General features: G+C 43.8%; 3 protein-coding genes and 2 long non-coding RNA genes across 56 annotated transcripts; 4 read left to right on the forward strand and 1 right to left on the reverse strand.

Annotated features, from left to right (window-relative positions):
• The first annotated feature begins 65,290 nt into the window (after positions 1 to 65,290).
• LOC127925222 (uncharacterized) lies at positions 65,291 to 67,478 on the forward strand. Of its 50 annotated transcripts, none has more exons than XR_008120144.1 (6): positions 65,479 to 65,597; positions 66,061 to 66,506; positions 66,614 to 66,676; positions 66,811 to 66,969; positions 67,055 to 67,212; positions 67,341 to 67,433. It is a non-coding gene; the product is annotated as an uncharacterized LOC127925222 (long non-coding RNA). The 50 variants fall into 50 exon arrangements; XR_008120125.1 differs by lacking the exon at positions 66,614 to 66,676 and having other exon boundaries at positions 66,747 to 66,841; positions 66,875 to 66,969; XR_008120122.1 differs by lacking the exon at positions 66,614 to 66,676 and having other exon boundaries at positions 66,061 to 66,538; positions 66,875 to 66,969.
• On the reverse strand, positions 67,036 to 110,677 carry ascc1 (activating signal cointegrator 1 complex subunit 1). Of its 2 annotated transcripts, none has more exons than XM_052510101.1 (10): positions 110,427 to 110,677; positions 110,013 to 110,118; positions 107,771 to 107,868; positions 106,039 to 106,217; positions 105,424 to 105,557; positions 104,034 to 104,153; positions 102,632 to 102,756; positions 98,132 to 98,196; positions 89,030 to 89,173; positions 67,036 to 67,487 (listed from the first exon to the last, which is right to left on the reverse strand). In XM_052510101.1, exons 1-9 carry the CDS (start codon positions 110,542 to 110,544, stop codon positions 89,057 to 89,059), a joined length of 1,062 nt encoding a protein of 353 aa, XP_052366061.1. In that variant the 5' UTR covers positions 110,545 to 110,677; the 3' UTR covers positions 67,036 to 67,487; positions 89,030 to 89,056. The 2 variants fall into 2 exon arrangements, with proteins under 2 accessions (XP_052366061.1, XP_052366060.1); XM_052510100.1 differs by having other exon boundaries at positions 98,132 to 98,202.
• On the forward strand, positions 71,586 to 73,536 carry LOC127925221 (uncharacterized). Its single transcript, XM_052510099.1, has 4 exons — positions 71,586 to 72,043; positions 72,113 to 72,703; positions 73,227 to 73,364; positions 73,434 to 73,536. Exons 1-4 carry the CDS (start codon positions 71,949 to 71,951, stop codon positions 73,534 to 73,536), a joined length of 927 nt encoding a protein of 308 aa, XP_052366059.1. The 5' UTR covers positions 71,586 to 71,948.
• A 16-nt stretch (positions 110,678 to 110,693) lies between the features above and the next one.
• LOC118381555 (anaphase-promoting complex subunit 16) lies at positions 110,694 to 116,981 on the forward strand. Its single transcript, XM_035768484.2, is given in 5 exon segments — positions 110,694 to 110,857; positions 111,204 to 111,347; positions 116,075 to 116,127; positions 116,130 to 116,151; positions 116,440 to 116,981. Coding segments are annotated over 4 exon segments (324 nt in total). The 5' UTR covers positions 110,694 to 110,857; positions 111,204 to 111,208; the 3' UTR covers positions 116,550 to 116,981.
• A 2,408-nt stretch (positions 116,982 to 119,389) lies between these two features.
• LOC127925220 (uncharacterized) lies at positions 119,390 to 121,505 on the forward strand. Of its 2 annotated transcripts, none has more exons than XR_008120110.1 (3): positions 119,390 to 120,071; positions 120,228 to 120,509; positions 120,566 to 121,505. It is a non-coding gene; the product is annotated as an uncharacterized LOC127925220 (long non-coding RNA). The 2 variants fall into 2 exon arrangements; XR_008120109.1 differs by having other exon boundaries at positions 120,228 to 120,452; positions 120,510 to 121,505.
• The last annotated feature ends 2,956 nt before the right edge of the window (positions 121,506 to 124,461 follow it).

Consider the following 124,461-nt stretch of genomic DNA (forward strand, 5'->3'; position numbering starts at 1 on the left):
ATAACATGTTTTGTGTTGTCAGGAAATTGACCAAGTCCCATATCTATTATAGTCTATATCATCTGGTCCCATATCTGTTAAAGTCTATATCACCTGGTATTATAGTCTATATCATCTGGTTCTAAATCTATTCTAGTCTATATCACCTGGTTCTATATCTATTAAAGTCTATATCATCTGGTTATATATCTATTAAAGTCTATATCACCTGGTTCAATATCTATTAAAGTCTATGTAACCTGGTTCTATATCTATTATAGTCTATATCACCTGGTTATATATCTATTAAAGTCTATGTCACCTGGTTCTATATCTATTAAAGTCTATATCACCTGGTTCAAAATATATTAAAGTCTATATCACCTGGTTCTATATCTATTAAAGTCTATATCACCTGGTTCTATATCTATTAAAGTCTATGTCACCTGGTTCTATATCTATTAAAGTCTATATCACCTGGTTCTATATCTATTAAAGTCTATATCACCTGGTTCTATATCTATTAAAGTCTATATCACCTGGTTATATATCTATTAAAGTCTATATCACCTGGTTATATATCTATTAAAGTCTATATCACCTGGTTCTATATCTATTAAAGTCTATGTCACCTGGTTCTATATCTATTATAGTCTATATCACCTGGTTCTATATCTATTAAAGTCTATGTCACCTGGTTCTATATCTATTAAAGTCTATATCACCTGGTTCTAAATCTATTAAAGTCTATATCACCTGGTCCCATATCTATTAAAGTCTATATCACCTGGTATTAAAGTCTATATCACCTGGTTCTATATCTATTAAAGAGATATATGACCAGGTGATACAGACTAATAATTAGTATTTTTCACCTGGTCCTACACTGAGTGTACAGAACATTAGGAACAACTGTTCTTTCCATGACACAGACTGACCAGGTGAATCCAGGTGAATCTATGATCCCTTATTGATGTCACCTGTTTAATCCACTTCAATCAGTGTAGATGAAGGAGGAGGAGACAGGTTAAATAATGATCTTTAAGCCTTGAGACATGTATTGTGTATGTGTGCCATTCAGAGGGGGACTGGGCAAGGCAAAACATATTTAATTGTCTTTGAACAGGAAATGGTCGTAAACGCCAGGCGCAACGGTTCGTGTCAAGAACTGCAACGCTGCTGGGTTTTTCATGCTCAGCAGTTTCCTGTGTGCATTAAGAATGGTCCACCACCCAAAGGACATCCAGCCAACTTGACACAACTGTGGGAAGCATTGGAGTCAACATGGGCCAGCATCCCTCATGTTATCCTGTTCCTTATCCTGTCTGTTATCATGTTAGCTTGTCTGTGATCCTGGTAGCCTGTCTGTGGTCATGTTATCATGTCTGTTATCCTGTTCGTTATCATGTCTGTTATCCTGTTATCCTGTTCGTTATCATGTCTGTTATCCTGTTATCCTGTTCGTTATCATGTCTGTTATCCTATTATCCTGTTCGTTATCATGTCTGTTATCCTATTATCCTGTTCGTTATCATGTCTGTTATCCTATTATCCTGTTCGTTATCATGTCTGTTATCCTGTTCGTTATCATGTCTGTTATCCTATTATCCTGTTCGTTATCATGTCTGTTATCCTGTTCGTTATCATGTCTGTTATCCTGTTCGTTATCATGTCTGTTATCCTGTTCGTTATCATGTCTGTTATCCTATTATCCTGTTCGTTATCATGTCTGTTATCATGTCTGTTATCCTGTCTGTGATCCTGTCTGTTATCCTGTCTGTTATCCTGTCTGTCATCGTGTCTTAAAATGGCCTCTTTATTCTCCTGGTTTTCAGTGTAGAGGGAGAAGTGAACCAACTGCCAACCTTTATTAATAAGAATATAATAATATATGCCATTTAGCTGACGCTTTTATCCAAAGAGACTTACAGTCATGTGTGCATACATTCTACGTATGGGTGGTCCCGGGAATCGAACCCACTACCCTGGCGTTACAAGCGCCATGCTCTACCAACTGAGCCACAGAAGGACCATCAGCACAGCACAGCAACACAGCAACACAGCAGCACAGCAACACAGCAGCACAGCAACACAGCAACACAGCAACACAGCAGCACAGCAACACAGCAACACAGCAACACAGCAACACAGCAACACAGCAACACAGCAACACAGCAGCACAGCAACACAGCAACACAGCAACACAGCAACACAGCAACACAGCAACACAGCAACACAGCAGCACAGCAACACAGCAACACAGCAACACAGCAACACAGCAACACATCAGCACAGCAACACAGCAACACAGCAGCACAGCAGCACAGCAGCACAGCAACACAGCAACACAGCAGAACAGCAGCACAGCAACACAGCAACACAGCAACACAACAGAACAGCAGCACAACAGAACAGCAACACAGCAGCACAGCAACACAGCAGCACAGAAGCACAGCAACACAGCAACACAGCAGCACAGCAGCACAGCAGCACAGCAACACAGCAACACAGCAGCACAGCAGCACAGCAGCACAGCAACACAGCAACACAGCAACACAGCAGCACAGCAGAACAGCAGCACAGCAGCACAGCAACACAGCAGCACAGCAGCACAGCAGCACAGCAGCACAGCAACACAGCAACACAGCAGCACAGCAACACAGCAACACAGCAACACAGCAACACAACAGAACAGCAGCACAACAGAACAGCAACACAGCAGCACAGCAACACAGCAACACAGCAACACAGCAACACAGCAGAACAGCAGCACAGCAGCACAGCAGCACAGCAACACAACAGAACAGCAACACAGCAGCACAGCAACACAGCAGCACAGAAGCACAGCAACACAGCAACACAGCAACACAGCAACACAGCAGAACAGCAGCACAGCAGCACAGCAGCACAGCAACACAGCAACACAGCAGCACAGCAGCACAGCAACACAGCAACACAGCAACACAGCAGCACAGCAGAACAGCAACACAGCAGCACAGCAACACAGCAGCACAGCAACACAGCAGCACAGCAGCACAGCAACACAGCAGCACAGCAACACAGAAGCACAGCAACACAGCAACACAGCAGAACAGCAACACAGCAACACAGCAGAACAGCAACACAGCAACACAGCAGCACAGCAGAACAGCAGCACAGCAGCACAGCAACACAGCAACACAGCAACACAGCAGCACAGCAGAACAGCAACACAGCAACACAGCAGAACAGCAACACAGCAACACAGCAGCACAGCAGAACAGCAGCACAGCAGCACAGCAACACAGCAACACAGCAACACAGCAGCACAGCAGAACAGCAGCACAGCAACACAGCAGCACAGCAGAACAGCAACACAGCAACACAGCAGAACAGCAACACAGCAACACAGCAGCACAGCAGAACAGCAACACAGCAGCACAGCAACACAGCAACACAGCAGCACAGCAACACAGCAGCACAGCAACACAGCAACACAGCAGAACAGCAGCACAGCAACACAGCAACACAGCAGCACAGCAGCACAGCAACACAGCAGCACAGCAACACAGCAGAACAGCAACACAGCAGAACAGCAACACAGCAACACAGCAACACAGCAACACAGCAGCACAGCAGCACAGCAGCACAGCAGCACAGCAGCACAGCAACACAGCAACACAGCAGAACAGCAGCACAGCAGCACAGCAACACAGCAGCACAGCAACACAGCAGCACAGCAGCACAGCAGCACAGCAACACAGCAGCACAGCAACACAGCAACACAGCAGCACAGCAACACAGCAGCACAGCAACACAGCAGCACAGCAGCACAGCAGAACAGCACAGCAGCACAGCAACACAGCAACACAGCAGCACAGCTTAATAATGGAACTGCATTATATGGACATTTCAGTGAGGCTTCAGCTAAAATATTAAACATCTCATTTAAGATGACGCGTTGGAACATAGCTACTGCATCAAGTCAAAAACAGCTGTGATATTTAAGTAGCAAACTATTTCAGAGAGGAATGTTCATAGAATCCTAGTCGTGGGAAGTAGAGGTGCTGAGGATGCTGCTGCACCCCCCTGAAAAATCAGATTTATTTTCTTCACTACAGTAGTGGGCCTTTTACGAGTCTTGTATTAACGGACCAATATAGCTGTCTGTAGAGTGGAGGGGAGGGATGATGTGTATCTCTTCACTTCGGCAACACTGACGTTGTCCTTCGTGCCACTAAAGCAGATTGAATTATGAATTGAGAGAGAGAGGCTGAGAAAGAAAGAGAGGCTTGGGCAAGGAGAGAGAGAGAGAGAGAGAGAGAGAGAGAGAGGCTGAGAAAGAGAGAGAGGCTTGGGCAAGGGGGAGAGAGAGAGAGAGAGAGAGAGAGAGAGAGAGAGAGAGAGAGAGAGAGAGAGATTGTGGGGAGCAGTGACCAGTGGTATGATATTCACGCTACGGAGCAGAGGTCCCTTGAGTTATGTGATTCATATCATGGATAGCACCTCTCCTGCCGTTGGTCCACAGCCCTGTAATATAGCTGGTGTAAAACAGCAGTAATGGATCCTGCCTGACTGCCCAGATGCTGTGTTCCGCTCCTTCAGGAACACTCAGCTTGCTGGTATTAGCCTGGAAATGTCTGGCCACAAGCCTGCCTGACTGAGCTGCTCTGAATTCACGTCTATCTCACCTCACAGCCCAGGCCTGGTGAGGGGGTCCATTTAGGATTTAAATACCCACTGCCACCCCTCTGTCTGAAATGGGTATTCTGTCTGAAATGGGTATTCTGTCTGAAATGGGTATGCTGTCTGAAATGGGTATGCTGTCTGAAATGGGTGTTCTGTTTGAAATGGGTGTTCTGTCTGAAATGGGTGTTCTGTCTGAAATGGGTGTTCTGTTTGAAATGGGTGTTCTGTCTGAAATGGGTATGCTGTCTGAAATGGGTGTTCTGTTTGAAATGGGTGTTCTGTTTGAAATGGGTGTTCTGTCTGAAATGGGTATGCTGTCTGAAATGGGTGTTCTGTTTGAAATGGGTGTTCTGTTTGAAATGGGTGTTCTGTCTGAAATGGGTATTCTGTCTGAAATGGGTATGCTGTCTGAAATGGGTATGCTGTCTGAAATGGGTGTTCTGTTTGAAATGGGTGTTCTGTCTGAAATGGGTATGCTGTCTGAAATGGGTGTTCTGTTTGAAATGGGTGTTCTGTCTGAAATGGGTATTCTGTCTGAAATGGGTGTTCTGTCTGAAATGGGTATGCTGTCTGAAATGGGTGTTCTGTTTGAAATGGGTGTTCTGTCTGAAATGGGTGTTCTGTCTGAAATGGGTGTTCTGTCTGAAATGGGTGTTCTGTTTGAAATGGGTATTCTGTCTGAAATGGGTGTTCTGTCTGAAATGGGTGTTCTGTTTGAAATGGGTGTTCTGTTTGAAATGGGTGTTCTGTCTGAAATGGGTGTTCTGTCTGAAATGGGTGTTCTGTCTGAAATGGGTGTTCTGTCTGAAATGGGTGTTCTGTTTGAAATGGGTGTTCTGTTTGAAATGGGTGTTCTGTCTGAAATGGGTGTTCTGTCTGAAATGGGTGTTCTGTCTGAAATGGGTGTTCTGTCTGAAATTGGTGTTCTGTCTGAAATGGGTATGTTCCAGCAACACTTAGCACAAACACCCCACCATAACTCCTCTAGACGGGGTGCCTCCAGACAGCCCTGTCACTGAGACTTATTAGCCTGGTCACTGAGACTTATTAGCCTGGTCACTGAGACTTATTAGCCTGGTTACAGTGCCCTGTCACTGAGACTTATTAGCCTGGTCACTAAGACTTATTAGCCTGGTCACAGTGCCCTGTCACTGAGATTTATTATCCTGGTCACAGTGCCCTGTCACTGAGACGTATTAGCCTGGTCACAGTGCCCTGTCACTGAGACTTATTAGCCTGGTCACAGTGCCCTGTCACTGAGACTTATTAGCCTGGTCACAGTGCCCTGTCACTCAGACTTATTAGCCTGGTCACAGTGCCCTGTCACTGAGACGTATTAGCCTGGTCACAGTGCCCTGTTACTGAGACTTATTAGCCTGGTCATGCACCACTCTGTGAAATGCACCCCTTGCCAAAATGCTTGGCACTGGGAAATTCATGTTACTTTGTCAGGGAGGGTAACAGTGATGTCTCTCCTCTCTGTCAGGGAGGGAAACAGTGATGTCTCTCCTCTCTGTCAGGGAGGGTAACAGTGATGTCTCTCCTCTCTGTCAGGGAGGGTAACAGTGATGTCTCTCCTCTCTGACAGGGAGGGTAACAGTGATGTCTCTCCTCTCTGTCAGGGAGGGTAACAGTGATGTCTCTCCTCTCTGTCAGGGAGGGTAACAGTGATGTCTCTCCTCTCTGTCAGGGAGGGAAACAGTGATGTCTCTCCTCTCTGTCAGGGAGGGAAACAGTGATGTCTCTCCTCTCTGTCAGGGAGGGAAACAGTGATGTCTCTCCTCTCTGTCAGGGAGGGAAACAGTGATGTCTCTCCTCTCTGTCAGGGAGGGTAACAGTGATGTCTCTCCTCTCTGTCAGGGAGGGAAACAGTGATGTCTCTCCTCTCTGACAGGGAGGGTAACAGTGATGTCTCTCCTCTCTGTCAGGGAGGGAAACAGTGATGTCTCTCCTCTCTGTCAGGGAGGGTAACAGTGATGTCTCTCCTCTCTGACAGGGAGGGTAACAGTGATGTCTCTCCTCTCTGTCAGGGAGGGAAACAGTGATGTCTCTCCTCTCTGTCAGGGAGGGTAACAGTGATGTCTCTCCTCTCTGTCAGGGAGGGTAACAGTGATGTCTCTCCTCTCTGTCAGGGAGGGTAACAGTGATGTCTCTCCTCTCTGTCAGGGAGGGAAACAGTGATGTCTCTCCTCTCTGTCAGGGAGGGTAACAGTGATGTCTCTCCTCTCTGTCAGGGAGGGAAACAGTGATGTCTCTCCTCTCTGTCAGGGAGGGTAACAGTGATGTCTCTCCTCTCTGTCAGGGAGGGTAACAGTGATGTCTCTCCTCTCTGTCAGGGAGGGTAACAGTGATGTCTCTCCTCTCTGTCAGGGAGGGTAACAGTGATGTCTCTCCTCTCTGTCAGGGAGGGTAACAGTGATGTCTCTCCTCTCTGTCAGGGAGGGAAACAGTAACTCTCTCTCTCTCTCTCTCTCTCTCTCTCTCTCTCGCTCTCTCTCTCTCTCTCTCTCTCTCTCTCTCTCTCTCTCTCTCTCTCTCTCTCTCTCTCTCTCTCTCTCTCTCTCTCTCTCTCTCTCTCAAGGAATCAGTGGGTTTTGAAATGAGAGAGAAGGTGAGTTGTAGCCCCACAGCCGTTATTCACATAGAAATGCATTAAGAGCGTTTCAAAAGGGAACTATATGGATCAGTCCAGGCCTGTAGAATGCACAATAGTGAAGTATAGCGGTTTCTCACCTGGACATGAAGAAGGGAACTAAAAGTGTATCATTCTGTCCAGGTCTGGACATGAAACAGATTTTCACAGCTGAAATATTTAGCCTTTTTTTCTTTTTCTCTCTCAAAGCAATTCCTGGGACGGCTCTCTGAGATGTGGCAGACGAGACGTTCCCTGTTTCTTTCATTCAGCCATGACCATGAGGACAGACACACACACACACACACACACACACACACACACACACACACACACACACACACACACACACACACACACACACACACACACACACACACACACACACACACACACACACACACACACACACACACACACACAAACCCTCAAGAAGACATCCTGCCAAACAACATTTGGTTTTCTGCCATTGGTTGAACATGACCTCATTTCAGGAAGTTGCATCACAAAGACGTGTTGTGTTTCCTCCCACATGCTCTAATGCTCTGAGTCTTCCAACTAGGGACCTCTAATCATGGAGCAGCATTGGCACATCAAAAGACCACACACACACACACACACACACACACACACACACACACACACACACACACACACACACACACACACACACACACATTAAGTACAGTACTGTAGGTGCAGCAGGATGGAGAGAGGCTCTGCATGCTCTGAGACATTCTGTAATTGGAGATGAATTCTGAGGAAAGGATTCTGAGGAAAGGATTCTGAGGAAAGGATTCTGAGGAAAAGATTCTGAGGAAAAGATTCTGAGGAAAAGATTCTGAGGAAAGGATTCTGAGGAAAGGATTCTGAGGAAAGGATTCTGAGGAAAGATTCTGAGGAAAAGATTCTGAGGAAAGAATTCTGAAGAAAGTATTCTGAGGAAAGGATTCTGAGGAAAAGATTCTGAGGAAAGGATTCTGAGGAAAGAATTCTGAGGAAAGTATTCTGAGGAAAGGATTCTGAGGAAAAGATTCTGAGGAAAAGATTCTGAGGAAAGGATTCTGAGGAAAGGATTCTGAGGAAAGGATTCTGAGGAAAGGATTCTGAGGAAAGGATTCCATTAGAAAACTAGCCTCCTCTCTTCGTCTCCACTCTTCTTCACTCCATTCAACGGCATTTTTAGCTAATGGAGGTGAGAATGACACACACACACACCTTTGGGATCGCAGGCAGCTTATGCACGAGGAGTCTATCTACAGTGCCTTCGGAAAGTATTCAGACCCCTTGACTTTTTCCACATTTTGTTACGTTACAGCCTTATTCTAAAATTTAGGGAGTTTTTTTCCCATTCTTCTCTGCAGATCCTGTCAAGCTCTGTCAGGTTGGATGGGGAGCGTCGGTGCACAGCTATTTTCAGGTCTCTCCAGAGATGTCCGAACGGGTCCAAGTCCGGGCTCTGGCTGGGTTACTCAAGGACATTCAGACACCTGTCCCGAAGCCACTCCTGCGTTGTCTTGGCTGTGTGCTTAGGGTCGTTGTCCTGTTGGAAGATGAACCTTCGCCCCAGTCTGAGGTCCTGAGCGCTCTTGAGCAGGTTTTCATCGAGTATCTCTCTGTACTTTGCTCCGTTCATCTTTGTCTCGATCCTGACTAGTCTCTCAGTCCCTGCCGCTGAAAAACACCCCCACAGCATGATGCTTCCACCAGCACGATTCACTGTAGGGATGGTGACAGGTTTATTACCAGTGAAAGAAATGGCTCTGAGGTGCTTACTCTGTGTTTTTCTTCAGTTCTAAGTCATGATGCAACATGGGTGGGTGATGCTACAGTGTTCTTCTGTGTGACATTTCAAATGAATGACCACAACATGGTCTGCATCCCAACAACACCATATTCCCTATAAAGTGCACTACTTTAGAACCAGAGCCCTACTGACCTGTTGAAAGCATTACAGATATAGTCATGGTCTCTTCATCTGATTTATAATGTCATCTAAATCCCCAAATGAATTCAGCTGGGATCGAAACAAATCTACTGATTTGTAGAAGGTTTGGCTCATTCTTTTAAATTACCCTTTTCGTGGTTTCCAATTGGTAATTACAGTCTTGTCCCATCGCTGCAACTCCCCTACGGACTCGGGAGAGGCGAAGGTCGAGAGCCGTGCGTCTTCCGATACACAACCCAGCCAAGCCGCACTGCTTCTAAACACAATGCCCACGTAACCCGGGAAGCCAGCCGCACCAATGTGTTGAAGGAAACACTTGTAAACCTGGCGACCGTGTCAGCGTGCATAGCATCATGCCCGCCACAGGAGTCGCTAGAGCGCGATGGGACAAGAACCTCCCTGCCGGTCAAACCCTCCCTAACCTGGATGACACTGGCTGTGACAGAGCCTGGACTCAAACTAGGATCTCTAGTGGCACAGCTGGCAATGCGATGCAGTGCCTTAGACCACTGCACCACCCGGGAGTCTGTTTTCTCATTCTGATCACATTCGAGGGTGTTTTCTCATTTTTATGAACATTTAGGGTCAATATTAATTAGGCTTACTGGCTAGGTCATATGGAGACAGATTCATCTCCATTTATAAACTGTTATTAATTATCATGGAATGGCTGAGAGCAAACGATGATGATAACCATCACAGAGTGTGTGTGTGTGTGTGTGTGTGTGTGTGTGTGTGTGTGTGTGTGTGTGTGTGTGTGTGTGTGTGTGTGTGTGTGTGTGTGTGTGTGTGTGTGTGTGTGTGTGTGTGTGTGTGTGTGTGTGTGTGTGTGTGTTTAGGACACTAAATCACAGGGATGCCAAGGTAAATACACTCCCTGGCTAATTATCTGTCTGTCTGTCTGTCTGTGTGGGGAATGAGAACAAATGACATTGTGCTGGCCCCTGATAAGTGGAAAAAGTACCCAATTGTCCTACTTGAGTAAAAGTAAAGATACCTTTTTTTTTTTTTTCTCCCCAATTTCGTAGTGTCCAATTGTTGTAGTAGCTACTATCTTGTCTCATCGCTACAACTCCCGTACGGGCTCGGGAGAGACGAAGGTTGAAAGTCATGCGTCCTCCGATACACAACCCAACCAGCCGCACTGCTTCTTAACACAGCGCGCATCCAACCCGGAAGCCAGCGGCACCAATGTGTCGGAGGAAACACCGTACACCTGGCGACCTTGGTTAGCGCGCACTGCGCCCGGCCCGCCACAGGAGTCTGCTGCTGTACGATCTGCTTGATTAAGGTCAGTTCAATATGACTGCAGATACATTACACTGCCCAATCTGCAAATGAACGAGTTTGTCCTAGTTTGTCCTACGAACACACACGCACACACAAAACACACACACACACACACTATAAACACAGCTGTTGGACACGCAGGGTCAACACATCATGTCCTTGTCATCTCGTTAAGCATCTCAAATGGCACTGTATTCCCTATATAGTGCACTACTGTTGACCAACAGTAAATACTGAGGCCAGGCAGAGCCTGAACACACACACACACACACACGTATACCCACAAGCACACACACACCTCCATAACTCACAGTAGGGATCCAGATGCCAGGGTATTGAGAGGGTACTAAGAGTAGTCTGGATACTAGTACATGATAAGAATGATTGTCAAACCTTGTAGTGACATTAGAACAGGGTCAAAACAAGGAGAGGGGGGGGGGGGTACCATTTCACATTTCTCTGGGCAGGAGAGTTACTTCTGCAAGTTCCCATCTGTCCCTGTACTGCTGCTGTTTCCACATAGAATACATGTCTGTCCTAAAGGCCAGCAGAACCCCCCAGTGTCCTAAAGGCCAGCAGAACCCCTCAGTGTCCTAAAGGCCAGCAGAACCCCTCAGTGTCCTAAAGGCCAGCAGAACCCCTCAGTGTCCTAAAGGCCAGCAGAACCCCCCAGTGTCCTGAAGGCCAGCAGAACCCCCAGTGTCCTGAAGGCCAGCAGAACCCCCCAGTGTCCTGAAGGCCAGCAGAACCCCTCAGTGTCCTGAAGGCCAGTAGAACCCCTCAGTGTCCTGAAGGCCAGCAGAACCCCTCAGTGTCCTAAAGGCCAGCAGAACCCCCCAGTGTCCTGAAGGCCAGCAGAACCCCCCAGTGTCCTAAAGGCCAGCAGAACCCCCCAGTGTCCTAAAGGCCAGCAGAACCCCTCAGTGTCCTAAAGGCCAGAAGAACCCCTCAGTGTCCTAAAGGCCAGAAGAACCCCTCAGTGTCCTAAAGGCCAGCAGAACCCCTCAGTGTCCTAAAGGCCAGCAGAACCCCTCAGTGTCCTAAAGGCCAGCAGAACCCCTCAGTGTCCTAAAGGCCAGCAGAACCCCCCAGTGTCCTGAAGGCCAGCAGAACCCCCCAGTGTCCTAAAGGCCAGCAGAACCCCCCAGTGTCCTAAAGGCCAGCAGAACCCCTCAGTGTCCTAAAGGCCAGCAGAACCCCTCAGTGTCCTAAAGGCCAGCAGAACCCCTCAGTGTCCTAAAGGCCAGCAGAACCCCCCAGTGTCCTGAAGGCCAGCAGAACCCCTCAGTGTCCTAAAGGCCAGCAGAACCCTCAGTGTCCTAAAGGCCAGCAGAACCCCTCAGTGTCCTAAAGGCCAGCAGAACCCCTCAGTGTCCTAAAGGCCAGCAGAACCCCTCAGTGTCCTAAAGGCCAGCAGAACCCCCCAGTGTCCTAAAGGCCAGCAGAACCCCTCAGTGTCCTAAAGGCCAGCAGAACCCCTCAGTGTCCTAAAGGCCAGCAGAACTCCTCAGTTTCCTAAAGGCCAGCAGAACCCCTCAGTGTCCTGAAGGCCAGCAGAACCCCCCAGTGTCCTAAAGGCCAGCAGAACCCCTCAGTGTCCTAAAGGCCAGCAGAACCCCTCAGTGTCCTAAAGGCCAGCAGAACCCTCAGTGTCCTAAAGGCCAGCAGAACCCTCAGTGTCCTAAAGGCCAGCAGAACCCCTCAGTGTCCTGAAGGCCAGCAGAACCCTCAGTGTCCTAAAGGCCAGCAGAACCCCCAGTGTCCTAAAGGCCAGCAGAACCCCTCAGTGTCCTAAAAGCCAGCAGAACCCCTCAGTGTCCTGAAGGCCAGCAGAACCCCTCAGTGTCCTGAAGGCCAGCAGAACCCCTCAGTGTCCTGAAGGCCAGCAGAACCCCTCAGTGTCCTGAAGGCCAGCAGAACCCCTCAGTGTCCTGAAGGCCAGCAGAACCCCTCAGTGTCATAAAGGCCAGCAGAACCCCTCAGTTTCCTAAAGGCCAGCAGAACCCCCAGTGTCCTAAAGGCCAGCAGAACCCCCAGTGTCCTAAAGGCCAGCAGAACCCCTCAGTGTCCTGAAGGCCAGCAGAACCCTCAGTGTCCTAAAGGCCAGCAGAACCCCCAGTGTCCTAAAGGCCAGCAGAACCCCTCAGTGTCCTAAAGGCCAGCAGAACCCCTCAGTGTCCTGAAGGCCAGCAGAACCCCCAGTGTCCTAAAGGCCAGCAGAACCCCCAGTGTCCTAAAGGCCAGCAGAACCCCCAGTGTCCTGAAGGCCAGCAGAACCCCCAGTGTCCTAAAGACCAGCAGAACCCCCAGTGTCCTAAAGACCAGCAGAACCCCTCAGTGTCCTAAAGGCCAGCAGAACCCCTCAGTGTCCTAAAGGCCAGCAGAACCCCTCAGTGTCCTAAAGGCCAGCAGAACCCTCAGTGTCCTAAAGGCCAGCAGAACCCCTCAGTGTCCTGAAGGCCAGCAGAACCCTCAGTGTCCTAAAGGCCAGCAGAACCCCCAGTGTCCTAAAGGCCAGCAGAACCCCTCAGTGTCCTAAAAGCCAGCAGAACCCCTCAGTGTCCTGAAGGCCAGCAGAACCCCTCAGTGTCCTGAAGGCCAGCAGAACCCCTCAGTGTCCTGAAGGCCAGCAGAACCCCTCAGTGTCCTGAAGGCCAGCAGAACCCCTCAGTGTCCTGAAGGCCAGCAGAACCCCTCAGTGTCATAAAGGCCAGCAGAACCCCTCAGTTTCCTAAAGGCCAGCAGAACCCCCAGTGTCCTAAAGGCCAGCAGAACCCCCAGTGTCCTAAAGGCCAGCAGAACCCCTCAGTGTCCTGAAGGCCAGCAGAACCCTCAGTGTCCTAAAGGCCAGCAGAACCCCAGTGTCCTAAAGGCCAGCAGAACCCCTCAGTGTCCTAAAGGCCAGCAGAACCCCTCAGTGTCCTGAAGGCCAGCAGAACCCCCAGTGTCCTAAAGGCCAGCAGAACCCCCAGTGTCCTAAAGGCCAGCAGAACCCCCAGTGTCCTGAAGGCCAGCAGAACCCCCAGTGTCCTAAAGACCAGCAGAACCCCTCAGTGTCCTGAAGGCCAGCAGAACCCCTCAGTGTCCTAAAGGCCAGCAGAAACTCTTTCAGATTCTTCAAGTAGCCACACACATGTTATTTAATAGTTTTGATGTAAAGAATAAACCCTTGAATGAGTAGGTGTGTCCAAACGTTTGACTGGTACCGTCTACCCCGTGTCCCAAATAACACCCTATTCCCTATGTCAGTGTTTCCCAAATCCGGTTCCCAGTACTCCCCCCCACAATACACCCCCTCCGGGCCTGGACAAGCAAACCTGATTGAACTTTTCAACTATTCATTGACAAGTTGAATTAGGTGGTCTTTTATCCGGAGCTACAACAAAAACATATGCTGTTGGGAGTACTGCCCTATGTAGTGCAGAAAGCCGTATGGGTCCTGGTCAAAAGTAGGACACTACATAGTGAATAGGGAGTCATTTGGGATGCAGACACAGAGTCTATAAGGGAAGGGTGCGACCTCCATTAACCATGGCCAGGTGTTCAGAGCAGCTGAGACATAAATAATTCACTACGATGATACAATGGAGTCCTGAGGACACACACTGTCATATGGCATTTAAGTATTTTAGCTGTTTCAGTTGTTTCAGCTAAACACCCACACACCCACACACCCACACACACACACACACACACACACATACACACACATACACACACATACACACACAGACACACACACACACACACACACACACACAGACACAGATACACACATACACACACATACACACACACACACACACAGACACAGATACACACATACACACAGACACAGATACACACACACACACACACACACACACACACACACACACACACACACACATACACACACATACACACACACATACACACACACACACGCACGCACACACACACAGACACAGATACACACATACACACACATACACACAGACACCCACACACACACACACACACACACAGACACAGATACACACAGACACACACATACACGCACGCACGCACGCACGCACGCACGCACGCACGCACGCACGCACACACACACACACACACACACACACACACACACACACACACACACACACACAGGAACACTAACACACACGCAGACACACACACACAGGAATACTAACACACACACAGGAACACTAACACACACACACACACACACACACACACACACACACACACACACACAGGAACACTAACACACACGCACACACACACACAGACACACACACACGCAGACACACACACACAGAAACACACACACACACAGACACAGGTACACAAACATACAGGCAGACACACCCAACCATGTAAACCCTCCTGAGTCTGTGGCTGGATATAAAGGCTGTTACAACAGGATAGAATCATCACTTTGACTAACTCAGTTATCCTCCAACGGTACTGTGTGTGTGTGGGGGGGCGTTTCTGTACCTGTGTCTGTATGTGTGTGTGTGTGTGTGTGTGGGGGGTGTTTCTGTACCTGTGTCTGTATGTGTGTGTGTGTGTGTGTGGGGGTGTTTCTGTACCTGTGTCTGTGTGTGTGTGTGTGTGTGTGTGTGTGTGTGTGTGTGTGTGTGTGTGGGGGGTGTGTGTGTGTGCGTGTGTGTGTGTGTGTGTGTGTGCGTGCGTGCGTGCGTGCGTGCGTGCGTGCGTGCGTGTGAACAACAGAGTGTCCCTTAGCTTGTCGATGTTAAGATGTCACTGTACCAGGTGTACAGCAGCTGTTTACACATGCACCTCTGGTCTCGTGACATTGTGTGATTTTAGCCCTGTGTCTGTATCGGGTAGCAACAGAGGTCATTACAGATAGACAGGTAAGGCACGGTCTCCGGTAGCAACAGAGGTCATTACAGATAGACAGGTAAGGCACGGTCTCCGGTAGCAACAGAGGTCATTACAGATAGACAGGTAAGGCACGGTCTCCGGTAGCAACAGAGGTCATTACAGATAGACAGGTAAGGCACGGACACGCCCTAGTGTTTGACGGCTGATGGTACTTAGCATCTCTGAACAGAGTGCCGGACGTCATTTGTGAACCGAGTTAAAAAACGATTCTACATGATGAAACGTGTGACAACGTCAGCAGCCAATGACATCACCTGTGGGAGGTCCTAAAACACACCGCGCCAATGACATCACCTGTGGGAGGTCCTAAACACACCGCGCCAATGACATCACCTGTGGGAGGTCCTAAAACACACCGCGCCAATGACATCACCTGTGGGAGGTCCTAAAACAACACCGCGCCAATGACATCACCTGTGGGAGGTCCTAAAACACACCGCGCCAATGACATCACCTGTGAGAGGTCCTAAAACACACCGCGCCGAACGAACGGAGAATGAACGGCAGGCCAACAATAGACTGTCACTCAGTGTGATGCGTTTTCTCCTGTACATAGACAGATAATTACATAGACAGATAATTACATAGACAGATAATTACATAGACATATAATTACATAGACAGATAATTACATAGACATATAATTACATAGACAGATAATTACATAGACAGATAATTACATAGACATATAATTACATAGACAGATAATTACAAAGACAGGAGATAATTACATAGACAGATAATTACATAGACAGATAATTACATAGACAGATAATTACATAGACAGATAATTACATAGACTGAAGATAATTACATAGACTGAAGATAATTACATAGACTGAAGATAATTAGATAGACTGAAGACAATTAGATAGACAGAGATAATTAGATAGACAGAGATAATTAGATAGATAGAGATAATTAGATAGACTGAAGATAATTACATAGACTGAAGATAATTAGATAGACTGAAGATAATTAGATAGATAGAGATAATTAGATAGACTGAAGATAATTACATAGACTGAAGATAATTAGATAGACTGAAGATAATTAGATAGACAGAGATAATTAGATAGACTGAAGATAATTACATAGATTGAAGATAATTAGATAGACTGAAGATAATTAGATAGACAGATATAAGGTTCAATCCATATGATGTAGCCTGATAATCACCTGACTCAAAGTCAACGTTTCTTAGTTTAATAAAATAAGAGTCAAATGGATCTTCTAACTGTGTAGTAACACTGTACATTCCACTAGTAACAACATATTGTTCTATTTTCCAGAGAAGAACAGTCCAGTCTAATTTCCCCTTGTCCTGCTAGTGTAATGCTCTTTGTCTCTGAGAGAGGAAGATCTTCAGTGAATCTATATCCTGTACTAAGTCCATCAATTCCCATTAAAAAGTCCTAATCAGTGCATTTCCAGGTCACTTTGTTCATTAGAGAAGAGCCGTATTGATTCAGTCCTGTCCTGGGCGTACCACCACTCAACACATAGTCTATGTCCCAAATAGTATATTCACTAGATGGTGCACTACTTTTGACCAGGGCCCATAGGGAATAGGGTGCTATATATAAGGAATAGGGTGCTATATAGGGAATAGGGTACTATATATAGGGAATAGGGTACTATATAGGGAATAGGGTGCTATATATAAGGAATAGGGTGCTATATAGGGAATAGGGTACTATATATAGGGAATAGGGTACTATATAGGGAATAGGGTGCTATATAGGGAATAGGGTACTATATAAGGAATAGGGTAATATATAGGGCATCATGGTCTATTATCATGTCTCCTGAAAGACAGGAGAGATGCATCATGGTCTATTATCATGTCTCCTGAAAGACAGGAGAGATGCATCATGGTCTATTATCATGTCTCCTGAAAGACAGGAGAGATGCATCATGGTCTATTATCATGTCTCCTGAAAGACAGGAGAGATGCATCATGGTCTATTATCATGTCTCCTGAAAGACAGAAGAGCTTCGACGGGGCAGCAGAGAAGAGCCAACTTCCAGGCAGATGTCAGGATAAATAATGCATTAGAGATGGGACTGAATGAAGACTTTGGAAAGACTCATTATTCAGCTGGACATTTAAGACTCCACTCGCAAGAAAATAGCCCAGTCTCCAAAAATATATTCTGAAAGCTGAATTCATCCAGGCAGACAGGCAGGCAGGCAGGCAAGCAGGCAGGCAGTCAGTCAGTCAGTCAGTCAGTCAGTCAGTCAGTCAGTCAGTCAGTCAGTCAGCCAGTCAGTCAGTCAGTCAGTTAGTCAGTCAGTCAGTCAGTCAGTCAGTCAGTCAGTCAGTTAGTCAGGCAGTCAATCAGTCAGTCAGTCAGTCAGTCAGTTAGTCAGGCAGTCAGTCAATCAGTCAGTCAGTCAGTCAATTAATCAGTGAGGCAGTCAGGCAGTAAGTTAGTCAGGCAGTCAGTCAGTCAGTCAGTCAGTCAGTCAGTCAGTCAGTAAGTTAGTCAGGCAGTCAGTCAGTAAGTCAGTCAGTCAGTCAGTCAGTCAGTCAGTCAGGCAGTCAGTCATTCAGTCAGTCCACATTATCCCCATACAGGAGACTCTCACACAGCCTCCTCTACTAAACATATTGGGGTACAGTATATCACATATATTAACCATTCACACAGCCTCCTCTACTAAACATATAAATAGTTGGAACATTTGTAAAATAATAAACATATGGGCTGAGGAGCATGTCTCCAGTTATAATAAGGTGGGCTGAGGAGCATGTCTCCAGTTATAATAAGGTGGGCTGAGGAGCATGTCTCCAGTTATAATAAGGTGGGCTGAGGAGCATGTCTATAGTTATAATAAAGTGGGCTGAGGAGCATGTCTACAGTTATAATAAGGTGGGCTGAGGAGCATGTCTATAGTTATAATAAAGTGGGCTGAGGAGCATGTCTACAGTTATAATAAGGTGGGCTGAGGAGCATGTCTACAGTTATAATAAGGTGTCCTTCCAGTGGGCTGAGGAGCATGTCTACAGTTATAATAAGGTGTCCTTCCAGTGGGCTGAGGAGCATGTCTACAGTTATAATAAGGTGGGCTGAGGAGCATGTCTACAGTTATAATAAGGTGTCCTTCCAGTTTTGAGAGTTAAAGGGTTAAATCTCAGTCCCCCCTCTAGCTCTCTACTCTCTCAGCAGGCATAAATACCAATCTAGCAGGATAGCTTTGCTTTCCACAGTAGCAGCAGAACAGCACCATAAAACTGCCTCTCTCCCTCCCTCTCTCTCTCTCTCTCTCTCTCTCTCTCTCTCTCTCTCTCTCTCTCTCTCTCTCTCTCTCTCTCTCTCTCTCTCTCTCTCTCTCTCTCTCTCTCTCTCTCTCTCTCTCTCTCTTTCTCCTCTCTCTCTCTCTCTCTCTTTCTACCCTCCCTCTCTCTCTTTCTACCCTCTCTCTCTCTCGCTCTCTCTCTCTCTCTACCCTCTCTCTCTCTCTCTCTCTCTCTCTCTCTCTCTTTCTACCCTCTCTCTCTCTCTCATTTTCACTCTCACTCTCACTTTCACTCTCTCTCTCTTATGTAAAGTATACTCAGTATACTCATCACCATCACCACTACCTTTACTAAGGGTTTCTACTGGTTTATAACAAAACCCATGAATGCATAGTTCTCCCTATCTGGTGTCTGTACTCTGAAGCAGCAAGAACAACACCACGAGGCACAACAGAACAGACAGCAGCAAGAACAACACCACGAGGCACAACAGAACAGACAGCAGCCAGAACAACACCACGAGGCACAACAGAACAGACAGCAGCCAGAACAACACCATGAGGCACAACAGAACAGACAGCAGCAAGAACAACACCACGAGGCACAACAGAACAGACAGATAAGAACAACACCACGAGGCACAACAGAACAGACAGCAGCCAGAACAACACCATGAGGCACAACAGAACAGACAGCAGCAAGAACAACACCACGAGGCACAACAGAACAGACAGCAGCCAGAACAACACCACGAGGCACAACAGAACAGACAGCAGCCAGAACAACACCATGAGGCACAACAGAACAGACAGCAGCAAGAACAACACCACGAGGCACAACAGAACAGACAGATAAGAACAACACCACGAGGCACAACAGAACAGACAGCAGCAAGAACAACACCATGAGGCACAACAGAACAGACAGCAGCCAGAACAACACCACGAGGCACAACAGAACAGACAGCAGCCAGAACAACACCATGAGGCACAACAGAACAGACAGCAGCAAGAACAACACCATGAGGCACAACAGAACAGACAGCAGCCAGAACAACACCACGAGGCACAACAGAACAGACAGCAGCAAGAACAACACCACGAGGCACAACAGAACAGACAGCAGCCAGAACAACACCACGAGGCACAACAGAACAGACAGCAGCAAGAACAACACCACGCGGCACAACAGAACAGACAGCAGCCAGAACAACACCATGAGGCACAACAGAACAGACAGCAGCCAGAACAACACCACGAGGCACAACAGAACAGACAGATAAGAACAACACCATGAGGCACAACAGAACAGACAGCAGCAAGAACAACACCATGAGGCACAACAGAACAGACAGCAGCCAGAACAACACCACGAGGCACAACAGAACAGACAGCAGCAAGAACAACACCACGAGGCACAACAGAACAGACAGATAAGAACAACACCATGAGGCACAACAGAACAGACAGCAGCCAGAACAACACCACGAGGCACAACAGAACAGACAGCAGCAAGAACAACACCACGAGGCACAACAGAACAGACAGATAAGAACAACACCACGAGGCACAACAGAACAGACAGATAAGAACAACACCATGAGGCACAACAGAACAGACAGCAGCCAGAACAACACCACGAGGCACAACAGAACAGACAGCAGCAAGAACAACACCACGCGGCACAACAGAACAGACAGCAGCAAGAACAACACCATGAGGCACAACAGAACAGACAGCAGCCAGAACAACACCATGAGGCACAACAGAACAGACAGCAGCCAGAACAACACCATGAGGCACAACAGAACAGACAGCAGCAAGAACAACACCACAAGGCACAACAGAACAGACAGCAGCAAGAACAACACCACGCAACAGAACAGACAGCAGCCAGAACAACACCACGCAACAGAACAGACAGCAGCAAGAACAACACCATGAGGCACAACAGAACAGACAGCAGCTTTGCCAGTTAGATCTAATTAGTGTAGACTTGTCTGAACGCTACAGATGGTTGTTTTGATAACCGCAACCTGGGACTTAGCTAGTGAATCATAACCAGACCCTGGGACTTAGCTAGTGAATCATAACCAGACCCTGGGACTTAGATAGTGAATCATAACCAGACCCTGGGACTTAGCTAGTGAATCATAACCAGACCCTGGGACTAAGCTAGTGAACCATAACTAGACCTTGGGACTTAGATAGTGAATCATAACCAGACCCTGGGACTTAGATAGTGAATCATAACCAGACCCTGGGACTTAGATAGTGAATCATAACTAGACCCTGGGACTTAGATAGTGAATCATAACTAGACCCTGGGACTTAGCTAGTGAATCATAACCAGACCCTGGGACTTAGATAGTGAATCATAACTAGACCCTGGGACTTAGATAGTGAAACATAATCTCAGATCATTTATTTGTTGTGGTCTCTCTCTCCTCTCTACCCCCCTCTCTCCAGCTCTCTCACCAATCTCCCCCCTCTCTCTCCCTTTCTCCCCCTCTCTTCCCCCTCTCTCTCCCTCTCTTTTCCAGCTATCTTTCCCCTCTCTCTCCCATTACTCTCCCCTCTCATTACTCTCCCTCGCTCTCTCCTCTCTTTACTCTCCCTCTCTCTCACCTCTCTCTACCCCCTCTCTTCTCTAAGTCTACCAGTTACGTAACTAAATGATGCCACTGCAGGTGCCAAGTAACCCATATCCCATTCTATCCATAACCCATTCTATCCATAACCCATTCTATCCATTACCCATAACCCATTCTACCCATAACCCTTTCTACCCATAACCCATAACCCATTCTATCCATAACCCATTCTATCCATAACCCATAACCCATTCTATCCATAACACATAACCCATTCTATCCATAACCCATTCTACCCATAACCCATTCTATCCATAACCCATTCTACCCATAACACATTCTATCCATAACCCATTCTACCCATAACCCATTCTATCCATAACCCATTCTACCCATAACCCATTCTATCCATAACCCATAACCCATTCTATCCATAACCCATTCTATCCACCCATTCTATCCATAACCCATTCTACCCATAACCCATTCTATCCATAACCCATTATATCCATAACCCATAACCCATTCTACCCATAACCCATTCTACCCATAACCCATTCTACCCATAACCCATAACCCATTCTATCCATAACCCATAACCCATTCTATCCATAACCCATTCTACCCATAACCCATTCTACCCATAACCCATAACCCATTCTACCCATAACCCATAACCCATTCTACCCATAACCCATTCTACCCATAACCCATTCTATCCATAACCCATTCTATCCATAACCCATTCTATCCATAACCCATAACCCATTCTACCCATAACCCATTCTATCCATAACCCATAACCCATTCTATCCATAACCCATTCTATCCATAACCCATTCTATCCATAACCCATAACCCATTCTATCCAAAACCCATTATATCCATAACCCATAACCCATTGTATCCATAACCCATTGTATCCATAACCCATAACCCATTCCACCCATAAGCAATTCTATCCATAACCCATAACCCATTGTATCCATAACCCATTGTATCCATAACCCATAACCCATTCTATCCATAACCCATGACCCATTCTATCCATAACCCATAACCCATTCTATCCACAACCCATAACCCATTCTATCAATAACCCATTCTATCCATAACCCATAACCCATTCTATCCATAACCCATTCTATCCATAACCCATAACCCATTCTATCCATAACCCATTATATCCATAACCCATTCTACCCATAACCCATAACCCATTCTACCCATAACCCATAACCCATTCTACCCATAACCCATTCTATCCATAACCCATTCTATCCATAACCCATTCTACCCATAACCCATTATATCCATAACCCATAACCCATTCCACCCATAACCCATTCTATCCACCCATTCTATCCATAACCCATTCTACCCATAACCCATTCTATCCATAACCCATAACCCATTCTACCCATAACCCATAACCCATTCTACCCATAACCCATAACCCATTCTACCCATAACCCATTCTATCCATGACCCATTCTACCCATAACCCATTCTATCTATGGTCCTTCTGTGGCTCAGTTGGTAGAGCATGGCGCTTGTAACGCCAGGGCAGTGGGTTCGATTCCCGGGACCACCCATACGTAGAATGTATGCACACATGACTGTAAGTCGCTTTGGATAAAGCGTCAGCTAAATGGCATATATTATTATTATTATTATTATTATTATTACTATCCATAACCCATTCTACCCATAACCCATTCTACCCATAACCCATTCTACCCATAACCCATTCTACCATAACCCATTCTACCATAACCCATTCTACCCATAACCCATTCTATCCATAACCCATTCTACCCATAACCCATTCTACCCATAACCCATTCTACCCATAACCCATTCTACCCATAACCCATTCTACCCATAACCCATTCTACCCATAACCCATAACCCATTCTACCCATAACCCATTCTACCCATAACCCATTCTACCCATAACCCATTCTATCCATAACCCATTCTACCCATAACCCATTCTATCCATAACCCATTCTACCCATAACCCATTCTATCCATAACCCATTCTACCCATAACCCATTCTATCCATAACCCATTCTACCCATAACCCATTCTACCCATAACCCATTCTACCCATAACCCATTCTACCCATAACCCATTCTACCCATAACCCATTCTATTCATAACCCATTCTACCCATAACCCATTCTACCCGTAACACATTCTATCCATAACCCATTCTACTCATAACCCATTCTATCCATAACCCATTCTACCCATAACCCATTCTACCCATAACCCATAACCCATTCTACCATAACCCATCCTTTCCTTGCACACCATTTGGTTCTGCACTAGTTATACAAACCAAAGAGAACTGTCAGACAGAGGAGCCATTTAAAGTGAAAGGATGTAGTCATTTCCCCTCATTAAAATGTATCTGTCTCTGTATAACAGGTGCTATCTTCAGCAGCTCTCTCTGTGTGTGTGTGGCTGTGCAGCTCGCTCTGGGGAGAACTGCTTGGCTCTTTAATGAGCCCCTTCTATGCCAATGCTGAGAGGAAGAGAGGGGGGGAGTGGGGAGGGAGGGAAGGAAGAAAGGAGGGGTGAGAGGGTCTATTGGTCGTGAACAGCAGAGCATTGTCCCTCCATCCGCCGGGTCCTGTCCTCAGTGACCAGTTCTGGACCCCATATTCATTAAGCGTCTTAGAGTAGGAGTGCTGATCTAGGATCAGTTTGGCCTTTTAGATCATACTGAATATGATTAAATGGAGAGGGCGGACCTGGTCCTAGATCAGTACTAAGATCACTTTATGAATAAGGGCCCTGGTTGGCTTCTAACTGAGCACAAGATGGGATCTAGTCTAAAGATCACTTAATGAATACAGGCCCTGGTTGGCTTCTAACTGAGCACAAGATGGGATCTAGTGTAAAGATCACTTAATGAATACAGGCCCTGGTTGGCTTCTAACTGAGCACAAGATGGGATCTAGTGTAAAGATCACTTAATGAATACAGGCCCTGGTTGGCTTCTAACTGAGCACAAGATGGGATCTAGTCTAAAGATCACTTTATGAATAAGGGCCCTGGTTGGCTTCTAACTGAGCACAAGATGGGATCTAAGCTAAAGATCACTTTATGACTAAGGGCCCTGGTTGGCTTCTAACTGAGCACAAGATGGGATCTAGTCTAAAGATCACTTTATGACTAAGGGCCCTGGTTGGCTTCTAACTGAGCACAAGATGGGATCTAAGCTAAAGCCCGAGAAAGCGATGCACCTCATACCTCCAACTAAAGTGGGTCTGGGAAGCAGGAAGAATGTAGGAAGCAGAAAGACACAATAACCTTTATTGAACTAGGCAAGTCAGTTAAGAACAAATTCTTATTCATAATGACAGCCTAGGAACAGTGGAATAACTGCCTTGTTCAGGGGCAGAACGACCGATTTTAACCTTGTCAGCTCGGGGATTCGATCTAGGTAACTGGTAACTGCCCCAACACTCTAACCACTAGGCTACCTGCCGCCCCAAAAGGTTACAATTAACGGCCTACACCAGGCAAACCCGGACGTCGCTGGGCCAATTGTGCGCCGCCCTATGCGACTCCCAATCACATCCGGTTGTGATACAGCCTTTTAGATCGTAACTAAATGTATTACATTCTTCCTGCTTCCCAGACCCACTTTACAGAATAAAAACCTGCATCCTGTTTGCAACAAGACACTAAAGTAATACTGCAACATATGTGGCAAAGCAATTCACTTTTTGTCCTGAATACAAAGTGTTGTTTTTGGTGGAAAAACCCAATACGACACATAACTTAGTACCACTCTCCATATTTGCATTTTTGTGCCTGCATCATGTTATGGGTATGCTTGTAATCGTTAAGGACTGGGGTGTTTTTCAGGGTAAAAGAATACACTGAATGGAGCTAAGCACTGGCAAAATCCTAGAGGAAAACCTGGTTTAATCTGCTTTCCACCAGACCCTGGGAGACAAATTCACCTTTCATCAGGACAACAAATTAAACACAATGTCAAATCTACACTGGAGTTGCTTACCAAGAAGACAATGAATGTTCCTCAGTGTCCGAGTTACAGTGTTTACTTAAATATACTTGGAAATATATGACAAACCCGGACGACGCTGGGCCAATTGTGCGCCGCCCTATGGGACTCCCAATCACAGCCGGATGTGATACAGCCTGGATCCTAAAAGAGGATGTTGACTAGCTTCCAGACTGTCTAGGATATAAATTAATGATGTGCTATAGGAAAAGGAAGCTCAACTCTCTATCCAGTTGCCATCCATCCTCACACACTGCATTCGGTCTCTTGCCGCAGCACTTGAGGAGATGATGGTGTCTGTGTGCACATTCTGACTACAGAGAATGACTTTAGTATTTTTCAATATGAGAGCTGCTGTGGTAGAGACTGAAAAGGTTGACATTCCAAATCTCCACAGAGTCACAGTGTGATGACAAGTTGACGTGTAATGTCATCAGCACTCATAATGAGTCCTTAGTAGACCCTGCTGTGTAGTAGACAGACAGACAGACAGACAGACAGACAGACAGACAGACAGAGAGACTGACAGACAGACAGACAGACAGACACAGACAGACAGACAGAGAGATTGACAGACAGACACAGAAATACAGATACACAGACTGACCGACAGAAAGACACACACCGAACGACCGTCCGACAGACACACACCGACCGACTGGCCGACAGACACACACCGACCGACAGACACACACCGACCGACAGACACACACCGACCGACCGGCCGACAGACACACACCGACCGACCGGCCGACAGACACACACCGACCGACAGACACACCGACCGACCGGCCGACAGACACACACCGACCGACAGACACACACCGACCGACCGGCCGACAGACACACACCGACCGACAGACACACCGACCGACCGGCCGACAGACACACACCGGCCGACAGACACACACCGACCGACCGGCCGACAGACACACACCGGCCGACCGACAGACACACACCGACCGACAGACACACCGACCGACCGACCGGCCGACAGACACACACCGACCGACAGACACACCCGACCGACCGGCCGACAGACACACACCGGCCGACCGGCCGACAGACAGATTCTGTATCTTCCATGCAAGCATCTGTTGGCGTCAATGTTTTCACTTCGGTTCAGAGATAATCTGCTCATTATCTCTTAGTGAGATGATGCATCTCAGTGCAGTCCTCTGTGGCTCAGTTGGTAGAGCACGGTGGCGTTGGTGCTTGCAACGCCAGGAGAGTGAGTTCAATTCATGCAGGCACCACTCATTAGAAAATGGATGAAAGCTTTGGAAACTCGGCTTTGGATAAAATTGGCCTCGCCCTGCCATCACAATGCTGCTATGCTGTAGATCAGGGGTTCACAAACTTGGTCCTGGGGCCCCTTCTAGGTGTGTTTTTGTTCAAAGATTGTTGACGAGTTGGTTATTTGAAACAGCTGTGTTTAAAGACCCTGCTGTAGAACCACAGATTCTAAGTATCCTTCCACTGAGACCAAGGCTGCATCCCAAAAGGAACCCTATTCCAATGGCACCCTATTCCATATGGCACCCTATTCCAATGGCACCCTATTCCAATGGCACCCTATTCCAAATGGCACCCTATTCCAATGGCACCCTATTCCAATGGCACCCTATTCCAAATGACACCCTATTCCAATGGCACCCTATTCCAAATGGCACCCTATTCCAATGGCACCCAATTCCAATGGCACCCTATTCCAAATGGCACCCTATTCCAATGGTACCCTATTCCAAATGGCACCCTATTCCAATGGCACCCTATTCCAATGGCACCCTATTCCAAATGACACCCTATTCCAATGGCACCCTATTCCAATGGCACCCTATTCCAAATGGCACCCTATTCCAATGGCACCCTATCCCAAATGGCACCCTATTCCAATGGCACCCTATTCCAATGGCACCCTATTCCAAATGGCACCCTATTCCAATGGCACCCTATTCCAAATGGCACCCTATTCCAATGGCACCCTATTCCAAATGGCACCCTATTCCAATAGCACCCTATTCCAATGGCACCCTATTCCAAATGGATGGCACCCTATTCCAATGGCACCCTATTCCAAATGGATGGCACCCTATTCCAATGGCACCCTATTCCAAATGGATGGCACCCTATTCCAATGGCACCCTATTCCAAATGGCACCCTATTCCAATGGCACCCTATTCCAATGGCACCCTATTCCAATGGCACCCTATTCCAAATGACACCCTATTCCAATGGCACCCTATTCCAAATGGCACCCTATTCCAATGGCACCCTATTCCAATGGCACCCTATTCCAAATGGCACCCTATTCCAATGGTACCCTATTCCAAATGGCACCCTATTCCAATGGTACCCTATTCCAAATGGCACCCTATTCCAATGGCACCCTATTCCAATGGCACCCTATTCCAAATGGCACCCTATTCCAATGGCACCCTATCCCAAATGGCACCCTATTCCAATGGCACCCTATTCCAATGGCACCCTATTCCAAATGGCACCCTATTCCAATGGCACCCTATTCCAATGGCACCCTATTCCAAATGGCACCCTATTCCAATGGCACCCTATTCCAAATGGCACCCTATTCCAATGGCACCCTATTCCAATGGCACCCTATTCCAATAGCACCCTATTCCAATGGCACCCTATTCCAAATGGATGGCACCCTATTCCAATGGCACCCTATTCCAAATGGATGGCACCCTATTCCAATGGCACCCTATTCCAAATGGCACCCTATTCCAATAGCACCCTATTCCAATGGCACCCTATTCCAAATGGCACCCTATTCCAATGGCACCCTATTCCAATGGCACCCTATTCCAAATGGCACCCTATTCCAATGGCACCCTATTCCAATGGCACCCTATTCCAAATGGCACCCTATTCCAATGGCACCCTATTCCAATGGTACCCTATTCCAAATGGCACCCTATTCCAATGGTACCCTATTCCAAATGGCACCCTATTCCAATGGTACCCTATTCCAATGGCACCCTATTCCAATGGCACCCTATTCCAAATGGCACCCTATTCCAATGGCACCCTATCCCAAATGGCACCCTATTCCAATGGCACCCTATTCCAATGGCACCCTATTCCAAATGGCACCCTATTCCAATGGCACCCTATTCCAATGGCACCCTATTCCAAATGGCACCCTATTCCAATGGCACCCTATTCCAAATGGCACCCTATTCCAATGGCACCCTATTCCAAATGGCACCCTATTCCAATGGCACCCTATTCCAATGGCACCCTATTCCAATAGCACCCTATTCCAATGGCACCCTATTCCAAATGGATGGCACCCTATTCCAATGGCACCCTATTCCAAATGGATGGCACCCTATTCCAATGGCACCCTATTCCAAATGGCACCCTATTCCAATAGCACCCTATTCCAATGGCACCCTATTCCAAATGGCACCCTATTCCAATGGCACCCTATTCCAATGGCACCCTATTCCAAATGGCACCCTATTCCAATGGCATCCTATTCCAATGGCACCCTATTCCAAATGGCACCCTATTCCAATGGCACCCTATTCCAATGGCACCCTATTCCAAATGGCACCCTATTCCAATGGCACCCTATTCCAATGGCACCCTATTCCAATGTAACCCTATTCCAATGGCACCCTATTCCAATGTAACCCTATTCCAATGGCACCCTATTCCAAATGGCACCCTATTCCAATGGCACCCTATTCCAATGGCACCCTATTCCAATGGCACCCTATTCCAAATGGCACCCTATTCCAAATGGCACCCTATTCCAAATGGCACCCTATTCCAAATGGATGGCACCCTATTCCAAATGGCACCCTATTCCAAATGGCACCCTATTCCAAATGGCACCCTATTCCCTTTTTACCAGAGCCGTCAGAAAGGATTCACACCCCTTTGACTTTTCCCACATCTTGTTGTGTCACAGCCTGAATTTAAAATGGATTCAATTGAGATTTTTCCATCACTGACCTACACACAAGGCAAAGAAGGCCACCTATTGGTAGATGGGTAAACATTTTTAAAGAAGCAGACATTTAATATCCCTTTGAGCATGATGGTTATTATTTACACTTTGGATGGTGTATCAATACACCCAGTCACTACAAGGATACTGGCGTCCTTCCTAACTCAGTTGCCGGAGAGGAAGGAAACCGCTCAGGGATTTCACCATGAGGTAAATGGTGTCTTTAAAACTGTTACAGAGTTTAATGGTTGTGATAAGAGAAAACTGAGGATGGATAAACAACATTGTAGTTAATCCACAATGCTAACCTAACTGACAGAATAAAACGAAGGATGCCTGTACAGAATAAAAATATTCCAAAACATGCATCCTGTTTGCAACAAGGCACTAAAGTAATACTGCAAAAAATGTGGCAAAGCAATATTTTTTTGTTGTCCTGAATACAAAGTGTTGTTTTTGGGGGAAAAACCCAATAAAACACATTACTTAGTACCACTCTCCTTTTTAGAGAGTTCTTCCAAGCCACCGTGCTTCTACACCTGCATTGCTTGCTGTTTGGGGTTTTAGTCTGGGTTTCTGTACAGTACTTTGTGACATCGGTTGATGTAAAAAGGGCTTTATAAATACATTTGATTGATTGATGAGATATTTCTGTACTTAATTTTTATTTATTTATCGAAAAACGTGTTTTCAGTTTGTCATTACGGGGTATTGTGGGTACATACAGTAGGTGGGTGAGGGAGAAAAAAATAACAATTTAATTAATTTTGAATTCAGGCTGTAAATAAGTCAAGGGGTATGAATAATTTCTGAAGGCCTGGTATACAGTGCCTTGCGAAAGTATTCGGCCCCCTTGAACTTTACGACCTTTTGCCACATTTCAGGCTTCAGACATAAAGATATAAAACTGTATATTTTTGTGAAGAATCAACAACAAGTGGGACACAATCATGAAGTGGAACGACATTTATTGGATATTTCAAACTTTTTAACAAATCAAAAACTGAAAAATTGGGCGTGCAAAATTATTCAGCCCCTTTACTTTCAGTGCAGCAAACTCTCTCCAGAAGTTCAGTGAGGATCTCTGAATGATCCAATGTTGACCTAAATGACTAATGATGATAAATACAATCCACCTGTGTGTAATCAAGTCTCCGTATAAATGCACCTGCACTGTGATAGTCTCAGAGGTCCGTTAAAAGCGCAGAGAGCATCATGAAGAACAAGGAACACACCAGGCAGGTCCGAGATACTGTTGTGAAGAAGTTTAAAGCCGGATTTGGAATTCAAAGATATTTCCCAAGCTTTAAACATCCCAAGGAGCACTGTGCAAGCGATAATATTGAAATGGAAGGACTATCAGACCACTGCAAATCTACCAAGACCTGGCCGTCCCTCTAAACTTTCAGCTCATACAAGGAGAAGACTGATCAGAGATGCAGCCAAGAGGATGAACTGCAGAGATCTACAGCTGAGGTGGGACACTCTGTCCATAGGACAACAATCAGTCGTATATTGCACAAATCTGGCCTTTATGGAAGAGTGGCAAGAAGAAAGCCATTTCTTAAAGATATCCATAACAAGTGTTGTTTAAAGTTTGCCACAAGCCACCTGGGAGACACACCAAACATGTGGAAGAAGGTGCTCTGGTCAGATGAAACCAAAATGTAACTTTTTGGCAACAATGCAAAACGTTATGTTTGGCGTAAAAGCAACCCAGCTCATCACCCTGAACACACCATCCCCACTGTCAAACATGGTGGTGGCAGCATCATGGTTTGGGCCTGCTTTTCTTCAGCAGGGACAGGGAAGATGGTTAAAATTGATGGGAAGATGGATGGAGCCAAATACAGGACCATTCTGGAAGAAAACCTGATGGAGTCTGCAAAAGACCTGAGACTGGGACGGAGATTTGTCTTCCAACAAGACAATGATCCAAAACATTAAGCAAAATCTACAATGGAATGGTTCAAAATAAACATATCCAGGTGTTAGAATGGCCAAGTCAAAGTCCAGACCTGAATCCAATCGAGAATCTGTGGAAAGAACTGAAAACTGCTGTTCACAAATGCTCTCCATCCAACCTCACTGAGCTCGAGCTGTTTTGCAAGGAGGAATGGGGAAAAAATGTCAGTCTCTCAATGTGCAAAACTGATAGAGACATACCCCAAGCGACTTACAGCTGTAATCGCAGCAAAAGGTGGCGCTACAAAGTATTAACTTAAGGGGGCTGAATAAATTTTGCACGCCCAATTTGTCCGTTTTTGATTTGTTAAAAAGTTTGAAATATCCAATAAATGTCGTTCCACTTCATTCTTGTGTCCCACTTGTTGTTGATTCTTCACAAAAAAATACAGTTTTATATCTTTATGTTTGAAGCCTGAAATGTGGCAAAAGGTCGCAAAGTTCAAGGGGGCCGAATACTTTCGCGAGGCACTGTAGGGAAGTATATAGGGAATAGGGTTCCATTTGGGACACTCCCTAAGTATCCTTCCCTGGCACTGAGATGAAGCCATGTGTTCAGGGTTCCATTTGGGACGTTGCCTAAGTACCCTTCCCTGGCATTGAGATGAAGCCATGTGTTGTGTTCCTGTCCTTGGCACTGAGGGGGAGTCCTCAGCTCAGTCTCCACCGTACAAACAGTGACGTGCACACACACACACACACACACACAGAGACAGACTGACACACACACAGCGAGAGAGTCAGACTGACACACACACAGCGAGAGACAGACTGACACACACACAGCGAGAGAGACAGACCGACACACACAGAGAGAGACAGACTGACACACACACAGCGAGAGAGACAGACTGACACACACACAGCGAGAGACAGAGACCGACACACACAGAGAGAGACAGACTGACACACACACAGAGAGAGACAGACTGACACACACACAGAGAGAGACAGACTGACACACACACACAGAGAGAGACAGACTGACACACACAGCGAGAGAGACAGACTGACGCACACACAGCGAGAGAGACAGACTGACACACACACACAGAGAGAGACAGACTGACACACACACACAGAGAGAGACAGACTGACACACACACAGAGAGAGACAGACTGACACACACAGTCTTTTGCCCACTGTCTGGTCTGGTGCCACTGTGTCACACAAGTGGATCCCCTTTTTCCTGTTGTGTGATTGGCTGTGTTTGGAGGCGTGACAGGAGAGAATGAATCGAGTCTCTCTAAAATAAATAAACAAATAAACAAACAAAAAATGTAAAAAAATAAACAAAAAAATAAATACATAAAATAATAAATTAAAGACAAAATTTAATAAATAAACAAACAATTTTTTTACAAATAAATAAATACATACATACATAAAATAATAAAATAAAAATAAAAAAAATAAACAAATAAATAAAACAATAAATAAATAAACAATAAATAAAACAATAAATAAATAAAGAACTAAATAAACAATAAATAAAGAAAGAACTAAATAAACAAATATATAAACAAAACAATAAATAGATCAAGCAGAACGTTCAGCTTATAACCAACCGGACAGTGAGTCCACAGGGTGAGTCATGGCCCGGACAGCGAGTCCACAGGGAGAGTCACGGGCCGGACAGCGAGTCCACAGGGTGAGTCACGGGCCGGACAGCGAGTCCACAGGGTGAGTCACGGGCCGGACAGCGAGTCCACAGGGAGAGTCACGGGCCGGACAGCGAGTCCACAGGGTGAGTCACGGGCCGGACAGAGAGTCCACAGAGTGAGTCACGGGCCGGACAGAGAGTCCACAGGGTGAGTCACGGGCCGGACAGAGAGTCCACAGGGTGAGTCATGGGCCGGACAGCGAGTCCACAGGGGCCGGACAGCGAGTCCACAGGGTGAGTCATGGGCCGGACAGCGAGTCCACAGGGTGAGTCACGGGCCGGACAGAGAGTCCACAGGGTGAGTCATGGGCCGGACAGCGAGTCCACAGAGTGAGTCAGGGGCCGGACAGCGAGTCCACAGGGTGAGTCACGGGCCGGACAGCGAGTCCACAGAGTGAGTCACGGGCCGGACAGAGAGTCCACAGGGTGAGTCACGGGCCGGACAGAGAGTCCACAGGGTGAGTCATGGGCCGGACAGCGAGTCCACAGGGGCCGGACAGCGAGTCCACAGGGTGAGTCATGGGCCGGACAGCGAGTCCACAGGGTGAGTCACGGGCCGGACAGAGAGTCCACAGGGTGAGTCATGGGCCGGACAGCGAGTCCACAGAGTGAGTCAGGGGCCGGACAGCGAGTCCACAGGGTGAGTCACGGGCCGGACAGCGAGTCCACAGGGTGAGTCATGGGCCGGACAGCGAGTCCACAGAGTGAGTCAGGGGCCGGACAGCGAGTCCACAGGGTGAGTCATGGGCCGGACAGCGAGTCCACAGGGTGAGTCACGGGCCGGACAGCGAGTCCACAGGGTGAGTCACGGGCCGGACAGCGAGTCCACAGGGTGAGTCATGGGCCGGACAGCGAGTCCACAGGGTGAGTCATGGGCCGGACAGCGAGTCCACAGAGTGAGTCATGGGCCGGACAGCGAGTCCACAGGGTGAGTCATGGGCCGGACAGCGAGTCCACAGGGTGAGTCACGGGCCGGACAGCGAGTCCACAGAGTGAGTCAGGGGCCGGACAGCGAGTCCACAGGGTGAGTCACGGGCCGGACAGCGAGTCCACAGAGTGAGTCAGGGGCCGGACAGCGAGTCCACAGAGTGAGTCAGGGGCCGGACAGCGAGTCCACAGGGTGAGTCATGGGCCGGACAGCGAATATCAATCAAAGTTACCCACGTCAGGATTTAATATCAATCAAAGTTACCCACGTCAGGATTTAATATCAATCAAAGTTACCCACGTCAGGATTTAATATCAATCAAAGTTACCCACGTCAGGATTTAATATCAATCAAAGTTACCCACGTCAGGATTTAATACCAATCAAAGTTACCCACGTCAGGATTTAATACCAATCAAAGTTACCCACGTCAGGATTTAATATCAATCAAAGTTACCCACGTCAGGATTTAATATCAATCAAAGTTACCCACGTCAGGATTTAATATCAATCAAAGTTACCCACGTCAGGATTTAATATCAATCAAAGTTACCCACGTCAGGATTTAATATCAATCAAAGTTACCCACATCAGGATTTAATACCAATCAAAGTTACCCACGTCAGGATTTAATACCAATCAAAGTTACCCACGTCAGGATTTAATATCAATCAAAGTTACCCACGTCAGGATTTAATATCAATCAAAGTTACCCACGTCAGGATTTAATACCAATCAAAGTTACCCACGTCAGGATTTAATACCAATCAAAGTTACCCACGTCAGGATTTAATACCAATCAAAGTTACCCACGTCAGGATTTAATATCAATCAAAGTTACCCACGTCAGGATTTAATACCAATCAAAGTTACCCACGTCAGGATTTAATACCAATCAAAGTTACCCACGTCAGGATTTAATATCAATCAAAGTTACCCACGAACAACTGGTTGAAAGTAGTGCAAGATATAGGGAACACACACACACACAGTAAATCGTTTTCCCCTTTACAAAGGACGAGGCAGATCAACTATGACACTGGGCCATTATATCAAGCCCTTTGTATTGCAACCCCACTGTATGACGTGTGTCAGGATCAACAACCGCCCATCTATCAACGTCGCAATAGACGTCGGTGTTGTGTGAACTATAGACTAGTGTATCATTGTCCTTCAGAATAAGCCTATTACGAGAATATCTGTCCAAATGTGTCCGTGGGCATTTTCTACACAACTAATACGTTATTGTGTTGGGTTGTGCATTGAATAACTGTGTATTGATTTCGACGAGCGCAGAAATGAAGGAGTAGACATTATTTAGGAAAAATGAAGTGGGGCTCTTTACTACTGTAAAACCGACTCGGCTTATATCGATATGACATGATGTTAGAAATCAATTAAGTCTGGAATAACAAACCAGCAAGTTAAAACATACAAGTTCATAACATGCTGCTAGAGCCTAACCAAAGCTTGTCTTATACACAGGGCGGAGTAGCCTGGGGAGGGGGACCAGTAACCGAAAGGTTGTTAGACCGAATCCCCGAGCTGACAAGGTACAAATCCTTCGTTCTGCCCCTGAAGAAGGCAGTTAACCCACTGTTCCTAGGTAGGCCGTCATTGTAAATAAGAATTTGTTCTTAACTGACTTGCCTAGTTCAATAAAGGTACAAATCAATAAAATTAACCGGCGCAGAGGTTTAGACGAACTCAATGTTAGGTATAGCCTACACCTTATGACGAACTATATATATATATATATATATATATAAAGCAGCAGATTCCACATAATGAAGCGTTGTTATAGTAACTGTATTATTATAACCTTTAGAATTGTATTCATGAGGTGAATTTGCGTTGTATTCATGTTATTGTTGCCCATCAGTGAGGCGCATTCAAGAGCGGGTCAACTGTGCGGCGCAATTAGCTACATTACCTGTCTGGTTATAAACATATCACCTCCGTTACTGCCTCGGGTTACCATCAGGTTACAACACACCCGGTGGCCTAGTCTATTCGTTCAACCTCACATCATTAGCCTACAGCGCAATATTTTCAATTTCATACCAAACAAAATAGTATGAATTTAAAATAGCCAACTCACGTCTCTGAAGCGATTCCAGTGTTTGATCTTCCGGCTGTACTGAGAAATGGTTGATAGCCATTGCTTATCTTCCATGAAATTCCCTGCTTTCTCTCCCTCTTTCCCACCTTTCACTTCCACCTGCATCGATGTGCCGAACAGCACGACGGCTGGCAGCAGGAGGCAAACCACATCTCTCATCCCGACCATATTTGTGTTGCTGTTTTAGTAGCCGCTATATCTTATCCTGTCCTCTAAACCAAGGTTTTAACGATGCGATGTAGCCAGGCAGCCCGACTCGAATAGACAACGCGTTTCTCATAGACGAGTTTACAGCAGTGCGATCAGGGCAGAGCGAGCGTGAATATATGAGAGAGAGAGAGACGCCAGTGAAAGTGTGTTATTCTAAACCGTGTTTCTAATTGAATGAGTGAAGCCAGCAATAGCCTAAAATGCATTTGACTCTTCCATTTAGTAGTCTATTATACAACACTGTCACACAATACTGTACTTTAGATGGTTATTTGGTCTTAATTAACATTTACATTTACATTACATTTAAGTCATTTAGCAGAATTAACAAGTAAAACGTGTTTTAAAGTGTTTATCCCTCTTCTTATTGTCCTACTTGTCTTTAGTCTAACCAATAGAAATGGATGAATTATTGAGTCGTACCAGCACACAGTCACAGTCACAGAACTGATAGAAATGGATGAATTATTGAGACGTACCAGCACACAGTCACAGTCACAGAACTGATAGAAATAGATTAATTATTGAGTCGTACCAGCACACAGTCACAGAACTGATATAAATGTATGAATTATTGAGTCGTACCAGCACACAGTCACAGAACTGATAGAAATTGATGAATTATTGAGTCGTACCAGCACACAGTCACAGAACTGATAGAAATGGATGAATTATTGAGTCGTACCAGCACACAGAACTGATATAAATGTATGAATTATTGAGTCGTACCAGCACACAGTCACAGAACTGATATAAATGTATGAATTATTGAGTCGTACCAGCACACAGTCACAGAACTGATAGAAATGGATGAATTATTGAGTCGTACCAGCACACAGAACTGATATAAATGTATGAATTATTGAGTCGTACCAGCACACAGTCACAGAACTGATAGAAATGTATTAATTATTGAGTCGTACCAGCACACAGTCACAGAACTGATAGAAATGTATGAATTATTGAGTCGTAACAGCACACAGTCACAGAACTGATAGAAATGTATGAATTATTGAGTCGTACCAGCACACAGAACTGATATAAATGTATGAATTATTGAGTCGTACCAGCACACAGTCACAGAACTGATATAAATGTATGAATTATTGAGTCGTACCAGCACACAGTCACAGAACTGATATAATGTATGAATTATTGAGTCGTACCAGCACACAGTCACAGAACTGATATAAATGTATGAATTATTGAGTCGTACCAGCACACAGTCACAGAACTGATATAAATGTATGAATTATTGAGTCGTACCAGCACACAGTCACAGAACTGATATAATGTATGAATTATTGAGTCGTACCAGCACACAGTCACAGAACTGATATAATGTATGAATTATTGAGTCGTACCAGCACACAGTCACAGAACTGATATAAATGTATGAATTATTGAGTCGTACCAGCACACAGTCACAGAACTGATATAATGTATGAATTATTGAGTCGTACCAGCACACAGTCACAGAACTGATATAATGTATGAATTATTGAGTCGTACCAGCACACAGTCACAGAACTGATATAATGTATGAATTATTGAGTCGTACCAGCACACAGTCACAGAACTGATATAATGTATGAATTATTGAGTCGTACCAGCACACAGTCACAGAACTGATATAATGTATGAATTATTGAGTCACAGAACAGTCACAGAACTGATATAATGTATGAATTATTGAGTCGTACCAGCACACAGTCACAGAACTGATATAATGTATGAATTATTGAGTCGTACCAGCACACAGTCACAGAACTGATATAATGTATGAATTATTGAGTCGTACCAGCACACAGTCACAGAACTGATATAATGTATGAATTATTGAGTCGTACCAGCACACAGTCACAGAACTGATATAATGTATGAATTATTGAGTCGTACCAGCACACAGTCACAGAACTGATATAATGTATGAATTATTGAGTCGTACCAGCACACAGTCACAGAACTGATATAATGTATGAATTATTGAGTCGTACCAGCACACAGTCACAGAACTGATATAATGTATGAATTATTGAGTCGTACCAGCACACAGTCACAGAACTGATATAATGTATGAATTATTGAGTCGTACCAGCACACAGTCACAGAACTGATATAATGTATGAATTATTGAGTCGTACCAGCACACAGTCACAGAACTGATATAATGTATGAATTATTGAGTCGTACCAGCACACAGTCACAGAACTGATATAATGTATGAATTATTGAGTCGTACCAGCACACAGTCACAGAACTGATATAATGTATGAATTATTGAGTCGTACCAGCACACAGTCACAGAACTGATATAATGTATGAATTATTGAGTCGTACCAGCACACAGTCACAGAACTGATATAATGTATGAATTATTGAGTCGTACCAGCACACAGTCACAGAACTGATATAATGTATGAATTACAGAACTGCACACAGTCACAGAACTGATATAATGTATGAATTATTGAGTCGTACCAGCACACAGTCACAGAACTGATATAATGTATGAATTATTGAGTCGTACCAGCACACAGTCACAGAACTGATATAATGTATGAATTATTGAGTCGTACCAGCACACAGTCACAGAACTGATATAATGTATGAATTATTGAGTCGTACCAGCACACAGTCACAGAACTGATATAATGTATGAATTATTGAGTCGTACCAGCACACAGTCACAGAACTGATATAATGTATGAATTATTGAGTCGTACCAGCACACAGTCACAGAACTGATATAATGTATGAATTATTGAGTCGTACCAGCACACAGTCACAGAACTGATATAATGTATGAATTATTGAGTCGTACCAGCACACAGTCACAGAACTGATATAATGTATGAATTATTGAGTCGTACCAGCACACAGTCACAGAACTGATGAATTAATACCAGCACACAGTCACAGAATGATATAATTATGAATTATTGACCAGCACACAGTCACAGAACTGATATAATGTATGAATTATTGAGTCGTACCAGCACACAGTCACAGAACTGATATAATGTATGAATTATTGAGTCGTACCAGCACACAGTCACAGAACTGATATAATGTATGAATTATTGAGTCGTACCAGCACACAGTCACAGAACTGATATAATGTATGAATTATTGAGTCGTACCAGCACACAGTCACAGAACTGATATAATGTATGAATTATTGATACCAGCACACAGTCACAGAACTGATATAATGTATGAATTATTGAGTCGTACCAGCACACAGTCACAGAACTGATATAATGTATGAATTATTGAGTCGTACCAGCACACAGTCACAGAACTGATATAATGTATGAATTATTGAGTCGTACCAGCACACAGTCACAGAACTGATATAATGTATGAATTATTGAGTCGTACCAGCACACAGTCACAGAACTGATATAATGTATGAATTATTGAGTCGTACCAGCACCAGCACACAGTCACAGAACTGATATAATGTATGAATTATTGAGTCGTACCAGCACACAGTCACAGAACTGATATAATGTATGAATTATTGAGTCGTACCAGCACACAGTCACAGAACTGATATAATGTATGAATTATTGAGTCGTACCAGCACACAGTCACAGAACTGATATAATGTATGAATTATTGAGTCGTACCAGCACACAGTCACAGAACTGATATAATGTATGAATTATTGAGTCGTACCAGCACACAGTCACAGAACTGATATAATGTATGAATTATTGAGTCGTACCAGCACACAGTCACAGAACTGATATAATGTATGAATTATTGAGTCGTACCAGCACACAGTCACAGAACTGATATAATGTATGAATTATTGAGTCGTACCAGCACACAGTCACAGAACTGATATAATGTATGAATTATTGAGTCGTACCAGCACACAGTCACAGAACTGATATAATGTATGAATTATTGAGTCGTACCAGCACACAGTCACAGAACTGATATAATGTATGAATTATTGAGTCGTACCAGCACACAGTCACAGAACTGATATAATGTATGAATTATTGAGTCGTACCAGCACACAGTCACAGAACTGATATAAATGTATGAATTATTGAGTCGTACCAGCACACAGCACAGAACTGATATAATCATTATTGAGTCGCACCAGCACACAGTCACAGAACTGATATAATGTATGAATTATTGAGTCGCACCAGCACACAGTCACAGAACTGATATAATGTATGAATTATTGAGTCGTACCAGCACACAGTCACAGAACTGATATAATGTATGAATTATTGAGTCGTACCAGCACACAGTCACAGAACTGATAGAAATGTATGAATTATTGAGTCGTACCAGCACACAGTCACAGAACTGATATAATGTATGAATTATTGAGTCGTACCAGCACACAGTCACAGAACTGATATAATGTATGAATTATTGAGTCGTACCAGCACACAGTCACAGAACTGATATAATGTATGAATTATTGAGTCGTACCAGCACACAGTCACAGAACTGATATAATGTATGAATTATTGAGTCGTACCAGCACACAGTCACAGAACTGATATAATGTATGAATTATTGAGTCGTACCAGCACACAGTCACAGAACTGATATAATGTATGAATTATTGAGTCGTACCAGCACACAGTCACAGAACTGATATAATGTATGAATTATTGAGTCGTACCAGCACACAGTCACAGAACTGATATAATGTATGAATTATTGAGTCGTACCAGCACACAGTCACAGAACTGATATAATGTATGAATTATTGAGTCGTACCAGCACACAGTCACAGAACTGATATAATGCACACAGTCACAGAACTGATATAATGTATGAATTATTGAGTCGTACCAGCACACAGTCACAGAACTGATATAATGTATGAATTATTGAGTCGTACCAGCACACAGTCACAGAACTGATATAATGTATGAATTATTGAGTCGTACCAGCACACAGTCACAGAACTGATATAATGTATGAATTATTGAGTCGTACCAGCACACAGTCACAGAACTGATATAAATGTATGAATTATTGAGTCGTACCAGCACACAGTCACAGAACTGATATAATGTATGAATTATTGAGTCGTACCAGCACACAGTCACAGAACTGATATAATGTATGAATTATTGAGTCGTACCAGCACACAGTCACAGAACTGATATAAATGTATGAATTATTGAGTCGTACCAGCACACAGTCACAGAACTGATATAATGTATGAATTATTGAGTCGTACCAGCACACAGTCACAGAACTGATATAATGTATGAATTATTGAGTCGTACCAGCACACAGTCACAGAACTGATATAATGTATGAATTATTGAGTCGTACCAGCACACAGTCACAGAACTGATATAATGTATGAATTATTGAGTCGTACCAGCACACAGTCACAGAACTGATATAAATGTATGAATTATTGAGTCGTACCAGCACACAGTCACAGAACTGATATAATGTATGAATTATTGAGTCTACCAGCACACAGTCACAGAACTGATATAATGTATGAATTATTGAGTCGTACCAGCACACAGTCACAGAACTGATATAATGTATGAATTATTGAGTCGTACCAGCACACAGTCACAGAACTGATATAATGTATGAATTATTGAGTCGTACCAGCACACAGTCACAGAACTGATATAATGTATGAATTATTGAGTCGTACCAGCACACAGTCACAGAACTGATATAATGTATGAATTATTGAGTCGTACCAGCACACAGTCACAGAACTGATATAATGTATGAATTATTGAGTCGTACCAGCACACAGTCACAGAACTGATATAATGTATGAATTATTGAGTCGTACCAGCACACAGTCACAGAACTGATATAATGTATGAATTATTGAGTCGTACCAGCACACAGTCACAGAACTGATATAATGTATGAATTATTGAGTCACAGCACACAGTCACAGAACTGATATAATGTATGAATTATTGAGTCGTACCAGCACACAGTCACAGAACTGATATAATGTATGAATTATTGAGTCGTACCAGCACACAGTCACAGAACTGATATAATGTATGAATTATTGAGTCGTACCAGCACACAGTCACAGAACTGATATAATGTATGAATTATTGAGTCGTCAGCACACAGTCACAGAACTGATATAATGTATGAATTATTGAGTACCAGCACACAGTCACAGAACTGATATAATGTATGAATTATTGAGTCGTACCAGCACACAGTCACAGAACTGATATAATGTATGAATTATTGAGTCGTACCAGCACACAGTCACAGAACTGATATAAATGTATGAATTATTGAGTCGTACCAGCACACAGTCACAGAACTGATATAATGTATGAATTATTGAGTCGTACCAGCACACAGTCACAGAACTGATATAATGTATGAATTATTGAGTCGTACCAGCACACAGTCACAGAACTGATATAATGTATGAATTATTGAGTCGTACCAGCACACAGTCACAGAACTGATATAATGTATGAATTATTGAGTCGTACCAGCACACAGTCACAGAACTGATATAATGTATGAATTATTGAGCACACAGTCACAGAACTGATATAATGTATGAATTATTGAGTCGTACCAGCACACAGTCACAGAACTGATATAATGTATGAATTATTGAGTCGTACCAGCACACAGTCACAGAACTGATATAATGTATGAATTATTGAGTCGTACCAGCACACAGTCACAGAACTGATATAATGTATGAATTATTGAGTCACAGCACACAGTCACAGAACTGATATAATGTATGAATTATTGAGTCGTACCAGCACACAGTCACAGAACTGATATAATGTATGAATTATTGAGTCGTACCAGCACACAGTCACAGAACTGATATAATGTATGAATTATTGAGTCGTACCAGCACACAGTCACAGAACTGATATAATGTATGAATTATTGAGTCGTACCAGCACACAGTCACAGAACTGATATAATGTATGAATTATTGAGTCGTACCAGCACACAGTCACAGAACTGATATAATGTATGAATTATTGAGTCGTACCAGCACACAGTCACAGAACTGATATAATGTATGAATTATTGAGTCGTACCAGCACACAGTCACAGAACTGATATAATGTATGAATTATTGAGTCGTACCAGCACACAGTCACAGAACTGATATAATGTATGAATTATTGAGTCGTACCAGCACACAGTCACAGAACTGATATAATGTATGAATTATTGAGTCGTACCAGCACACAGTCACAGAACTGATATAATGTATGAATTATTGAGTCGTACCAGCACACAGTCACAGAACTGATATAATGTATGAATTATTGAGTCGTACCAGCACACAGTCACAGAACTGATATAATGTATGAATTATTGAGTCGTACCAGCACACAGTCACAGAACTGATATAATGTATGAATTATTGAGTCGTACCAGCACACAGTCACAGAACTGATATAATGTATGAATTATTGAGTCGTACCAGCACACAGTCACAGAACTGATATAATGTATGAATTATTGAGTCGTACCAGCACACAGTCACAGAACTGATATAATGTATGAATTATTGAGTCGTACCAGCACACAGTCACAGAACTGATATAATGTATGAATTATTGAGTCGTACCAGCACACAGTCACAGAACTGATATAATGTATGAATTATTGAGTCGTACCAGCACACAGTCACAGAACTGATATAATGTATGAATTATTGAGTCGTACCAGCACACAGTCACAGAACTGATATAATGTATGAATTATTGATACCAGCACACAGTCACAGAACTGATATAATGTATGAATTATTGAGTCGTACCAGCACACAGTCACAGAACTGATATAATGTATGAATTATTGAGTCGTACCAGCACACAGTCACAGAACTGATATAATGTATGAATTATTGAGTCGTACCAGCACACAGTCACAGAACTGATATAATGTATGAATTATTGACTGCACACAGTCACAGAACTGATATAATGTATGAATTATTGAGTCGTACCAGCCAGCACACAGTCACAGAACTGATATAATGTATGAATTATTGAGTCGTACCAGCACACAGTCACAGAACTGATATAATGTATGAATTATTGAGTCGTACCAGCACACAGTCACAGAACTGATATAATGTATGAATTATTGAGTCGTACCAGCACACAGTCACAGAACTGATATAATGTATGAATTATTGAGTCGTACCAGCACACAGTCACAGAACTGATATAATGTATGAATTATTGAGTCGTACCAGCACACAGTCACAGAACTGATATAATGTATGAATTATTGAGTCGTACCAGCACACAGTCACAGAACTGATATAATGTATGAATTATTGAGTCGTACCAGCACACAGTCACAGAACTGATATAATGTATGAATTATTGAGTCGTACCAGCACACAGTCACAGAACTGATATAATGTATGAATTATTGAGTCGTACCAGCACACAGTCACAGAACTGATATAATGTATGAATTATTGAGTCGTACCAGCACACAGTCACAGAACTGATATAATGTATGAATTATTGAGTCGTACCAGCACACAGTCACAGAACTGATATAATGTATGAATTATTGAGTCGTACCAGCACACAGTCACAGAACTGATATAATGTATGAATTATTGAGTCACCAGCACACAGTCACAGAACTGATATAATGTATGAATTATTGAGTCGTACCCAGCACACAGTCACAGAACTGAGTAGAAATGTATGAATTATTGAGTCGTACCAGCACACAGTCACAGAACTGATATAATGTATGAATTATTGAGTCGTACCAGCACACAGTCACAGAACTGATATAATGTATGAATTATTGAGTCGTACCAGCACACAGTCACAGAACTGATATAATGTATGAATTATTGAGTCGTACCAGCACACAGTCACAGAACTGATATAATGTATGAATTATTGAGTCGTACCAGCACACAGTCACAGAACTGATATAATGTATGAATTATTGAGTCGTACCAGCACACAGTCACAGAACTGATATAATGTATGAATTATTGAGTCGTACCAGCACACAGTCACAGAACTGATATAATGTATGAATTATTGAGTCGTACCAGCACACAGTCACAGAACTGATATAATGTATGAATTATTGAGTCGTACCAGCACACAGTCACAGAACTGATATAATGTATGAATTATTGAGTCGTACCAGCACACAGTCACAGAACTGATATAATGTATGAATTATTGAGTCGTACCAGCACACAGTCACAGAACTGATATAATGTATGAATTATTGAGTCGTACCAGCACACAGTCACAGAACTGATATAATGTATGAATTATTGAGTCGTACCAGCACACAGTCACAGAACTGATATAATGTATGAATTATTGAGTCGTCACAGAACCAGCACACAGTCACAGAACTGATATAATGTATGAATTATTGAGTCGTACCAGCACACGGTCACAGAACTGATATAATGTATGAATTATTGAGTCGTACCAGCACACGGTCACAGAACTGATATAATGTATGAATTATTGAGTCGTACCAGCACACGGTCACAGAACTGATATAATGTATGAATTATTGAGTCGTACCAGCACACGGTCACAGAACTGATATAATGTATGAATTATTGAGTCGTACCAGCACACGGTCACAGAACTGATATAATATAATGTACCAGCACACATCACAGAACTGATAATACCAGCACACGGTCACAGAACTGATATAATGTATGAATTATTGAGTCGTACCAGCACACGGTCACAGAACTGATATAATGTATGAATTATTGAGTCGTACCAGCACACGGTCACAGAACTGATATAATGTATGAATTATTGAGTCGTACCAGCACACGGTCACAGAACTGATATAATGTATGAATTATTGAGTCGTACCAGCACACGGTCACAGAACTGATATAATGTATGAATTATTGAGTCGTACCAGCACACGGTCACAGAACTGATATAATGTATGAATTATTGAGTCGTACCAGCACACAGTCACAGAACTGATATAATGTATGAATTATTGAGTCGTACCAGCACACAGTCACAGAACTGATATAATGTATGAATTATTGAGTCGTACCAGCACACAGTCACAGAACTGATATAATGTATGAATTATTGAGTCAGTACCAGCACACAGTCACAGAACTGATATAATGTATGAATTATTGAGTCGTCACCAGCACACAGTCACAGAACTGATATAATGTATGAATTATTGAGTCGTACCAGCACACAGTCACAGAACTGATATAATGTATGAATTATTGAGTCGTACCAGCACACAGTCACAGAACTGATATAATGTATGAATTATTGAGTCGTACCAGCACACAGTCACAGAACTGATATAATGTATGAATTATTGAGTCGTACCAGCACACAGTCACAGAACTGATATAATGTATGAATTATTGAGTCGTACCAGCACACAGTCACAGAACTGATATAATGTATGAATTATTGAGTCGTACCAGCACACAGTCACAGAACTGATATAATGTATGAATTATTGAGTCGTACCAGCACACAGTCACAGAACTGATATAATGTATGAATTATTGAGTCGTACCAGCACACAGTCACAGAACTGATATAATGTATGAATTATTGAGTCGTACCAGCACACAGTCACAGAACTGATATAATGTATGAATTATTGAGTCGTACCAGCACACAGTCACAGAACTGATATAATGTATGAATTATTGAGTCGTACCAGCACACAGTCACAGAACTGATATAATGTATGAATTATTGAGTCGTACCAGCACACAGTCACAGAACTGATATAATGTATGAATTATTGAGTCGTAGTCCAGAACACACAGTCACAGAACTGATATAATGTATGAATTATTGAGTCGTACCAGCACACAGTCACAGAACTGATATAATGTATGAATTATTGAGTCGTACCAGCACACAGTCACAGAACTGATATAATGTATGAATTATTGAGTCGTACCAGCACACAGTCACAGAACTGATATAATGTATGAATTATTGAGTCGTACCAGCACACAGTCACAGAACTGATATAATGTATGAATTATTGAGTCGTACCAGCACACAGTCACAGAACTGATATAATGTATGAATTATTGAGTCGTATTATTGAGTCAGCACACAGTCACAGAACTGATATAATAATGTGATGAATTATTGAGTCGTACCAGCACACAGTCACAGAACTGATATAATGTATGAATTATTGAGTCGTACCAGCACACAGTCACAGAACTGATATAATGTATGAATTATTGAGTCGTACCAGCACACAGTCACAGAACTGATATAATGTATGAATTATTGAGTCGTACCAGCACACAGTCACAGAACTGATATAATGTATGAATTATTGAGTCGTACCAGCACACAGTCACAGAACTGATATAATGTATGAATTATTGAGTCGTACCAGCACACAGTCACAGAACTGATATAATGTATGAATTATTGAGTCGTACCAGCACACAGTCACAGAACTGATATAATGTATGAATTATTGAGTCGTACCAGCACACAGTCACAGAACTGATATAATGTATGAATTATTGAGTCGTACCAGCACACAGTCACAGAACTGATATAATGTATGAATTATTGAGTCGTACCAGCACACAGTCACAGAACTGATATAATGTATGAATTATTGAGTCGTACCAGCACAGCACACAGTCACAGAACTGATATAATGTATGAATTATTGAGTCGTACCAGCACACAGTCACAGAACTGATATAATGTATGAATTATTGAGTCGTACCAGCACACAGTCACAGAACTGATATAATGTATGAATTATTGAGTCGTACCAGCACACAGTCACAGAACTGATATAATGTATGAATTATTGAGTCGTACCAGCACACAGTCACAGAACTGATATAATGTATGAATTATTGAGTCGTACCAGCACACAGTCACAGAACTGATATAATGTATGAATTATTGAGTCGTACCAGCACACAGTCACAGAACTGATATAATGTATGAATTATTGAGTCGTACCAGCACACAGTCACAGAACTGATATAATGTATGAATTATTGAGTCGTACCAGCACACAGTCACAGAACTGATATAATGTATGAATTATTGAGTCCAGCACACAGTCACAGAACTGATATAATGTATGAATTATTGAGTCGTACCAGCACACAGTCACAGAACTGATATAATGTATGAATTATTGAGTCGTACCAGCACACAGTCACAGAACTGATATAATGTATGAATTATTGAGTCGTACCAGCACACAGTCACAGAACTGATATAATGTATGAATTATTGAGTCGTACCAGCACACAGTCACAGAACTGATATAATGTATGAATTATTGAGTCGTACCAGCACACAGTCACAGAACTGATATAATGTATGAATTATTGAGTCGTACCAGCACACAGTCACAGAACTGATATAATGTATGAATTATTGAGTCGTACCAGCACACAGTCACAGAACTGATATAATGTATGAATTATTGAGTCGTACCAGCACACAGTCACAGAACTGATATAATGTATGAATTATTGAGTCGTACCAGCACACAGTCACAGAACTGATATAATGTATGAATTATTGAGTCGTACCAGCACACAGTCACAGAACTGATATAATGTATGAATTATTGAGTCGTACCAGCACACAGTCACAGAACTGATATAATGTATGAATTATTGAGTCGTACCAGCACACAGTCACAGAACTGATATAATGTATGAATTATTGAGTCGTACCAGCACACAGTCACAGAACTGATATAATGTATGAATTATTGAGTCGTACCAGCACACAGTCACAGAACTGATATAATGTATGAATTATTGAGTCGTACCAGCACACAGTCACAGAACTGATATAATGTATGAATTATTGAGTCGTACCAGCACACAGTCACAGAACTGATATAATGTATGAATTATTGAGTCGTACCAGCACACAGTCACAGAACTGATATAATGTATGAATTATTGAGTCAGTCACCAGCTGATATAATGTATGAATTATTGACACAGCACACAGTCACAGAACTGATATAATGTATGAATTATTGAGTCGTACCAGCACACAGTCACAGAACTGATATAATGTATGAATTATTGAGTCGTACCAGCACACAGTCACAGAACTGATATAATGTATGAATTATTGAGTCGTACCAGCACACAGTCACAGAACTGATATAATGTATGAATTATTGAGTCGTACCAGCACACAGTCACAGAACTGATATAATGTATGAATTATTGAGTCGTACCAGCACACAGTCACAGAACTGATATAATGTATGAATTATTGAGTCGTACCAGCACACAGTCACAGAACTGATATAATGTATGAATTATTGAGTCGTACCAGCACACAGTCACAGAACTGATATAATGTATGAATTATTGAGTCTACCAGCACACAGTCACAGAACCAGCACACAGTCACAGAACTGATATAATGTATGAATTATTGAGTCGTACCAGCACACAGTCACAGAACTGATATAATGTATGAATTATTGAGTCGTACCAGCACACAGTCACAGAACTGATATAATGTATGAATTATTGAGTCGTACCAGCACACAGTCACAGAACTGATATAATGTATGAATTATTGAGTCGTACCAGCACACAGTCACAGAACTGATATAATGTATGAATTATTGAGTCGTACCAGCACACAGTCACAGAACTGATATAATGTATGAATTATTGAGTCGTACCAGCACACAGTCACAGAACTGATATAATGTATGAATTATTGAGTCGTACCAGCACACAGTCACAGAACTGATATAATGTATGAATTATGAGTGTACCAGCACACAGTCACAGAACTGATATAATGTATGAATTATTGACCAGCACACAGTCACAGAACTGATATAATGTATGAATTATTGAGTCGTACCAGCACACAGTCACAGAACTGATATAATGTATGAATTATTGAGTCGTACCAGCACACAGTCACAGAACTGATATAATGTATGAATTATTGAGTCGTACCAGCACACAGTCACAGAACTGATATAATGTATGAATTATTGAGTCGTACCAGCACACAGTCACAGAACTGATATAATGTATGAATTATTGAGTCGTACCAGCACACAGTCACAGAACTGATATAATGTATGAATTATTGAGTCGTCACAGAACCAGCACACAGTCACAGAACTGATATAATGTATGAATTATTGAGTCGTACCAGCACACAGTCACAGAACTGATATAATGTATGAATTATTGAGTCGTACCAGCACACAGTCACAGAACTGATATAATGTATGAATTATTGAGTCGTACCAGCACACAGTCACAGAACTGATATAATGTATGAATTATTGAGTCGTACCAGCACACAGTCACAGAACTGATATAATGTATGAATTATTGAGTCGTACCAGCACACAGTCACAGAACTGATATAATGTATGAATTATTGAGTCGTACCAGCACACAGTCACAGAACTGATATAATGTATGAATTATTGAGTCGTACCAGCACACAGTCACAGAACTGATATAATGTATGAATTATTGAGTCGTACCAGCACACAGTCAGAACACAGAACAGTCACAGAACTGATATAATGTATGAATTATTGAGTCGTACCAGCACACAGTCACAGAACTGATATAATGTATGAATTATTGAGTCGTACCAGCACACAGTCACAGAACTGATATAATGTATGAATTATTGAGTCGTACCAGCACACAGTCACAGAACTGATATAATGTATGAATTATTGAGTCGTACCAGCACACAGTCACAGAACTGATATAATGTATGAATTATTGAGTCAGTCACAGAACAGCACACAGTCACAGAACTGATATAATGTATGAATTATTGAGTCGTACCAGCACACAGTCACAGAACTGATATAATGTATGAATTATTGAGTCGTACCAGCACACAGTCACAGAACTGATATAATGTATGAATTATTGAGTCGTACCAGCACACAGTCACAGAACTGATATAATGTATGAATTATTGAGTCGTACCAGCACACAGTCACAGAACTGATATAATGTATGAATTATTGAGTCGTACCAGCACACAGTCACAGAACTGATATAATGTATGAATTATTGAGTCGTACCAGCACACAGTCACAGAACTGATATAATGTATGAATTATTGAGTCGTACCAGCACACAGTCACAGAACTGATATAATGTATGAATTATTGAGTCGTACCAGCACACAGTCACAGAACTGATATAATGTATGAATTATTGAGTCGTACCAGCACACAGTCACAGAACTGATATAATGTATGAATTATTGAGTCGTACCAGCACACAGTCACAGAACTGATATAATGTATGAATTATTGAGTCACAGAACTGATATAATGTATGAATTATTGACCAGCACACAGTCACAGAACTGATATAATGTATGAATTATTGAGTCGTCACAGAACAGCACACAGTCACAGAACTGATATAATGTATGAATTATTGAGTCGTACCAGCACACAGTCACAGAACTGATATAATGTATGAATTATTGAGTCGTACCAGCACACAGTCACAGAACTGATATAATGTATGAATTATTGAGTCGTACCAGCACACAGTCACAGAACTGATATAATGTATGAATTATTGAGTCGTACCAGCACACAGTCACAGAACTGATATAATGTATGAATTATTGAGTCGTACAGCACACACAGAACTGATATAATGTATGAATTATTGAGTCGTACCAGCACACAGTCACAGAACTGATATAACTGATATAATGTATGAATTATTGAGTCGTACCAGCACACAGTCACAGAACTGATATAATGTATGAATTATTGAGTCGTACCAGCACACAGTCACAGAACTGATATAAATGAATTATTGATGCACACAGTTATTGAGTCGTACCAGCACACAGTCACAGAACTGATATAATGTATGAATTATTGAGTCGTACCAGCACACAGTCACAGAACTGATATAATGTATGAATTATTGAGTCGTACCAGCACACAGTCACAGAACTGATATAATGATATAATGTACCAGCACACAGTCACAGAAATATAATTGAGTCGTACCAGCACACAGTCACAGAACTGATATAATGTATGAATTATTGAGTCGTACCAGCACACAGTCACAGAACTGATATAATGTATGAATTATTGAGTCGTACCAGCACACAGTCACAGAACTGATATAATGTATGAATTATTGAGTCGTACCAGCACACAGTCACAGAACTCACAGAACTGATATAATGTATGAATTATTGAGTCGTACCAGCACACAGTCACAGAACTGATATAATGTATGAATTATTCGTACCAGCACACAGTCACAGAACGAATTATTGAGTCCAGCACACAGTCACAGAACTGATATAATGTATGAATTATTGAGTCGTACCAGCACACAGTCACAGAACTGATATAATGTATGAATTATTGAGTCGTACCAGCACACAGTCACAGAACTGATATAATGTATGAATTATTGAGTCGTACCAGCACACAGTCACAGAACTGATATAATGTATGAATTATTGAGTCGTACCAGCACACAGTCACAGAACTGATATAATGTATGAATTATTGAGTGTACCAGCACACAGTCACAGAACTGATATAATGTATGAATTATTGAGTCGTACCAGCACACAGTCACAGAACTGATATAATGTATGAATTATTGAGTACCAGCACACAGTCACAGAACTGATATAATGTATGAATTATTGAGCACACAGTCACAGAACTGATATAATGTATGAATTATTGAGTCGTACCAGCACACAGTCACAGAACTGATATAATGTATGAATTATTGAGTCGTACCAGCACACAGTCACAGAACTGATATAATGTATGAATTATTGAGTCGTACCAGCACACAGTCACAGAACTGATATAATGTATGAATTATTGAGTCGTACCAGCACACAGTCACAGAACTGATATAATGTATGAATTATTGAGTCGTACCAGCACAGTCACAGAACTGATATAAGATTACTGATATAATGTATATAATGTACCAGCACACAGTCACAGAACTGATATAATTGAATTAGTCGTACCAGCACACAGTCACAGAACTGATATAATGTATGAATTATTGAGTCGTACCAGCACACAGTCACAGAACTGATATAATGTATGAATTATTGAGTCGTACCAGCACACAGTCACAGAACTGATATAATGTATGAATTATTGAGTCGTACCAGCACACAGTCACAGAACTGATATAATGTATGAATTATTGAGTCGTACCAGCACACAGTCACAGAACTGATATAATGTATGAATTATTGAGTCGTACCAGCACACAGTCACAGAACTGATATAATGTATGAATTATTGAGTCGTACCAGCACACAGTCACAGAACTGATATAATGTATGAATTATTGAGTCAGCACAGTCACAGAACTGATATGATATAATGTATGAATTATTGAGTCGTACCAGCACACGGTCACAGAACTGATATAATGTATGAATTATTGAGTCGTACCAGCACACGGTCACAGAACTGATATAATGTATGAATTATTGAGTCGTACCAGCACACGGTCACAGAACTGATATAATGTATGAATTATTGAGTCGTACCAGCACACGGTCACAGAACTGATATAATGTATGAATTATTGAGTCGTACCAGCACACGGTCACAGAACTGATATAATGTATGAATTATTGAGTCGTACCAGCACACGGTCACAGAACTGATATAATGTATGAATTATTGAGTCGTACCAGCACACGGTCACAGAACTGATATAATGTATGAATTATTGAGTCGTACCAGCACACGGTCACAGAACTGATATAATGTATGAATTATTGAGTCGTACCAGCACACGGTCACAGAACTGATATAATGTATGAATTATTGAGTCGTACCAGCACACAGTCACAGAACTGATATAATGTATGAATTATTGAGTCGTACCAGCACACAGTCACAGAACTGATATAATGTATGAATTATTGAGTCGTACCAGCACACAGTCACAGAACTGATATAATGTATGAATTATTGAGTCAGTACCAGCACACAGTCACAGAACTGATATAATGTATGAATTATTGAGTCGTACCAGCACACAGTCACAGAACTGATATAATGTATGAATTATTGAGTCGTACCAGCACACAGTCACAGAACTGATATAATGTATGAATTATTGAGTCGTACCAGCACACAGTCACAGAACTGATATAATGTATGAATTATTGAGTCGTACCAGCACACAGTCACAGAACTGATATAATGTATGAATTATTGAGTCGTACCAGCACACAGTCACAGAACTGATATAATGTATGAATTATTGAGTCGTACCAGCACACAGTCACAGAACTGATATAATGTATGAATTATTGAGTCGTACCAGCACACAGTCACAGAACTGATATAATGTATGAATTATTGAGTCGTACCAGCACACAGTCACAGTCCTTTTCCCATATTGATCGATGTGTTCTCTTCACTACACCAGTCATGTGACACATACTGTACATAATGATAATTAGTTGAATCAACTAGATTTGTTTTCACTTTGCTTATTGAGAAGTTAGGCCCGTTCCAGGACGGCCAGCTGTGAACCTCAACATTATGTGGCCCTTTGCCAAGACGTGGTAATTAGCATTGTCATCATCAATCATGTCATTATCATGCTGAACAAAGTACAGAACTGCAGGAAGAGCAGAGATCCTTTTGGTCGAACATACTGTAGTGCTAGCTAGACTGCAGCAGTGTGCCTGTGTGTGTGAGCTAGACTGCAGCAGTGTGTGTGTGTGTGTGTGTGTGTGTGTGTGTGTGTGTGTGTGTGTGTGTGTGTGTGTGTGTGTGTGTGTGTGTGTGTGTGTGTGTGTGTGTGTGTGTGTGTGTGTGTGTGTGTGTGTGTGTGCATGCATTGCAACAGTAGCTGTGGGAACAGCAATCTAGTAAATAGGACAACATAGTACTGATGAGGCTGGTTCACCATGTTAGAGGGAGACTCAGACCAGGACAACATAATACTGATGAGGGTTAAAGCTGGTTCACCATGTTAGAGGAGATTCAGACCAGGACAACATAGTACTGATGAGGGTTAAAGCTGGTTCACCATGTTAGAGGGAGACTCAGACCAGGACAACATAGTACTGATGAGGGTTAAAGCTGGTTCACCATGTTAGAGGGAGACTCAGACCAGGACAACATAGTACTGATGAGGGTTAAAGCTGGTTCACCATGTTAGAGGAGACTCAGACCAGGACAACATAGTACTGATGAGGGTGGTTCACCATGTTAGAGGGAGAATCAGACCAGGACAACATAGTACTGATGAGGGTGGTTCACCATGTTAGAGGGAGACTCAGACCAGGACAACATAGTACTGATGAGGGTTAAAGCTGGTTCACCATGTTAGAGGGAGACTCAGACCAGGACAACATAGTACTGATGAGGGTTAAAGCTGGTTCACCATGTTAGAGGGGAGACTCAGACCAGGACAACATAGTACTGATGAGGGTGGTTCACCATGTTAGAGGGAGACTCAGACCAGGACAACATAGTACTGATGAGGGTTAAAGCTGGTTCACCATGTTAGAGGGAGACTCAGACCAGGACAACATAGTACTGATGAGGGTGGTTCACCATGTTAGAGGGGAGAATCAGACCAGGACAACATAGTACTGATGAGGGTGGTTCACCATGTTAGAGGGAGACTCAGACCAGGACAACATAGTACTGATGAGGGTGGTTCACCATGTTAGAGGGAGACTCAGACCAGGACAACATAGTACTGATGAGGGTTAAAGCTGGTTCACCATGTTAGAGGGAGACTCAGACCAGGACAACATAGTACTGATGAGGGTTAAAGCTGGTTCACCATGTTAGAGGGAGACTCAGACCAGGACAACATAGTACTGATGAGGGTTAAAGCTGGTTCACCATGTTAGAGGGGAGACTCAGACCAGGACAACATAGTACTGATGAGGGTGGTTCACCATGTTAGAGGGAGACTCAGACCAGGACAACATAGTACTGATGAGGCTGGTTCACCATGTTAGAGGGAGACTCAGACCAGGACAACATAGTACTGATGAGGCTGGTTCACCATGTTAGAGGGGAGACTCAGACCAGGACAACATAGTACTGATGAGGGTTAAAGCTGGTTCACCATGTTAGAGGGGAGACTCAGACCAGGACAACATAGTACTGATGAGGGTGGTTCACCATGTTAGAGGGAGACTCAGACCAGGACAACATAGTACTGATGAGGGTTAAAGCTGGTTCACCATGTTAGAGGGGAGACTCAGACAAGGACAACATAGTACTGATGAGGGTTAAAGCTGGTTCACCATGTTATAGGGGCGAATCAGACCAGGACAACATAGTACTGATGAGGGTTAAAGCTGGTTCACCATGTTAGAGGGAGACTCAGACCAGGACAACATAGTACTGATGAGGGTTAAAGCTGGTTCACCATGTTAGAGGGGCGAATCAGACCAGGACAACATAGTACTGATGAGGGTGGTTCACCATGTTAGAGGGAGACTCAGACCAGGACAACATAGTACTGATGAGGGTTAAAGCTGGTTCACCATGTTAGAGGGAGACTCAGACCAGGACAACATAGTACTGATGAGGCTGGTTCACCATGTTAGAGGGAGACTCAGACCAGGACAACATAGTACTGATGAGGGTTAAAGCTGGTTCACCATGTTAGAGGGGCGAATCAGACCAGGACAACATAGTACTGATGAGGGTGGTTCACCATGTTAGAGGGAGACTCAGACCAGGACATGGATGACAGGTCTGGTTGAGACCAGGCTCCAATCTGATGCTCTTCATCCATAGAGGAGAGAAAGAGGAAGGAAGGGAGAGACAGAAGAAAGAGTGACAGAGAAGGGAGAGATAGAGACACATAAAATACAGAGAGAGGAGAGGGAGAAGGGAGAGACTATTTCAGATTACTCTCTGAATGAAGAGGTCTTGTATGAGCCTACAGGTCATCTGTTCTAATCCATCAACAGCCATAGTAGTGGTCACACGGTGGACTAGGCAGACTGACTCCCAAAATGGCACCCTATTCTCTATATAGTGTACTACTTTTGACCAGAGCCATATGAACCCTATTTAAAGGTAGTAGTAGAGCACTATGAAGGGAATAGGGTGCACGTTTGGGATGTGACCTATTACTGCTGCCGGAGCAGGGGAATCTGAGAAGGCCTATCTCTTGTGGAGTAGATACATGTCCGTGGGCATCCAGGAGATTACAGTGATGTGGACTAGTGACAGCAATAACATGTGAAGTAGAGGTTACAGGGATGTGGACTAGTGACAGATTACAGTGATGTGGACTAGTGACAGATTACAGTGATGTGGACTAGTGACAGCAGTAACATGTGAAGTAGAGATTACAGGGATGTGGACTAGTGACAGCAGTAACATGTGAAGTAGAGATTACAGTGATGTGGACTAGTGACAGCAATAACATGTGAAGTAGAGATTACAGTGATGTGGACTAGTGACAGCAGTAACATGTGAAGTAGAGATTACAGTGATGTGGACTAGTGACAGCAGTAACATGTGAAGTAGAGATTACAGTGATGTGGACTAGTGACAGCAGTAACATGTGAAGTAGAGATTACAGTGATGTGGACTAGTGACAGCAATAACATGTGAAGTAAAGATTACAGTGATGTGGACTAGTGACAGCAGTAACATGTGAAGTAGAGATTACAGTGATGTGGACTAGTGACAGCAGTAACATGTGAAGTAGAGATTACAGTGATGTGGACTAGTGACAGCAATAACATGTGAAGTAGAGATTACAGTGATGTGGACTAGTGACAGCAGTAACATGTGAAGTAGAGATTACAGTGATGTGGACTAGTGACAGCAGTAACATGTGAAGTAGAGATTACAGTGATGTGGACTAGTGACAGCAATAACATGTGAAGTAGAGATTACAGGGATGTGGACTAGTGACAGCAGTAACATGTGAAGTAGAGATTACAGTGATGTGGACTAGTGACAGCAATAACATGTGAAGTAGAGATTACAGTGATGTGGACTAGTGACAGCAGTAACATGTGAAGTAGAGATTACAGTGATGTGGACTAGTGACAGCAGTAACATGTGAAGTAAAGATTACAGTGATGTGGACTAGTGACAGCAGTAACATGTGAAGTAGAGATTACAGTGATGTGGACTAGTGACAGCAGTAACATGTGAAGTAAAGATTACAGGGATGTGGACTAGTGACAGCAGTAACATGTGAAGTAGAGATTACAGTGATGTGGACTAGTGACAGCAGTAACATGTGAAGTAGAGATTACAGTGATGTGGACTAGTGACAGCAGTAACATGTGAAGTAGAGATTACAGTGATGTGGACTAGTGACAGCAGAGATTACACATGTGTAACAGCAGAATGTAAAGATTACAGTGATGTGGACTAGTGACAGCAGTAACATGTGAAGTAGAGATTACAGTGATGTGGACTAGTGACAGCAGTAACATGTGAAGTAGAGATTACAGTGATGTGGACTAGTGACAGGTTACAGTGATGTGGACTAGTGACAGCAGTAACATGTGAAGTAGAGATTACAGTGATGTGGACTAGTGACAGCAGTAACATGTGAAGTAGAGATTACAGTGATGTGGACTAGTGACAGCAGTAACATGTGAAGTAGAGATTACAGTGATGTGGACTAGTGACAGCAGTAACATGTGAAGTAGAGATTACAGTGATGTGGACTAGTGACAGCAGTAACATGTGAAGTAGAGATTACAGTGATGTGGACTAGTGACAGGATTACAGTGATGTGGACTAGTGACAGCAGTAACATGTGAAGTAGAGATTACAGTGATGTGGACTAGTGACAGCAGTAACATGTGAAGTAGAGATTACAGTGATGTGGACTAGTGACAGGTTACAGTGATGTGGACTAGTGACAGCAGTAACATGTGAAGTACAGATTACAGTGATGTGGACTAGTGACAGATTACAGTGATGTGGACTAGTGACAGCAGTAACATGTTAGTAAAGATTACAGGGATGTGGACTAGTGACAGCAGTAACATGTGAAGTGACAGAGATTACAGTGATGTGGACTAGTGACAGATTACAGTGATGTGGACTAGTGACAGCAGTAACATGTGAAGTAAAGATTACAGGGATGTGGACTAGTGACAGATTACAGTGATGTGGACTAGTGACAGCAGTAACATGTGAAGTAAAGATTACAGTGATGTGGACTAGTGACAGCAGTAACATGTGAAGTAGAGATTACAGTGATGTGGACTAGTGACAGCAATAACATGTGAAGTAGAGATTACAGGGATGTGGACTAGTGACAGCAGTAACATAAACTCAGCAAAAAAAGAAAAGTCCCTTTTTCAGGACCCTGTCTTTCAAAGATAATTAGTCAAATCTAAATAACTTCACAGATCTTCATTGTAAAGGGTTTAAACACTGTGTCCCAGGCTTGTTGTAAAGGGTTTAAACACTGTGTCCCAGGCTTGTTGTAAAGGGTTTAAACACTGTGTCCCAGGCTTGTTGTAAAGGGTTTAAACACTATGTCCCAGGCTTGTTGTAAAGGGTTTAAACACTGTGTCCCAGGCTTGTTGTAAAGGGTTTAAACACTGTGTCCCAGGCGTGTTGTAAAGGGTTTAAACACTGTGTCCCAGGCTTGTTGTAAAGGGTTTAAACACTGTGTCCCAGGCTTGTTGTAAAGGGTTTAAACACTGTGTCCCAGGCTTGTTGTAAAGGGTTTAAACACTGTGTCCCAGGCTTGTTGTAAAGGGTTTAAACACTGTGTCCCAGGCTTGTTGTAAAGGGTTTAAACACTGTGTCCCAGGCTTGTTGTAAAGGGTTTAAACACTGTGTCCCAGGCTTGTTGTAAAGGGTTTAAACACTGTGTCCCAGGCTTGTTGTAAAGGGTTTAAACACTGTGTCCCAGGCTTGTTGTAAAGGGTTTAAACACTGTGTCCCAGGCTTGTTGTAAAGGGTTTAAACACTGTGTCCCAGGCTTGTTGTAAAGGGTTTAAACACTGTGTCCCAGGCTTGTTGTAAAGGGTTTAAACACTGTGTCCCAGGCTTGTTGTAAAGGGTTTAAACACTGTGTCCCAGGCTTGTTGTAAAGGGTTTAAACACTGTGTCCCAGGCTTGTTCAATGAACCATAAACAATTCATGAACATACACCTGTGGAACGGTCGTTAAGACACTAACAGCTTACAGATGGTAGGCAATTAAGGTCACAGTTATGAAATGGGAACGCCCAATCCCTCCATCAGTGCTCAGACTGTCTGCAATAGGCTGAGAGAGGCTGGACTGAGGGCTTGTAGGCCTGTTGTAAGGCAGGTCCTCACCAGACATCACTGGCAACAACATCGCCTATGGGCACAAACCCAACGTCGCTGGACCAGACAGGACTGGCAAAAAGTGCTCTTACATTTACATTACATTTAAGTCATTTAGCAGACGCTCTTATCCAGAGCGACTCACTGACGAGTCACGGTTTTGTCTCACCAGGGGTGATGGTCGGATTCGCGTTTATCGTCGAAGGAATGAGCGTTACACCGAGGCCTGTACTCTGGAGCTGGATCGATTTGGAGGTGGAGGGTCAGTCATGGTCTGGGGCGGTGTGTCACAGCATCATCGGACTGAGCTTGTTGTCATTGCAGGCAATCTCAACGCTGTGCGTTACAGGGAAGACATCCTCCTCCCTCATGTGGTACCCTTCCTGCAGGCTCATCCTGACATGACCCTCCAGCATGACAATGCCACCAGCCATACTGCTCGTTCTGTGCATGATTTCCTATAAGACAGGAATGTCAGCGTTCTGCCAGTGCCAGTGAAGAGCCCATTGAGCATGTCTGGGACCTGTTGGATCGGAGGGTGACGATGGGGCTATTCCCCCCAGAAATGTCCTGGAACTTGCAGGTTCCTTGGTGGAAGAGTGGGGTAACATCTCACAGCAAGAACTGGCAAATCTAGTGCAGTCCATGAGGAGGAGATGCACTGCAGTACTTAATGCAGCTGGTGGCCACACCAGACACTGACTGTTACTTTTGATTTGACCCCCCCCTTTGTTCAGGGACACATTATTCCATTTCTGTTAGTCACATGTCTGTGGAATTGTTCAGTTTATGTCTCAGTTGTTGAATCTTGTTATGTTCATACAAATATTTACACATGTTAAGTTTGCTGAAAATTAACACAGTTGACAGTGAGAGGACATTTCTTTTCTTGCTGAGTTTATGAAGTAGCAGCTGCTCTCTCTGGAATAAATAATTGTTCTTATTACCCCCATGTGGATGTTGTGAGTCCCATATGTCCTGAGTGGGAGAACCTTGGACCCGCGTCCCAAGGTTCTCAGGGGGACTAGTAACGCTGGACTAGTAACCGGAAGGTTGCAAGTTCAAATCCCAGAACAAGGTACAAATCTGTCATTCTGCCCCTGAACAGGCAGTTAACCCACTGTTCCTAGGCCGTCACTGAAAATAAGAATTTGTTCTTAACTGACTTGCGGAGTTAAATTAAGGTAAAACAATTGCACCTTTTCCCCTATGTCATGCTCTACATTCAACCAGGGCCCTCAGACCTAGGGGGCATCCCAAATGACTCCTATTCCATGGTCAGAAGTCATGCATTATAAAGGGAATAGAGCAGCATTTGGGACACACATCGAAGTGGAATAATCAAGTGAGATGCTGCACTTAAACTGTGGATGCTGCATAAAAGCCCGGTTCAGTCAATTATTTCTAGCGAGGAGGGAAGAAAGTGTCCAACATTTTATTTAGCAGTTTCATCTTATTCCCCTCACGTCAGTCTCTTGAGGTGAGCTGTGGAAGAGCTGATGAGTTTAATTGAAATGCTGGATTAATTGATGTCATCTCGGACTCTCTTTCTCCCTCCCTCTCTCTTCTCTGTCTCCCTCTCCTCTGTCTCCCCTGTCTCCCTCTCTTCTCTGTCTCCCTCTCTCTTCCTTCTCTCCCCCTCTCTTCTCTCTGTCTCCCTCTTCTCTGTCTCCCTCCCTCTTCTCTGTCTCCCTCTCTCTTCCTTCTCTCCCCCTCTCTTCTCTCTGTCTCCCTCTTCTCTGTCTCCCTCTCTCCCCCTCTCTTCTCTCTGTCTCCCTCTCTCTTCTGTCTCCCTCTCTCTTCTCTCTCTCTTCTCTGTCTCCCTCTCTTCTCTTTCTCCCTCTCTTCTCTTTCTCCCTCTCTTCTCTGTCTCCCTCTCTCTGTCTCCCTCTCTCTTCTCGGTCTCTCTCTTCTCTGTCTCTCTCTCTTCTGTCTCTCTCTCTTCTCTGTCTCTCTCTCTTCGCTGTCTCCCTCTCTCTTCTCTGTCTCCCTCTCTTCTCTGTCTCCCCCTCTCTTCTCTGTCTCTCTCTCTCTTCGCTGTCTCCCTCTCTCTTCTCTGTCTCCCTCTCTCTTGCTGTCCCCCTCTCTCTTCTCTGTCTCCCTCTCTTCTCTGTCTCCCCCTCTCTTCTCTGTCTCTCTCTCTTCTCTGTCTCCCTCTCTCTTCTCTGTCTCCCTCTCTCTTCGCTGTCTCCATCTCTCTTCTCTGTCTGTCTCTCTCTCTTCTCTGTCTCCCCCTCTTCTCTGTCTCCCTCTCTCTTCGCTGTCTCCCTCTCTCTTCGCTGTCTCCCTCTTTCTTCTCTGTCTCCCTCGCTCTTCTCTGTCTCCCTCTCTCTTCTCTGTCTCCCTCTCTCTTCTCTGTCTCTCTCTCTTCTCTGTCTCCCCCTCTTCTCTGTCTCCCTCTCTCTTCGCTGTCTCCCTCTCTCTTCTCTGTCTCCCTCTCTCTTCTCTGTCTCCCTCTCTTCTCTGTCTCCCTCTCTCTTCGCTGTCTCCCTCTCTCTTCGCTGTCTCCCTCTCTCTTCGCTGTCTCCCTCTCTCTTCTCTGTCTCCCTCTCTCTTCTCTGTCTCCCTCCCTCTTCTCTGTCTCCCTCTCTCTTCTCTGTCTCTCTCTCTTCTCTGTCTCCCTCTCTCTTCTCTGTCTCCCTCTCTCTTCGCTGTCTCCCTCTCTCTTCTCTGTCTCCCCCTCTTCTCTGTCTCCCTCTCTCTTCGCTGTCTCCCTCTCTCTTCGCTGTCTCCCTCGCTCTTCGCTGTCTCCCTCTTTCTTCTCTGTCTCCCCCTCTCTTCTCTGTCTCCCTCTCTTCTCTGTCTCCCTCTCTTCTCTGTCTCCCTCTTCGCTGTCTCCCTCTTTCTTCTCTGTCTCCCTCTCTCTTCTCTGTATCCCTCTCTCTTCGCTATCTCCCTCTCTCTTCGCTGTCTCCCTCTCTCTTCACTGTCTCCCTCTCTCTTCGCTGTCTCCCTCTCTCTTCTCTGTCTCCCTCTCTCTTCTCTGTCTCCCCCTCTTCTCTGTCTCCCTCTCTCTTCGCTGTCTCCCTCTCTTCGCTGTCTCCCTCTCTCTTCTCTGTCTCCCTCTCTTCTCTGTCTCCCCCTCTCTTCTCTGACTCCCTCCCTCTCCCTTCCCTTCTGTAGATAGAACCATCATTAAAGTCATCTAACCTCCTCTGTGAGCATAATCAGTTTACACAAAGGACCAAGTCGAGGGCAGAAACACTTAATGTGAATAACACCGACTGACGACTCACTTAAAAATGGAATCATCTACAACATGTGAATACATTAAACCCACCATCCTATCGATAGTAGTGAAGATGTGACGGTTAGCAGGTCATAATATCATACTTTCATTTAGTGCAACCCGTTTTGCTTTCTCTTATAGTAAACACACATTGTCTATGAAAAGCCTCACCTGACGACAAGCATTGAGTCCTGTCAACCAGCCAATTCATTATGAAAAGTCTCACCAAACGACAAGCATTGAGTCCTGTCAACCAGCCAATTCATTATGAAAAGCCTCACCTAACGACAAGCATTGAGTCCTGTCAACCAGCCAATTCATTATGAAAAGCCTCACCTAACGACAAGCATTGAGTCCTGTCAACCAGCCAATTCATTATGAAAAGTCTCACCAAACGACAAGCATTGAGTCCTGTCAACCAGCCAATTCATTATGAAAAGCCTCACCTAACGACAAGCATTGAGTCCTGTCAACCAGCCAATTCATTATGAAAATATTAACATGCACAAGTTTGAATAATTTGTCTGTTTATTATTAAAAAACATTTTTTTACAGATTCATCCCATATTACAATAGTGGAACCTTATGCCATAGAGGGAAAAAATATCAAAACCAAATGTTAACCCAATGTGTCATTAACCCCAATGTGTCATTAACCCCAATGTGTCAACCCCAATGTGTCATTACCCCAATGTGTCATTAACCCCAATGTGTCATTACCCCAATGTGTCATTAACCCCAATGTGTCATTACCCCAATGTGTCATTACCCCAATGTGTCATTAACCCCAATGTGTCATTAACCCCAATGTGTCATTAACCCCAATGTGTCATTACCCCAATGTGTCATTAACCCCAATGTGTCATTAACCCCAATGTGTCATTAACCCCAATGTGTCATTAACCCCAATGTGTCATTAACCCCATGTGTCATTGTGTCATTAACCCCAATGTGTCATTAACCCCAATGTGTCATTAACCCCAATGTGTCATTAACCCCAATGTGTCATTAACCCAACCCCAATGTGTCATTAACCCCAATGTGTCATTAACCCCAAATGTGTCATTAACCCCAAATGTGTCATTAACCCCAATGTGTCATTAACCCCAATGTGTCATTAACCCCAATGTGTCATTAACCCCAATGTGTCATTAACCCCAATGTGTCATTAACCCCAATGTGTCATTAACCCCAATGTGTCATTACCCCAATGTGTCATTAACCCAATGTGTCATTAACCCCAATGTGTCATTAACCCCAATGTGTCATTACCCTAATGTGTCATTACCCCAATGTGTCATTACCCCAATGTGTCATTACCCCAATGTGTCATTACCCCAATGTGTCATTACCCCAATGTGTCATTACCCCAATGTGTCATTAATATAATCATGTTGTTTTCAGGCCAACAACTCCAGTAGAAACATAACACTTCAGAAAGACAAGTTTTTAAATCAGGAAGCACGTGACTGGGGGAGATGGAGCACGATGTCCCACGGAAATGAACGCCAGCATTTTCTGACACAATTCCACTGGCATTTGATTGGCCTGCAGCCAAGTGCACGGTGACAGGGACATCCTAGAGTTGTCTGACATGGTGACAGGGACATCCTAGAGTGTCTGACATGGTGACAGGGACACATCCTGACATGGTGACAGGGTTTGTCTGACATGGTGACAGGGACATCCTAGAGTTGTCTGACATGGTGACAGGGACATCCTGACATGGTGACAGGGACATCCTAGAGTTGTCTGACATGGTGACAGGGACATCCTAGAGTTTTCTGACATGGTGACAGGGACATCCTAGAGTTGTCTGACATGGTGACAGGGACATCCTAGAGTTGTCTGACATGGTGACAGGGACATCCTGACAGAGGGACATCCTTTCTGACATGGTGACAGGGACATCCTAGAGTTTTCTGACATGGTGACAGGGACATCCTAGAGTTGTCTGACATGGTGACAGGGACATCCTAGAGTTGTCTGACATGGTGACAGGGACATGACATGGTGACAGGGACATCCTAGAGTTGTCTGACATGGTGACAGGGACATCCTAGAGTTTTCTGACATGGTGACAGGGACATCCTAGAGAGTTCTGACATGGTGACAGGGACATCCTAGAGTTGTCTGACATGGACATCCTAGAGTTTTCTGAGGGACATCCTTTCTGACATGGTGACAGGGACATCCTAGAGTTGTCTGACATGGTGACAGGGACATCCTAGAGGACATCCTGGTGACAGGGACATCTGACATGGTGACAGGGAGTTGTCTGACATGGTGACAGGGACATCCTAGAGTTTTCTGACATGGTGACAGGGACATCCTAGAGTTGTCTGACATGGTGACAGGGACATCCTAGAGTTGTCTGACATGGTGACAGGGACATCCTAGAGTTCCTGACATGGTGACAGGGACATCCTAGAGTTGTCTGACATGGTGACAGGGACATCCTAGAGTTGTCTGACATGGTGACAGGGACATCCTAGAGTTGTCTGACATGGTGACAGGGACATCCTAGAGTTTTCTGACATGGTGACAGGGACATCCTAGAGTTGTCTGACATGGTGACAGGGACATCCTAGAGTTGTCTGACATGGTGACAGGGACATCCTAGAGTTGTCTGACATGGTGACAGGGACATCCTAGAGTTGTCTGACATGGTGACAGGGACATCCTAGAGTTTTCTGACATGGTGACAGGGACATCCTAGAGTTTTCTGACATGGTGACAGGGACATCCTAGAGTTTTCTGACATGGTGACAGGGACATCCTAGAGTTTTCTGACATGGTGACAGGGACATCCTAGAGTTTCTGACATGGTGACAGGGACATCCTAGACAGTTCCTAGAGTTTTCTGACATGGTGACAGGGACATCCTAGAGTTTTCTGACATGGTGACAGGGACATCCTAGAGTTTCTGACATGGTGACAGGGACATCCTAGAGTTTTCTGACATGGTGACAGGACACATCTGACTAGGGAGTTTTCTGACATGGTGACAGGGACATCCTAGAGTTTTCTGACATGGTGACAGGGACATCCTAGAGTTTTCTGACATGGTGACAGGGACATCCTAGAGTTGTCTGACATGGTGACAGGGACATCCTAGAGTTTTCTGACATGGTGACAGGGACATCCTAGAGTTGTCTGACATGGTGACAGGGACATCCTAGAGTTTTCTGACATGGTGACAGGGACATCCTAGAGTTTTCTGACATGGTGACAGGGACATCCTAGAGACATGGTGACAGGGACATCCTTTTCTGACATGGTGACAGGGACATCCTAGAGTTTTCTGACATGGTGACAGGGACATCCTAGAGTTTTCTGACATGGTGACAGGGACATCCTAGAGTTTCTGACATGGTGACAGGGACATCCTAGAGTTTTCTGACATGGTGACAGGGACATCCTAGAGTTTTCTGACATGGTGACAGGGACATCCTAGAGTTTCTGACATGGTGACAGGGACATCCTAGAGTTTTCTGACATGGTGACAGGGACATCCTAGAGTTTTCTGACATGGTGACAGGGACATCCTAGAGTTTTCTGACATGGTGACAGGGACATCCTAGAGTTTTCTGACATGGTGACAGGGACATCCTAGAGTTGTCTGACATGGTGACAGGGACATCCTAGAGTTTTCTGACATGTCCACCTTGTAACCCGGTCCTTCATCTCTGCAGGTCCAGTCCACCTTGAAGCTTCATCGTTCACCTCTGACCTGCGAGACACAATCAACATTGACATTGAACAGAACAAGGTGCAGAGGAAACATTCATGGACTCAACATTAAAGTGGAACATTTTTTACTCACACATTATAGTGCACTACTTTAGACCAGAGCCCTATATAACCCTATTCCCTATAAAGTGCACTACTTTAGACCAGAGCCCTATATAACCCTATTCCCTATAAAGTGCACTACTTTAGACCAGAGCCCTATATAACCCTATTCCCTATAAAGTGCACTACTTTAGACCAGAGCCCTATAGAACCCTATTCCCTATAAAGTGCACTACTTTAGACCAGAGCCCTATAGAACCCTATTCCCTATATAGTGCACTACTTTAGACCAGAGCTCTATATAACCCTATTCCCTATAAAGTGCACTACTTTAGACCAGAGCCCTATATAACCCTATTCCCTATAAAGTGCACTACTTTAGACCAGAGCCCTATAGAACCCTTTTCCCTATATATAGTGCACTACTTTAGACCAGAGCCCTATAGAACCCTATTCCCTATATATAGTGCACTACTTTTGACCAGAGCCATATATAACCCTATTCCCTATAAAGTGCACTACTTTAGACCAGAGCCCTTTAGAACCCTATTCCCTATATAGTGCACTACTTTAGACCAGAGCCCTTTAGAACCCTATTCCCTATATAGTGCACTACTTTAGACCAGAGCCCTATAGAACCCTATTCCCTATATATAGTGCACTACTTTTGACCAGGGCCATATATAACCCTATTCTCTATAAAGTGCACTACTTTAGACCAGAGCCCTATAGAACCCTATTCCCTATATAGTGCACTACTTTAGACCAGAGCCCTATATAGTGTACTACTTTAGACCAGAGCCCTATATAACCCTCTTCCCTATAAAGTAGTGCACTATATAGGGAATAGGGTTATATAGGGCTCTGGTCTAAAGTAGTGCACTATATAGGGAATGGGGTTATATAGGGCTCTGGTCTAAAGTAGTGCACTATATAGGGAATGGGGTTATATAGGGCTCTGGTCTAAAGTAGTGCACTATATAGGGAATAGGGTTATATAGGGCTCTGGTCTAAAGTAGTGCACTATATAGGGAATAGGGTTCCATTTTAAGCGTAGCCTCAGTGACTCATAACGCTGCTGGCCTGTGGTGGTGGAGAACCAACCAACGCTGCTGGGCTGTGGTGGTGGAGAACCAACCAACGCTGCTAGAATGTTCTAGGCAGAGGGAGAATGCTAAGTCTGCCTGGAGAAACGGTCTAATAAGTCATCTTAACGGGCTTACTGGCTGCAAGTAGGGGTTACTCCAAATATGTAGATTTAATTCAATTGGATTCAAACTGGGTCACACGGCTATTAAAAGGTGCCAAGTGAGAGAGCAGAGGAGAGGAAGCCAGTCTGAAGTGAGAGAGCAGAGGAGAGGAAGCCAGTCTGAAGTGAGAGAGCAGAGGAGAGGAAGCCAGTCTGAAGTGAGAGAGCAGAGGAGAGGAAGCCAGTCTGAAGTGAGAGAGCAGAGGAGAGGAAGCCAGTCTGAAGTGAGAGAGCAGAGGAGAGGAAGCCAGTCTGAAGTGAGAGAGGAGAGGAGAGGAAGCCAGTCTGAAGTGAGAGAGGAGAGGAAGCCAGTCTGAAGTGAGAGAGCAGAGGAGAGGGAGCCAGTCTGAAGTGAGAGAGCAGAGGAGAGGAAGCCAGTCTGAAGTGAGAGAGCAGAGGAGAGGAAGCCAGTCTGAAGTGAGAGAGCAGAGGAGAGGAAGCCAGTCTGAAGTGAGAGAGCAGAGGAGAGGCAGCCAGTCTGAAGTGAGAGAGGAGAGGAAGCCAGTCTGAAGTGAGAGAGCAGAGGAGAGGGAGCCAGTCTGAAGTGAGAGAGCAGAGGAGAGGAAGCCAGTCTGAAGTGAGAGAGCAGAGGAGAGGAAGCCAGTCTGAAGTGAGAGAGCAGAGGAGAGGAAGCCAGTCTGAAGTGAGAGAGCAGAGGAGAGGCAGCCAGTCTGAAGTGAGAGAGGAGAGGAAGCCAGTCTGAAGTGAGAGAGCAGAGGAGAGGGAGCCAGTCTGAAGTGAGAGAGCAGAGGAGAGGAAGCCAGTCTGAAGTGAGAGAGCAGAGGAGAGGAAGCCAGTCTGAAGTTACAGAGCAGAGGAGAGGAAGCCAGTCTGAAGTGAGAGAGCAGAGGAGAGGAAGCCAGTCTGAAGTGAGAGAGGAGAGGAAGCCAGTCTGAAGTGAGAGAGCAGAGGAGAGGGAGCCAGTCTGAAGTGAGAGAGCAGAGGAGAGGAGCCAGTCTGAAGTGAGAGAGCAGAGGAGAGGAAGCCAGTCTGAAGTGAGAGAGCAGAGGAGAGGAAGCCAGTCTGAAGTGAGAGAGCAGAGGAGAGGAAGCCAGTCTGAAGTGAGAGAGCAGAGGAAGCCAGTCTGAAGTGAGAGAGCAGAGGAGAGGGAGCCAGTCTGAAGTGAGAGAGCAGAGGAGAGGAAGCCAGTCTGAAGTGAGAGAGCAGAGGAGAGGAAGCCAGTCTGAAGTTACAGAGCAGAGGAGAGGAAGCCAGTCGGAAGTGAGAGAGCAGAGGAGAGGAAGCCAGTCTGAAGTGAGAGAGCAGAGGAGAGGAAGCCAGTCTGAAGTTACAGAGCAGAGGAGAGGAAGCCAGTCTGAAGTGAGAGAGCAGAGGAGAGGAAGCCAGTCTGAAGTGAGAGAGCAGAGGAGAGGAAGCCAGTCTAAAGTGAGAGAGCAGAGGAGAGGAAGCCAGTCTGAAGTGAGAGAGCAGAGGAGAGGAAGCCAGTCTGAAGTTACAGAGCAGAGGAGAGGAAGCCAGTCGGAAGTGAGAGAGCAGAGGAGAGGAAGCCAGTCTGAAGTGAGAGAGCAGAGGAGAGGAAGCCAGTCTGAAGTTACAGAGCAGAGGAGAGGAAGCCAGTCTGAAGTGAGAGAGCAGAGGAGAGGAAGCCAGTCTGAAGTTACAGAGGAGAGGAAGCCAGTCTAAAGTGAGAGAGCAGAGGAGAGGAAGCCAGTCTGAAGTGAGAGAGCAGAGGAGAGGAAGCCAGTCTGAAGTGAGAGAGCAGAGGAGAGGAAGCCAGTCTGAAGTGAGAGAGCAGAGGAGAGGAAGCCAGTCTGAAGTTACAGAGCAGAGGAGAGGAAGCCAGTCGGAAGTGAGAGAGCAGAGGAGAGGAAGCCAGTCTGAAGTGAGAGAGCAGAGGAGAGGAAGCCAGTCTGAAGTTACAGAGCAGAGGAGAGAAAGCCAGTCTGAAGTGAGAGAGCAGAGGAGAGGAAGCCAGTCTGAAGTTACAGAGGAGAGGAAGCCAGTCTAAAGTGAGAGAGCAGAGGAGAGGAAGCCAGTCTGAAGTGAGAGAGCAGAGGAGAGGAAGCCCGTCTGAAGTGAGAGAGCAGAGGAGAGGAAGCCAGTCTGAAGTGAGAGAGCAGAGGAGAGGAAGCCAGTCTGAAGTTACAGAGGAGAGGAAGCCAGTCTAAAGTGAGAGAGCAGAGGAGAGGAAGCCCGTCTGAAGTGAGAGAGCAGAGGAGAGGAAGCCAACTTAACAACTGTGGGAAGCATCGGAGTCAACATGGGCTAGCATCCCTGTGGAACGCTTTCGAAACCTGTAGAGTCCATGACCTGATAATTTGAGGCTGTTCTGAGGGCAAAAGGGGTGCAACTCAATATTAGGAAAATGTTGTACTGGACACTCAGTGTCGATAAGCCCTATAACTGTAAATAAACGTGGTTGTGTGTATTGTCTCTGCAACTAAATAAACATGGTTATTCTCTCTCTGTGTGGATAGAATGCAGGGTAAACATGGTTATTCTCTCTCTGTGTAGATAGATTGCAGGGTAAACATGGTTATTCTCTCTCTGTGTGGATAGATTGCAGGGTAAACATGGTTATTCTCTCTCTGTGTAGATAGATTGCAGGGTAAACATGGTTATTCTCTCTCTGTGTAGATAGATTGCAGGGTAAACATGGTTATTCTCTCTCTGTGTAGATAGATTGCAGGGTAAACAGATATTGACAGCAGCAGAGCCCCCTCCAGACTCACTCAGCATGTCTTCTGCCTGCCTCAGCTACCCCGGAGTGTGTGTGTGTGTGTGAGAGAGAGTGGTCTGTTTCTCTCTCTCTCTCTCTCTCTGTCTGTCTTTCTGTTTGCATCGACTGGCCATCACATCAGGGTGTCTCTGTAGGCTTTTTAAAGACACTGATTGGTTAGAGATGCAACTGAGTGTCTCCAAGCTGAATGTCACATAAAACACATCAAAACAACAACCGCTGAACGGAGGAAGGTGCCCTGTCGTCCTGTTCCACAGGTAACGATATCTAACCAACGCCACCAGACATTTCCCTTCATGACAGCAGCAGCTGTCGTTGCCGTGTGCCTGTCTGGCACTCGGAGAAACCATCTAACCATCTGTCCACAGAGCTTTACAAATATGTTTTAACGTTTAACAGTCCAACTATAGAAAACAAACACAAGAACATCTCGTCATTTAAGCAGGTTAATGTTTGGTTACCAGCTGACTGAGAGGTACGACACACAACTAAAACCATCTCATCATTTAAGCAGGTTAATGTTTGGTTACCAGCTGACTGAGAGGTACGAGGCACAACTAAAACCATCTCATCATTTAAGCAGGTTAATGTTTGGATACCAGCTGACTGAGAGGTACGACACACAACTAAAACCATCTCATCATTTAAGCAGGTTAATGTTTGGATACCAGCTGACTGAGAGGTACGACACACAACTAAAACCATCTCATCATTTAAGCAGGTTAATGTTTGGTTACCAGCTGACTGAGAGGTACGAGGCACAACTAAAACCATCTCATCATCTAAGCAGGTTAATGTTTGGTTACCAGCTGACTGAGGGGTACGACACACAACTAAAACCATCTCATCATTTAAGCAGGTTAATGTTTGGTTACCAGCTGACTGAGAGGTACGACACACAACTAAAACCATGTCATCATCTAAGCAGGTTAATGTTTGGTTACCAGCTGACTGAGAGGTACGACACACAACTAAAACCATCTCATCATTTAAGCAGGTTAATGTTTGGTTACCAGCTGACTGAGAGGTACGACACACAACTAAAACCATCTCATCATTTAAGCAGGTTAATGTTTGGATACCAGCTGACTGAGAGGTACGACACACAACTAAAACCATCTCATCATTTAAGCAGGTTAATGTTTGGTTACCAGCTGACTGAGAGGTACGAGGCACAACTAAAACCATCTCATCATTTAAGCAGGTTAATGTTTAGTTACCAGCTGACTGAGGGGTATGACACACAACTAAAACCATCTCATCATTTAAGCAGGTTAATGTTTAGTTACCAGCTGACTGAGGGGTATGACACACAACTAAAACCATCTCATCATTTAAGCAGGTTAATGTTTAGTTACCAGCTGACTGAGGGGTATGACACACAACTAAAACCATCTCATCATTTAAGCAGGTTAATGTTTGGTTACCAGCTGACAGAGGTACGAGGCACAACTAAAACCATCTCATCATTTAAGCAGGTTAATGTTTAGTTACCAGCTGACTGAGGGGTATGACACACAACTAAAACCATCTCATCATCTAAGCAGGTTAATGTTTGGTTACCAGCTGACTGAGAGGTACGACACACAACTAAAACCATGTCATCATTTAAGCAGGTTAATGTTTGGTTACCAGCTGACTGAGAGGTACGACACACAACTAAAACCATCTCACCAGCTGACTGAGGGGTATGAGGCACAACTAAAACCATCTCATCATTTAAGCAGGTTAATGTTTGGTTACCAGCTGACTGAGAGGTACGACACACAACTAAAACCATCTCATCATTTAAGCAGGTTAATGTTTGGTTACCAGCTGACTGAGGGGTATGACACACAACTAAAACCATCTCATCATTTAAGCAGGTTAATGTTTGGTTACCAGCTGACTGAGAGGTACGACACACAACTAAAACCATCTCATCATTTAAGCAGGTTAATGTTTGGTTACCAGCTGACTGAGGGGTACGACACACAACTAAAACCATCTCATCATTTAAGCAGGTTAATGTTTGGTTACCAGCTGACAGAGGTATGAGGCACAACTAAAACCATGTCAGCAATTCTTTGTATGGGCTGGGCTTGTTTGTTTCTGTCTATTTGTTTGTTTGTTTCTGTTTGTTTGTTTGTTTCTGTCTGTTTGTTTGTTTGTTTCTGTTTGTTTGTTTGTTTCTGTTTGTTTGTTTCTGTTTGTTTGTTTCTGTTTGTTTGTTTGTTTCTGTTTGTTTGTTTGTTTCTGTTTGTTTGTTTGTTTCTGTTTGTTTGTTTCTGTTTGTTTGTTTCTGTCTGTTTGTTTGTTTCTGTCTGTTTGTTTGTTTGTTTCTGTTTGTTTGTTTGTTTTGTTTGTTTTGTTTGTTTGTTTCTGTTTGTTTGTTTCTGTTTGTTTTGTCTGTTTGTTTGTTTCTGTTTGTTTGTTTCTGTCTGTTTGTTTCTGTTTGTTTGTTTCTGTTTGTTTGTTTGTTTCTGTTTGTTTGTTTGTTTCTGTTTGTTTGTTTCTGTCTGTTTGTTTGTTTGTTTGTTTCTGTTTGTCTGTTTGTTTCTCTTTGTTTGTTTGTTTCTGTTTGTTTGTTTCTGTCTGTTTGTTTCTGTTTGTTTGTTTCTGTTTGTTTGTTTGTTTCTGTTTGTTTGTTTGTTTCTGTTTGTTTGTTTGTTTCTGTTTGTTTGTTTGTTTCTGTTTGTTTGTGTTTCTGTTTGTTTGTTTGTTTGTTTCTGTCTGTTTGTTTCTGTCTGTTTGTTTCTGTTTGTTTGTTTGTTTGTTTCTGTTTGTTTGTTTGTTTGTTTGTTTCTGTCTGTTTGTTTCTGTTTGTTTGTTTGTTTGTTTCTGTTTGTTTGTTTGTTTCTGTCTGTTTGTTTCTGTTTGTTTGTTTCTGTTTGTTTGTTTCTGTTTGTTTGTTTCTGTTTGTTTGTTTGTTTCTGTTTGTTTCTGTTTGTTTTGTTTTTGTTTGTTTGTTTCTGTTTGTTTGTTTCTGTTTGTTTGTTTGTTTCTGTTTGTTTGTTTGTTTGTTTGTTTGTTTGTTTCTGTTTGTTTGTTTGTTTGTTTGTTTGTTTGTTTGTTTTGTTTGTTTTGTTGTTTGTTTCTGTTTGTTTGTTTCTGTTTGTTTTGTTTGTTTGTTTGTTTGTTTCTGTTTGTTTCTGTCTGTTTGTTTCTGTTTGTTTGTTTGTTTGTTTCTGTTTGTTTGTTTCTGTCTGTTTGTTTGTTTGTTTCTGTCTGTTTGTTTGTTTGTTTCTGTTTGTTTGTTTCTGTTTGTTTGTTTGTTTGTTTCTGTTTGTTTGTTTGTTTGTTTCTGTTTGTTTTGTTTGTTTCTGTCTGTTTGTTTCTGTTTGTTTGTTTGTTTCTGTTTGTTTGTTTCTGTTTTGTTTGTTTTGTTTGTTTGTTTGTTTTGTCTGTTTGTTTCTGTTTGTTTGTTTTGTTTGTTTGTTTGTTTCTGTTTGTTTGTTTGTTTGTTTGTGTCTGTTTGTTTCTGTTTGTTTGTTTGTTTCTGTCTGTTTGTTTCTGTTTGTTTGTTTGTTTCTGTCTGTTTGTTTCTGTTTGTTTGTTTGTTTCTGTTTGTTTGTTTCTGTTTGTTTGTTTGTTTCTGTCTGTTTGTTTCTGTTTGTTTGTTTGTTTCTGTCTGTTTGTTTCTGTTTGTTTGTTTGTTTCTGTTTGTTTGTTTCTGTTTGTTTGTTTGTTTCTGTTTGTTTGTTTCTGTTTGTTTGTTTGTTTGTTTTTGTTTGTTTGTTTGTTTGTTTGTTTGTTTGTTTTGTCTGTTTGTTTGTTTGTTTGTTTGTTTCTGTTTGTTTGTTTCTGTTTGTTTGTTTGTTTGTTTGTTTGTTTCTGTCTGTTTGTTTCTGTTTGTTTGTTTGTTTCTGTCTGTTTGTTTCTGTTTGTTTTTTGTTTGTTTCTGTCTGTTTGTTTCTGTTTGTTTGTTTGTTTTGTTTTTGTTTTGTTTGTTTGTTTGTTTCTGTTTGTTTGTTTGTTTCTGTTTGTTTGTTTCTGTTTGTTTGTTTGTTTCTGTTTGTTTGTTTGTTTGTTTCTGTCTGTTTGTTTCTGTTTGTTTGTTTGTTTGTTTGTTTCTGTCTGTTTGTTTCTGTCTGTTTTTGTTTCTGTTTGTTTCTGTTTGTTTGTTTTGTTTGTTTTGTTTGTTTGTTTGTTTCTGTTTGTTTGTTTGTTTCTGTTTGTTTGTTTGTTTGTTTGTTTGTCTGTTTGTTTCTGTTTGTTTTGTCTGTTTGTTTCTGTTTGTTTGTTTGTTTGTTTGTTTCTTTGTTTGTTTCTGTTTGTTTGTTTGTTTGTTTCTGTTTGTTTGTTTCTGTCTGTCTGTTTGTTTCTGTCTGTCTGTTTGTTTCTGTTTGTTTGTTTCTGTTTGTTTGTTTGTTTCTGTTTGTTTGTTTGTTTCTGTTTGTTTGTTTCTGTTTGTTTGTTTCTGTTTGTTTGTTTGTTGTTTGTTTGTTTGTTTGTTTGTTTCTGTTTGTTTGTTTGTTTTTCTGTTTGTTTGTTTCTGTTTGTTTGTTTGTTTCTGTTTGTTTGTTTGTTTCTGTTTGTTTGTTTGTTTGTTTCTGTTTGTTTGTTTCTCTGTTTGTTTGTTTCTGTTTGTTTGTTTTCTGTTTGTTTGTTTGTTTCTGTTTGTTTGTTTGTTTCTGTCTTTGTTTGTTTGTTTCTGTTTGTTTGTTTGTTTGTTTCTGTCTGTTTGTTTCTGTTTGTTTCTGTCTGTTTGTTTCTGTTTGTTTGTTTGTTTGTTTGTTTCTGTTTGTTTGTTTGTTTGTTTCTGTTTGTTTGTTTGTGTCTGTCTGTTTGTTTCTGTCTGTCTGTTTGTTTCTGTTTGTTTGTTTCTGTTTGTTTGTTTGTTTCTGTTTGTTTGTTTGTTTCTGTTTGTTTGTTTCTGTTTGTTTGTTTCTGTTTGTTTGTTTGTTTCTGTTTGTTTGTTTGTTTGTTTCTGTTTGTTTGTTTGTTTGTTTGTTTGTTTCTGTTTGTTTGTTTGTTTGTTTGTTTGTTTGTTTGTTTTGTTTGTTTGTTTGTTTGTTTGTTTGTTTGTTTCTGTTTGTTTGTTTGTTTGTTTGTTTGTTTCTGTTTGTTTGTTTGTTTCTGTTTGTTTGTTTGTTTGTTTTGTTTGTTTGTTTGTTTCTGTTTGTTTGTTTCTGTTTGTTTGTTTGTTTTTGTTTGTTTGTTTGTTTGTTTCTGTCTGTTTGTTTTTTGTTTGTTTGTTTTTTCTGTTTGTTTGTTTGTTTGTTTGTTTGTTTTGTTTGTTTGTTTGTTTCTGTTTGTTTGTTTCTGTTTGTTTGTTTGTTTGTTTGTTTGTTTGTTTGTTTGTTTCTGTCTGTTTGTTTCTTTCTGTTTGTTTCTGTTTGTTTGTTTGTTTGTTTCTGTTTGTTTGTTTGTTTGTTTCTGTCTGTTTGTTTTGTTTGTTTCTGTCTGTTTGTTTCTGTTTGTTTGTTTGTTTCTGTTTGTTTGTTTGTCTGTTTGTTTTGTTTCTGTTTGTTTGTTTCTGTTTGTTTGTTTTGTTTGTTTGTTTCTGTTTGTTTGTTTCTGTTTTCTGTTTGTTTGTTTCTGTTTGTTTGTTTGTTTCTGTTTGTTTGTTTCTGTTTGTTTGTTTGTTTGTTTTCTGTTTGTTTGTTTGTTTGTTTCTGTTTGTTTGTTTGTTTGTTTGTTTGTTTGTTTCTGTTTGTTTGTTTGTTTGTTTGTTTCTGTTTGTTTGTTTCTGTCTGTTTGTTTGTTTTGTCTGTCTGTTTGTTTCTGTCTGTCTGTTTGTTTCTGTTTGTTTGTTTTTGTTTGTTTCTGTTTGTTTGTTTTGTTTGTTTGTTTTGTTTGTTTCTGTTTGTTTCTGTCTGTTTGTTTCTGTTGTGTCCGTCTGTCCGTCCGTTTTGTCTGTTTGTTTGTCTGTTTGTTTCTGTCTGTTTGTTTGTTTACATTTACATTTAAGTTTGTTTGTTTGTTTCAGTTTGTTTATTCTGTTTGACTTTGTTTGTTGCATTCACCTTATGACATCCAGTGGTTTTTGCTGTTTGTTTGTTTTACAATAGTGCATCTAAATCTTGGGGGGTTTGTTTCTGATTTGTTTCTGTCCTAGTTTGTTTCTGTTTGTTTGTTTGTTTCTGTTTGTTTGTTTGTTTCTGTTTGTTTGTTTGTTTGTTCCTGGCGTTTGTTCTGTTTGGGAGTTTGTTCTGTTTGTTTGTTTGCCAGTTTGTTTGTTTGTTTGTTTTGACTGGGCTTTGTTTCTTTGTTTGTTCTTCCTCAGTGGTAGGTTTGTTTCTGCAGGTTTGTTTGGATCTGTCTGTTTGCCCTTGTTTGGGTGTTTGGGCCTGGTTTGTTTGGAGGTACTGTTTGTTTGTTTCTGTTTGTTTGCACCATGGTCTTGTTTGTTTGTTCAACTGGAAGCCAGTTTGAGAGCGGAGGTTTGTTTCGTTTGAGAGTTTGTTGAACACCAGACGGGCTGTTTGTTTCTGGATGAGTTGTTTGTTTGTTTAATGGCACAGGAGGGTGTTTGGAGGATCTGATGGTTTCTGTTTGTTTGTTTGCTGTTTGTTTGTTTGTTCTGTTTGTTTGTTTCTGTTTGTTTGTTTGTTTGAGTTTGTTTGTTTGTTTCTGTCTGTTTGTTTGTTTGTTTGTTTGTTTGTTTCTGTCTGTCTGTCTGTTTGTTTCTGTCTGTTTGTTTCTGTTTGTTTGTTTGTTTGTTTCTGTTTGTTTGTTTGTCTGTCTGTCTGTTTGTTTCTGTTTGTTTGTTTGTTTGTTTGTTTGTTTGTTTGTTTGTTTTGTTTGTGTTTGTTTCTGTCTGTCTGTTTGTCTGTTTGTTTGTTTGTTTGTTTCTGTTTGTTTGTTTGTTTGTTTGTTTGTTTTTTGTCTGTCTGTCTGTTTGTCTGTTTGTTTCTGTCTGTTTGTTTCTGTTTGTTTCTGTCTGTTTGTTTCTGTTTGTTTGTTTGTTTGTTTGTTTCTGTCTGTCTGTTGTTGTTTTGTCTGTCTGTTTGTTTGTTTCTGTTTGTTTGTTTGTTTGTTTCTGTCTGTCTGTTTGTCTGTCTGTTTGTTGTTTGTTTGTTTGTTTGTTTGTTTGTTTGTTTGTTTGTTTGTTTGTTTGTTTGTTTGTTTGTTTCTGTCTGTCTGTTTGTTTGTCTGTTTGTTTCTGTTTGTTTTGTTTGTTTGTTTGTTTGTTTCTGTTTGTTTGTTTTTGTTTGTTTTGTCTGTTTGTTTCTGTTTGTTTGTTTGTTTGTTTGTTTGTTTTTGTTTGTTTTGTTTCTGTCTGTTTGTTTGTTTGTTTCTGTTTGTTTGTTTGTTTGTTTGTTGTCTGTTCTGTTTGTTTTCTGTCTGTTGTTGTTTGTTGTCTGTTTGTCTGTTTGTTGTCTGTCTGTCTGTCTGTCTGTTTGTTTGTTTTTGTTTGTTTGTTTGTTTGTTTGTTTGTTTGTGTCTGTCTGTCTGTTTGTTTCTGTCTGTTTGTTTGTTTCTGTTTGTTTGTTTGTTTGTTTCTGTCTGTTTGTTTGTTTGTTTCTGTTTGTTTGTTTGTTTGTTTGTTTGTTTTTCTGTCTGTTTGTTTGTTTCTGTTTGTTTGTTTGTTTGTTTCTGTCTGTTTGTTTCTGTTTGTTTGTTTGTTTCTGTCTGTCTGTCTGTTTGTTTCTGTCTGTTTGTTTGTTTTTCTGTCTGTTTGTTTCTGTCTGTCTGTCTCTTTGTTTCTGTCTGTCTGTCTCTTTGTTTCTGTCTGTCTGTCTCTTTGTTTCTGTCTGTCTGTCTCTTTGTTTCTGTCTGTCTGTCTCTTTGTTTCTGTCCGTCCGTCCGTCCGTCCGTCCGTAATATCTGTGGTGTTGAATTAACCTGCCACCATTAGCAGTTTAAAAGGTAGGACCGACCACTTAATGGAAAAAGTTCCTCTGACCTTAAAAATGGATTAACGGCTCAATCCATTTCCCGTGTGCTGCTCCAGCCACTTGAAGCATGTAACTAACTGTACCTGCACTTCTCAAAAGGTCAAAGGTCTTTGAAATGTCTTCTGCCTTTTCCTTTCCTACACGCGTCAGGTCAGAACCAATTCAACACATCTTTCAACAGAGATACGGGGACTTTCTCGGTACAGGATGGTTTTGAATGACAACATCGTAAACATTTGGGATTTAAAAGCCAGAAGGAATCTCAGTGGATTGGCCGACTTCACTCTGTGGATCACAATAATACGATATTTTCCTAACTTGGTATGAAATGAAATATGTCAGTTGGGTATATGACAATATTTAGATGTGTTGTTTCTCTTTGAATGTCCCAAAAACACTAACTTCAGAACTAAAATAGATGGAATACTTGTTAGAATTTGATGAAGACATTCTTAGAATGGATTTTTCATTCTAAATGAAATATCAGAAGAAGTGGATTTAATCTCTGATAGTTTAGTGCAATATTTGTAATGATCCTCGTCTTAAAGAAGGATAATAGGTGATTGATTTGCCCACCTCATTATTTTCAATAATCCATTGGTTTCTGTTTTGCTCTACTAAGCAGAAATGGAGAGCTGTCAACGGATGGAAGAAGATTCCTCATCCCCCCCGGGGGAAAGAAGAGACTGTTTTCTCCCTATCAGCAGATCTGTTGACTTCTGTCCTGTTAGACATGACCTGTAGGAACCTAGACGTTTCTCCACAGACGCTGATGCTGCAGGAAATAGACATTTATCCACGGGAAGCAGAGAAAGCATCAGTGATGCTGTAGGTGAAACCCCAAGCACAAAGAAACATCGTCATGATCTAATACCACATTTATGTAATGAGAAGAAAAAATACTTCAGAAATACTTTATTCTGATTAGTTTTGAATGGCCCGTGAAAACACTACAACAAAGATAGTCAACACCAGAGAGAGACAGAGAGAGAGAGAGAGAGAGACAGAGACAGAGAGAGACAGAGAGAGAGACAGAGAGACAGACAGAGAGACAGATGATAAATTAATATGGTACCACAAAGTATCCCTGTCTGAAACTGGTCTACTCTGTAGTGTCCTGACTCCTGACATGTGGTCTAGTCTGCAGTGTCCTGACATGTGGTCTACTCTGCAGTGTCCTGACTCCTGACATGTGGTCTACTCTGTAGTGTCCTGACATGTGGTCTACTCTGTAGTGTCCTGACATGTAGTCTACTCTGTAGTGTCCTGACATGTGGTCTACTCTGTAGTGTCCTGACATGTGGTCTACTCTGTAGTGTCCTGACATGTAGTCTACTCTGCAGTGTCCTGACTCCTGACATGTGGTCTACTCTGTAGTGTCCTGACATGTGGTCTACTCTGTAGTGTCCTGACTCCTGACATGTGGTCTACTCTGTAGTGTCCTGACATGTGGTCTACTCTGTAGTGTCCTGACATGTGGTCTACTCTGTAGTGTCCTGACTCCTGACATGTGGTCTAGTCTGTAGTGTCCTGACATGTGGTCTACTCTGTAGTGTCCTGACATGTGGTCTACTCTGTAGTGTCCTGACATGTGGTCTACTCTGTAGTGTCCTGACATGTGGTCTACTCTGTAGTGTCCTGACTCCTGACATGTGGTCTACTCTGTAGTGTCCTGACTCCTGACATGTGGTCTAGTCTGTAGTGTCCTGACATGTGGTCTACTCTGTAGTGTCCTGACTCCTGACATGTGGTCTACTCTGACAGTGTCCTCTGAGTGTCCTGACATGTGGTCTACTCTGTAGTGTCCTGACATGTGGTCTACTCTGTAGTGTCCTGACTCCTGACATGTGGTCTACTCTGTAGTGTCCTGACTCCTGACATGTGGTCTACTCTGTAGTGTCCTGACTCCTGACATGTGGTCTACTCTGTAGTGTCCTGACTCCTGACATGTGGTCTACTCTGTAGTGTCCTGACTCCTGACATGTGGTCTACTCTGCAGTGTCCTGACTCCTGACATGTGGTCTACTCTGTAGTGTCCTGACTCCTGACATGTGGTCTACTCTCTGTCCTGACTCCTGACAGTGTCCTGACTCCTGACATGTGGTCTACTCTGTAGTGTCCTGACATGTGGTCTCTCTGACATGTGGTCTACTCTGCAGTGTCCTGACTCCTGACATGTGGTCTACTCTGACAGTGTCCTGACTCCTGACATGTGGTCTACTCTGTAGTGTCCTGACTCCTGACATGTGGTCTACTCTGTAGTGTCCTGACATGTGGTCTACTCTGTAGTGTCCTGACTCCTGACATGTGGTCTACTCTGCAGTGTCCTGACTCCTGACATGTGGTCTAGTCTGTAGTGTCCTGACATGTGGTCTACTCTGTAGTGTCCTGACATGTGGTCTACTCTGCAGTGTCCTGACATGTGGTCTAGTCTGTAGTGTCCTGACTCCTGACATGTGGTCTACTCTGCAGTGTCCTGACTCCTGACATGTGGTCTACTCTGTAGTGTCCTGACTCCTGACATGTGGTCTACTCTGCAGTGTCCTGACATGTGGTCTACTCTGCAGTGTCCTGACTCCTGACATGTGGTCTACTCTGTAGTGTCCTGACATGTGGTCTACTCTGTAGTGTCCTGACATGTGGTCTACTCTGTAGTGTCCTGACATGTGGTCTACTCTGTAGTGTCCTGACTCCTGACATGTGGTCTACTCTGTAGTGTCCTGACATGTGGTCTACTCTGTAGTGTCCTGACTCCTGACATGTGGTCTACTCTGTAGTGTCCTGACATGTGGTCTACTCTGTAGTGTCCTGACATGTGGTCTACTCTGTAGTGTCCTGACTCCTGACATGTGGTCTACTCTGTAGTGTCCTGACATGTGGTCTACTCTGTAGTGTCCTGACATGTGGTCTACTCTGCAGTGTCCTGACATGTGGTCTACTCTGTAGTGTCCTGACTCCTGACATGTGGTCTACTCTGTAGTGTCCTGACATGTGGTCTACTCTGTAGTGTCCTGACATGTGGTCTACTCTGTAGTGTCCTGACATGTGGTCTACTCTGCAGTGTCCTGACTCCTGACATGTGGTCTACTCTGTAGTGTCCTGACATGTGGTCTACTCTGCAGTGTCCTGACATGTGGTCTACTCTGTAGTGTCCTGACATGTGGTCTACTCTGCAGTGTCCTGACTCCTGACATGTGGTCTACTCTGTAGTGTCCTGACTCCTGACATGTGGTCGAGTCATTCCTGGAAACCTTTGCCCAGCACACTACATCCTGAATGACATCTCTCTCTGCCAAAAAGAAAAAAAGTGTTGCAGCTCTGAACAATTTAATTAACCTGCAAATCAGGCCTTTTCCCCGTCCCTGTAGTTACTAGGAGGGTATTATGGGATGTTTCCAAGAACGAATAAGCCAAGCTCTTGACGGTTTACCTGAGCCTTTCGGTTTTCATTTCTCCCTTCCTGACAGTAACAAGCCTTAAAACTAGATGAGTCATTTGCTGCTTTTGTCAATACACCGTGGTATGTTCTACTGTCTGTCTACATGACACTGAGATCATTCTCTCTGTCAGTCAGTCAGTCAGTCAGTCAGTCAGTCAGTCTCAGGAGATAGGCAGTGGCTGATTAGACCATGACTTCAGCCCAAAATGGCACCCTATGGGCCCTGGTCAAAAGAAGTGCACTACATAGGGAATAGGGTGACATTTGGGCCAAACAATGCATTTGGAAAGTGTTCAGACCCCATAATGACATCACAATACCCCATAATGACATCACAATACCCCATAATGACATCACAATACCCCATAAAGACAAAGCGAAAACAGGTTTCTTGCAAATGTATATATTACAACCCCCCCAGAAATACGTTATTTACATAGGTATTCAGACCCTTTGCTATGAGACCCAAAATTAAGCTCCAGTACATCATGTCTCCATTGATCATCCTTGGAGATGTTTCTACAACTTGGAGTCCACCTGTAGTAAAACATGATTGGACGTGATTTGGAAAGGCACACACCTGTCTATATAAAGGTCCCACAGTTGACAGTGCATGTCAGAGCAAAAACCAAGCCATGAGGTCAAAGGAATTGTCCTTAGAGCTCCAAGACAGGATTTTAACAAGGCACAGATCTGGGGAAGGGTACCAAAACATTTCTGCAGCATTGAAGGTCCCCAAGAACACAGTGGCCTCCTTCATTCCTTAATGGAAGAAGTTTGGAACCTCCAAGTCTCGTCCTAGAGCTGGTAGATGGTCACTCTGACAGAGCTCCAGAGTTCCTCTGTGGAGATGGGAGAACCTTCCAGAAGGACAACCATCTCTGCAGCCGTCCACCAATCAGGCCTTTATTGTAGAGTGGCCAGACGGGAGCTACTCCTCAGTAAAAAAGGCAGATGACAGCTCGCTTGGAGTTTGCCAAAAGACACCTAAAGACTCTCACACCATGAGAAACAAGATTCTCTGGTCTGATGAAACCAAGATTGAACTCACTGGCCTGAATGCCAAGCATCATGTCTGGAGTAAACCTGGCACCATCCCTAAAGACTGAGAAGACTAGTCAGGATGGAGGGAAAGATGAAAGGAGAAAAGTACAGAGAGATCCTTGATGAAAACCTGCTCCAGAGCGCTCAGGACCTCAGACTGGGTCGAAGGTTAACCTTCCAACAGGACAACGACCCTAAGCACACAGCCAAGACAACGCAGGAGTGGCTTCAGGGCAAGTCTCTGAATGTCCTTGAGTGGCCCAGCCAGAGCTCAGACTTGAACCCGATTGAACATCTCTGGAGAGACCTGAAAATAGCTGTGCAGCGACACTCCCCATCCAACCTGACAGAGACGAGAGGATCTTCAGAGAAGAATGAGAGAAACTCCCCAAATACAGGTGTGCCAAGCCTGTAGCTTCATAGCCAAGAAGAGTTGAGGCTGTAATCACTGCCAAAAGGTGCTACAACAAAGTACTGACTAAAGGGTCTGAATACTTAAGTAAATGTGATTTCTGTTTTTTGTGTGTTTCAAAAAATAAAAAATGATTTGCAAACATTTCTAAAAACCTGTTTTGGGTTCGTCATTATGGGGTATTGTGATGTCATTATGGGGTATTGTGTGTAGAATGATGAGGGAGAAAAACCCAATGAAGTCAATTTTAGAATAAGGCTGTAAGGTAACCATCTGTGGGAAAAGGGTCTGAATACTTTCTGACTGTTTCTCTTCTGTCTCCGAGGTCTCTGGGAGCCAAGGAGGAGGGTTGAACAGATACATTCTACAGACACAACACAGTGTCACTATCAATGTTCCGATGCTCTGCAGGACGGCTGGGTCGGCTGGGGGCATTTACATAACCCTGTCTAATCATTGCTGTTGACAAGACTCCAGGAAGAAGGACAAATGTGTGTGTGTGTGTGTGTGTGTGTGTGTGTGTGTGTGTGTGTGTGTGTGTGTGTGTGTGTGTGTGTGTGTGTGTGTGTGTGTGTGTGTGTGTGTGTGTGTGTGTGTGTGTGTGTGTGTGTGTGTGTGTGTGTGTGTGTGTTCTAGCTGCTATAGTATGCTCGTAATGAGTGTCTTTGAGCTGACAGACAGAGCTAGCCAAGTGCACTCGGTGGTAGATATTTCCCTCCTGCATGACATGCCAAGCAAGCAGCGGGCAGCAGAACATCTCTCTGACGGCAGGACAGGGGGAAGTGAATGTAGCTGAGCAGACTGTGACAGCAGGACATCTCTCTGAGGACAGGACAGGGGGAAGTGAATGTAGCTGAGCAGACTGTGACAGCAGGACATCTCTCTGAGGACAGGACAGGGGGAAGTGAATGTAGCTGAGCAGACTGTGACAGCAGGACATCTCTCTGAGGACAGGACAGGGGGAAGTGAATGTAGCTGAGCAGACTGTGACAGCAGGACATCTCTCTGAGGACAGGACAGGGGGAAGTGAATGTAGCTGAGCAGACTGTGACAGCAGGACATCTCTCTGAGGACAGGACAGGGGGAAGTGAATGTAGCTGAACAGACTGTGACAGCAGGACATCTCTCTGAGGACAGGACAGGGGGAAGTGAATGTAGCTGAGCAGACTGTGACAGCAGGACATCTCTCTGAGGACAGGACAGGGGGAAGTGAATGTAGCTGAGCAGACTGTGACAGCAGGACATCTCTCTGAGGACAGGACAGGGGGAAGTGAATGTAGCTGAGCAGACTGTGACAGCAGGACATCTCTCTGAGGGCAGGACAGGGGGAAGTGAATGTAGCTGAGCAGACTGTGACAGCAGGACATCTCTCTGAGGACAGGACAGGGGGAAGTGAATGTAGCTGAGCAGACTGTGACAGCAGGACATCTCTCTGAGGACAGGACAGGGGGAAGTGAATGTAGCTGAGCAGACTGTGACAGCAGAACATCTCTCTGAGGACAGGACAGGGGGAAGTGAATGTAGCTGAGCAGACTGTGACAGCAGGACATCTCTCTGAGGACAGGACAGGGGGAAGTGAATGTAGCTGAGCAGACTGTGACAGCAGGACATCTCTCTGAGGACAGGACAGGGGGAAGTGAATGTAGCTGAGCAGACTGTGACAGCAGGACATCTCTCTGAGGACAGGACAGGGGGAAGTGAATGTAGCTGAGCAGACTGTGACAGCAGGACATCTCTCTGAGGACAGGACAGGGGGAAGTGAATGTAGCTGAGCAGACTGTGACAGCAGGACATCTCTCTGAGGACAGGACAGGGGGAAGTGAATGTAGCTGAGCAGACTGTGACAGCAGGACATCTCTCTGAGGGCAGGACAGGGGAAGTGAATGTAGCTGAGCAGACTGTGACAGCAGGACATCTCTCTGAGGGCAGGACAGGGGGAAGTGAATGTAGCTGAGCAGACTGTGACAGCAGGACATCTCTCTGAGGGCAGGACAGGGGGAAGTGAATGTAGCTGAGCAGACTGTGACAGCAGGACATCTCTCTGAGGACAGGACAGGGGGAAGTGAATGTAGCTGAGCAGACTGTGACAGCAGGACATCTCTCTGAGGACAGGACAGGGGGAAGTGAATGTAGCTGAGCAGACTGTGACAGCAGAACATCTCTCTGAGGACAGGACAGGGGGAAGTGAATGTAGCTGAGCAGACTGTGACAGCAGGACATCTCTCTGAGGACAGGACAGGGGGAAGTGAATGTAGCTGAGCTGAGCAGACTGTGACAGCAGGACATCTCTCTGAGGACAGGACAGGGGGAAGTGAATGTAGCTGAGCTGAGCAGACTGTGACAGCAGGACATCTCTCTGAGGGCAGGACAGGGGGAAGTGAATGTAGCTGAGCAGACTGTGACAGCAGAACATCTCTCTGAGGACAGGACAGGGGGAAGTGAATGTAGCTGAGCAGACTGTGACAGCAGGACATCTCTCTGAGGACAGGACAGGGGGAAGTGAATGTAGCTGAGCAGACTGTGACAGCAGGACATCTCTCTGAGGACAGGACAGGGGGAAGTGAATGTAGCTGAGCAGACTGTGACAGCAGAACATCTCTCTGAGGGCAGGACAGGGGGAAGTGAATGTAGCTGAGCAGACTGTGACAGCAGGACATCTCTCTGAGGGCAGGACAGGGGGAAGTGAATGTAGCTGAGCAGACTGTGACAGCAGGACATCTCTCTGAGGACAGGACAGGGGGAAGTGAATGTAGCTGAGCAGACTGTGACAGCAGAACATCTCTCTGAGGACAGGACAGGGGGAAGTGAATGTAGCTGAGCTGAGCAGACTGTGACAGCAGAACCTCTCTCTGAGGGCAGGACAGGGGGAAGTGAATGTAGCTGAGCAGAATGACAGCAGGACATCTCTCTGAAGGCAGGACAGGGGGAAGTGAATGTAGCTGAGCAGAATGACAGCAGGACATCTCTCTGAAGGCAGGACAGGGGGAAGTGAATGTAGCTGAGCAGAATGACAGCAGGACATCTCTCTGAGGACAGGACAGGGGGAAGTGAATGTAGCTGAGCAGAATGACAGCAGGACATCTCTCTGAGGGCAGGACAGGGGGAAGTGAATGTAGCTGAGCAGACTGTGACAGCAGGACATCTCTCTGAGGGCAGGACAGGGGGAAGTGAATGTAGCTGAGCAGACTGTGACAGCAGGACATCTCTCTGAGGGCAGGACAGGGGGAAGTGAATGTAGCTGAGCTGACTGTGACAGCAGGACATCTCTCTGAGGGCAGGACAGGGGGAAGTGAATGTAGCTGAGCAGACTGTGACAGCAGGACATCTCTCTGAGGGCAGGACAGGGGGAAGTGAATGTAGCTGAGCTGACTGTGACAGCAGGACATCTCTCTGAGGGCAGGACAGGGGGAAGTGAATGTAGCTGAGCAGACTGTGACAGCAGGACATCTCTCTGAGGGCAGGACAGGGGGAAGTGAATGTAGCTGAGCTGACTGTGACAGCAGAACAGACAAACAGACAAGGGCAAGACAGGGAGACAGACAACAGCACTGACAGGGGGGGGGACAGACAACAGCACTGACAGGGGGGGACAGACAACAGCACTGACAGGGGGACAGACAACAGCACTGACAGGGGGACAGACAAACAGCACTGACAGGGGAGGGGGACAGACAACAGCACTGACAGGGGGGCAGACAACAGCACTGACAGGGGGACAGACAACAGCACTGACAGGGAGGGGACAGACAACAGCACTGACAGGGGGGAAGACAGACAACAGCACTGACTGACAGGGGACAGACAACAGCACTGACAGACAACAGCACTGACAGACAACAGCACTGACAGACAACAGCACTGACAGACAACAGCACTGACAGACAACAGCACTGACAGGGGGAGACAACAGCACTGACAGACAACAGCACTGACAGACAACAGCACTGACAGGGGGACAGACAACAGCACTGACAGGACAACAGCACTGACAGACAACAGCACTGACAGACACTGACAGACACAGCACTGAGGGGGGCAGACAACAGCACTGACAGGAAGACAGACAACAGCACTGACAGACAACAGCACTGACAGACAACAGCACTGACAGACAACAGCACTGACAGACAACAGCACTGACAGACAACAGCACTGACAGACAACAGCACTGACAGACAACAGCACTGACAGACAACAGCACTGACAGACAACAGCACTGACAGACAACAGCACTGACAGACAACAGCACTGACAGGAAGACAGACAACAGCACTGACAGACAACAGCACTGACAGACAACAGCACTGACAGACAACAGTGTCACTGCCCCTCAAAATGCCTGCACACACACACACACACACACGGGAGAATGCTCCCTGCCTCCACCACACTATAATAAAGCCCGATAGAGCCCTCTGCTGGCCAACAGTAGAGTGCTTTGATGTCCTGCCTGAAGAGGGATTTACAGTTCTGATATTTGAGGAAATTTACCATAATTGCTGAGATTTACCTGTTAGTCAACTCACTTCACTCAACACAGCACTGTCACTCACTGACAAACCACCACCACCACTCACCACTCAACTCACTCAAAACTCACCACTTAAACCATCACCACTACTGGCCAACAGTCTCAGTCTTTCAGTCTCAGTCTCAGGTCTAATCTCTGTCTCTGTCTCCACTGTTCTGTTCTCTCTCTCTCTCTCTCTCTCTCTCTCTCTCTCTCTCTCTCTGTCTCTGTCTCTGTCTCTGTCTCTCGCTCTCTCTCTCTCTCTCTCTCTCTACCTCTCTCTCTCTCTCTCTCTACTGTACCTGAGTGAAGGTTCAGGGGAGAGGTGGTCAGGAGAAGTTCAGAAGGCCAGCGGAGGTGTAGAAACCGGTGCAGTCGGTAGAATACCTCTGGGAAATCTGGACCGCACTCAGATCAAACTCCCCAAAATGGTACGACCCAAAGCTCTACGTTAAGAACAAGACAAGAGAGTTAGAACAATACTGTTAATCTGAGTGTTATTGTGTGTCCCAAATGACCCACTGTTCCCTATATTAGTGCACTACTTTTGACCAGAAGAAGTGCACTAGATAGTGAATAGGGAGCCATTTGAGACACACCCTAGGAAACCACTACTAATATTGGTATGTGAATCTCCTGTTTACACTTGATTTGGTTCTACATGTCCACGTTGTGAACTGGACCAGAGTTTTGATAGAGGTTCTGATCATGTTGCTTCTCAAGGGAACACATGGTACTAACAGAGACTCTCCAGGGACATTGTGTTGCTTCTCAAGGGAACACATGGTACTGACAGAGACTCTCCAGGGACATCATGTTGCTTCTCAAATGGAACCCGATTCCCTGCACTACATTTGACCAGGGCCCATAGTGATCTGGTTATAAGTAGTGCACTATATAGTGACCAGGGTCCATAGTGATCTGGTTATAAGTAGTGCACTATATAGTGACTAGGGCCCATAGGGATCTGGTTATAAGTAATGGACTATATAGTGACTAGGGCCCATAGGGATCTGGTTATAAGTTGTCCACTACAGTGCCTTGCGAAAGTATTCGGCCCCCTTGAACTTTGCGACCTTTTGCCACATTTCAGACTTCAAACATAAAGATATAAAACTGTATTTTTTTGTGAAGAATCAACAACAAGTGGGACACATGAAGTGGAACGACATTTATTGGATATTTCAAACTTTTTTAACAAATCGAAAACTGAAAAATTGGGCGTGCAAAATTATTCAGCCCCCTTAAGTTAATACTTTGTAGCGCCACCTTTTGCTGCGATTGCAGCTGTCAGTCGCTTGGGATATGTCTCTATCAGTTTTGCACATTGAGAGACTGACATTTTTTCCCCATTCCTCCTTGCAAAACAGCTCGAGCTCAGTGAGGTTGGATGGAGAGCATTTGTGAACAGCAGTTTTCAGTTCTTTCCACAGATTCTCGATTGGATATGCTTCTCGACTGGATATGTTTATTTTTGAACCATTCCATTGTAGATTTTGCTTTATGTTTTGGATCATTGTCTTGTTGGAAGACAAATCTCCGTCCCAGTCTCAGGTCTTTTGCAGACTCCATCAGGTTTTCTTCCAGAATGGTCCTGTATTTGGCTCCATCCATCTTCCCATCAATTTTAACCATCTTCCCTGTCCCTGCTAAAGAAAAGCAGGCCCAAACCATGATGCTGCCACCACCATGTTTGACAGTGGGGATGGTGTGTTCAGGGTGATGAGCTGTGTTGCTTTTACGCCAAACATAACGTTTTGCATTGTTGCCAAAAAGTTCAATTTTGGTTTCATCTGACCAGAGCATCTGGTTATAAGTAGTGGACTATATCGTGACCAGGGTCCATATGGATCTGGTTATAAGTCGTACACTATATAGTGACCAGGGCCCATAGGGATCTGTTAAAAGTAGTGCACTATATAGGGAATAGGGTACACTACTGCGCTGAAGGCTCAGTTTGTCATATCTAAACACCTCCAAGGTGAATTCAATTCTAACGTGAGTGTATGAAAGCCCTCTATAGGCTGCCATGCTGATTTATCCCAAACGCAGTGCCTTCGGAAACTATTCAGACCCCTTGAATTTTCCCACATTTTGTTACGTTACAGCCTTGTTCTGAAACGGATTAAATACAACAATTTCCTCATCAATCGACACACAACACCCCATAACACCCCATAATACCCCATAACACCCCATAATACCCCATAATACCCCATAATACCCCATAATACCCCATAACACCCCATAATACCCCATAATACCCCATAACACCCCATAACACCCCATAATACCCCACAACACCCCATAATACCCCATAAGCACCCCACAATACCCTACAATACCCCATAACACCCCACAATACCACACAACACCCCACAATACCACACAACACCCCACAATACCACACAACACCCCATAATACCCCATAATACCCCATAACACCCCACAATACCCCACAATACCCCATAATACCCCATAATACCCCACAATACCCCATAATACCCCACAATACCCCATAACACCCCATAATACCCCATAATACCCCACAATACCCCATAATACCCCATAACACCCCATAATACCCCACAATACCCCATAATACCCCATAATACCCCATAATACCCCATAATACCCCATAATACCCCACAATACCCCATAATACCCCACAATACCCCACAATACCCCATAACACCCCATAATACCCCACAATACCCCATAACACCCCATAAACCCCATAACACCCCATAATACCCCACAATACCCCATAATACCCCATAATACCCCATAACACCCCATAATACCCCATAATATCCCATAACACCCCATAATACCCCATAATACTGTTCCCCATAACACCCCATAATACCCCATAATACCCCATAACACCCCATAATACCCCATAACACCCCATAATACCCCAGGTAACCCACTGTTCCTAATACCCCTAGGCCATAATACCCCATAACACCCCATAATACCCCATAACACCCCATAATAGGCCCCCCAATACCCCATAATACCCCATAATACCCCATAACACCCCATAATACCCCATAACACCCCATAATACCCCTATAATACCCCTACCATAACACCCCATAATACCCCATAATACCCCATAATACCCCTGTTTAGGGGGCTGGACCAGGTAACCCAGTGGTTAGAGCGTTGGACTAGTAGCCGAAAGGATGCAAGTTTAAACCCCTGAGCTGACATGGTACAAATGTGTCGTTCTGCCCCTGAACAGGCAGTTAACCCACTGTTCCTAGGCCAGGTAACCCACTGTTCCTAGACCAGTTAACCCACTGTTCCTAGACCAGTTAACCCACTGTTCCTAGACCAGTTAACCCACTGTTCCTAGGCCAGGTAACCCACTGTTCCTAGACCAGGTAACCCACTGTTCCTAGGCCAGGTAACCCACTGTTCCTAGGCCAGGTAACCCACTGTTCCTAGGCCAGGTAACCCACTGTTCCTAGACCAGTTAACCCACTGTTCCTAGGCCAGGTAAACCACTGTTCCTAGACCAGTTAACCCACTGTTCCTAGACCAGTTAACCCACTGTTCCTAGACCAGTTAACCCACTGTTCCTAGGCCGTCATTGAAAATAAGAATTTGTTCTTAACTGACTTGCCTTTATTTAAAACAATTTTAATAAATTCCCAGTTCTAACAACACTCATAACATTCTAAATTCTTACGACTAATAAAATGTCATTGATCTTTTCAGTTATGGTTGGTTGGAGGGATCAAACCCAGCGTTTGTTGGGTTGGCTGGGACTTTAGGGTTGTCTGTATTTCAGGTCCAATCAACACTCTGTTCCAGTGTTTCATGGTTCTGGGGAACCAATAGGTTTGATGAGCCGATTAGTGGAATCAGGTGTGTAGCGCGAGGGCAAAAACTAATATTATATATTTATTTTTTCCTTTTATTTAATTAGGCAAGTCAGTTATGAACAAATTCGTATATACAATGACGGTCTACACCGGCCAAACCCGGACGGCGTTGGGACAAATGTGCGCCTCCCTATGGGACTCCCAATCACGGCCGGTTGTGATACAGCCTGGAATCGAACCAGGGTGTCTGTAGTGACGCCTCTAGCACTGAGATGCGGTGCCTTAGACCGCTGTGCCACTCGGGAGCCCAAAATGAACAGAACGGTCCCCATTCAAGTGAATCATTCATTTGTTCGATTCATAATATTTATATTTGTACTTAATCCTATCCGATAGGTTACATCCAGATAGATAGCTTTGGAAAAACTGGGCCCAGGACTCGAGCACTGCTCCATTCAGACAGACCGCACCAGGAATATACTATTGTAGTTCTTACATTTTACCACCAGAGGGCAGCTAATCCACATGAAACAGAGCCAGAGGTATCGTTGCATCACCGACCTGACTGGCTACCATCTTGCTGACTGAATGGGCTGTCTACCATCTTACTGACTGAATGGGCTGTCTACCATCTTGCTGACTGAATGGGCTGTCTACCATCTTACTGACTGAATGGGCTGTCTACCATCTTACTGACTGAATGGGCTGTCTACCATCTTACTGACTGAATGGGCTGTCTACCATCTTACTGACTGAATGGGCTGTCTACCATCTTACTGACTGAATGGGCTGTCTACCATCTTGCTGACTGAATGGGCTGTCTACCATCTTGCTGACTGAATGGGCTATCTACAATCTTACTGACTGAATGGGCTGTCTACCATCTTACTGACTGAATGGGCTGTCTACCATCTTACTGACTGAATGGGCTGTCTACCATCTTACTGACTGAATGGGTTATCTACAATCTTACTGACTGAATGGGCTGGCTACCATCTTACTGACTGAATGGGCTGGCTACCATCTTACTGACTGAATGAACTGTCTACCATCTTACTGACTGAACTGTCTACCAGCTTACTGAATGAACTGTCTACCAGCTTACTGAATGAACTGTCTACCATCTTACTGACTGAATGGGCTGTCTACCATCTTACTGACTGAACTGCCGACCATCTTACTGACTAAATTAACTGTCTACCATCTTACTGACTGAATGAACTGTCTACCATCTTACTGACTGAACTGCCGACCATCTTACTGACTAAATTAACTGTCTACCATCTTACTGAGTGAATGGACTGTCTACCATCTTACTGACTGAATGAACTGTCTACCATCTTACTGACTGAACTGCCGACCATCTTACTGACTAAATTAACTGTCTACCATCTTACTGACTGAATGAACTGTCTACCATCTTACTGACTGAACTGCCGACCATCTTACTGACTAAATTAACTGTCTACCATCTTACTGACTGAATGAACTGTCTACCATCTTACTGACTGAACTGCCGACCATCTTACTGACTAAATTAACTGTCTACCATCTTACTGACTGAATGAACTGTCTACCATCTTACTGACTGAACTGCCGAACATCTTACTGACTGAACTGTCTACCATCTTACCTGAATGAAACATCTTACTGACTGAACTGTCAACCATCTTACTGACTGACTGAACTGTCTACCATCTTACTGACTGAATGGGCTGTCTACCATCTTACTGACTGAATGGGCTGTCCACCATCTTACTGACTGAATGGGCTGTCCACCATCTTACTGACTGAATGGGCTGTCCACCATCTTACTGACTGAATGGGCTGTCCACCATCTTACTGACTGAATGGGCTGTCCACCATCTTACTGACTGAATGGGCTGTCTAACATCTTACTGACTGAATGGGCGGTCTACCATCTTGCTGACTGAACTGTCTACCATCTTACTGACTGAACTGTCTACCATCTTACTGACTGAATGAACTGCCTACCATCTTACTGACTGAATAAACTGCCTACCATCTTACTGACTGAATGAACTGTCTACCATCTTACTGACTGAATGAACTGTCTACCATCTTACTGACTGAATGAACTGTCTACCATCTTACTGACTGAATGAACTGTCTACCATGTAAGTCGCTCTGGATAAGAGCGTCTGCTAAATGACTTAAATGTAATGTACTGACTGAATGAACTGTCTACCATCTTACTGACTGAACTGTCTACCATCTTACTGACTGAATGAACTGCCTACCATCTTACTGACTGAATAAACTGCCTACCATCTTACTGACTGAATGAACTGTCTACCATCTTACTGACTGAACTGCCGACCATCTTACTGACTAAATTAACTGTCTACCATCTTACTGACTGAATGAACTGTCTACCATCTTACTGACTGAACTGCCGACCATCTTACTGACTAAATTAACTGTCTACCATCTTACTGACTGAACGGGCTGTCCACCATCTTGCTGACTGAACTGGCTGTCTACCATCTTACTGACTGAACTGCCGACCATCTTACTGACTAAATTAACTGTCTACCATCTTACTGACTGAATGAACTGTCTACCATCTTACTGACTGAACTGCCGACCATCTTACTGACTAAATTAACTGTCTACCATCTTACTGAGTGAATGGACTGTCTACCATCTTACTGACTGAATGAACTGTCTACCATCTTACTGACTGAACTGCCGACCATCTTACTGACTAAATTAACTGTCTACCATCTTACTGACTGAATGAACTGTCTACCATCTTACTGACTGAACTGCCGACCATCTTACTGACTAAATTAACTGTCTACCATCTTACTGACTGAACTGCCGACCATCTTACTGACTAAATTAACTGTCTACCATCTTACTGACTGAATGGGCTGTCCACCATCTTACTGACTGAACTGCCGACCATCTTACTGACTAAATTAACTGTCTACCATCTTACTGAGTGAATGGACTGTCTACCATCTTACTGACTGAATGAACTGTCTACCATCTTACTGACTGAACTGCCGACCATCTTACTGTCTACCATCTTACTGAAATTAACTGTCTACCATCTTACTGACTGAACTGCCGACCATCTTACTGACTAAACTAACTGTCTACCATCTTACTGACTGAATGAACTGTCTACCATCTTACTGACTGAACATCTTACTGACTGAACATCTTACTGACTGAACTGTCAACCATCTTACTGACTGACTGAACTGTCTACCATCTTACTGACTGAATGGGCTGTCTACCATCTTACTGACTGAATGGGCTGTCTACCATCTTACTGACTGAATGGGCTGTCCACCATCTTACTGACTGAATGGGCTGTCTAACATCTTACTGACTGAATGGGCGGTCTACCATCTTGACTGACTGAACTGTCTACCATCTTACTGACTGAATGAACTGTCTACCATCTTACTGACTGAATGAACTGTCTACCATCTTACTGACTGAATAAACTGCCTACCATCTTACTGACTGAATGAACTGTCTACCATCTTACTGACTGAATGAACTGTCTACCATCTTACTGACTGAATGAACTGTCTACCATCTTACTGACTGAATGAACTGTCTACCATCTTACTGACTGAACTGAACTGTCTACCATCTTACTGACTGAATGAACTGTCTACCATCTTACTGACTGAACTGTCTACCATCTTACTGACTGAATGAACTGCCTACCATCTTACTGACTGAATAAACTGCCTACCATCTTACTGACTGAATGAACTGTCTACCATCTTACTGACTGAATGGGCTGTCTACCATCTTACTGACTGAATGGGCTGTCCACCATCTTACTGACTGAATGGGCTGTCCACCATCTTACTGACTGAATGGGCTGTCTAACATCTTACTGACTGAATGGACTGTCTACCATCTTGCTGACTGAACTGTCTACCATCTTACTGACTGAACTGTCTACCATCTTACTGACTGAATGAACTGCCTACCATCTTACTGACTGAATAAACTGCCTACCATCTTACTGACTGAATGAACTGTCTACCATCTTACTGACTGAATGAACTGTCTACCATCTTACTGACTGAATGAACTGTCTACCATCTTACTGACTGAATGAACTGTCTACCATCTTACTGACTGAATGAACTGTCTACCATCTTACTGACTGAATGAACTGTCTACCATCCTAAATGACTTAAATGTAATGTAATGTACTGACTGAATGAACTGTCTACCATCTTACTGACTGAACTGTCTACCATCTTACTGACTGAATGAACTGCCTACCATCTTACTGACTGAATAAACTGCCTACCATCTTACTGACTGAATGAACTGTCTACCATCTTACTGACTGAATGAACTGTCTACCATCTTACTGACTGAATGAACTGTCTACCATCTTACTGACTGAATGAACTGTCTACCATCTTACTGACTGAATGAACTGTCTACCATCTTACTGACTGAATGAACTGTCTACCATCTTACTGACTGAATGAACTGTCTACCATCTTACTGACTGAATGAACTGTCTACCATCTTACTGACTGAATGAACTGTCTACCATCTTACTGACTGAATGAACTACCTACCATCTTACTGACTGAATCTGAACTACCTACCATCTTACTGACTGAACTGCCGTACCATCTTACTGACTGAACTGTCTACCATCTTACTGACTGAATGAACTGTCTACCATCTTACTGACTGAATGAACTGTCTACCATCTTACTGAATGAATGAACTGTCTACCATCTTACTGACTGAATGAACTGTCTACCATCTTACTGACTGAATGAACTACCTACCATCTTACTGACTGAATGAACTACCTACCATCTTACTGACTGAATGAACTACCTACCATCTTACTGACTGAACTGCCGACCATCTTACTGACTGACTGAACTGTCTACCATCTTACTGACTGAATGAACTGTCTACCATCTTACTGACTGAATGAACTACCTACCATCTTACTGACTGAATGAACTACCTACCATCTTACTGACTGAACTGCCGTCCATCTTACTGACTGAACTGTCTACCATCTTACTGACTGAATGAACTGTCTACCATCTTACTGAATGAATGAACTGTCTACCATCTTACTGACTGAATGAACTGTCTACCATCTTACTGACTGAATGAACTACCTACCATCTTACTGACTGAATGAACTACCTACCATCTTACTGACAATGAACTACCTACCATCTTACTGACTGAACTGTCTACCATCTTACTGACTGAATGAACTGCCGACCATTTTACTGACTGAGTGAGTGAGTCTGCTAAATCTTACTGCATTATGTAAGCCCCGGGAGGCTTTATGGGTTCCCGGAATGTTCCTTTTGCTTCTGTGAATTAGTCGTTCCACCCAAAATATTATGGGAGTAATAGTCAAGAATAAAGATAACCTGACAAAAACATACTATTGCTCAATATAGGAGAGAAATGATCTCCTATGAGACAGACCTAAAGGTTGTATTGTTCCACAGACAACAGGCAGGTAAAAAGAGACCACCAGGATGTGTATTTGTTTGGTGGTGTTTGACCTCTGACCTTTAATATGTTCCTGGCATCGAAGGCCTCCCGCTCCTTCATGTTCTGCTGCCTTCCTCCTCCGGCTTCGGCTGGAAAACACACAACGAAAGATAGGTAAACCCTGAGCACCGCGGGTAAACCCAGAGCACCGCGGGTAAACCCCGAGCACCGCGGTTAAACACCGAGCACCGCGGGTAAACCCCGAGCACCGCGGGTAAACCCAGAGCACCGCGGGTAAACCCAGAGCACCGCGGGTAAACCCAGAGCACCGCGGGTAAACCCAGAGCACCGCAGGTAAACCCTGAGCACCGCGGGTAAACCCACGAGCACACTGCGGGTAAACCCTGAGCACCGCGGGTAAACCCTGAGCACCGCGGGTAAACCCAGAGCACCGCGGGTAAACCAGGAGCACCGCGGGTAAACCAGGAGCACCAGGTAAACCACCGCGGGTAAACCAGGAGCACCGCGGGTAAACCAGGAGCACCGCGGGTAAACCAGGAGCACCGCGGGTAAACCCTGATACTGAGAGCGTTGGCGTTTCCAAAATAGATATATTTGGGTGTTTTTGGAGCCTTTGATGGTGTTTTATCTGTGCCTCTGCAACTGCACAACGAGCATGAGGAAGTCTATCGCTGGTGGGGTATATTTCCTCACAACCAAGTCAAAAAAGGTGTCTGGACACTTAGAACACGACATTTACATCCAAAATACAGATTTGGTTAACAAAAAGGTGAACTTTGAAAAAAGGTCCTTTGACCCTAATGAACAAAACACACATCTAGTGTATTAGGTGGACAACTCTATTTATAACATCTAAAAATGTGTGTTAATGAGGTTTAGTGGAGTTCAAAGTCAACCACACCGTTTATTACAACACTGTTCAAACCAGGTGAATATCCCTATGAACTGTTCTGGGAGATATGATCCTAAATTACTCTCGCTCTGAAAAACACTAAACAGATGACAGCCTTACCACCACCACCCTGATTCGTCAATGTCCCTGTCTGTTATGTAACAGCTGTGATTCTAACAACATAATGCTGACCATTCATCTGGTATGCAGCAGTGACGTAACTAAAACACCGCATTCTGAGCAATTCAGAGCTATTCTGAGCTAGTCAACAACAAGCGCAGAACCAACAGTAACCTTCCCTCCCTCCCTCCCTCGCTCTCTCTTTGGCCACAACTCTGTTTGTGTGCAACAGGGCAGAGTGTTTTCCAACAGCAGTGACAAGGGGTTTCATTCAGTTGGCCGTGGATCAAGTCCAGCCCTAGTTCTTTCACGCATGAGTTTACACAGGGCTGGCCAGCTGAAAGACTGGCCAACAACCCAGGGCTGGCCAGCTGAGAGACTGGCCAACAACCCAGGGCTGGCCAGCTGAGAGTGTGCAAGAGCACAGGACAAAGGGAGGAGTCTGTCTAAGAGCACAGGACAAAGGGAGCAGTCTGACCAAGAGCACAGGACAAAGGGAGGGGTCTGTCTAAGAGCACAGGACAAAGGGAGCAGTCTGACCAAGAGCACAGGACAAAGGGAGGAGTCTGTCCCAAGAGCACAGGACAAAGGGAGGAGTCTGTCCCAAGAGCACAGGACAAAGGGAGGAGTCTGTCTAAGAGCACAGGACAAAGGGAGGGGTCTGTCTAAGAGCACAGGACAAAGGGAGGAGTCTGTCTAAGAGCACAGGACAAAGGGAGGAGTCTGTCTAAGAGCACAGGACAAAGGGAGGAGTCTGTCTAAGAGCACAGGACAAAGGGAGGAGTCTGTAAGAGCACAGGACAAAGAGCACAGGACAAAGGGAGGAGTCTGTCTAAGAGCACAGGACAAAGGGAGGGGTCTGTCTAAGAGCACAGGACAAAGGGAGGAGTCTGTCTAAGAGCACAGGACAAAGGGAGGAGTCTGTCTAAGAGCACAGGACAAAGGGAGGAGTCTGTCTAAGAGCACAGGACAAAGGGAGGAGTCTGTCTAAGAGCACAGGACAAAGGGAGGAGTCTGTCTAAGAGCACAGGACAAAGGGAGGAGTCTGTCTAAGAGCACAGGACAAAGGGAGGGGTATGTCTAAGAGCACAGGACAAAGGGAGGGGTATGTCTAAGAGCACAGGACAAAGGGAGGAGTCTGTCTAAGAGCACAGGACAAAGGGAGGAGTCTGTCTAAGAGCACAGGACAAAGGGAGGAGTCTGTCTAAGAGCACAGGACAAAGGGAGGAGTCTGTCTAAGAGCACAGGACAAAGGGAGGGTCTGTCTAAGAGCACAGGACAAAGGGAGGGGTCTGTCTAAGAGCACAGGACAAAGCACAGGAGGAGGGGTCTGAGAGCACAGGACAAAGGGAGGAGTCTGTCTAAGAGCACAGGACAAAGGGAGGAGTCTGTCTAAGAGCACAGGACAAAGGGAGGAGTCTGTCTAAGAGCACAGGACAAAGGGAGGAGTCTGTCTAAGAGCACAGGACAAAGGGAGGAGTCTGTCCAAGAGCACAGGACAAAGGGAGGGGTCTGTCTAAGAGCGTCCAATAAAACTCTGTTTACTACTTCAGGAACAGGGACTGGGGCGCTCCTCTTCTCAGTTCACTGCAGCCAGCGACTGCAACGAGCTGCAACAAACACTCAAACTGGACAGTTTTATCTCTTCATTCAAAGACTCAATCATGGACACTCTTACTGACAGTTGTGGCTGCTTTGTGTGATGTATTGTTGTCTCTACCCTCCTGCCCTTTGTGCTGTTGTCTGTGCCCAATAATGTTTGTACCATGTTTTGTGCTGCTACCATGTTGTTGTCATGTGTTGCTTAATCCCAGGCCCCCGTCCTCGCAGGAGGCCTTTTGCCTTTTGGTAGGCCGTCATTGGAAATAAGAATTTGTTCTTAACTGGCTTGCCTAGTTAAATAAAGGTTAAATAAAATACATTTAAAAACATTTTAAATCTAGGGGTTGTTATTGTTGTTATGGTTGTTGCTACATCCGTGTTGTTGACATGGGGTGGTGTGTTCAGGTGTCAGTTTGTTTCACTAATGTGATTATGCTGTGACTCCGTGTCCATCTTTATGCTGACTGACTGTGTCCAGTGACTGACTTAATGTCCATCTTTATGCTGACTGACTGTGTCCAGTGACTGACTTAATGTCCATCTTCATGCTGACTGACTGTGTCCAGTGACTGACTTAATGTCCATCTTTATGCTGACTGACTAATGTCCAGTGACTGACTTAATGTCCATCTTTATGCTGACTGACTGTGTCCAGTGACTGACTTAATGTCCATCTTTATGCTGTGACTCCGTGTCCAGTGACTGACTTAATGTCCATCTTTATGCTGTGACTCTGTGTCCAGTGACTGACTTAATGTCCATCTTTATGCTGTGACTCCGTGTCCATCTTTATGCTGACTGACTGTGTCCAGTGACTGACTTAATGTCCATCTTTATGCTGACTGACTGTGTCCAGTGACTGACTTAATGTCCATCTTTATGCTGACTGACTGTGTCCAGTGACTGACTTAATGTCCATCTTTATGCTGTGACTCTGTGTCCAGTGACTGACTTAATGTCCATCTTTATGCTGACTGACTGTGTCCAGTGACTGACTTAATGTCCATCTTTATGCTGTGACTCTGTGTCCAGTGACTGACTTAATGTCCATCTTTATGCTGTGACTCCGTGTCCATCTTTATGCTGACTGACTGTGTCCAGTGACTGACTTAATGTCCATCTTTATGCTGTGACTCCGTGTCCAGTGACTGACTTAATGTCCATCTTTATGCTGTGACTCCGTGTCCAGTGACTGACTTAATGTCCATCTTTATGCTGTGACTCCGTGTCCAGTGACTGACTTAATGTCCATCTTTATGCTGACTGACTGTGTCCAGTGACTGACTTAATGTCCATCTTTATGCTGACTGACTGTGTCCAGTGACTGACTTAATGTCCATCTTTATGCTGACTGACTGTGTCCAGTGACTGACTTAATGTCCATCTTTATGCTGTGACTCTGTGTCCAGTGACTGACTTAATGTCCATCTTTATGCTGACTGACTCAGTGTCCAGTGACTGACTTAATGTCCATCTTTATGCTGACTGACTCTGTGTCCAGTGACTGACTTAATGTCCATCTTTATGCTGACTGACTCTGTGTCCAGTGACTGACTTAATGTCCATCTTTATGCTGACTGACTCTGTGTCCAGTGACTGACTTAATGTCCATCTTTATGCTGTGAAACAGGCTCCAGTGACTGACTTAATGTCCATTTAGACAGTGAAAGCCTGCTTTGAGAGAGCTGACTTATTTTGCATGTTCATTTCCTGACGTGTGTATCAGGAGGATGTGTGTGTGTGTGTGTGTGTGTGTGTGTGTGTGTGTGTGTGTGTGTGTGTGTGTGTGTGTGTGTGTGTGTGTGTGTGTGTGTGTGTGTGTGTGTGTGTTTGCATTTGTACTCTAGTAAGTGTCCTTGTTTTCAAGATGAAGCCCCAATACACATACCTAAAACACACATCAGTGATATGGCCATAGACAAAAACCACTTTCTTCATCCTACCTGAAGCATCCTTCCTGAACAGAGTGTTCATCACTGTGCCGTGCAGTTTCACTCTGTCCCATTCTCTGACCATCAGCCCCGAGGAAACAAAGTGGTCCACCAGCCGCTCCACAATGGTCTGCAGCCTGCACAGCAGAAAGTCAACACAAGAGTTAGCTGTCGTTACCTGGGAGCAACCCTCTCACACTGTTGACATCCGAACGATGAACATCATTTTAATGTACTAATTGTCACTTAATCTGTCATTAAAAAAAGGAAACTGTAAAAATACTAATTATACTACATGGTATTTACAGTGCATTCGTTAAGTATTCAGACCCCTTGACTTTTTCCACATTTTGTTACGTTGCAGACTTATTCTAAAATTGACTAAATTGTGTTTCCCCCCTCAACAATCTACACACAATACCCCATAATGACATCACAATACCCCAAAATGACATCACAATACCCCATAATGATAAAGAAAAAGCTGGTTTTTAAAAATGCTTGCAAATGTATTAAAAACATAAATGTAAATGTAAAAACATAAAACTGAAATATCACATTTACATAAGTACACAGACCCTTTACTCAGAACTCTGTTGAAGCACCTTTGGCAGCGATTACAGCTTCAACTCTTCTTGGGTATGACGCTACAAGCTTGGCACACCTGTATTTGGGGAGTTCCCCAGGACTCCCATTCTTCTCGGCAGATCCTCTCAGTGCTGTCAGGTTGGATGGGGAGTGTCGCTGCACAGCTATTTTCAGGTCTCTCTAGAGATCAATCGATCAGGTTCAAGTCCAGGCTCTGGCTGAGCCACTCAAGGACATTCTGTCACGCACTGACAACTGTAGGACCTTATATAGACAGGTGTGTGCCTTTCCAAATCATGTCCAATCAATTGAATTTACCACAGGTGAACTTCAATCAATTTTTAGAAACATATCAAGGATGATCAATAGAAACAGGATGCACCTGAGCTCAATTTCAAGTCTCATAGCAAAGGATCTGAATACTTATGTAAATAACATATTTCCATTTTTTATTTTTAATACATTTGCAAATAATTTAAAAATCAGTTTTTGCTTTGTCATTATGGTGTATTGTGATGTCATTATGGTGTATTGTGATGTCATTATGGTGTATTGTGATGTCATTATGGGGTATTGTGATGTCATTATGGGGTATTGTGATGTCATTATGGGGTATTGTGATGTCATTATGGGGTATTGTGTGTAGATTGCAGAGGTTTTATGTTGGATTTAATCCATTTTAGAATAAGACTGTGTCAAGGGGTCTGAATACTGAATACTTTCCCAAAGGCACTGTATATAGTGCTTTTCAAGGAGCCAGAGTCACTGTGGTACAAACTGTGGTTAAAGAAAGAGACATGAGAGTATCCAGGAACCAGACTCTTACTTGTCCGAACCATCTTTCACTTGGACCTTGGCATACAGGACATCCACCATGGCTGGGTCATCGTTCATGTACTCAATCCCTGTCACCTCCAGCGGGAGAGGCTTCCCTTCTGTGATGGTCCTGAAACATAACGTGGGTTACAGACAGACAGAACATGACATAACATAATGTGTTACATAACATAATGTGTTACATGACATGACATAACATGTGTTACATGACATAACATAATGTGTGTTACATGACATAACATAATGTGTTACATGACATAATGGTGTTACATGACATAACATGTGTTACATGACATAACATAATGTGTTACATGACATGACATAACATGTGTTACATGACATGACATAACATGTGTTACATGACATAACATAATGTGTGTTACATGACATAACATAATGTGTTACATGACATAATGTGTTACATGACATAACATGTGTTACATGACATAACATAATGTGTTACATGACATAACATAATGTGTGTTACATGACATAACATAATGTGTTACATAACATAATGTGTTACATGACATGACATAACATAATGTGTGTTACATGACATAACATAATGTGTTACATGACATGACATAAACATATGTTACATAACATAATGTGTGTTACATGACATAACATAATGTGTTACATGACATAACATAATGTGTTACATGACATAACATAATGTGTTACATGACATAACATAATGTGTTACATGACATAACATAATGTGTTACATAACATAATGGTGTTACATGACATAACATAATGTGTGTTACATAACATAATGTGTGTTACATGACATAACATAATGTGTTACATGACATAACATAATGTGTGTTACATGACATAACATAATGTTACATGACATAACATAATGTGTTACATGACATAACATAATGTGTTACATAACATGACATAACATAATGTGTTACATGACATAACATGTGTTACATGACATGACAACATGTGTTACATGACATAACATAATGTGTTACATGACATGACATAACATATGTTACATAACAATGTGTGTTACATGACATGACATAATGTGTTACTTGACATAACATGACATAACATATGTTACATAACATGACATAACATAATGTGTGTTACATGACATAACATGACATAACATAACATGTGTTACATGACATAACATAACATAATGTGTGTTACATAACATGACATGACATAATGTGTTACATAACATGACATAACATGAGTTACTTGACATAACATGACATAATAATGTGTGTTCCTGGCTCCAACTCAAATTTCTATACAATCCCTACAATCTAGATAGGGATAGTCCCTCCCTGTTTCAGTCTGTTTTCATCTGTTTGATTCCTAATGAACATGACCCAGTTGTCAGTACGTACTTGATAAAGTCCTGACAGTGCTGGAGTTGTTTACATGCTTGGGCCACTTCCAGGTCGTTCAGCAGAGCCAGGGTGCCGACTGTTAGATGGAGCTTAGCAGGGTTCTGGAAGATGCTTCCATCTACTCCGTGGTCCTTAACAAAGAGAGGAGAGAGACCTGCGATGAACTGACCACACAGAGAAACACTGTAGGGTGAAGTTTCCCGTAGACACTGATCTCAGGTCTGTTTTGCATTTCCTCCACTAATGGTTGAGATTAGTATTGGAGGAAGAGGAAGCTGATCCTAGATCTGCACAATTTAACCCTAGAACCAGACAACCAGAGAAACTAAAACAGGGACCCAAGATCTCTGATAGCTATTCAGTCAATATAAACATGAATGGAATATAGTCAAGTCTCAAACTGGAGTTTGAGAATACTATGCACGATTTTACAGATTGTCACCCCTCCCATCCGCCACGCACGCACTCACTGACACACACACACACACACACACACACACACACACACACACACACACACACACACACACACACACACACACACACACACACACACACACACACACACACACACACACACACACACACACACACACACACACACTTCCTTACCTGAGAACACTGCTCCAACACCTCCTCTTTAAACCTCAGGAATCCATCCTGAACTTGAGGGTGGTTAAGAGCGAACGACAGGAAGTGGGTGAACGGCTGCTTCTTGCGAAAGCTCTGCACCAGGAGCTCGACACGAGTCACGGCAGAGGACACCGCGGCCTTCTGGGAGCCAGTGATCACTGGAACAATGCGAGACCGTTATTGTGTGACTGTAAATGTGAGACTTTTATTTTTGATATCCCATGATTCTAGCCCTTAGGAGAAGAGCAGAGGTTCATGGATAATGTCTTGAGTTTTGTGGTTGCTGGAACCACGTTCTTGGCTGACTTTTATTACTAAACTCATTAATATGCATTATCCAGACAGAAAAATAAATGGGCAAAAGAACATTTCGATTTAGAGCAATAAAGAAATGGAATAAATTAACTGAGCAAACTAGAAACCTTTCAATATATACGTTTAAACATTATTTAAAAACAATTTAAATATAGTGGATGAAGAATCAATATTTTTTTAGATTGAGTATTTATTGGGTCATTATGCTGGTGTATTATGTATGTTTGTAATAGTGTGTTATATGTGAAAGTGTGTTTGTATTATAAATTGTATTTTAATGTTAAGGACTCTTGGAAGATTAGTCCAAATGGGGACTAAAAGAGATCCTAATCAAATCAAATCATTAATATGAGTTGACTGCTGACAGAAAACCACTGAAATTCCCAGAGGTAGAGAAAGAAGAGTTTTGCTAGACTGGTCCCAGGTCTGTTTGTGCTTGCATAGTGAACTCCTACAGTCATTGTTAATCACTTGCCGAGTTAAATAAAGGTTAAATAAAATAAAAACATTAATTGTCTTGTAATTCCGACCATAGGAGTTGGTGAGACAGCACAAACAGTCATAATATGGGACGAGGCTACAGTGTTGCACCAGTATGTTTACAATAGACCTCTGGTTTGGGCTGGTCTCCAAGCTCTGGTCCAGGGTGTTACGTACGGCCTGACCCTTCTTCAAGAAGGCTGAAAGAGGGCTCAAGCTCTGGTCCAGGGTGTTACGTACGGCCTGACCCTTCATCAAGAAGGCTGAAAGAGGGCTCAAGCTCTGGTCCAGGGTGTTACGTACGGCCTGACCCTTCTTCAAGAAGGCTGAAAGAGGGCTCAAGCTCTGGTCCAGGGCGTTACGTACGGCCTGACCCTTCTTCAAGAAGGCTGAAAGAGAGCTCAAGCTCTGGTCCAGGGTGTTATCAGGCCCTACACCCAAACAAGGGCACTGCGTTCATCCACCTCTGGCCTGCTCGCCTCCCTACCACTGAGGAAGTACAGTTCCCGCTCAGCCCAGTCAAAACTGTTCGCTGCTCTGGCCCCCCAATGGTGGAACAAACTCCCTCACGACGCCAGGACAGCGGAGTCAATCACCACCTTGCGGAGTCAATCACCACCTTCCGGAGACACCTGAAACCCCACCTCTTTAAGGAATACCTAGGATAGGATAAGTAATCCTTCTCACCCCCCTAAAAGATTTAGATGCACTATTGTAAAGTGCTGTTCCACTGGATGTCATAAGGTGAATGCACCAATTTGTAAGTCACTCTGGATAAGAGCGTCTGCTAAATGACTTAAATGTAATGTAATGTAATGTGTTACGTACGGCCTGACCCTTCTTCAAGAAGGCTGAAAGAGGGCTCAAAGCCCTGGACCAGAGGTACTGGTCTCTCCGCTAATAAAACGCCACTCACCGATCTGTCCTTCCACTCCTTGTTTTGGAATGTGGATGTCTGTCTTTGTGTCTGCCTCGAGTCTTCTACGTGTCTCTCCTTTCCTTCCGATGATGTATCTGTTAAAAACAAAAACAACACACTTCTCTGGTTAGTACACCGTATCCTTGATTTTCATTGAAGATGTACACATAGTCCTAATGAAACACACACACACACACACACACCTAATTTGCCTAAAATATTACACTGTTACCATGGTTACCTCATGTAGTCTTAACTACAAGCCAGAATGTTGAATAAAATGATATTTAAATGTGACGGTAGGAAGTGGAGATAAACACAGAGGATTATTAACCAGACTTTATGGGCGTCGGTCTGTTTGACTCTGTCAGCTTGTATTCCTGCTACACTACATGGCCAAAAGTATGTGGACACCTGTTCAAACATCTCATTCCAAAATCATGGGCATTAATATGGAGTTGGTCCCCCCTCCTTTGCTGCTATAACAGCCTCCACTCTTCTGGGAAGGCTTTCCACTAGATGTTGGAACATTGTTGTGTGGGCATGCTTCCATTCAGCCACAAGAGCATTAGTGAGGTCAGGCACGGATGTTGGGTGATTAGTCCTGGCTCGCAATCAGTGTTTCAATTCATCCTAAAGGTGTTCGATTGGGTTGCGGACAGGGCTCTGTGCAGGCCAGTCAAGTTCTTCCACACCAATCTCGATAAAACATTTCTTTATGGACCTCGCTTTGTGCACAGGGGCATTGTCATGCTGGAACAGGAAAGGGGCCTTCCCCAAACTTTTGTCACAGAGTTGAAGCACGGAACAGGAGGAACAGTGTGTTAACTGCCTGTTCAGGGGCAGAACGACAGATTTGTACCTTGTCAGCTCGGGGGTTTGAACTCGCAACCTTCCGGTTACTAGTCCAACGCTCTAACCACTAGGCTACGCTGCCGCCCCATTTACACCACTCCAGTCGAAGCTTGGCATTCCAACTTTAGGCTTGTGTGCGGCTGCTCGGCCACAAAACCCATTTCATGAAGCTCCCGAACAGTTCTTGTGCTGACGTTGCTTCCAGAGGCAGTTTGGAAGTCGGTAGTGAGTGTTGCAAACGAGGATAGACGATTTTTATGCGATACGTGCTTCAGCACTAGGCGGTCCCGTTCTGTGAGCTTGTGTGGCCTACCACTTCGCGGTTGAGCCGTTGCTGCTCCTAGACATTTCCACTTCACAGGGGAACTTACTGTCGACAGGGGAAGCTCTAGCAGGGCAGAAATTTGACAAACTGACTTGTTAGAAGGTAGCATCCTATGATGGTGCCACGTTGAAAGTCACTGAGCTCTTCAGGAAGGCCATTCTACTGCCAATGTTTGTCTGTGGAGATTGCATGGCTGTGTGCTCGACTTTATACACCTGTCAACAACAGGCGTGGCTGAAATAGCCTAATCCTCTAATTTGAAGGGGTGTCCACATATCTGCTGACGTTGCTTCCAGAGACAGTTTGGAGGGGTGTCCACATACTGTTGTAGATATAGTGTATGTGAAATGAGCACGGGCAAAGTGTGTATGTATTTTCAATCTTCTGATGCATGGCACGTCGCCAAACGTACCCAAACATTGTCGCCTGAACCACGTTTCCTTCGCAATCAGCTGGAAGTGCTTGGTCTTACTGCAAATTAAAAGTCTGCAACGTTCGGTCTCTGGTACGGTTACACTTGGCCATTGTTTACATATTGTGCTAAAATGTTTACGTTGCATACGATTTGCGTGAAGTATTGAAACTCCAAACCAACAGAACCATATGCAGACCAGCGTACTGAATGTCCGGCTAAAAACGCTTCCCTGTGGACAACGGGTCACAGAACCATATACAGACCAGCGTACTGAATGTCCGGCTAAAAACGCTTCCCTGTGGACAACGGGTCACAGAACCATATACAGACCAGCGTACTGAATGTCTGGCTAAAAACGCTTCCCTGTGGACAATGGGTAATGTAAATCCAAATTAGGTTTATTCAACATTTTGATCTGTAATGGGACGGTTTGGAAATGTTGAGCTCACGCGTTAGAGACGAGAGTGTGGGTCATCTAGTCCCGGATTCTAAAATGGACTAACAACCTCATATGCAGGTATCGACTCATGAAGTGCATCCCAAATGGCACCCTATTCCCTTCGGGCTCTGGTCAAAAGTAATGCACTATATAGGGGATAGGGTACCATTTAGGGCGCATAGCCTACATGGTGTTTGTAACTCACTTGTAAAGAACACTTGGGACATCAATGGCACAGCTGAAACCTTTATCAGTCTGTTCTATGGAGTGGCTGTCACAGAACTCTTCTTCTTCCTCAAACTGTTCACTTGCTAATCAAAACAACAAAGTGCATTTGTGAGACTGGCAAGAACATGTTGGTGTTCCATAATAGGTGCAGCAGGGACAAATGGGAGAGGAGACAGCTACATTTAGAGGAGACAAGCATCCCACAACACAATGTGGTGGTCAATTGGTCAGCTATAACTAGCTAAGTCTCAGTAGAATTAAATCAATAATCTGGTAGTACTGTACAGTAGTGTAGCCATCTGTCTTATCTAGCTAGCTAGCTATAGTTAGCTGGGGGTGTAGGGAACTAGCACCACTGAGGTATAATGGCTGGCACTGAGGACCTAGCTACCTGGTGGTCCCATGTAGGAGTCGTCCTCTTCCCCCTCTTCATACTGGTCTTCTTTGATCGTATTTCTTCTGTATACTCTTCCACTTATGTTGATCAATGATGGACGTAAGATTTCCATTGTAGCAGTTATCTTGAACAGTAAATAAAACGAGATATACTGTAGTGAATAGTAGCTGCCAACTACGTGTGGGCTCTTTGGCTGTTTTGCGACATACGGCAGTTTGACGTAAACTAACCAGCTGATTACGTCGTCGCTGATCTCGAAACCGCATGGATAGACATTCCGCGCTCGCAACAAATTAATGATGCGCCGATATCAACATTTGATTTATATATCGCCCAAGCCGTAAAGCGGGGGTTATTGTTGGGGTAGCTAACCAGAAACATAAACAAAAGCAGAAGTTAGCCTGCCGCTTTCTCCATCACCAGTGGTAGGTTCATCACTTCAATAATAATCTTATGTCTGATTTATTATGCGGAAAGTTTGCTTCAGTAGTAAATGCGCTATGCTTCGTGTAGCTAGCTATGTCTGTCAGTTTATTATTCATACTGTTGTTAGCCTTGTGTTGTTAGCCAAAGTTAGCTAGCTAGTCATGCTAATGTAATGCCAAAGATTTGTATAACGTGCTAATCTGATCTGTGCTAATGCTGCTCAGCTAACGTTAGCTAAATTTACTTTGAATAAATATTGCTGGTCATTTAGGACTGTATTTATCCGCAATACACGACTCTGAACTTGGTGATCATGATTTTGCCGTTGCTGTTCCTCTTCCTCAGTTGGAATGGCAGCCTCCTCCTCATCCTCCTCTGCCGGAGGGGTTAGTGGGAGCTCCGTGACTGGCTCTGGATTCAGCGCGTCTGAACTCCCCCCGCGTAAGGTCCTCTACACGTATCCCAAAGGAGCCGGGGAGATGATGGAAGGTAGGCTTTCTTTGACACAAGCCAATCACCAGTGGCTTTAGAATATAGGTTCAGAACGTTGCAAGACACAAGACCGGTGATGAGGATTCTTTTGGAGTTCTAGAAAACCTTGTCTGTTCTGTACATTCTACCTGCGACATTCTGAACATTGTTCTTGGCTCTGATTGCAATATTAATCGTGCTCATATCCAATATACAGTGATGTTGTGTGTTTCAGATGGATTAATGTTTCTGTGTGTGTGTGTGTGTGTGTGTGTGTGTGTGTGTGTGTGTGTGTGTGTGTGTGTGTGTGTGTGTGTGTGTGTGTGTGTGTGTGTGTGTGTGTGTGTGTGTGTGTGTGGTTAGCTACTGTACATGTGTGTGTGGTTCTGAATACTTGCCCCTTCTGTACATCTGCCCAGCCACGCTTCTCTTACAACTATTCTATCTGGCGTCAAGTGTAGCTTGTCTGGATTTTACTCACAAGATAAACAATGTGTCCCTGGAACTTTTCACTGTTCCCTTAATGACCTAGCTACCATGCGTCATAGCTGGCTCTTCCTCCAGGAGGACGTGCGCCGCTACCAGCGACAGTCAATGCTCTGCCCCAACGTCACCCCACAACGCGCATCGCCAGTGTACCCCACTTCCCTCACACCCAAATCAATCTGGCTTCAAGTCAAGTGTAGTTAGTGATCCTTTGATCTGGAGTTGGTGACCCATGATCCTTTTGAATCATAGTTGGATCTTCATCCAACAGAGGACGTACAGGGGCACCAGCAAGCAGTCAGTGCTCTGCCAATGGGTCAGCCCACACAGTGCTCTGCCAATGGGTCAGCCCACACAGTGCTCTGCCAATGGGTCAGCCCACACAGTGTGCCAATGGGTCAGCCCACACAGTGCTCTGCCAATGGGTCAGCCCACACAGTGCTCTGCCAATGGGTCAGCCCACACAGTGCTCTGCCAATGGGTCAGCCCACACAGTGCTCTGCCAATGGGTCAGCCCACACAGTGCTCTGCCAATGGGTCAGCCCACACAGTGCTCTGCCAATGGGTCAGCCCACACAGTGCTCTGCCAATGGGTCAGCCCACACAGTGCTCTGCCAATGGGTCAGCCCACACAGTGCTCTGCCAATGGGTCAGCCCACACAGTGCTCTGCCAATGGGTCAGCCCACACAGTGCTCTCAGCCCACACAGTGCTCTGCCAATGGGTCAGCCCACAACTCCCACCACCAGTTTTGTCACATCACACAAGAGGATCTGCTTGTTTGAACCCGAAGGGCCATCTGGCTCCTTGCCCCTGCTTTGTGCATCCCAAATGACACCCTATTACCTACGTTGTGCACTAATTTTGACCAGAGCCTTATGTGCCAAAGTTGTACACTATATTAGGATAGGGTAAACCCCATCCTTTGTTACCTCATAGACCCCAAATCAAACATCGTGTTGTGATGAATGTCTTAGTTTGGATCATTGTGCTGGAAAGCACTGGGTGTTCAGAGGACTAATGGGCTCACTGTTAAGTGGGACAGCAGTGAAGCGGGTGGCCAGGGTTGGGGTTCTTTTCCACTTTGTTTTTGGGGCCTGTGCCATAGGGCGGCGCACAATTGGCCCAGCGTCATCCGGGTTAGGGAGGGTTTGGCCTGGGGTAGGTCGTCCTTGTAAATAGGAATTTGTTCTTAACTGACTTGCCTAGTTAAATCAAATAAAAAAATATATTACAAAATTATTAATAAAAGGCACCCTATTCCCTATACCAGGGATCATCAACTAGATTCAGCCGCGGGATGATTTTTGTTTTTACTTGAGTGGATGGTCGGGGGCCTGAACATAATTAGAAATCATTTGTAGACTGCAAATTGACCGCAAGAAGACCAAACAGATTGTTTTAGTCAAATATTATATCAAACCTTGCTTACTTGTATACTGTATATGATCAGATGTGTCTCTCTATTCTGCCCAGGAATACTTGGGAACAGATTTCGCAAAAAATGTAATCACTTGGAGCTGATGTTTTGATTCTTTTGGCCAACATTTAAAAAGGGGGGACCGAATTCGGTCCGTGGGCCGCCAGTTGAAGAACTTAATCCTACCTTGTACACTAATATCATGTGGGCCATGGTCAACAGTAGGGCACTGTCTAGGGCCATGGTCAACAGTAGGGCACTGTCTAGGGCCATGGTCAACAGTAGTGCACTATCTAGGGCCATGGTCAACAGTAGTGCACTGTCTAGGGCCATGGTCAACAGTAGTGCACTGTCTAGGGCCATGGTCAACATGTCTAGGGCCATGGTCAACAGTAGTGTACTGTTTAGGACCATGGTCAACAGTAGTGCACTGTCTAGGGCCATGGTCAACAGTAGTGCACTGTCTAGGGCCATGGTCAACATGTCTAGGGCCATGGTCAACAGTAGTGTACTGTTTAGGACCATGGTCAACAGTAGTGCACTGTCTAGGGCCATGGTCATCAGTAGTGCACTGTCTAGGGCCATGGTCAACAGTAGTGTACTGTCTAGGGCCATGGTCAACAGTAGTGTACTGTCTAGGGCCATGGTCAACAGTAGTGCACTGTCTAGGGCCATGGTCAACAGTAGTGCACTGTCTAGGGCCATGGTCAACAGTAGTGCACTGTCTAGGGTCATGGTCAACAGTAGTGCACTGTCTAGGGCCATGGTCAACAGTAGTGCACTGTCTAGGGCCATGGTCAACAGTAGTGCACTGTCTAGGGCCATGGTCAACAGTAGTGCACTGTCTAGGGCCATGGTCAACAGTAGTGCACTGTCTAGGGCCATGGTCAACAGTAGTGCACTGTCTAGGGCCATGGTCAACAGTAGTGTACTGTCTAGGGCCATGGTCAACAGTAGTGTACTGTCTAGGGCCATGGTCAACAGTAGTGTACTGTCTAGGGCCATGGTCAACAGTAGTGTACTGTCTAGGGCCATGGTCAACAGTAGTGTACTGTCTAGGGCCATGGTCAACAGTAGTGTACTGTCTAGGGCCATGGTCAACAGTAGTGTACTGTCTAGGGCCATGGTCAACAGTAGTGCACTGTCTAGGGCCATGGTTAACAGTAGTGCACTGTCTAGGGCCATGGTGTAGTCAAGGGCCATTGTCAACAGTAGGGCACTGTCTAGGGCCATGGTCATGGTCAACAGTAGTGCACTGTCTAGGGTCATGGTCAACAGTAGTGCACTGTCTAGGGTCATGGTCAACAGTAGTGCACTGTCTAGGGCCATGGTCAACAGTAGTGCACTGTCTAGGGCCATGGTCAACAGTAGTGCACTGTCTAGGGCCATGGTCAACAGTAGTGCACTGTCTACTGTCTGCACTGGGCCATGGTCAACAGTAGTGCACTGTCTAGGGCCATGGTCAACAGTAGTGCTACTGTCTAGGGTCATGGTCAACAGTAGTGCACTGTCTAGGGCCATGGTCAACAGTAGTGCACTGTCTAGGGCCATGGTCAACAGTAGTGCACTGTCTAGGGCCATGGTCAACAGTAGTGTACTGTCTAGGGCCATGGTCAACAGGTACCATGGTCAACAGTAGTGTACTGTCTAGGGCCATGGTCAACAGTAGTGTACTGTCTAGGGCCATGGTCAACAGTAGTGTCTAGGGCCATGGTCAACAGTAGTGTACTGTTTAGGGCCATGGTCAACAGTAGTGCACTGTTTAGGACCATGGTCAACAGTAGTGTACTGTCTAGGGCCATGGTAACCATGTCTAGGGCCATGGTCAACAGTAGTGCACTGTTTGGGACCATGGTCAACAGTAGTGCACTGTTTAGGACCATGGTCAACAGTAGTGTACTGTCTAGGGCCATGGTAACCATGTCTAGGGCCATGGTCAACAGTAGTGCACTGTTTAGGACCATGGTCAACAGTAGTGCACTGTTTAGGACCATGGTCAACAGTAGTGCACTGTTTAGGACCATGGTCAACAGTAGTGCACTGTCTAGGGCCATGGTCAACAGTAGTGCACTGTCTAGGGCCATGGTCAACAGTAGTGTCACAGTAGTGCACTGTCTAGGGCCATGGTAACCATGTCTAGGGCCATGGTCAGTAACACTGTCTAGTGCACATGTCTGCCATCTAACAGTAACCATGTCTAGGGCCATGGTCAACAGTAGTGCACTATCTAGGGAACAGAGTGCCATTTGTGACACATTGTGTGCTAGTTGATTATTTTGGCTCGTCTTTTTATTCTCCAGCAAACTGAACGGTGGCACATGTTGGCATAATGTGAGGAGTTATATCATGTTTTAGCCAACTCCTCTACTTACTTACTCAGTAATTACTGAGGATTGTGCTCGCCCGGAGGATTGGGTATTAAATAGTTTGTACCACAAAACCATATACTATAATACGGTATGTTACATAATAGATCTGTAGCCTAATAGTTTAGTGTGTGTGTGTGTGCGTGTGTTTCTCTGTGTGTGTCTGTTTCTGTGTGTGTCTGTTTCTATGTGTGTGTGTGTTCTCTGTGTGTGTGTGTGTGTGTGTGTGTGTGTGTGTGTGTGTGTGTGTGTGTGTGTCTGTTTCTGTGTGTGTCTGTTTCTATGTGTGTGTGTGTGTGCGTGTGTGTGTGCTGGTTTGGGTTGTGATCCAGAAGGCACGTTTCCATTCTTGTTGTTTTAACTATCTCAGGACTAACTTGTCTACTACCACTACAGTATCTTGTAACATGTGCTAGTTGAGGAAAACCTAACAGTAGTTGATGTGATATTGTACATGAACTCTTGTGTCTTCAGACGGCTCAGACAGATTTCTGTGTGAGTCTGTGTTCAGCTACCAGGTGGCGTCAACACACTGAAACAGGTGAAGCACGGTAAGTCCATCAGTCTCTTCATTCTATTATTTTATTGCAGTTGTCTTTTTTATTATTATTATTTTTAATGCCTATAGTGGCATCTCAAATGGCACCCTAATTCCCTATATATAGTGGACTACTTTCAACCAGAGCCCTATGGGCCTGGTCAAAAGTAGCCCACTATATAGGGAATAGGGTGCTTTTTAGGACGCATTTGTTGTTTAGGGGAAAATAATTCTGGTAAGCGATACAAACGAATGCAATGCTTTGATCTAACAGCATATTTCACTGATCTGTTTGTTTTAGACCAACAGGTATCGAGAATGGAGAAACTGGCCAGTTTGGTTGAAGAGCTGGAAGCAGACGAGTGGCGTTACAAACCAATCGAACAGCTTTTGGGATTTACTCCGTCTTAAAGTCCAAATAAAGACCTGCTCAGTAGCCGCTGGCTGGTCACCACTGGAGAAACGTGTTGACCCCAGAGCACTACTTTATTTCCAACACATTTGGGTTATTGTCATTTGTTGTGTCATTCCCACAGGGAAGGATGTTCCTGCCTGCTATTGGCCAATGTTTAGCTGAGGTCACTAACTGGAGGAAGGAACACCCTGATCCGAGAGAGATATTATTGTGACCTTAAAAAAAAAATCTTTATCACTGCAATGAATTATGAATTGAGTAATGAATCATGTTATAGTGAGGAAATTGATGCATTCATGTTTTACTTTGTGTTTTTTTTTAAAGTAAATGAAATAAGATGGAATCCTCTTCCTATGTATTAACATGAAAACATGACGTACTTGGATTATCATTTATTAAATATTTAAATAAAAAATATACAGAATCAATTGTATTTGAGTTATTTACAGTTTTATAACATTATTCCGATGGATTATTTGTTACCACACAGTTGAAAACAATTAGAACCTTGGCTAATTGTATTACTGTAAATACCAAGGTCAATGAGACTGTAGGGCAACACAATAACATCTGCAGTAACAGCCAGGCTTGTTATTCCCCACACATTCTACAGGGAGGAGACTGTAGGACAACACAATAACATCTGCAGTAACAGCCAGGCTTGTTATTCCCCACACATTCTACAGGGAGGAGACTGTAGGACAACACAATAACATCTGCAGTAACAGCCAGGCTTGTTATTCCCCACACATTCTACAGGGAGGAGACTGTAGGACAACACAATAACATCTGCAGTAACAGCCAGGCTTGTTATTCCCCACACATTCTACAGGGAGGAGACTGTAGGACAACACAATAACATCTGCAGTAACAGCCAGGCTTGTTATTCCCCACACATTCTACAGGGAGGAGACTGTAGGACAACACAATAACATCTGCAGTAACAGCCAGGCTTGTTATTCCCCACACATTCTACAGGGAGGAGACTGTAGGACAACACAATAACATCTGCAGTAACAGCCAGGCTTGTTATTCCCACACATTCTACAGGGACTGGAGACTGTAGGACAACACAATAACATCAGGCTTAGGTGTTCCCCACACATTCTACCTGTAGGACCACAATAATTGCAGTAACAGCCAGGCTTGTTATTCCCACACATTCTACAGGGAGGAGACTGTAGGACAACACAATAACATCTGCAGTAACAGCCAGGCTTGTTATTCCCCACACATTCTACAGGGAGGAGACTGTAGGACAACACAATAACATCTGCAGTAACAGCCAGGCTTAGGACAACACACTAACATCTGCAGTATTCCCCACACATTCTACAGGGAGGAGACTGTAGGACAACACAATAACATCTGCAGTAACAGCCAGGCTTGTTATTACAGGGGAGGAGACCCACACATTCTACAGGGGGAGGAGACTGTAGGGACAACACAATAACATCTGCAGTAACAGCCAGGCTTGTTATTCCCCACACATTCTACAGGGAGGAGACTGTAGGACAACACAATAACATCTGCAGTAACAGCCAGGCTTGTTATTCCCCACACATTCTACAGGGAGGAGACTGTAGGACAACACAATAACATCTGCAGTAACAGCCAGGCTTGTTATTCCCCACACATTCTACAGGGAGGAGACTGTAGGACAACACAATAACATCTGCAGTAACAGCCAGGCTTGTTATTCCCCACACATTCTACAGGGAGGAGACTGTAGGACAACACAATAACATCTGCAGTAACAGCCAGGCTTGTTATTCCTCACACATTCTACAGGGAGGAGACTGTAGGACAACACAATAACATCTGCAGTAACAGCCAGGCTTGTTATTCCCCACACATTCTATTAGGACATTCTACAGGAGGGACTGTAGGGTAACATCTGCAGTAACAGCCAGGCTTGTTGTTTCTCTACAACACAATAACATCTGCAGTAACAGCCAGGCTTGTTATTCTACACATTACCAGGGCTGTAGGACAACATAATAACATCTGCAGTAACAGCCAGGCTTGTTACACATTCTACAGGGGGAGGGCTGTAGGGACAACACAATAACATCTGCAGTAACAGCCAGGCTTGTTATTCCTCACACATTCTACACAGGACAACACAATGTTCTTCAATAGCCAGGCTGTAGGTGTTCTGCAGGAGGCTTGACTTCTACACAACACAATAACATCTGCAGTAACAGCCAGGCTTGTTATTCCCACACATTCTACAGGGAGGAGACTGTAGGACAACACAATAACATCTGCAGTAACAGCCAGGCTTGTTATTCCTCACACATTCTACAGGGAGGAGACTGTAGGACAACACAATAACATCTGCAGTAACAGCCAGGCTTGTTATTCCCCCCACATTCTACAGGGGGAGGAGACTGTAGGACAACACAATAACATCTGCAGTAACAGCCAGGCTTGTTATTCCCACACATTCTACAGGAGGAGACTGTAGGACAACACAATAACATCTGCAGTAACAGCCAGGCTTGTTATTCCCCACACATTCTACAGGAGACTGTAGGACAACACAATAACATCTGCAGTAACAGCCAGGCTTGTTATTCCCACACATTCTACAGGGAGGAGACTGTAGGACAACACAATAACATCTGCAGTAACAGCCAGGCTTGTTATTCCCCACACTGTACAGGGAGGAGACTGTAGGACAACACAATAACAGTAACAGCCAGGCTGTTATTCCTCACACATTCTACACTGTAAGGACAACACAATAACATCTGCAGTAACAGCCAGGCTTGTTATTCCCACACATTCTACAGGGAGGAGACTGTAGGGACAACACAATAACATCTGCAGTAACAGCCAGGCTTGTTATTCCTCACACATTCTACAGGGAGGAGACTGTAGGACAACACAATAACATCTGCAGTAACAGCCAGGCTTGTTATTCCTCACACATTCTACAGGGAGGAGACTGTAGGACAACACAATAACATCTGCAGTAACAGCCAGGCTTGTTATTCCCCACACATTCTACAGGGAGGAGACTGTAGGACAACACAATAACATCTGCAGTAACAGCCAGGCTTGTTATTCCCCACACATTCTACAGGGAGGAGACTGTAGGACAACACAATAACATCTGCAGTAACAGCCAGGCTTGTTATTCCCCACACATTCTACAGGGAGGAGACTGTAGGACAACACAATAACATCTGCAGTAACAGCCAGGCTTGTTATTCCCCACACATTCTACAGGGAGGAGACTGAACAGGCTGGTGTTCTGGATGACAGTACTAGTATGTCCATGTGTCCATGCCCTCAGAGCTGCTCTCAATATGCAGATACACACAATAACCAGGGCTGTAGGTGTTCTGTCTACACTACCAGGCTGTAGGTGTTCTGTCTACACTACCAGGCTGTAGGTATTCTGTCTACACTACCAGGGCTGTAGGTGTTCTGTCTACACTACCAGGCTGTAGGTGTTCTGTCTACACTACCAGGCTGTAGGTGTTCTGTCTACACTACCAGGGCTGTAGGTGTTCTGTCTACACTACCAGGCTGTAGGTGTTCTGTTACCAGGCTAGGTGTTCTGTCTACACTACCAGGGCTGTAGGTGTTCTGTACACTACCAGGCTGTAGGTGTTCTGTCTACACTACCAGGCTGTAGGTGGTCTACACTACCAGGGCTGTAGGTGTTCTGTCTACACTACCAGGGCTGTAGGTGTTCTGTCTACACTACCAGGCTGTAGGTGTTCTGTCTACACTACCAGGCTGTAGGTGTTCTGTCTACACTACCAGGCTGTAGGTGTTCTGTCTACACTACCAGGCTGTAGGTGTTCTGTCTACACTACCAGGCTGTAGGTGTTCTGTCTACACTACCAGGCTGTAGGTGTTCTGTCTACACTACCAGGCTGTAGGTGTTCTGTCTACACTACCAGGCTGTAGGTGTTCTGTCTACACTACCAGGGCTGTAGGTGTTCTGTCTACACTACCAGGCTGTAGGTGTTCTGTCTACACTACCAGGCTGTAGGTGTTCTGTCTACACTACCAGGGCTGTAGGTGTTCTGTCTACACTACCAGGGCTGTAGGTGTTCTGTCTACACTACCAGGCTGTAGGTGTTCTGTCTACACTACCAGGGCTGTAGGTGTTCTGTCTACACTACCAGGCTGTAGGTGTTCTGTCTACACTACCAGGCTGTAGGTGTTCTGTCTACACTACCAGGCTGTAGGTGTTCTGTCTACACTACCAGGCTGTAGGTGTTCTGTCTACACTACCAGGCTGTAGGTGTTCTGTCTACACTACCAGGGCTGTAGGTGTTCTGTCTACACTACCAGGCTGTAGGTGTTCTGTCTACACTACCAATGACAGACTGTTTACCAGGAGTCTGATCAGTACAGTCCAGGGACCGACTGTTGTTTACCAGGAGTCTGATCAGTACAGTCCCGGAACAGACTGTTTACCAGGAGTCTGATCAGTATAGTCCCGGAACAGACTGTTTACCAGGAGTCTGATCAGCAGGGTGCAATGTTACAGGGTATTGGGATAGAAATGTATTGTGGAACTTATATGTTGTCTGTAATGTCCAGTAGAATAGAGCATTTTAAAATGTCAGCTCTATGGCATTTCTATCTGCGCTGTTCCTCCACAGTGTTTGTCTGCTGAGCGTGGCCCTGGCAGAGATCCAGTCTCTTTCACCCTGGTGTTTGGTGGGTCTTATTGAATCTGAAGTCAGGAAATGTGCTGTACTTGGTGATCACACCAGTGAATGAATGTTTTTCAGTTGAATGAGCAGGGGGGAAGCTCAGTGGTTGGTTGACTGTACAGAATGTACTGTACTAGTTTACAAACTGTTTTTTTTTCAATAAAAGGGTGTGACTAACCGAGAGGAACACTTCTGGGTCCTAAAGTTAGTCCTGTTAAAACTTGTTTTTTAAGCAAGCTCATGTTTCTCTCCACTTTGTGTCTCTTGTTGTGTCAGTTGGTAGATTTTGTATTTTTACAAAGTACACATAATAAAAGTTTTTTTCAAACAATCAACTTGCCTCTACTGATTTCGGTAACCTATCTATTTTCCTTGATCAGATAGAGACAAAGGTTGTTGAAGGTAGTCTTAAGTCATTTTATGACAGCACATTGTTTGTCTTGCTGCAGTTCACATTGTGTGCATTGTGCATTGTCTCGCAGTTCAATCTCCTTGACTAGTACAGTCTGTCCATCTCTCGTGTTGTGTTGTTTCACTGCATATGTGATACCTGGCTGCCATCCAAAAACTGTTCTTTTCTTCCTCTGGCAGACCACAAAAGCCTGGTTGAGAATGTGTTCTCCTACTAGCAGCAAGGCCTGATACAGAACACACTAGTTTACCAGCCCATCACTTTATTCTGACAATTTTAGGACAGTAAAAAAGTGACTTCACTGAGCCGACGCAGCACAACTTAAGTTAGTTTCTAAATCAGTAGGTCTTTTTGTGAGTGCGATATTTTATGATTACTCATATAGTAGCATGTTTAGTGTACATGCGGATGATGTCAGAAGTACTTTAAACATATGAGGCATACTGGGGTTTAGATAGCACCACTATGGCTACCATGCTGGTTGCAGTTGTCTTAGATGATAGAAAGAATAGTGCTGCCATGTCTGTAGACTTGTCAAAAGCTTTTTATACAGTAGACCATGTTATTCTGTGGAATAAGCTGTCCTGATAGGGTAATATAGACCATGTTATTCTGTTGAATAAGCTGTCCTGATAGGGTAATATAGACCATGTTATTCTGTTGAATAAGCTGTCCTGATAGGGTAATATAGACCATGTTATTCTGTTGAATAAGCTGTCCTGATAGGGTAATATAGACCATGTTATTCTGTTGAATAAGCTGTCCTGATAGGGTAATATAGACCATGTTATTCTGTTGAATAAGCTGTCCTGATAGGGTAATATAGACCATGTTATTCTGTTGAATAAGCTGTCCTGATAGGGTAATATAGACCATGTTATTCTGTTGAATAAGCTGTCCTGATAGGGTAATATAGACCATGTTATCCTGTTGAATAAGCTGTCCTGATAGGGTAATATAGACCATGTTATTCTGTTGAATAAGCTGTCCTGATAGGGTAATATAGACCATGTTATTCTGTTGAATAAGCTGTCCTGATAGGGTAATATAGACCATGTTATTCTGTTGAATAAGCTGTCCTGATAGGGTAATATAGACCATGTTATTCTGTTGAATAAGCTGTCCTGATAGGGTAATATAGACCATGTTATTCTGTTGAATAAGCTGTCCTGATAGGGTAATATAGACCATGTTATTCTGTTGAATAAGCTGTCCTGATAGGGTAATATAGACCATGTTATTCTGTTGAATAAGCTGTCCTGATAGGGTAATATAGACCATGTTATTCTGTTGAATAAGCTGTCCTGATAGGGTAATATAGACCATGTTATTCTGTTGAATAAGCTGTCCTGTAATATAGACCATGTTATTCTGTTGAATAAGCTGTCCTGATAGGGACCATGTTATTCTGTTGAATAAGCTGTCCTGATAGGGTAATATAGACCATGTTATTCTGTTGAATAAGCTGTCCATAGGGTAATATAGACCATGTTATTCTGTTGAATAAGCTGTCCTGATAGGGTAATATAGACCATGTTATTCTGTTGAATAAGCTGTCCTGATAGGGTAATATAGACCATGTTATTCTGTTGAATAAGCTGTCCTGATAGGGTAATATAGACCATGTTATTCTGTTGAATAAGCTGTCCTGATAGGGTAATATAGACCATGTTATTCTGTTGAATAAGCTGTCCTGATAGGGTAATATAGACCATGTTATTCTGTTGAATAAGCTGTCCTGATAGGGTAATATAGACCATGTTATCTGTTGAATAAGCTGTCCTGATAGGGTAATATAGACCATGTTATTCTGTTGAATAAGCTGTCCTGATAGGGTAATATAGACCATGTTATTCTGTTGAATAAGCTGTCCTGATAGGGTAATATAGACCATGTTATTCTGTTGAATAAGCTGTCCTGATAGGGTAATATATACCATGTTATTCTGTTGAATAAGCTGTCCTGATAGGGTAATATAGACCATGTTATTCTGTTGAATAAGCTGTCCTGATAGGGTAATATAGACCATGTTATCCTGTTGAATAAGCTGTCCTGATAGGGTAATATAGACCATGTTATTCTGTTGAATAAGCTGTCCTGATAGGGTAATATAGACCATGTTATTCTGTTGAAATATAGGTAATATAGACCATGTTATTCTGTTGAATAAGCTGTCCTGATAGGGTAATATAGACCATGTTATTCTGTTGAATAAGCTGTCCTGATAGGGTAATATAGACCATGTTATTCTGTTGAATAAGCTGTCCTGATAGGGTAATATAGACCATGTTATTCTGTTGAATAAGCTGTCCTGATAGGGTAATATAGACCATGTTATTCTGTTGAATAAGCTGTCCTGATAGGGTAATATAGACCATGTTATTCTGTTGAATAAGCTGTCCTGATAGGGTAATATAGACCATGTTATTCTGTTGAATAAGCTGTCCTGATAGGGTAATAATATAGACCATGTTATTCTGTTGAATAAGCTGTCCTGATAGGGTAATATAGACCATGTTATTCTGTTGAATAAGCTGTCCTGATAGGGTAATATAGACCATGTAATATGTGAATAAGCTGTCCTGTTGAATGAAGCTGTCCTGATAGGGTAATATAGACCATGTTATTCTGTTGAATAAACTGTCCTGATAGGGTAATATAGACCATGTTATTCTGTTGAATAAGCCGTCCTGATAGGGTAATATAGACCATGTTGTCTGTTGAATAACCAAATGTCTGATAGGTAATATAGACCATGTTATTCTGCGAATAAGCTGTCCCGATAGGTAATATAGAAATCAAACTGTCCAC

The sequence above is a fragment of the Oncorhynchus keta genome, unplaced genomic scaffold, assembly GCF_023373465.1.
Source record: "Oncorhynchus keta strain PuntledgeMale-10-30-2019 unplaced genomic scaffold, Oket_V2 Un_contig_5334_pilon_pilon, whole genome shotgun sequence".
In the NCBI taxonomy this organism is placed as follows: Eukaryota; Metazoa; Chordata; class Actinopteri; order Salmoniformes; family Salmonidae; genus Oncorhynchus; species Oncorhynchus keta.

Bases quoted from the DNA above. Each gene is read 5' to 3' on its own strand.
- LOC127925221 (XM_052510099.1), top strand. From the start codon at position 71,949: ATGTTTGGTTACCAGCTGACTGAGAGGTACGACACACAACTAAAACCA. The intron at 72,704-73,226 runs GTTAATGTTTAG...TCATTTAAGCAG, and splicing joins CCATCTCATCATTTAAGCAG to GTTAATGTTTGGTTACCAGC. The intron at 73,365-73,433 runs GTTAATGTTTGG...TCATTTAAGCAG, and splicing joins CCATCTCATCATTTAAGCAG to GTTAATGTTTGGTTACCAGC.
- ascc1 (XM_052510100.1), bottom strand. From the start codon at position 110,544: ATGGAAATCTTACGTCCATCATTGATCAACATAAGTGGAAGAGTATAC. The intron at 110,119-110,426 runs GTAGCTAGGTCC...TGTTTTGATTAG, and splicing joins CTCCTACATGGGACCACCAG to CAAGTGAACAGTTTGAGGAA. The intron at 106,218-107,770 runs GTGAGTGGCGTT...GCATTGTTCCAG, and splicing joins AGGAGTGGAAGGACAGATCG to TGATCACTGGCTCCCAGAAG.